Genomic DNA, 141,553 nt, shown 5'->3' on the forward strand with positions numbered 1-141,553 from the left:
AAACTGTGTCCTCAACACTCCAGATGGTTTGTGAAGGAGATGATGAGAATGTGAATGAAGAAGAGGATGATTTTTTGTTGGGGATTCTGAATGCCAGGTGTTAAGCTATCTATTAGATTGTTTGAATTCACATTCAAAGTCTTCCCACGGCATAAGTATCACCCAATTTTATTTTAGAAAACAGAAATGAGCACAGGTGTGCATGTAACTTGGGCTAGGTATTCAGATTGGATAACTGCAGCCATGTTTGAAACACTGTGTGGATTTGAGGCATATGGCATTTGTGCAAGCCACTGCTGACAGGTTGTCCCCTCCATAAAACAATCATGTGTTTCAGTTTCCCGTCACTCCAGGATGGGACCAGTTTTCTTTTGCCCTTCCTTTGGGATTTCTTGTAGATTCCAGGACAAAGCAGTCAGGGCATCAGTTGCATCATTTCTACATGAATGGCTGAGACAAGACAAATGTCCAGGGGGAATATCCCCCTGTATCCCCAACTCCAGGTCACACCTGCAGCTCTTACATCCACCTGTATATTATAATTAACCCTCTCCATCAAATAGGAGCAAAGTAGGTCTGGATTTCATTACTACTCAGGGACTTTTAAGGGTTAAGAATGTACCAGAGATGTCGCTCTAACTAAGACCTCTTTATTCTGCTGAAAACTTTCTGATTGTTGCAAAACACTGAAAAAGATGAGTGCATCAGACCCAGAGTCTCACAATTTCACTTTGGCTGCTGTTGGTGGACACAGGTGCTAGTGTCTATGATACTCAGTAATGTCCTCCAAGTTGATTTCTAGTTGATACAACATCATTGAACTCAGATTAAACAGAAATTGTTTCTTCCTGTGTGATTGATATGTGATGAATGTACAACATATGGGCAAAAGAAAATTAGTTATTATAAATATGGAAATGTCAATCTGTATTATTCAAATGAATTATCCTGTGACCTGTTACTATTTTCATATTTCTGTAATGGTACAGCCTCTTATTCCCTTTCATATGTATATGCTATATGTTGGTTGAAAAATGAACTCTCCGTCATTTCTGATTTCCCAGAGCCTCTACCATATTAGGCACAGAGAGATAAAAATTAAAACTATGTTTGAATAGACCTTTGCTACATTCACAGGTCCTGGCCGTGCTCAAGAGGGTTTCAACACAGTGGTGCTCTCCTGTCTGTGCCTTCAATCTACTAAAAAATGTCCTAAGAGCAGAAGATTATATTGAGCACCTCATGTTTGTGTCTGTGTCATGTACACAGAAGCCCCAAGTTTTCTCTCAACAGAATCTGCAACATTCAATTACTCAACATCAATAGCAGAGACGTTCATGAACCTAGGAAACATGAAGCAGGAACAGAGGGAATTGAGAGACCCTTAGAGCTTGGTCTGAGACACACTTCAGAGTTTCCCATCATTCCAATGCTGTAGAGTCCTTTGACAATCGTTCTGGGTAGTAGATCCAGTGATTTCTAAGAACTGAATGTTTAATTACAAAAAAACCCCTTAATAACCAAATAAATGTCACTCAAGTGTATATTTATTATTGTTCAATCTATTTTTTCTTATTTATATTATAACCTAGTAAAAATGGAACTTAAAAAGCAGAGAAGTGGGCTGGGGATGTGGTTCAAGCAGTAACATGCTTTCCTGGCATGCACAGGGTGCTGGGTTCGATCCTCAGCACCACATAAATTAAAGATGTTGTGTCCACCAAAAACTGAAAAATAAATATTAAAACTCTCTCTCTCTCTCAAACAACAACAACAAAAAAAAAAAACAGAGAAGTGGTTCCATTCCAAGTTTTCTAAGAAATCTCCATTCTGCTTTCCAGAGTGGTGGCACCAATATGCAGTCCCATCAGCAATGTATGAGTGAGCCTTTTCCCTCCACATCCTCTATTTGTAGATTGTTTGAATTCATGTACAAAGTCTTTCCATGGCATAAGTATCACACAATTTTATTTTAGAGAATAGTAATAAACACAGGTGTTCATGTAAATTGGGCTAGGTATTCAGATTGAATAATAACTGAAGCCATATTTGAAATGCTGTGTGGACTTGAGGCACATGGCTCTTCATAATTGCCATTCTGACTGGAGTGAGATGAAATCTTAGAGTATTTTTGATTTGTATTTCTCTAAATGCTAGAAATGTTGAACACTTTTTTCATATATTAGTTGATAAATTGTATATCTTCTGTGAAGTATCTGTTCAGTTCCTTAGTTCATTTATTGATTTTTTTTTGGTGTTAAGTTTTTGGTGTGGAACCACCATTTGAGCCAGCTGCCCCACTCCTTGGTCTATATCCAGAGGACCTGAAATCAGCATACTACAGAGACACAGCCACATCAATGTTTATAGCAGCTCTATTCATAAAGTGTCTGTTCAGTTCCTTAATCCATTTATTGATTTTTTGGGGGGTGGTAGTAAGTTTTTGATGTGGAACCTCCATTTGACCCAGCTATCCCACTCCTTTGTCTATACCCAAAGGACCTGAAATCAGCATAATACAGAAACACAGCCACATCAATGTTTATAGCAGCTGAATTCACAATTCCATCTGGTTGGAAACAACCCAGATGCCCTTCAACAGATGAATGGATAAAGAAAATGTGGTATATACACAATGAAATATTATTCAGTCTAAGGAGGAGCTAGAGAATCTCACGTGAAGTGAAATAAGCCAATCTCAAAAAAACCAAAGGCCAAATGCTTTCTCTGATCTGCAGAAGCTAATTCATAGTGGGTGGTGGGTAGAGAAAAATGGAGTACCTTTGAACTGGGCATCGGGGAGTAAGGGAGAAGGGTGGGAAGGATGGAGGAATGAGATGGACATTATTACCGTATATACATGTATGATTGCATGAGTTGTGTGATTCTGCATCATGTACAGCTAGAGAAATGATAAGTTGTGCTGCATTTGTGTACAATGAATTAACTGAAATGCATTCTGCTTTCATGTATAACCAGTTAGGACAAATTTTTTAAAAAAGAAAAAAAAATAGAAGTGGTTAAGAAACATAAAATAAAAGAAGTAATTAATTATGCAAGGTTATTCCAAATTACAGCTAGGGTCCAAATCTTAAGTGGAACTTAATTTTCTCTTCTTCATCTTTCTGCATTAATGTTGGGAAGTCCTTAGAGATGGGCATTGCATAGACCAATTAGTCTAATTATGAGCTCTGTGCATAGAGCCTCCAAGGTTGTGTATTAATCCACAGTCAGCCTGTGCCTGCAGCCCATTCATTGATAGTTCTTGTCCAGTGAGCCACGTGGCTGTGTCTCCTGCTGGGGTTCTGCATCAGGAAGCTCCCAGCTGACAGCATATTCCTGGGAATGCTGGGCACAGAGTCTGAGCCTTTGTTGGGCACCAGGTATGGGTGGGTCTTGGCATTTGCACTCCTTATTATTACCCAGCAGTGAAGCAGCATAACCCTGAAAGTGCACTGAGAGGCTTGGAATTGCAAGTACTGCTTCTGTATCAGAAGAACTAACATCAAAGTTGGAATTCCCAGATGGGGGGATTTCATGAGGTCAATATTCATGTATGGTATTTGTGATTTTTTAAAATTACTTTTGATGGGATGTCATATATCTTATTTAAAATGTGCTCTCCACCCATGCTGTTTTTTTATTTCCTATTGGAAATAAAAACAATAGGAATAAAAACAATAAAAACAATTGGTCCTTCAACTATGTTTCCTAAGCGCTAGGAAAGACCTGTGGTGGTCTTGATAAGGATGATGAGGGGATGACAGAAGCCAGAAATGTCACTCAGGGTTTCCAGGCTCAGGGGCTGAGGAACAGATTTTGTGTTATCTGTCTCACTGTTTGTGTGTCGTACTCTGATAATGCATGCCTCATTTATTATTATTTTACTGTAAAAAAGAACTTTATAATTATGCAACTTGTTCTTGTTTGCTAGGAGACAGCAGCCTGGTTGCATTGGGCTCTCTGACCATGGACACAGGGCATCATGGGAGAATCCTGGCAGGCTGTTCCATCAGCAAGCCCACTACCCATTCCTCGTCCCTGTCCTGAAGAAAGAGAGCCTGGCCCATGGGGCTCTTCCTGTGGGATTCCTGGGGATTCACAGGAGAGAGCAGTGGGGGCACTTGCTGCATACACTATGGAGGAACAGCCACAAGTCACAGGAGAGGTCACAGTAGAGGAGGCTCATGATCATTCAGCATAAATCATGCTCCTGGCCTCCCTCCATAGCCTCCTTGAGCTCACCACATGCTCTTCCACGCGTGAAAACAGTCCTCTTAATCTCAGAGGAAACCTAATGTTAGGTCTTCATTTCATTCCCACTCAAAAAACTGGAAAGTGTTAAAAAATGTACCTGAGATTTACCAGTGGTTAAGATCTGTGGACGTAGGCTGAAAACTGTTAGGTGAGAAATTAAAAAAAAATATTGATCCATTTTAGAGTCTGTCATTCCCAATCTCTATGTCTGTACGGTAGTCCCTAGTTTCATGGGGGTCTAGAGTCAGCGTTGCCATCTGACCTGATTTCCCACTGATGCAACTGCAATGAGTAAAGATAAATAGATACTTGGTGCTATTCTCTGTATAATATGAGATATGTGAATAAAATCTGGGCAAAAAAATTCTAGGCATTATTGTTACTGTTAGCATGACTAGGTTGATCTTCATGCCACTCAACTAATGCATTTAGTGGTCTGAAGTGACTTTTTTCCTATTTCTGGATGGGACCCTTTACGTTTGCCCTTACAGATACATGTGCTGTGCATTTTAGAACAGTTTTCTTTTCCCTATTTCTTACTCTCCAGGTCCATGTTCTGCTTGGCATGGGAGGCATCTAGAGCAGGTCTGTTGGACATTAAACCCACGCTTCCTTTCTGTCCAAAATTGTCCAAATGAATATGGATGATCAGACTTGTGGCCTCCTGTCTGAACATTCATTCCTTTTAGCAGTGCCCATGGAAGTTGAAATAGTGTGTTTCTCTCTCCATGTTTTGGACATAGTGAACATTTAGTTTTATTTAATGTCATCCACAGTAGAAAAAGTTTCAGAAATCATGATGGAAATCTTTATGGATTTGAAGAGTGGCAATGAGGCAGAAGCTGAAGGGCACTTAACACTGCAGCCTTCCACGAGGCACATGTCAGAGTTTCAACTCATTCCAGCCTCAGTGCCCTAGACCATGGCTTTCCTCCATAATGCTGATAGTTATCTAATCATGGACTGTGTTTATTGAAATCATAGTGATCAAATATTTATTGAGTTCCACATTTCCTTTGATGCTGCACATGGTGTGGAGATGGTGTTATAATCTATGTTTCCCTTAAGCAGTGAGTAGGGAGAGGAGGAGAGATTTGCACACTGTGCACACACTTGCAGGTGGGATGTGGGTCTGAAATGCTGCCTTCCTGACTCCAGCCCAGGGCACCAGCCCTTCCGCTGCAGCCAGAGGGAAATGTATTCCCTGCACAAGATGAAATTTCCTCAGAAGTCTTCAAGGACAGCATATTCCTACTCGGGCTGATGCTTCATTTTCCTGATACATATTAGGATTGAGAAGATGTAGGTGATATTGTCTGCTGTTATAGGGACACAAATGTAGGTCAATAATAGCAAATTTCAACATGCATTTGTTTCCTACTGGAAATCAGTCTCCTATCCCCAACCAAGACATTATGGAACATTCTTTTTTTTAATATGGAAAATTTCATGAATTTGCATTTCATCCTTGAGCAGGGGCCATGCTAATCTTATCTGTTATCATTCCAATTTAATATATGTGTTGCCAAAGCGAGCATATTTTATTTGAATGACAAATCAATTGGCAGAAGGGTTTTGAAATCATTGCCATATTAATAAACTATCCAACTAAATGACAGTGTCCTTTCTTCAGGTAGCACTTTGCATCAGATAAAAACTGAAGAAGAGGAATGCACTTCACAGAGGAATTATGACCTCAATAGGCATATTTTTGCAGAATACTTAGATGAGTAATTTTAGGTACTTTTAAAGCAATTTGTAAAGGAAATTGTATGTTAGATAACACTAAAATGAAAATACCAGAGAAATAACACCTCCCCATCATGACAGTAGAAGTGTCTGGGAGACAGGTTTGCAGGAGAATGGAATCAGGCAGAGATACGAAGACTCAAATTTCTTATATACTGATTCAGTTCTCTTGCCAATGTTAGTCCTGGCACAAGTATTAGCAGATTAACTTATTTTAATATAGGTAATGGGTATTATGGACAAGAAGAGTAGATAATACTCATGGAGCATGTTCTATGTCAGGATGTTGTTAGACAATGGATATCATATCTGGTATAAGAAAGGACCCTGGAGAACTTCACATGTGGACATGCAGATACAATTGGTGTTGGTCTGACATCACTGTGTATAGATATTCTAAGATATTCACAGGGACACTTAATAGTGGGAGAGAATTACAAGTTATGCAGCTTGAGAGATTTGTTAAAATAATTTCCTGATGAGAACCATACAAGGTTGGGAATTATTACCCCATTTTACAGATGAGGAAGTTTTGAAGAAGTTGATTTATTATTTATTATTATATTCTGTTTTGTGCTGTATCCAGTTCAATCACAGTGAAAAATGAAAATGAACCCAAGTGTCCTTCATGTAGCCTAAATAAGAGAATTGAAATCAAGGTGTCAGGAATGACTGACCATAAAATCCATGAAGAAATAAGAAGATTGAAAATAAAACTTGAGTTTAAAGGCAGTTTTGGCAGGCTAGAGGAAGTACAGGATCAAGAAAAAGAAAAAGAGTTAAGTGCCATTTTATAGAACAGATAGTTTGCTGATATTGTATTGGTTGACACAATAAACCTGCATGAAATAAAACTACTCAAAGGAGATTTTACAGTCAAGGATTTAAAAATCATTGACAGGTACACTCCACACCAGTGTCACATTTGTGGTTAGTTCTATTATTGATTACATGCACTGAGTCAATCATGTTTATCATAATCAGAAGTTTATCAAAGGCAAGGATTCTTATTACATGTTATATAATTTTTAAAGAGAAATATGCACAAAGGAGGAAAATGAGAAGATCAAAGAATGATGAGACCCCTTGCAGAAAATGAAGCATACTGCTTTCTGGTTATGATGCATCCCCCTTGATTTAGTTGTCAGGACAAGCAGTTGTTACATAGTCACAAATATCTTGTCAAAGGAATTTGTTCCAAGGCCTAATTTAGAGGTATATCAACTGCTTCCTAATTTCTCTTACAGGAAAGTCATTACTTAATTCTTTTTTTTTCCTTAAGTAGTAAGATATATTTCATTGTGATCATGAACTTTTCTCCTCTGCTCCTGGATTTCTAACTTTGCTTATGAAAATGTCACAAATGTGAGTACGGAAAGAGGGTGAATTATGGAGAAAGAATGAAAGAGTATGTAGAGACTGGGAATCTCACTACTGACAACTGTTGAAGGTGTATGGACCTAACATATGAGCAGCTTCCTTGTACATACTCAAATTAAAATGCTTACAGAATAAGGGGTGTCTGTTTACATATTTTTTTTTGTAACACTTGCTTTGTTTTTTCAAAAGGTGTTCAAGCAGTATACTAGCACAAAACGTAACCCGTGTCTCTGAATTCCAACTCCTGAGCCTCTCAGAGAACCCAGACCTGCAGCAGATCCTCTTTGGACTTTTCCTGTCCATGTACCTGGTCACAGTGCTTGGGAACCTGCTCATCATCCTGGCTGTCAGCTCTGACTCCCACCTCCACACCCCCATGTACTTCTTCCTCTTCAACTTGTCCTTGGCTGACATTTGTGTCATCTCCACCACGGTCCCAAATATGATTGTAAACATTCAAACTCACAATGAACTTGTCTCCTATGAAGGATGCTTGACACAGATGTCTCTTTTTCTCATTTTTATTTGTATGGATTATATGCTTCTGACTGTGATGGCCTATGACAGGTTTGTGGCCATCTGTCACCCCCTGCATTATACAGTCATTATGAACCCTCGCCTCTGTGGCTTCTCAATTTTGGTGTCATTTTTGTTGAGTCTCTTGGACTCTCAGCTGCACAATTTGATGATCTTACAAATTACCAACTTCAAGAATGTTGAAATTTCCAGTTTCTTCTGTGACCCTTCTGTACTTCTGAATCTTTCCTGCACTGACACCTACTCTAACAACATTGGCAAGTATTTTCTTGCTGCTGTATATGGCTTTCTTCCCATCTCAGGAATCCTCTTCTCTTACTATAAAATTATGTGCTCTCTTCTGAGAATCCCCTCTTTAGGTGGGAAGTACAAAGCCTTCTCCACATGTGGCTCTCACCTGGCAGGTGTTTGTTTATTTTTAGGAACAGGTTCTGCAGTGTACCTTGGTTCAGCTGCATCACATTCTCCCAGAAAGGATGTGGTGGCTTCAGTGATGTACACTGTGGTCACCCCCATGTTGAACCCCTTCATCTACAGCCTGAGGAACAGGGATATTAAAAGGGCCTTGAGGAGGCTGATCTTTGTCTCTGTGGGGTCTGGTTACAATGTGTGTGGGAAAATGCAGTGAAGCTAAACACCTGGTCCTGTCAATATGCCCCTTTTGTGTTAATTTCCCATTGAGTTCCATAGTAGAATGGTGCAGACTATGTTGGGTGGCAAATTTGGGAAGTGTTTCTATTGGGAATAAGAATTAATATTGGTAATATGAAGAATGTTGGATCTGGATGATGGTTATTGTATCACAACAAAGTCTATATTTAATGCCATTAAACTATGCTATTGATGATGACAATAATGACAAGTATTTACAATGTAAAAATGCATAATGAAAATGTTCTTGGGAAGCTCCTATGTTTAAAAAAATAATTAAAGATGGGGCTGGGGATGTGGCTTAAGCGGTAGTGTTCTGGCCTGGCATGCATGCGGCCTGCGTTCGATCCTCAGCACCACATACAAACAAAGATGTTGTGTCCACAGAAAACTAAAAAATAAATATTAAAATTCTCTATATTTTGCGAAAAAAATAATAATTAAAGAATTCAAGAGTGAAAGTGGAATTTTTTCACAAAGAATTACTGAAAAACATTAGTTGATGTTCATTTTTTACCCTTATTCTTCTAACATTGCTGTTAGGAAGTCCTTAGTTTGTGATATGCTCACCTATTGGCCAGTCAGGAGTTCTATGCAATGAGCCTCCAAGGTCATACCATAGTCTATGGACATCCTGTGCCTCCAGCATTTCAGCTTGATGGCTCCAGTCAGTGTGCCTCACACTGTGTTTCTTCTCACAATGGTTGTGTCTTAGGAAGCCCCTACCTGAGCATGCACAGATGTCAGCCCTAAAGATGAGGTGGGAGGCCCCTGGGTACCAGCCATGTGGAATCCACTCTCCTTAGTCAAGACCACCTGAGCCAGTGTAAATAGGTAACTGCTGAGGGAGGTGAGGATGGAGGAAGGACCAACATGCAGTGTGGCTGCCCAGAGGGGAGAGCACTGCACATTGTCAGTCATGGGGACTGAGCGTCGAGGCACGCGTGTGACATCCATGGTGATGGTGAGCATGGTGGCAATGTCACTACAGTTTTTCTTTCCTCCCACACTGGTCCTTCTTACCACACACTGTCATCCACATGGAGGAATGTGCTCTTCACACTGTCCTCAGCACTGAGGTATGTCTATGTAGGTGAGAAGGAGGAGGTGGACCTGGATGAGGATAGCATCCAAACATAGGATCCTTCAATGAGAGATCCCTGAGTGCCTGAATTGTGAGCTATTTGTAGATTGTTTAAATTTGTCTGAAAATCTTCACCAAGGTATAAGTGCCATGATATTATATTTCACAGAATAGAGAGGATCAGAGTTTTTAGTAACTTGTGCTAGCTGTTTAGATCAACTAACTGAGGCTATGTTTGAAATGCACTGTGGGTTTGAGGCACATGGCATCTTGGCAGGACAATGTTGGCAGGGTGTCCCCTCCACAATCAACCTGTGTCTTACATTCTTGTCAGTCCAGGAGAGGACCCTGTTTTTCTGTGCACTTCCCTGTGGGAACTCTGGTGGATCCCCAGTGGGAGCAGCCAGTGCATCAGTTGCACCAGCTATGGAAGAATGGCTGATATAAGACAAGGATCTAAGGTCAAGTGGGCACAGATAATGCAAAACATACCTCCCTGTGTCCCCCTCTCTAGGACACCCTTGCAGCTGCCACATCCTCCTGCATGCTGATAATCAGCTCACTCAATTTAAAGAAGAGACCAAGATCAGGTCAGGATTTCATTACTCCTCATGGACTGGAAGGATTAAGACTGTGTTCAATACGTGCCTGCAGCTAAAACCTCTGGATTCTGATGAAAAAGCTCTGATTTTTGGAAAACAGCGAAGAGATTAGTGCATCAGATCCAGAGACATAAAATTTAATTTTGGCTTCTGTTGTCTCAGCTGGTTCTTTCTTGAATACCTGACAGGCTGTTAGTGTCTATGATACTCAGCAATGTCATCCAAGGTGGTTTATAGCTGGTATAATGCCATTGAATCCACATTAAACTGAAAATGTGTATCACCTATGTGACTGCTATTTGATGAAGGTGCAAAATATGGACAAATGTTAGATAGTTATGATTCATATGGAAAGACTAAACTTCCTACTATTCAAGTGAAATGTTTTTTGAAATGAAATTATATTTTGATATTTCTATAATATTATATTTTTATACTCCCCTTATATAAGTACATGCTGTATATCTGGGGTGGAATGACCAACTGTCTTTCTTTTCTGATACCCAAGAACCACACCATTTTAGGCACATATGTGTTAAATATTGAATACGTCCTTGCTCTACAAACAGATTGGCTTTGCTCAGTGGTGTTTTAACACACAGGTTCTCTCCTTTCTGTACCTTCATTCTACTCAGGTATGTCCTCCAGAGTCAGAGACAAGATTGAGCAGCTCCTGTTTGTGTTACCCTTACACACAGGGCCCATACCTCACTTTATGAACATCTACAACTTTCAACAATGGCAGAGGTGTCCATGAGCCTAGGAAAACCAAAGTAAGAACAAAGGGAAGTGACAGGAGACACTTAGAACTTGGTTTGAGATACTCTTGAGAGTTTCACATCATTCTAAGACTATAATGACCTTTGACAGTTTTGTTTATCATTAGACCACTCTGTAATTAAAAACTGAATGTTTAATAAAAAAAAACAACATAAAAACCATAATGACCAAGAAATGTCACTTAAGGGTAGACTTATTCAGATTCCCAGAGCAAATTTTTGTTATTTATATTTTATCCTAATAAGAATGGATGTTAAACACGTATCTTTAAAAATGTAGAAGTGGGGAACAGGCCTAACGACCCGCCGGCGTGGTATCACTTCACCCCAACTGCAGTAGGGGCCGAGCAGAGCTGCCGCCCGAGCATGCAAGGTAGGCAGACCTGTGACCGACCGGCAGGACAGGCCCAGTGGCCTGCCGGCATGTTAGACATGTCACACCAATTGGAGTAGGGGCAGAGCAGAGCTGCCACCCGCGCTCGGAACAGTCCTAGTGACCCGCCGGCGTGGTATCACTTCACACCAACTGCAGTAGGGGCCGAGCAGAGCCGCCACCCGAGCCCGCAAGGTAGGCAGACCTGCGACCGATTGGCTGGACAGGCCCAGTGGCCTGCCGGCATGGTAGACACGTCACACCAATTGGAGTAGGGGCAGAGCAGAGCCGCCACCCGCATCCAGAACAGACCCAAGGACCCGCGGGTGAGGTATTCACGTCACCCCAATTGGAGAAGGGGCAGAGCAGAGCCGCCACCCGCTCCCGCAAGGTAGGCAGACACACGTCACACCAATTGGAGGAGGGGCAGAGGAGAACCGCCGCCCACACCCGGAACAGGCCCAGCGACCCGCCAGAGTGGTAGACACGTCACACCAATTGGAGTAGGGGCAGAGCAGAGCCGACGCCCACGCCTGCAAGGTAGGCAAACCTGCGACCAACCGGCAGAACAGACCCAGGGGTCCGCGGGCATGGTAGACACGTCACACCAACTGGAGGAGGAACACAGCCGCTGCCCGCCCTGCAAGGGAGACTTTTCAACTATATAAGAGTAATATAAACATATAGAGGGAAAATTTCAAAAACACAACACTTTCACCAAGCAGAAAGAAACGCGAGCAGTATGAAACGACAAGGAAAGAAAAGACCACAAGCAACGCAGGTCAACTCAACTCTAGAAGAGGTAATAGCAGCAGTAGATGGAATGTCAGATAAAGAATTCAGGATATACACGCTTCAGATGATCTGGAGTCTCAAGGAAGACATTAGACAGCAAAATCAGTCAATGAAAGATCACTTCGACAATGAATTACATAAACAAATCCAAGAAGCAAAAGATCAAATATACAGGGAGATAGAGGTAATAAAAACAAACAAACAGAAACCCTAGAAATGCAGGAAGCAATAAACCAACTTAAAAACTCAATTGAGAATACTACCAGCAGAGTAGAACACTTAGAAGATAGAACATCAGACAATGAAGACAAAGTATTTCAACTTGAAAAGAACATAGACAGCTCAGCAACACTGTTAAGAAACCATGAGCAGAACATTCAAGAAATATGGGACAACATAAAGAGATCAAACTTAAGAGTCATTGGGATACAGGAAGGTATAGAGGTCCAAACCAAAGGAATCAGCAATCTATTCAATGAAATAATATGAGAAAACTTCCCAGACTTGAAGAATGAGACAGAATCCCAAATCCTAGAAGCCTACAGGACGCCGAATGTGCAAAATCATAAGAGATCCACACCTAGACACATTATAATGAAGATGGCCAGCATACAGAATAAGGAGAGAATTTTAAAAGCTACAAGAGAAAGGAAGCAGATTATATTTAGGGGTAAACCAATCAGGATAACAGCCGTACTTTCAACACAGACTCTGAAAGCTAGAAGTTCCTGGAATAACATATTTCAAACTCCGAAAGAAAATAGGTTCCAACCAAGAATCGTGTATCCAGCGAAATTAAGCTTCAGGATGGAAGATGAAATTAAAACCTTCCACGATAAACAAAAGTTAAAAGAATTGGCAGGTAGAAAACCATCTCTTCAAAACATCCTTGGCAAAACATATCAGGAAGAGGAAATGGAAAATAACAATGGAAACCAACAGTGGGAGGTAGGACAGTAAAGGGGGAAAATAATCAAAGAGGAAAACAAACCAAGTTTAGTAACATAAATAAACAAATATGGCTGGAAGAACAAACCATATCTCAATAATAACCCTAAATATTAATGGCTTAAACTCACCAATTAATAGACACAGGCTAGTAGAATGGATCACAAAACAAGACCCAACAATATGCTGCCAACAGGAGACCCATTTGATAGGAAAAGTTATGCATAGACTGAAGGTGAAAGGTTGGGAAAAATCATATCACTCATATGGACTTCGGAAACAAGCAGGAGTGTCCATACTCATATCAAATAAAATAGATTTCAAGCAAAAGTTAATCAAAAGGGATAAAGAGGGACACTGCATACTGCTCAAGGAAACCATACACCAACAAGACATAACAATCATAAATATATATGCCCCAAACAACGGTGCAGCTATGTTCATCAAGCAAACTCTTCTCAAGTTCAAGAGCCTAATAGACCACCATACAATAATCATGGGAGACTTCAACACACCTCTCTCACCACTGGACAGATCTTCCAAACAAAAGTTGAATAAGGAAACTATAGAACTCAATAACACAATTAATAACCTAGACGTAATTGACATATATAGAATATACCACCCAACATCAAGCAGTTACACTTTTTTTCTCAGCAGAACATGGATCCTTCTCAAAAATAGATCATATATTATGTCACAGGGCAACTCTTAGACAATATAAAGGAGTAGAGATAATACCATGCATCTTATCTGATCATAATGGAATGAAACTGAAAATCAACGATAAAAGAAAGAAGGAAAAATCACGCATCACTTGGAGAATGAACAATAGGTTACTGAATGATCAATGGGTTATAGAAGACATCAAGGAGGAAATTAAAAAATTCTTAGAGATAAATGAAAACACAGACACAACATATCGGAATCTATGGGACACATTGAAAGCAGTTCTAAGAGGAAAATTCATTGCTTGGAGTTCATTCCTTAAAAAAAGAAAAAAACCAACAAATAAATGATCTCATACTTCATCTCAAAATCCTAGAAAAAGAAGAGCAAAACAACAGCAAAAGAAGTAGAAGGCAAGAAATAATTAAAATCAGAGCTGAAATTAATGAAATCGAAACAAAAGAAACAATTGAAAAAATTGACATAACTAAAAGTTGGTTCTTTGAAAAAATAAAGAAAATTGACAGACCCTTAGCCATGCTAACAAAGAGAAGAAAAGAGAGAACTCAAATTACTAGCATACGGGATGAAAAAGGCAACATCACAACAGACACTTCAGAAATACAGAAGATAATCAGAAATTATTTTGAATCCTTATACTCCAATAAAATAGAAGATAGTGAGGGCATTGATAAATTTCTTAAGTCATATGATCTGCCCAGATTGAGTCAGGAGGATATAGACAACCTAAAGAGACCAATATCAATTGAAGAAATAGAAGAAACAATCAAAAGACTACCAAGTAAGAAAAGCCCAGGACCGGATGGGTATACAGCAGAGTTTTACAAAACCTTTAAAGAGGAACTAATACCAATACTTTTCAAGCTATTTCAGGAAATAGAAAAAGAGGGAGAACTTCCAAATTCATTCTACGAGGCCAACATCACCGTGATTCCGAAACCAGACAAAGACACCTCAAAGAAAGAAAACTACAGACCAATATCTCTAATGAACCTAGATGCAAAAATCCTCAATAAAATTCTGGTGAATCGGATTCAAAAACATATCAAAAAAATTGTACATCATGATCAAGTAGGATTCATCCCTGGGATGCAAGGATGGTTCAATATACGGAAATCAATAAATGTTATTCACCACATCAATTGACTTAAAATTAAGAACCATATGATCATCTCCATAGATGCGGAAAAAGCATTCAACAAAGTACAGCATCCCTTTATGTTCAAAACTCTAGAAAAACTAGGGATAACAGGAACATACCTCAACATTGTAAAAGCAATCTATGCTAAGCCTCAGGCTAGCATCATTCTGAATGGAGAAAAATTGAAGGCATTACCTCTAAAATCTGGAACAAGACAGGGATGCCCTCTCTCACCACTTCTGTTCAACATAGTTCTCGAAACACTGGCCACAGCAATTAGACAGACGAAAGAAATTAAAGGCATAAAAGTAGGAAATGAAGAACTTAAATTATCAGTATTTGCAGATGACATAATTCTATACCTAGCAGACCTAAAGGGTCTACAAAGAAACTATTAGAGCTAATAAATGAATTTAGCAAAGTGGCAGGATATATAATCAACACGCATAAATCAAAGGCCTTCCTGTATATCAGCGACAAATACTCTGAAATGGAAATGAGGAAAAACACTCCATTCACAATATCCTCAAAAAAAAAAAATACTTGGGAATCAACCTAACAAAGAGGTGAAAGACTTATACAATGAAAACTACAGAACCCTAAAGAGAGAAGTAGCAGAAGATCTTAGAAGATGCGAAAACATACCCTGTTCATGGATAGGCAGAACTAACATCATCAAAGTGGCGATATTACCAAAAGTTCTCTATAGGTTTAATGCAATGCCAATCAAAATCCCAACGGCATTTCTTGTAGAAATAGAGAAAGCAATCATGAAATTCATATGGAAAAACAAAAGACCCAGAATAGCAAAAACAATGCTAAGCAGGAAGTGTGAATCTGGTGGTATAGCAATACCAGACTTCAAACTATACTACAGAGCAATAGTACCAAAAACACCATGGTACTGGTACCAAAACAGGCGGGCGGACCAATGGTATAGAATAGAGGACACAGAAACCAATCCAAAAAACTACAACTATCTTATATTTGATAAAGGGGCTAAAAGCATGCAATGGAGGAATGATAACATCTTCAACAAATGGTGCTGGGAAAACTGGAAATCCATAGGCATCAAAATTAAACTGAATCCCTTTCTCTTGCCATGCACAAAAGTTAACTCAAAATGGATCAAGGCGCTTGATATCAAACCAGAGACAAGGCATCTGATAGAAGAAAAAGTTGGCTAAGACCTACACACTGTGGGGTCGGGCCCCAAATTCCTCAATAGGACACCCATAGCACAAGAGTTAATAACTAGAATCAACAAATGGGACTTACTCAAACTAAAAAGTTTTTTCTCAGCAAAAGTAACAATAAGAGAGGTAAATAGGGAGCCTACGTCCTGGGAACAAATTTTTACCCCTCACACTTCAGATAGAGCCCTAATATCCAGAGTATACAAAGAACTCAAAAAATTAGACAATAAGATAACAAATAACCCAATCAACAGATGGGCCAAGGACCTGAACAGACAATTCTCAGAGGAGGACATACTATCGATCAACAAGCACATGAAAAAATGCTCAGTATGGCTAGCAGTCAGAGAAATGCAAATCAAAACCACCTTAAGATACCATCTCACTCCAGTAAGATTGGCAGCCATTAGGAAGTCTCAAACAACAACAAGTGCTGGCGAGGATGTGGGGAAAAGGGTACACTTGCTCATTGTTGGTGGGACTGCAAATTGGTGCGGTTCTCCTCTGCCCCTCCTCCCAGTCCGCTAGGAAGATCTGCTGCACAGAGATTGAATCCCGACCACTGAGAGGAGGAACTTGGCCCGGTGGCCACAGCGCATCCAATTTGAAAAGCAGTATGGAGATTTCTTGGAAAGCTGGGAATGGAACCACCATTTGACCCAGCTATTCCCCTTCTCGGTCTATTCCCTAAAGACCTAAAAAGAGCATGCTACAGGGACACTGCTACATCGATGTTCATAGCAGCACAATTCACGATAGAAAGACTGTGGAAACAACCTAGATGCCCTTCAATAGATGAATGGATAAACAAAGTGTGGCATCTATACACAATGGAGTATTACTCTGCATTAAAAAATGACAAAATCATAGAATTTGGAGGGAAATGGATGGCATTAGAGCAGATTATGCTAAGTGAAGCCAGCCAATCCCTAAAAAAACAAATCCCAAATGTCTTCTTTGATATAAGGAAAGTAACTAAGAACAGAGTAGGGACGAAGAGCTTGAGAAGAAGATTAACATAAAACAGGGATGAGAGGTGGGAGGGAAAGTGAGAGGGAAGGGAAATTGCATGGAAATGGAAGGAGACCCTCATGGTTATACAAAATTACATACAAGAGGAAGTGAGGGGAAAGGGAAAAATAATACAAGGGGGAGAAATGAATTACAGTAGAGGGGGTAGAGAGAGAAGAGGGGAGGGGAGGGGGGATAGTAGAGGATAAGAAAGGCAGCAGAATACAACAGACACTAGTATGGCAATATGTAAATCAATGGAAGTGTAACTGATGTGATTCTGCAATCTGTATACGGGGTGAAAATGGGAGTTCATAACCCACTTGAATCAAAGTGTGAAGTATGATATATCAAGAACTATGTAATGTTTTGAACAACCAACAATAAAAAATGTAGAAGTGAAAGAAGTAAATTGGACATGCAGCTTAGCTCCTCATTAGTGTTAGGGTCCAAAACTCATGTGGACATACATTTTCTTTGTATTCCCATTAGTGATGGGAACTCCTTGGAGATGGGGATTTCATGGACCAATTAGTCTAATTATGAGCTCTAGTATTGATCTTCCAAGGTCATATCACAGATCATAATCAGCCTGTGCCTGCTGCCCTTCCCTTGATGGTTCTTGTCCAGTGAGCTGCATGGCCGTGCCTCCTCCTGGGGTGTCTGCATCAGGAAGCTCCTGAGCACACGATCTGTTCCTCTGGACCCAGTTGCTCCTTCCCTGGGCTCCACACTTGGTAGGGTCTCAGGATCAGCACTTCTTGGTCATGACCCTGCAGGGAGGTAGTGTGACCCAGTAAGTGCAGAGGGGGCCTTTTATGTGGGAAGGACTGGGGAAGTAGTGTTACCTCACCATGAGGACACTCACCACTGAGTATCCAGAATGGAGGACACTACATGCAGCTTCAACTTGGGGTTGTGGGGTTCAAGCTTTTGTTTCAGGTGGGGAGATGAGAAATCTTATTCAAACTGTTTTATCCACCCACACTGGTTCTATTTCACACAGAAATCTCACCCACAACAGCACAAAATGAGTCCTTTGGAAGTGTTTCCTAAGCTCTAGGAAAGGACTATGTAGTGATGATAAGGATGATGAAGGGGATGACAGAAGACTAGATCATGAACTGATGTGCCGGGTATCCCAGGCTCAGGTGCTGAGCGGTGTGTTCTTATTTCATGTGCACCATCTCATTTCATTATATGTGTCCACACTATTATTATTATATAGAAAAAGGAAAAAAATGTGTTTTCCTTCTGTAACTTTTACTCCATTGTTAGGTGGGAAAGGGTGCAGCCTGTTTGCACTGGGCTGTCTGACCATGGACACAGGAAATCACAGGAGAACCCTGGCAGCTTGTCCCATCAGGAAGCCAACTGCCATTTATCTTCCGTGTCACTGCAGAAAGAGAGTCTTGCCCCTGGTGGTCTTCCTCTTGGGATTCCTTGGTATCTCAGGGCAGAGAAGTGTAGGTGCCTACTGCATGCACCATGTAAGAACAGTCATAGGTCACAGGAGAGGTCGCAGTCAGCACAGATCAGGCTCTTGGGCCTCCTCCAGAACTTTTTGGAGCTCACCACATGCTCCTCCATGCTTGCAAAAAGTTCTTTCACACTCAAAGCAAACCTATTGTCAGGATTTTATTTCATTCCTATTCATGAAACTGGAAAGGTTTAACAAATGTACCTGAGTTTTGCCAGCAGTTAAGAACTCTGGACCTATGATGACAACTTCCTGTTGGGTGGGGAAGAATGAAAGCATGTAGTGATGGGTCTCAGAGTCTGCCAGTCCCACTGACTGTCTCTGTGAAATTGGGCAGGTCACTGTTGTCATCTGAGTTGATTTCTAGTTGACACCACTGCAGTGAGTAAGGATTAAATAGACACTGGAGATGCATGTGTGCTGTACTCTGGGAGACCATCTCCTTCCTTCTATTCTGACTCCTGTGAAACTGGTTTGCTTGGCACAGGGAGGCAGCTAGAGCAAGTCTGTTGAGCATTGAAACCCGCCCCTTCCCTATTTTCCTTACCTTAATTGTTCAAAATCAATTTGGATTAATGTGGTTATTGATTCCTGTCTGTGTATTCATTCTTTAACCCATGCCCTGTGGAAACAGTGACAACTTTAAAGTGTCTTTCTATGTCCCTATCACAGTTACAGGTCCTCCTTATTATTTTGTAATATCATTTACATAGTCGTCTTGTATGGGATCATGACACAGATCTTCATGAGTTTAAAAAGGAAATGAAGCAGGAACGTAAGGTAAGGCAGGAACGTAAGGCTTGAGCCTTCAACTGAGGCACCGATCAGAATTTCACACCCTTCAAGGTTCCATTATCACCTGAAAATAGCTTTCCTCCCTAACATTGATATTTACCTAATCATGGAATTGTTAAAATTAAAATCACAATGACCAAATTTGTTACCTTCCTGCCTGTCTTTGGTGCCCCGTGTTTGGAGATGGGTGTGATTTTCTCTATTTTCATTAAGCAGTGAGTGAGGGACATGGAGAGATTCACACACTGTGCACACATTGGAGGGTCAGTGTGTGGGACTGAGCTGTGGCCTTTCTGACCCAGCCCAGGGCACCATCTCCTCTACTGGAGCCAAGTGGAAATATTATCCTTTATACAAGACAAAATTTTTCAGGTGTTATTATGTAGAGAATATGCCTGGGTGCAGCAGTGTTTCAATGTTTTGATGATACATAGTAAGACTAAGGTAAACAAGATGACAGTTATTTTTAATAGTGACATAAATGCAGTAATTAATAGTATATTTCAACATGCATTTTTTCCATTGAAAATCAAACGCCTATACTGTGTCAATATCTCACACAGACCTTCTTATTTGAGTGACGTTGAGAGAGGCAGAAGCATTTTGAAATGGTTGCCATACTAGTAAACTGTCCAGTTAAGCAATGTTCATTCTTCAGGTGACACTTTGAATCCAATAGACTTTGAATTCTAAAAACGTACCTCACAGATGGAATTAAGATTTCATGTTAATTTATACTCATAGATTTGGGGGGGCAATGGGTATTGTGTTGCAGACTGCAGGTTCTTTAGATGGATTTTAATGAAAAACTAGATGGATGTGTAAATGAATACTGACATAGAAAACATTGACAGAAAATTACACCTTCCCAATTCATAATAATAAGTATGTTTGGGAGACAGGTTTGCAGGAGAATGGAATCAGGAAGAGTACTAACATTCAAGTTTCTTAGATAATTGTAAAATTTCTATCTAAGTTTCATCTTGAGACAAGTATTATCAAATTCTTATGCTTTAATATAGGTAGAGGGTATTATTGACAATAAGAATAGGTAATATTCAGGGAGCCTGTTCTATGTGCCAGGATGTTGTTAGACACTGGTTTCCAACTCTATTGTAAGAAAGGACCCCTGAACTTCACATGCAGATATGTTGATTAAATTGGTGTTGATCTGATGTCACATTACATGGATATACTAAAATATCCACAAGTGGATATGTAATAAATGAGACACAACCACTAGATATGCAATTGGAAAGGTAAAACATAATTTCTTATGAGAACCGAGATACATAATTATTTTCCTATATGTAAAATTTGAAAATTGCCCAGAAATGTTGACCTTATTTCCTGTACTGTCCTTTTTATGAATTGTTTTCTACAATCCCAGTGAGAACTGGCATATAGCAAACCAGAGTTGTCATCAGGTGGCTTAAGACAGAGAACTGCAATCCACATAGAAGGAATGACCAGATATCCATAAAGTGAAAATAAGATGGTTGGAAATAAGAGAGAGGTTTAGGGCCTCCCATGGTGCAAAAATCATGTAGTTTGAACTTGATGAGCCGAGATCACAAAATCCTGAAGCAGTTTTAACAGGTCAGAGGGAGAAAAAGTACAAAGTGTTGTTTTATATGCCAGATATTTTCAAGATATTGTATGAATAGGAAAAAAGCCTGTATAATATTAAACTATCCAAAAGTATTTCCTATCATTTTTAGTTTTAATATCTTTGACTTTTGCCACATTAGTAGTCAATGTTACTATTGATGATGTGCATTTAATTCAATCACATTTACTGACATTTGGATTGTGTCAAAGACAAGGATACTTGTTTCATATTACAGAATTTTTGAACAGCAAGCTTAAACTCACAGAGGAGGGAAGTGAGGAAAATCAAAGAATGATGAAACACTTTCAAGACAACTGGCTCATAACCTCCTTTCTGATTGTGGCCCCTCACCCTCAATTTATTTGTCAGAGAATGGAGCCTCAATGGTGTCTTAAATAGAATAAGTCAAAGAAGTTTGTTTTGGTACATAGACAAAAATGAGGTAAATTGCCCTGGTTCTTAATTAACTTTTATGAATATTGCTTTTTCTTAATAGAAAGGTCATTACTTATTCTCTGTTTTCCTTTAAACCATATGCTATATTTTATTATCTTCTTGAACTACTCTCTTCTGCTCCTGGGCTTCTAACTTTGCTCAGTTAGAGGGGTGAATGATGGATAGAGCTATAGTGAAAGAATGTGCAAGACTGGGTGTTGCACTACTGAGAACTATGTTGAGGGTATGTGGATCTCTAGTGTGAGCAGCTTTGTCGTGCATACTTGAACTCAAATGCACACAGAATCAGGGAGGCCTGCTGATGTATTCTTTTTCTCACTCTCATTGCTTTCTGAAAAGTTATGTGAGACATAAAGAAGTATAATATCTAACTTGCATCCCAGAATTCCACCCCATAGGTCTCTCAGTTGACCTATACCTACAACCTATCATTTTTGGACACTTCCTGTCCATGTACCTGGTCACAGTGCTTGGGAAGCTGCTCATCATCCTGGTTGTCAGCTCTGACTCCCACCTCCACACCCCCATGTACTTCTTCCTCTCCCACCTGTCCCTCACTGACTTTGGTTTCATCTCCATCATGGTCCCAAAGATGCTGGTGAACATTCAAACTCACAAGGAAGTTGTCTTGTATGTGGGCTGCCTGACGCAGATGTCTCTTTTTGCCATTTTTGGATGTATGAATTATATGCTTCTGACTCTGATGGCCTGTGACCAGTTTGTGGCCATCTGTCACTCTCTGAATTATACAGTTATAATAAACTTTCACCTCTGTGGCATAACAATTTTGATGTTTTTTTCTGAGTCTTTTGGACTCCCAGCTGCAAAATTTGATGATCTTGCAAATTACCAGCTTCATAGATGTGAAAATTTCTAGTTTCTTCTGTGATCCTTCTCAACTTTTGACTCTTTCCTGGTATGACACCATCTCTGATAACATATTCAAGTATTTTTTTTGTTACCACATATGGCTTTTCCCCCATGTCCAAGATCCTTTTCTTTTATTATAATATTATGTCCTCCATTCTGAGGATCCCATCCTTAGGAGTTAAGTACTAAGACTTCTCCATCTGTGTTTTCACCTGGCTGTGTTTGTTTATTTTATGGAACAGGCATTGACAAATACATTGGTTCAGCTGTATCACATTCTCCCAAAAAGGGTCCAGTGGCACCAGTGATGTACACTGTGGTCACTTCCATGCTAAACCCCTTCATCTACAGCCTTAGGAACAGGGACATTAATGGAGTACAGAGGATGTGCATAGCTGATATGGTCTTATCTAGAATTCTAGATAGGGCAGAAAGGTGGGAGGGAAAGGGAGGGGTCAGGGGATTAGCAAGGATGATGGAATTTGATGGACTTCATTATCCAAAGTACATGTATGAAGACACGAATTGGTGCTGACATAATTTATATACAACCAGAGATATGAAAAATTGTGCTATATATGTGTAATAAGAATTGTAATGCATTTGCTCTCATTTATTTTTAAGAAATCAATAAAAAATAAAATAATAATAATAATAATAAAGATATTGACTGCACCCCAAACAAAAAATAAATATTCAAAAAAATTTGAAAACTTGAAATTACTATTCTATGCTAAATAATTTCATATATAATAGGTTAATGATACAATTAATCAAGGCAATAAAACTACGTTACAAATGTGACTGTTACAAGATTTAAAAAAAAAGGAATCCATCTAGTCCTTGGCTTTTCTTGGTTGGTAGGCTCTTGATGGTATTTTCTATTTCATTCCTTGAACTTGATCTCTTTAAATCATGTATGACATCCTCATTCAGTTTGGGTAGGTCATATGTCTAGAAATGTTTAATGTCTTCCATATTTTCTGTTTTATTGGAATATAAATTTTCAAAATAATTTCTAATTATCTTATGTATTTCAGACATGTCGGTTTTGATATTTTCTTCTTCATCTTTTATTTTAATAATTTGAGTTTTCTCACTCTTTTTGTTAGAATGACCAGGGGTTTGTCTATTTTATTTATATTTTTCCAAGAAACATCATTTTTGTCAGTGTTTTCAATTGTTTTGATTTCATGGATTTCAGTTCTGACTTTAATTATTTCCAGTCTTCTACTGCTGTTGGTGTTGATTTCTTCTTCATCTTTTTTCCCTAGGGCTTTGAGATGTAGTTTCAGTCATTTATTTGTTGACTTTTTATGTTTTTAATGAAGGCACTCCCTACAATAAACTTTCCTCTCACTACTGCCTTCATGAAGTCCCAGAGATTGTGATGTATTGTGTCAGTGTTCTCATTTACTTGTAAGAATTTTATTTCATCCTTGATTTCTTCTACTATCCATTCATCATGCAATAGTGTATAATTTAGTCTCCATTTGTTACAGTAGCTTGTAGTTTTTATTTTATCATTGATTTCTAATTTCATTCCATTGTGGTCTGATAGAAATGTAGTATATTTGTGGTGAGCCGTTTCTGCGGACTGTGGTCGCCATTACAAGATGGCGCTGGCTCCGCTGTGGTCTGTAACAAACAACTCCTTATTTGGGAGAGTTGGCGCATGGTTTTTTAACACCCTATGAGAAAGCTCCACGTGGCAGCTTCGCATTGGGGCTTGAGATGCTTTATTAAGGCTGGGAGAGGCATCCGAGAAGGAAGAAGAAGAAATATCAAGGACCTGAATAAACGGCTGAAAGAAGATTCCTGTTGTTGCGTCTTCCTTGCGGGCAAGGGGGTCGCGACAAGTGGTGCCGAAACCCGGGAACCAGAACTTTCAGACGTCAGGGGTGGTGCACCGGATAGTCCCAGGTAAGTGGGACCCGCGACCAAAGCGGGGATAGTCCCAGTAAGTGGGATCCGCGACCAAAGCGGGGTCAGCTCCTCTACAAAGAAAGAGAGAGCCTCATATTTTATTGCAGCTGCAATGTGTACTTTCACTTTTGTTTTCTGTGTTTCTTTTGTCGTCTGTGTCTTTTGTTTTCTGTGTTTCTTTTGTTGTTGTGTCATGGGTGCCGCATCTTCAAGTCCGCTTCTCCTGGCCCTAGATGGCCTGTTACGTTCCAAGGGCCTGGAAGTGAAGCATCGTACTTTACAGAGATTTTTACAGAAGATAGATATTGCTGCACCGTGGTTTGCATTTTCGGGCAGCCTTACCATACCTAGTTGGGATAAATTAGGCAAAGATCTTGACTTTGCTTCTGAGCAGGGCATATTAGAGGGCGGGGTGATACCCCTTTGGAGAATAGTCCGTAGTTGCCTCACAGAGGACAGATGTCATGACGCACTTACTAAAGGACAGGAAGTTCTAGAACAATTACATGAGGAGAAATCAGAGACGGCAGGAAGTGAGGTATCTCGGGAGGATGGAAGTGTGCGGAGCGTGAAACAGGGGAAGAGGCGATTGTATCCAGATCTCAGTGCGCTGCGCACACCTCCATGTGAAAGTGGGTCAGAGGAAGAGGAGAATGAGGAGGAGGAGCTTGGGAGGCTGTCTCGCCAGCTAGGGAGTTTAGCTGTAGGAGAAGGGAGCAAAGATAAACAGGGGCTCAAGAAATGTGATCCTCCGGATCCACCGCCGTATGGTGGGGGTGTTTCGGGGAGAGCTTTCCATGCTCAAACATGGAAGGCTGTTCACGCTGAGATGAGTCTTGCTTATCCAGTTTTTCAGGACGATAATAGGGGAAGATTCCATGAGCCTTTAGATTTTAAAATTGTGAAGACCCTGGCGGAGTCTGTGCGCACTTATGGGGTGGATGCCGCCTTCACACTAACTCAGGTGGAGAGTCTGTCTAGATACTGTATGACTCCCTCTGATTGGGCTAGCCTTGTTCGGGCTTGTGTTTCCCCAGGTAAATATTTGGACTGGAGAACATTTGTGTTAGAGGGCGCAATAGAACAGGCCGCCCAAAACCATGCGGCGGGACATCCTCATTGGGATAAGGACATGCTTTTGGGGCAAGGTAGATTTGCTAATCAACAGACAGGATTCCCTCTTGAGGTATATGATCAAATTAATAACATTTGCATTCGGGCATGGAAGTCACTTCCAAACAGAGGAGAGGTATCTGGTAATTTGACCAAGATTATACAAGGCCCTACAGAACCCTTTTCAGACTTTGTAGCAAGGATGGTGGATGACGCTGGAAAGATTTTTGGGGATCCTGATAGAGCCATGCCCCTTGTTAAGCAATTGGTCTTTGATTCCTCCATCAAGATCATTCATTATATGGATGATGTATTATTGGCTGCTAAATCAGAGCAGACAGTTCATGAGGCCTATAAAGACCTAGTGAAGTTGTTAGCTCAATATGGACTGCATATCGCACCTGAAAAGATTCAAACAGGGGATTCTATTAAGTATTTGGGAGCAACAATTGGGTGTGACAAATTACGACCACAAAAAATCACCATACGAACTCAGGATCTCCAAACTCTAAATGATTATCAAAAACTGCTGGGAGATATTAATTGGATACGAGGATATTTACATATTTCTAATGTTATGTTACAGCCTTTGTATGCTACTCTTAGGGGTGATCCAGATCTTACTTCCCCTCGTAGCCTCACTAAAGAGGCTAGAGCGGCCCTTATGACAGTAGAAGAAGCTATACAACATGCTACTTTATGCAGGCTCCAGAGTGATAAACCTTTCCAATTATGTGTGCTTGCCACTATGCGGCAGCCTACTGTTGAGCGTGCTCAACACACCTTAAAGGAAACTTTACAAAAACAAAAGGGGGGAATAGGAGCTGAACATACTCCTAAAGAACGCCTGTCCTTAGCTCTCTTTACCATTAATTTTTTGAATTTGGATATTCACGGTCGCTCTGCGGCTGATAGACATGTGTCCCCTCAGCCCTTTGTGATTGGCTATGTTAAGTGGAAAGATGTTCTTACGGGCCAATGGAACGGCCCCGACCCCGTGCTGACATGGGCACGAGGATCTGTATGTGTTTTTTCCCAGGATCGCACGGAACCATTGTGGGTCCCTGAACGCCTGACAAGAAGAGTCTTGACGCCAGCTACTCAGCAACAAGAAATACCACAGCAACCCCGTGATGAGGATCTTCATTCTGCTGAGTGCTCTGGCTCTGGTGCTGGTGCCGATGACATGGACGACACCAATGCAGTGGTGGGCAGCGGCACGGGCTTGGCCAATGCCGATGCCGGTTCATGATTTAATGATTCCAGGAATGCCTCCCGTATCATTGGCGAATATTTGGCCGGAAATTGGTCCAGATAAAGCTATGATCATACAAGCTCTTGCAGCTTTAGAAAATGGCATCTCATCTCAAGTCTGGCTTGCGCAGATTAAACAGTAAATCTTTGACATGGTCGTTGCACCCCAAGTTTTATGAACATTGCACTGGGATCGACATGTCTTTCTTTGTTATTCTCTTAGTGTTGGAAAGCCCTTGCACTCTGCCGGCTTTACTGCCATTGCACGCAGATGGGTTTCCACACTAGTGCTTTTCTATCGCCTTAAGACCCGTGCCTTTCTTTTAGGGTGTTGCCAACTTGTTTGTCGTCGTATTTCTATACAGCCACAGTTCAGCCTCAGCCATCCCCCTTCGTCCACCATCATCACGATACAGGATGCGAGGCAAGGCACTGCACTTGAGTGATCCTTGAAGTGGACCTCAAGGAGAGCATGTCCTATTGCATGCGGGTTAGCGTCCACGCCCCGTCCCACGAAAAAAGGCGTCGGCTGATATGGCCTCAGATCTGGGGAAGGGCCCTCCTTGGGGCTGAGCCATACTATGCAGCCACTTCTGCACAGTGGGATAGGACCTCTACTCTCGCCTGTATTGTTTTTGGAAAACAAAAGGGGGAACTGTGGTGAGCCGTTTCTGCGGACTGTGGTCGCCATTACAAGATGGCGCTGGCTCCGCTGTGGTCTGTAACAAACAACTCCTTATTTGGGAGAGTTGGCGCATGGTTTTTTAACACCCTATGAGAAAGCTCCACGTGGCAGCTTCGCATTGGGGCTTGAGATGCTTTATTAAGGCTGGGAGAGGCGTCCGAGAAGAAGAAGAAGAAATATCAAGGACCTGAATAAACGGCTGAAAGAAGATTCCTGTTGTTGCGTCTTCCTTGTGGGCAAGGGGGTCGCGACAGTGATGGATAATATTATTATTCCATTAAGATGTATGAACACAGAGAGATGGACAGACTGACATTACTCTGCCTCTGGAGCCAGTCAATATACATGCCAAAGAATGTTCAAAAGATTGTTGCAATAATAAAGTGACAAACTGAATGATGTTCATTCCTGGAATTTAGTGCCATGTTATGGTTAAAGCATTTATTATAGAAGTGTGTCCTTCACAGACTAGATCCATCCACGTGCCAGTATTACTGCTGCAGATGACATAGTTGACACCTGCTGTTTGCTTTAATGCCAGATCTAGTTCATGGCTACTCATTGATTTTGATTAGAAATTGCTGACCCCACCATTCCTGCTGTTTTTGGTATTTAACATTGTAGATATCATAGTATATTATGAAAAATGGGGTTCCAGGGCGTCCTTGGTGCTATAAATGAGATGATTTATGATCAGACAAACAGTGAAGCACTGTAACAGGTCAGTATAAATGATCAAAAACAAAACAAAACAAAAAACAGTTCTTTCTTCCTTATTAGATATTTAAGGGGTGGGTGACTGTTTCCTCTTTATGTTTCACAGAGGAATGGTGGTTGTCTGGGCTGTGGTGTGGGACTAATGGAGAGTTTTAGACAAAGGTAAAAGTTTCAGTTTTGGAAAATCAAAAATTTCTGGACACGGTTGATGGTGATTTCTGCAGAACAAGTGAATGTCATTAATGTGAGTGAAGGTTTCATTTGGTATGGTCACAATGTTATATTTTTTATTTACATCTTCCCCCCATGAAAATGGACATTTGAAGAAGATATGTCTTTTTTAAAAAAGTGAAAGAAGCAAGTAGCACACACAAGCTTCCCCCTAATTAGAGTCAGGATCCAAAAAGTTTGTGGACATTATTTTGCTTTGCTTCCTCCATGAATGTTCAGAGGTCCTTAGAGATGGGGTAACGTGGACCTATTTGACTAATTAGGAGCTGTGTGCATTGAGCTTCCATGGTCCTTTAAGAGCAAGTCATCAACCTTTGACTCCAGCCTTTTCACTGATGCTTCCTGTCCAGTGGACTGCATAGGTCTGTCTCGGCCTGTGGTTGTCCCTATCAGAAGCTGCTGACACTGTATTCATATGAATGCTGTGGACATAGTCAGAGCCTTTACTGGGCACCCGTTATGGGTGGGTCTCGGGATGTGCATTTCTTGGTCATGACCAAGCAGAGAAGCAGTGTGACCCAGTAAGTGCAGACGGAGCCAGTGGATGTGGGAAGTGCTGTTGGAGGTAGTGTTCCTCATCAAGAGGACAAACATCACTTTGGGGATCCAGATGATCGGATACCAATATGCAAAGTTTCAGCTATGGGGACTGTGAAGTTTACATTTCTGTTTAAGGTGATTAAAAATTTGCTGTCCCTCCACTAGTTCTATTTCCCATAAAAATCTCACTCAAAACAGCACAAATGGGTCCTTCTGAAGTGTTTCCTAAGCTCTATGAAGGACCATGATGGTATGAACATGATGAGGGAAATGAGAGTAGCCTTAGCCTCATGAACTGGTATAGGGGGCTTCCTAGATGCAGGTGCTGAGCAATGTGTTCTACATTATTTGTTTCATTTCTTAAGCACTATTGGACTTGAGTTATGCATGTCCACTTTATTATTATTTCATAAAAATTGAAAAAGTGACTTGAAAATGTAACTTGTACTCCTTTGTTAGGTGGGAAAGAGTGCAGTCTTGTTTGTACTGGGCTGTCTGACCATGGACACAGGGCATCACAGGAGAATCCTAGCAGACCGTCCCATCAGCAAGCCCACCAGCCATTCCTCTTCCCTATCACTGCAGAAAGAGAGCCTTGCCCAAGCTGCTCTTCCTCGTGGGATTCCTGGGGATCACAGGGCAGATCAGTGGGAGTGCCTACTGCATGCACAATGGAAGAACAGTCACAGGCCATAGGAGAGGTCACAGTAGGGGAGGCTGATGATCATTCAGCACAGATCACGCTCTTGGGCCCCTCCAGAACCTCCTCGAGCTCACCACATGGTCCCTTATGGTTGAAAATAGCCCTCTCGGTCTCAAAGCAAACGTAAGATCAGGTTTGATTTCTTGTCTACTCATGATGCTGGAAATACTTTAAAAATGTGTCTGAGCCTTATTGAGACATCTGCTGGAAACATTCTGTTTTCTGGTAAATGATAAAAATATTAACTGGATCAGACTCAGAGTCTCACATTTCAAATTTGAATCTTGCCACCAGACGCATTATCTCTGAGAGGTACGGAGGGTTGTCTGTGTCTCTGAGACTCAGCATTTTCATCTGAGTTTATTTCTATTTGATAAAACTGTAGTGAGTCAGGATTAAATGGATAATAGTTTCTCTGTATGTGATTAATATGTGACATCTATAATGATAAGGCAACATAAAACTTAAATATTATTATTATTATTGTTATTACCAATGACAAACTTAATCCTCAGGCCACTCAGCTAATGCATGAAGTGATCTGAAGTTACCATTTTCCTACTTCTGTAGGGGATGTTTTATGTATGACCCTCTAGATGCATATGCTGTGTATTTGGGAAGGCTACATCCCTCTTTCATTTTGTATTTCACATAGAATGGTTTCCTTGGCACAGGGGAGGAATCAAAAACATGTCGGTTGCATATAGAAGTGACCCACCATTCTTTCCTAAAACTGGCCCAAATCAGTTTGATTCAACACACTTGGAGTTTCTGTCTGCAGTTTCATCCCTTTTAGGAATGTCCCATGGAAATAGAGGCAAGTTGACATAGTGTCTTGTTTGTGCCCATTTCATGGTGATAGAGCCCTTTATTTTATTTATGAATATCACCTGAAATAGTCAATTTTTAAAAGATCATGGCAGAGACTTTCATGGGCTTGAGTAAAGGAACGGAGGCAGGAACTTGAAGGGGTTACTTCAGGCTTCTGCCTTCAACTGGGACACACTTCTGCATTTCACATCATCAATTGCCCTTGACAATTGCTTTCCTCCAGCATTTGTATTTCCCTGATCATGGAATATTTTAGTAAAATCACAAGGATCAAAGTTTATTAAGGTCCATAGTTCCCGTAGGTGCCACACAAGTTGTAGAGATGCGCCTATTGCTCCACAAAGTAATGTGAGCAGGGATAAGTAGAGAGACTCCCACACACCTGCACACACTGTCAGGTTAGTAATGCAGGATCGAAATGCTGCTTTCTGGCTCCAACCCAGGCTACTGTCTTTTTTCCTGGAACAAAATAGAAATATTATTCCCTACACAAGACCAAACTTCTTTGTGAGTTATCATGGTGCCTAGTTAGGGTGCCACTGTATTTTAGTGACCAAAGTCATGATTAAGTGAATGTAGGTGTTAATGACTTCTTTTTATAGGGCCATGCATGTTGGTCATTCATAGCAAGATTGGACATGCATTTTAGTTGGAAATCAATTATCCTCTGCTAACCTATTATACAGAGATTTTTGTTTGTGTGATGTGAAGAAAGGCACAGGAAGTTTGAAATGATTGTCATACTAATAACTTACTGGTTAATGCTTTGCATCAGATCCAGACTGAATGAAGTAGAAGAATATACTTCACAGGGACTCATTTCAGGGTCACTAGGAATTGTGTTGCAGTCTGCTTAGATGAGATTTAAGTACTCAGGTAAGTTTTTTTTAGGGACAAGTGTTTATGGGTAGATTAATAAATACTGATGAAGAAGCTCCAACAGAAAATTGCACTTCTCCAGTTCATAAGAGTAGGTGTGTCTGGGAAACAGGTTTGCAGGAGAATGGAATTATGCAGAGATACTAAGAACTCAAATTTCTTAGGTAATTGTTCATATCTCTATCTAATGTTAGTCCTGAGACAAGTATTATCCAATTCACTTAATTAAAATAGGAAGTGCCTATTATTGACTATATAAATAGCTAGTATTCATGGAGCCTGGATATTGTTAGACAGTGGGTTTCAATTCTGGTGTAGGAAAGAACCACCACACACTTCACATGTACACATGCTGACTACAGTGGTGTTGGTCTGACAACAGGTGGATGTAATAATGAGACAAAACTACTAGATACACAATTTGAACATTTTATCTTTATATAAACATTTTATTACATAACTTTTTAAGTATATGTAAAATGAACGGAATAGTAACTCATTACTCAGATGGAACATTTGCTAGTTATATTTAATCTCTTTTGTGCTTCTCACCTGTCCCAAATCAACCCCACTTATCCCATTTTTGGTGAGTTCAGAAGTACATATATTGAATGTTATAAATCTTAACTAGAGTTTTCACCCACCCACCCACCCATAAAACCTTACTGCTTTTAAGCATAGAACATTGCAATATCACAAGAAAATTATCTGTGACCTTTCCCACGCAACTTTTTCCTCCCCCAGATGAAGTTACTTTTGAGAATTTTTAACCCTAGGTTCATTTTGCCTGAAATCATACAATATACATGGTGTTAGATCAGCTATCTCCACACACAAAATTTGTGAGATTCAAGCAGGGTGTGTACTGTCCTTTGTTTTGCTGAGAAATATTGCGTTATATGGATTCAGGACAATGTGTTTTAAAAAACATTTTGGTTATTTCTTATTTTGGACCAATAAGACTTCAGGGCCTGTGGACATATGTAAACACCTATTCTAATTATTTTAATTTCTTACTAGTATTTACATACTAATGACAGTTTGCTAGTTTCTCTGAAAATTTCAATATGCATCTTAACATACTACAATCTACTTAGAGTTAATATTGTATGACTTTAATGACTACAAAGTAGAAAACATTATAAGACTTTGTTTTCTTCTATCTTTGTATGGCTGTTGTATATTTTGTATCCACAGATTATAAACCTTGCAATACAGTGTTGTAAATTTCTCACTGAAAAATCACAGGTTTTGAAAAAAATGTATTACAGTATATTCAAAAGGATTTACATTAAGCCAGGCAATCTAATATTCTCTTTTGTTTCACCCATGGTTTTGCATTCATTGGTGACCACTATCTGCACTAGTAACCACTATGGTATCCTGCAGGTGATTTTCTGTTTTGTACAATCCCCTATATTTAATTTGTATTAGTGAATTGTAGTTATACCCTATACTGGGTTCATTTTGACATAATGACACAAGCATGGAATATAATCTGCTCTGATTCAGTCCCTAGCACTTCACTTTCTCCTTTCTTCCTCCCTCTTCCTGTTTTGTTTCCTCTATTGGTCTTTCTTCTATTTATTTACACTTTTTAAAATTAGTATTTTATAGATATACACATAGGGGAAATTCACTGTGTAATATTCACATATGTTCATATGCTAATTTGGTCAATTTCATTCCACCTTTCCTCCCATTTCCCATCCCTCCTTCCTTCCCTGACCCTCAATCCCTTTCTATACTGTGTTGATCTCTGTTTCCATGAGATTCCAATCCTCTTTTTCCCTTATTTTGATCTAATTTCCACGTATGAGAGTTTCTCCAGTATTTTTACATGAAGAGTGCTGGACTTTGTCAAATGCTTTTTCTGCACCTTATTGAGATAATGACAGATTCTTGTCCTTAACTCCATTTATGTGATGTATTAAATTTATTGATTTGCATTTGTTGAAGAAACATTGGATCCCTGGAATGAAAACCACTCAATTATGCTATACTATCTTCTTAGCGTTTTTTTTTTAATCAATAGTTTTGTTAAGAATTTTTGCATCTATGTTCATCAGGTTTATTGATCTTAGGTTTTCTTTCTGTGATATGTCTGTCTGGTTTTGATATAAGGGTGATACTGGCTTTATAGAATAAATTTAAAAATATTCCTTCTTTTTCTATATCATGGAATAATTTGAGGAGGACTGGCATTATTTCTTCTTTAAACGTCTGGTAGAACTTGGATTAATATACCTCTGTTCTTGCTCTTTTCTTTGTTGGAAGTCTTTTAATTGTTGGTTAAATTATCAGCTTGATATTTGTTTATTTAAGTTTCATATATCCTCCTATTTCTGTTTTGGACATATGTGTCTAAAAATTTTGTCAATGTCTCATGATTTTCCATGTTACTGGAGTATAAATTTCCGAATTGTTTCTAATGGTCCTCTAGATTTCAAAAGTGTCTTTGATGATATTTTCTCTTTTTTTTCACTTTAATTTTGTTGCTTTGAATCTGTCTCTTTATTTCAGTTAGTTGGTTAAAAGTTTATCTTTCCAAAGAAACAACTCAGTTGCACTGATCCTTTATATTTTTAAATTCTCATTTTTATTAATTTCAATTCTGATTTTAATTATTTCCTATCTTTTACTGATTTTGGAATTATTTGTTCTTTCTCTAGGGCCTTGAGTCATAGTGTTGGATTATTTGTTTGATACTTTTCTATTTTTTTCATATAGGAACTCAGTGCTATCAACTTTCCTCTTAGAATTATCTTCATCCTGTCCTAGAGATTTTCATATATTGTATCTTTATTCTCATTTGTTTTTAAGAATTATTTTATTTCTCCTCTGGTTTCTTTTATGGTCCATTTAAAGTTAAAAAGTATGTTATTTAATCTCCTGGTGTTAAAATGGATTTTTCATTTTATATTATCATTGATTTCTAACTCAATTCCATTATGATATGATAAAATTCAAGAAAGTGTATCCTCTTTTTATAGTTACTAAGATTTGCTTTGTTACCTATAATCCAATGTTTTAGAAATGTTTCATGTGCCACTAAGAAGAATAGGAATTCAGGTTTTGATGGATTAAATATTCTGTAGCTGTCTCTGAAGTCCATTTGATTAGTAATAATATTCAGCTCTGATCAGTCTTTACTTATGTCTGGATGACCTATCTGACAGTGAGAGAGGGGTGTTGAAATCACCCATTATTGCACTGTGGCCTGTTTAATTCTTCTTTTTGAGAAGGTGTGTTTTATGCATATGTGTACCCAGCATGAGGATTTATGTCCATTATATGTTGTTGTTAGATGAGTCCCTTTATCACTGTGAAGAGACCTTTTTCTTCTCTTCCAGTTAATTTCCTTGAAGTCTACTTTGATAGAAGAGTGACTCCTGCTTGCCCTCAGTTTTCATTTGTATGATAGATATTTTTTCATCCTTTCACCTTGGTTCTTTGGATCTCTTTTCCTGTAAAGCAAGTTTATAAGTCAAGTTTCTTATGGTCTTATATTTGATGCAATCTACCAATCTCAGTCTTTTGATTAGACAGTGTAGAGCATTTATATCAACATTATATGAGAGATGATTTTTATTTCCTGCCATTTTGGCTTATATCGAATTCTTAATTCAGACTTGATTCTCCTTAAGTTGACTATTCTTTCAGTGTGATTCATCCATATACTTGTCTTCACTTTACTTTTCATTTTTTTGGCATAAAATATATTTCATTGAGTATGGTTTGTAGTGCTGGCTTAGTGGTTATAAATTCTTTTAGCTTCTCCTTATCATGGAAGTTTTACCTTTCAGCTTCAACTCCAGATGATCATTTTGCTGGATATAGTAATATTGGTTGGTGTCCATTTTCTTTCAGATGTTATAAATACTTTTTCAAGGCCTCTTGGCATTTAGGGTCTTGGATGAGAAATCATTTGATTTCTGAATTGGCTTATCTCTAAAGGTGATGGGCCATTTTTTTCTTGAGGCCTTTAAAATTCTATCCTTCTTGTATATATATTAGGCATTTTCATCATAATGTGTTTTTTATGATCTTCTTTGGTCTTTACTGTGTGGGGTTCCATTTGCACCTTGTATTTGTATTTCTGTCTCATTCCTAAGGCTGGAAAAGTTTCTAATATTATTTCATTGATAAGACTGTATATTTCTTTATTTTGTATTTTGGAGCCTTCATCCACACCAGTAATTATTAGATTTTTTTGTGATAATGTCATCCCAGATTTCTTGAATATTCTGGTCATAATATGTTAACACATTTTCTTTATTGTTGAGTTTATTTTCAAGATTTTACAATGTATTCAAGGCCTGAGGATGTCTTTAAAGTGGTCTACTCTATTGGTGATGCTTTCCATTGAACTCTTTGTTTGATTTATTGAGTCATTTTCACAATTTCTGTTTCATTCTGTTTCAGAATCTCTATCTCTTTATTGGAATGATCATTCAGTTTTTATATTGTCTAAGTTAATTCCTACATCTTCTTTTATCTTATTGAATATTTTAAAAGTGAACTTTCTAAATTTTTATTCTCTAACATTTCCTCCACTGTGTTGTCAGAGGGAACAGGTCTTGACATGTTTTGGGTTGTTTGGGTGTTTTCTTTGGTGGCTTTTTCATACTGCTTGTATGTCTACCCATCTGCTGATCTGCTTCAACTTTTATGGAAGGGATTATTTAGTAAACTTCCTTTTTCTGAAGATCCCTGGATTGGGAAAATATCCAGGTATCGATACTTTCACTCAATGTGAGTTCCTGCTATTTCCTCTTTGATAGAAGACATTAAACCCCATTTACTACAATTACTTCAGAACCAACCTCATACTAATCAGCTTTAGGAAAAACAAGAACTGGATAATATTCTCCATTCTTCCTCTTATCCAGGTATAAAATTGCACTTATGTTCATTTTCTGGCTTCCAGGCTGCCCAGTGTTCTCCCTCTAGATCTTCTAGTACCTGCACAACAGAGCAAGTGGGCCTTCTGAGCAGAGGAGAGGGAGCATAGAGAGGGATCCTCAAAATCTCAATCTCAAAAAAGGTTTTTTGGGGGCATATTGGTTATTGAACCCAAGGGTGCTTAACTACTAAGCCACATCCCCAGCCCTTTTATATATTTTATTAGAGACAGGGTCTCACTGAATTGCTTAGGGCCTAAGTTGCTGAGGCTGAGTTTGAACTTGTGATCCTCCTGATTGAGCCTCCTTAATCACTAAGAATACAGGCAGGTACCACCACACCCGACTCTCAATCTCAAATTTAAAAAAGTCTTACAGCATCTCCACCAAGTCAGTAATTTTTATTACTGTTTAACAGATGAGGAAGTTTCCAGAAGTAATTATGTTACTGGTTGTTCTTCTCTGTTTTCTATTGTCCAATTCAATAGTGAAACCTGACATACACTAACCATCTCTTTCCTTCACAAAGCTGAAGTAAGAATTTCCATACAACTGGAGAATAGAATGAAGATTTTAAAAAAAGAATGAAGAATTGTTTTGTATAGTAGGTATTTCACTGATATTCTATGGGTTGATATAAAATATCAAAATTTATAGAAATATCAAATTTATACCAAAGAGAAATAAAATATTTTTAAATTTAAATATAAGTATCAAAATGTAATCTATTCAAAGTTTTTCTTAGGGCTTAAGATTTTAGAACTATTGACAGGTACAATGTATATAAATGCTGCATTTGTGGTGATACCATTGATTGTGTGCACTTAACAATATTTACCAAAATTTAAAGTTCATCAAAGAGAAGAATATTTATTAATTTATATAAATTTTCAAGAACAAACTTAAGGGTAGGGGAATAAAAATTCAAATGAATAATGAGATTTCTTGAAGATGATTGCCCATCATATTTTCTAATTATGATTTCTCAGTCATGATTTAGTTGTCAGAGAAATTAAAGTACCTGATACACAGTACTTTAAATATCTTAAATCAAATGAATTTATCCCAAGGTGATAGAACCAAGCAAGGCATATCAAACTGCTTCTGAATTTCCTTTTATTAATAAATAGTTTCATTAATAGTGTTTTTCTTAATAATGAAGGCCATTACTTATTCTTCATTTTTTCATAAAAGAGTATGGAATATTTTGTTGTGATCATGAACTTGTTTTTCCACTGCTCCTAGACTTCTAACATTGTTCAGACCAATGTCTCTCAAGTGGATATGGAAGAAGGGTAAATAATGAAGAATGTGAATGAAGAGTGTACAAAGACTGTGTGTTACACGCCTGAGAATCATTATTGATGCAGAGTATTCAAGTGTGAATAATTTTGTGAATACTTCCATGCAAATATGTACAGATGGAGGGGTGCTTGGTACACGTTTCTTAATTCTCACATTCTTTGATTTTTTTAAAAGGTCTTCAAGCAATATAGTAGCACAAAATCTAACACGTGTCTCAGAATTCCAACTCATGAGCCTTTCAGAGGACCCAGACCTGCAGCCCACCCTGTTTGGACTGTTCCTGTCCATGTACCTGGTCACAGTGCTTGGGAACCTGCTTATCATCCTGGCCGTCAGCTCTGACTCCCACCTCCACACCCCCATGTATTTCTTCCTCTCCAACCTGTCTTTTGTGGACATTGGTTTCATCTCGACCACAGTCCCAAAGATGCTCCTGAACATCCAAACTCACAATAGAGTCATTTCCTACGTTGGCTGCCTAACACAAATGTCTCTTTTTGGCATTTTTGTATGTATGGATGACATGCTTCTGACTGTGATGGCTTATGACCGGTTTGTGGCCATCTGTCACCCCCTGCATTATACAGTCATTATGAACCCTCGTCTCTGTGGCTTCTTAATTTTGGTATCATTTTTGCTGAGTCTTTTGGACTCTCAGCTGCACAATTTGATGATCTTACAAATTACCAGCTTCAAGGATGTGAAAATTTCCAGTTTCTTCTGTGACCCTTCTCAACTTCTGAATCTTTCCTGTTCTGACAACTTCTCTGATAACATTGTCAAGTATTTTCTTGCTGCCATATATGGCCTTTTCCCTATTTCAGGGATCTTTTTCTCTTACTATAAGATAATTGCCTCCATTCTGAGGATCCCATCCTCAGGTGGGAAGTACAAAGTTTTCTCCACCTGTGGCTCTCACCTGGCAGTTATTTGCTTATTTTATGGAACAGTTGTTGGAGTGTACTTGAGTTCAGCTGTATCACATTCTCCCAGAAAGGGTGCAGTGGCCTCAGTGATGTACACTGTGGTCACCCCCATGCTGAACCCCTTCATCTACAGCCTGAGGAACAGGGACATTAAAAATGCACTTAGGAGACTCCACAGCCGAATTTTCCACTCTTAGCAACTGTGTTGTTCAGTTGCAATATCTTGGAAAATTCAGCAAAGCTAAACGGTTTGCCCTGCTAATGTGCCTCTTCATAACATAAATAGTTTTAGTTTCTCACCATGTTTTATAGTATAATGGTTTCAGCCTATGTTAGGTATCAAGATTTCACTGCATTAAGATGACAAATTTTGGAGATGGATAGTAGTTAGTTTCACAAGAAAACAAATAACAATAAATGCCACTACACTATGCTCTTGACAATGGTGAAATTTGTAACTTCTTTTTATTTACATACCACATATTGAAAGTGTACTCACGAAGCTAATGAGTTTTAAAAATGAAATTAAATGTTGCTGGGTACTGTAGTGCATGCCTGTAATCCCAGAGGCTCAGGAGGCTGAGGCAGGAGGGTGGAGAGTTCAAAGACAGTCTCAGCAATTTAGCAAGGCCTTAAGCAACTCAGTAAGATCCTGTCTCTAAATAAAATACCAAATGAGCTGGGATGTTGCTCAGTGGGTAAGGGCCCCTGTGTTCAATCCCTAGTTAAAAAAAATAATATTAGTGTTTTATAGTTTTCATTGCAAAGGTCCTTGAATTCTTTTGAATTTACTGATTTGCAATTTATTGTTTTGAGGCTATTGTGAATGGGATAGTTTTTCTAATCTCTTTCTCAGAAGATTAGTCATTGAAATATAGAAATGTGATTGATTTATAAGAGTTGTTCTTGTATCATGTTACCTTGCTGAATTCATTTATGAGCTCTAGAAACTTTCTTTTGGAGTTTTTGGGTGTTCTAATTATAGGAACATATCATCAGTGAATAGATAATTTGAGCTCTTCTTTTCCTGTTTATATCCCTGCGGGAACAAGTGCATGGAATACTGCATACATGGCATACATTAAGGGCATCAGAGTGGTAGGCCACTTCCTTTGTGCTAGATGGATGAGCGACAGGCTGCTTACCCCACAGGCACAGTCCTGGGCATGAGGCTGTGTGTCGCAGTCCCTGTACTTGCTCCACGGCCCACTCCTTGATTGGTTGCTGCAAGCACAGTTAGCAGAAATTGCATTGGTGGGTGCCTGTAATCTGCTTAGCTACTGCCTGAGTATATATACATGGTAACTGCACAATAAAATCAGACTTGCTCCCTGCTTGGTCTCCAAAGGTCTTGATTAGCAACTATGCATCCATACTCTCCTCTCCCCTGTTCCATGGACCTCCTTGCTGGATGAGAGAGAGCCCATGCATATCCCTTTAATTTTTTTGTCATGTCTGATTGCTCTGGCAAGAGTTTCAAGGACTGTGTTAAACAGGAGTTGTGAAAGTGGGAATCCTTGTCTTGTTCTGTTTTTAGAGGAAACACTTTCAGCTTTTCTGTGTTTGGTACGATGTTGGTCATATTTTGTCATTTATGGTCTTCATGTTGAGGTAAGTTCCTTCTATCCCAAGTTATTCTAGTGTTTTAAACATGAAGGGGTCCTGAACTTTGTCAAATGCTTTTTCTGCATATATTGAGATAATCTTGTGAAAACTATAGAACACTCAAGAAATTCAGGGAGACCTGAGAAGATGAAAAGACCTACCATGTTCTTGGATAGGCAGAATTAATATAGGCAAAATGGCTGTACCACCAAAAGCACTATACAGATTCAAAATTCTATTGATATTCTTCACAGAACTAAAAAAGAACAGTTATGAAGTACATTTGGAAAAATAAGAGACCCTGAATAGTCAAAGCAATTATTAGTAAGAAAAGCAAAGCAAGAGGCATCACAATACCAGAACTCATTATGCTATAGAGCTAAAGTCACAAAAACAGTATGGTACTGGCATCACAACAGGCATGATGACCAATGGAAAAGAACAGAAGACACAGAGCCAAACCAACCAAAAACAAAACAACAACAACACAAAACAATTGTCAGACACTAGACAGATGGCTGCCAGAAATATACATTGGAGAAAAGATAGCCTCTTCAATAAATAGTCTGGGAAACCTGGAAATACATATGTAGAAGAATTAAATTTAACCCATATTTATCACTCTGCATGAAAGCCAACTCAACATGGATCAAAGACCTAGGAATTAGACCAGAAACCCTGAAACTGCTAGAAAAAAAACGTAGACCCAACACTCCAATGTGTTACCATAGGAACCAACTTCCATAGCTAGACTTGTAAACACAAGAAATAAAATAAAAAAAAATCAGTAAGTTGATGGCATCAAATTAAAAACTTCTTCACAGGAAAGGAAATAAGAGAAGGAAGAGACAACAGTACAGGAGAAAATCTTTACCACCTGCTCCTATAGAACATTAATATATACAATGAATTCAAAGTATATTCAAAGTATATACAAAGAATTCAACAAACTTAACACCCCAAAAACCAAATAACCCAATCAATAAATGGGGGGAACAAAACATAGTTGAATGTTCTGTCTGATATGTGGATGCTAACACACAACAGGGGTGGGGGAAGAATACAAATTCAGTGGTTTAGACCAGGGGGGATGAAGGGAAGGGAGGAGTACAGTAATAGGACAGACAGCAGAATGAATTGGACATCTTTCCTATGTTCATATGTGAATACATGACCAGTGGAACCTGGCATCATGTAAAATCACAAGAATGGGATCCTAATTAGAATAAGTTATACTCTATGTAGATATAATATGTCCAAATGCACTCTACTGTCATGTATGTCTAAAAAGAATAAAAATAAAATAAAAATCTCTCCTAACCAAAGGGAAAAAAAATAAAGAACAAATGGATACTTCTCAAAAAATATATACAAATGGTCAGCAAATTGATGAAAAAATGGCCAACATCTCTAGCAATTAGAGAAATGCAAATTAAAACTACATTGGGATTTCATCTCACTCCCATCAGAATGGCAATAATCAAGAATACAAATAATAATAAATATCATCAAGGATGTGGGGAAAAGGGTACACTCATATGCTGCTGTTTGGAGTAAAAATTAGTGCAACTACTCTAGAAAGCAGTATAGAAATTCCCCCACAAAACCAGGAATGGGAGTGGAACCACCATTTGACCCAGCTATTCCCCTTCTCGGATTATACCCAAAAGACCTAAAAAGAGCATACAACAGGGACACAGCTACATCAATGTTCATAGCAGCACAATTCACAATAGCTAGACTGTGGAACCAACCCAGATGCCCTTCAATAGATGAATGGATAAAAAAGTGGCATTTATACACAATGGAATATTACTCAGCACTAAAAAAACAACAAATCATGGCATTAGCAGGGAAATGGATGACATTAGAGCAGATTATGCTAAGTGAAGCTAGCCAATCCCTAAAAAACAAATGCAGAATGTCTTCTTTGATATAAGGGGGGTGACTCAAAACAGAGCAGGGAGGAAGAGCATGAGAAGAAGATTACCATTAAATAGGGACATGGGAATGGGAGAGAGAAGGGGAATTGCACAGAAGATGGTAGGAGACCCTCATTGTTATGCAAAATTACATATAAGATGGTGTGAGGGGGAAGAAAAGAGAGAGAGAGAGAGAGAGAAATGTGTCACAGTAGATTGGGTAGAAAGAAGGGAGGGGAGGGGAAGGGGGATAGGAAGAGCAGCACAATGCAATAGACACTAGCATGGCCCTATGTATAAATGTGGCTGTATAACCAATGTGATCCTGCAATCTGTACACGTGGAAAAATAAGATTAAGATTACGTACCCCATTTGAATCAAATGTATGATATGTCAAGATCATTGTAATGTTTTGAGCAAATAATAAAAAATTAAAAAAAAAGAAATAAAATAGCCAATTATTAGTAAGAATATTTCCTGAGCTTCTGACTGTGACGGTATATGATTGGACTAAGGTCCTCTGCATCTCCTGGCATTGTTCAGTCCTCCTGATCCCTCAGTGCTTGGTTGTAATTTGAATGTCATCTTTGGTTAGTGTTGGATGCCAACTGCAATAGTTGATTGCCTTCCTAATACTCATTATAAGAATATTGAAAATTCTGATTTCTCCTAAGAACATTTTCTCCTTAATCTTGCCTTTTCTCATACAGTTTCAATACAAAGAGGTGTTTTATTTACTTTTGGATTGCATCTTGGTTCAAGTGTGTTGCATTTACCTAGAAGGTGCAGTGGCCTCTGTGGTTGTGCAGTGGGCTCTTGTACTATGAATACTTCAGTTGAGCCAGAGAAACAGAGTCCTTACACCACCATCAAGGAGGCTGCCAGCAGAACAGGTTGTTCTCAGGGCCCAAGGCACCTGAGGGCAATGCAGGCTGGAAAATAGAACAGAATTAAATCTAGTTGTGGAAATGCCTCCTCCCTGAGCATGATTTATTTGGATGACTCTCTCCTCAACATGCTTCACAATAGAGTGGTGGTTGCTGGGTTGGGGTGGGAGAAATGGTGAATTTTTTTTCACCTGGGTGCAAAGTTTAAATTTCAGAAGATAGAAAATATCTGGATTTGGATGATGGTGATTATGGCACAACAATGTGATTGCAATTTTGTCACTAAAGAGTGTACTTAATGTGGTTCAAGTGATATTTGTTTGCATTGATATTTTATCCCAATAAAATGAACATTAATCACAGATGTCTCTTTAAGGAACACAGAAATGAAAAAAAAAATAAATAGAATATGTAAACTTTTTACTAATTAGAGTTAGGGCCAGAAACTTATGTGGACATTCAATTTCATTTGTCTTCCCCATTAATGACGGGGAATCCTTAGAGATGGGGATTTCATGGACCAATTAGTCTAATTGCAAGCTCTGTGTATTGATCTTCTAAGGTCCTATATTAGTGCACAATTAGCCTGTGCCTGCTGCCCTTTAGTGGATGGTTCTTGTCCAGTGAGCTGCATGGCTGTGTCTCCTCCTGGGATTTTCTGCATCAGGAAGCTCCTGATGACACGATCTCTTCCTGTGGACACAGTTTCTCCTTCCCTGGGCTCCACACTTGGTAGGGCCTTAGGATCAGCACTTCTTGGTCATGACCCTGCAGGGAGGCAGTGTGACCCAGTAAGTACAGAGTGGGCCATGGAAGTGGGAAGGACTGGGGAAGTAGTGTTACCTCAGCACAGGGACAAACACCACAGAGTAGCCACATGGGAGGACACCACATGCATGTTCAACTTGGGATTGTGGGGTTCAAGCTTTTGTTTCAGGGGGGAGACGAGAAATCTTATGCAAACTGTGCTCTCCACCCACACTGGTTCTGATTCACACACAAATATTACCCACAACAGCACAAAATGAATCCTTCAGAAGTGTTTCTTAACTTCTAAGAAAGGACTGTGATGGTGGTGATAAGATGATAAGGAGGATGACAGAAAGTGCAGGGCTTCCCAGGCTCAGGTGCTAACCAACTACCTTTTTTTTCCTTTTCATAAACAACATCCTACTTTAGTTATATGTGTCCACATTATTATTATTTTATAGAAAATGAAGCAGTGTGTTATACTTTTGTAACTTGTACTCCTTTGTTAGGTGGGAAAGAGTGCAGCCATGTTTGCACTGGGCTGTCTGGCCATGGAAATAGGGCATCACAGGAGAACCCTGGCAGGCTGTACCATCAGCAGGCAAACCAGCCATTCCTAGTCCCCGTCCTGCAGAAAGAGAGCCTTGCCCATGGTGCTCTTCCTCTTGGGATTCCTGGGGATCACAGGGCAGAGCAGGGGGGTTCCTGGTGCATGCACAATGGAAGGACATCCACATGTCACAGGAGAGGTCACAGTGGGGGAAGCTGATGGTCATTCAGATTAGATCACAATCTTGGGGCCCCTCCAGAACCTCTGTGGAGCTCCCTCCATGTTCCTCCATGCTTGAAAACAGCCCTCTCAATCCCAAAGCAAAACTAAGGTCAGGTTTGATTTTATTTCCCCCCAATACTGGAAATATTTTAAAAATGTACCTCATATTTACTACAGAGAAAATGTCTGGGCCCATACTGAACACTGTCAGGTGGGAAAGAATAAAATAATTAAATCAATCCTTTCCAGAGTCTGTCAGCCCAGTCACTGTGTCTGTTAAGCAGTCCCTGGTTTCACGGGTGTCTAGACTCAGCCCTGTCATCTGAATTCATTTCCCATTGATGCGATTACAGTGAGTAAGGATAAGTAGATACTTGGTTATTTTATGTGAATAATATGGGATATGGGAATAAAATGAGGGCATAATAAATCTGGATATTATTGGTACTGTTAGTCCTGATAGGTTAATCTTCATTCCACTCAACTAATATATCCAGTGACCTGAAGGGACTGTTTTCCTGTTTCTGGATGGGACACTTTATGTTTGCCCTTACAGATGCATGTGCTGTGCATCTGGGAGGAACGGCTTCCTTTCTTCCATTTCTTACACCCTGGAGCCTGAGTTCTACTTGGCCAGGGCGACGTCTTGAGCAAGTCTGTTGAGAATTGAAGCACCCCACCCTTTTCCCTATATTGACCAAAACGAATTTGGATGAACAGACTGTGGCCTCCTGACTGTCCTTTCATTCCTTCCAGCAGTGTCCATGGGAATAGACAAGTTCAAACAGTGTCCTTTATGTCCATGTTTTGGTCATAGGGACACTTTACTTTTATTTAGTTTCATCCACAGTAGGCAAGTGTTCAGAAATCATGGCAGAGATTTTCATGGATTTGAAGAAAAGCAACAAGGCAGAAGCTGAAGGGGCACCTAACACTGCAGCCTTCCACTGAGACCTACAGCAGGGTTTCACTTCATTCTGGCCTCCAGTGCCCTTGACCATGGCTTTCCTCCATAATGTTAATACTTAACATAATTATGAATTTTTTTTACTAAAATAACAATTTCCAAATATTCATTGGGTTCCCAATGTTGCACATGTTGTGGAGATGGTGTTATAATCTGTGTTTCCCTTAAGCAGTGAGCAAGGAGAGGAGGAGAGATTCACACACTGTGCACAAACTGGCAGTGATGCAGGTCTGAAATGTTGCCTGCCTGACTCCAGCCCAGGCCTTGGCTCTTCTGTTAGAGCCACAGTAAATAGTATTCCCTGCACAAGACCAAACTTCTTCAGGAGTCATCAAGGAAGAATATTCCTAGTCAGGGTGCAATTGCATTTCCATGATACATATTAGGATTGAGAAGATGTAGGTGATAGTGACTGTTCTTGTAGGTACCTAAATGTAGGTCATTTAGAGTAAATTTGGACACAGCTTTTGCACTGGAAATCAACCAACCATGTCCTGACAACATATTATCCAGACAGGGATTTAAGTGACAGGGAGACTGCTTTGAAATGATTGTCATACTAGTATACTACTGAATTAAACCATGATGTCCTTTCTATCACTTTGCACCAGAAAAGACTTTGCAGAAGAGAAATGTACTTCATTGAAAAATTAAAAGCTCAGCTTAATGTAAACTTGTAGATTTCATGGCCAATGGGTATTGTTTTGCAAATTACTTAGATGATTTTTTTTACCTATGTTTTAGGTAAATGTGTGAAATAAAAGTGTTTGATAGATGATTCTGACATGAAAACACAAGCAGATAATTATACCTCTGCATTTCATAACAATAAGTATGTTTCGGGAACAGGTTTGCAGGAAAATGGAATCAGGTAGAGATATTAAGACTCAAATTTCTTAGGTAATGTTTCAGATGTCTATCCAATGTTAGTCCTGGCACAATTATTATCAGATTTTTATGTTTCAATATAGGTGATGGGAATTATGGACAATAAGAGTAGGTAATATTCATGAAGAGTGTTCTATATGGCAGGATATTGTTAGACATAGGATTTCAGATCTGGTGTAAGAAAGGACCACTGAGAACTTCACATGTGGATATGCTGATATAATTGGTATTAGTCTGACATCACTGTGTATGGATATTCTAAAATATAAACAGGTAGATTTAATAATGGGAGAGAACTACGAGTTATGCCACTTGAAAGTTTTTTTTTTAAATTTCCTCATGACAATCATACAAGGTAGGTAATTATTACCTACAATTTACAAATGAGGATGTTTCCAAGAAGTTGTTACATTTTTACTTGTTATACTCTGTTTTTTACTGTATCCAATTATTTCATGTTGGGGTTTGAGTCTGCAGAGTTTAGCTCCCTCAGGCCTGACTTTTTGCAAGAGCTGTGGCTGTGATTTAGGTTAGCTGAGGCAAACCTCAGTTAGGAGGAGGAAAAGTTCTCTTCCCCTTATCGCAAGTCATAAGTTCTGCAAGGTCTGGCCAAGAGGAAGAAGCTTCCTGCATACTGGACCTGGGAACAGTACATTCGGGGATTAGATAATGTCTACAAAGAACTTTGGGAGGGTACTTATCAAATGAACAGGAACGATCTGAATTTAGCTCTGTGTACCCGCTGAGGCATGACATTTGGGCAATGTGGGTAAAGTGTTAATTGCTTGCTTTGTTAGAAGAAGAATATAAAAGGAACTTACAAATAAACCTCAGCATGCAGTTGCAATTGCTGCCTTGGCTGTGCATCCCCTGTGTCCCGGTTATTTCATGACCCTTACCCAGGGACCCGAACGCTCTAGACGTTCACAATTTCACATAGAGAAATGATAAATAATGAACCCAAGTGTACTTCACATAGCCTAAACAGGAGAATTGAAATCAATGTGTCAGGAATGGCTGACCAGAGAACCCATGAAGAAGGACTGAGAATGGAAATAAGACTTGAGTTTGGGGGCTTTCCTTGGTGCTAGATCATAAACAATGTACTTGATGGTTTGAGATAAAAAAAAAAAAACTATGAAGCACGTTTGGCAGGCCAGATAGAGTACAGAATCAAGAAAAAGAAAAAAAAAAGTAGGGCAATTTATATAACAGATATTTGGCTTAAATTATATGGGTTGATCATGGACTTCTTCTCTGCTCCTGGACTTTTAACACTTCTCAGCTCAATGCTTCTTAGGTGAGTATTGGAAGAGGGGTGAATGATGGAGAAGGTGATAATGAAAGAAAATGTAGAGACTGTATGCTTCACTACTGACAGCTATTGTTGAAGGTGTATGGACCTAAAGTGTGAGCTCCTTCCTTGTGCATATTTTAATTCAAATATTTCCAGAATGAGGAGAGCCTGTTTTTTGTATTTCTTTTTTAACACCTTTTTTGCTTTTTTTAAAAAGGTGTCCAACATACCTACAAGAACAAAATCTAACCCATGTCTCTGAATTCCATCTCATGAAACTCTCAGAGGACCCAGATCTGCAGCCCCTTCTCTCCGGACTGTTCCTGTCCATGTACCTGGTCACAGTGCTTGGGAACCTGCTCATCATTCTGGCTGTCAGCTCTGACCCCCACCTCCACACCCCCATGTACTTCTTCCTCTCCAACCTGTCCTTGGCTGACATCGGCTTCATCTCCACCACAGTCCCAAACATGATTGTAAATATTCAAACTCACAATGATGTCATCTCCTACATGGGCTGTCTGACACAGATGTCCTTTTATGCCATTTTTATTTGTATGGGTTATATGCTTCTGACTGTGATGGCCTATGACAGGTTTGTGGCCATCTGTCACCCCTTGCATTATACAGTCATTATGAACCCTCACCTCTGTGGCTTCTCAATTTTGGTATCATTTTTGCTGAGTCTCTTGGACTCTCAGCTGCACAATTTGATGATCTTACAAATTACTAGCTTCAAGGATTTGGAAATTTCTAGTTTCTTCTGTGACCCTTCTCAACTTCTGAATCTTTCCTGTTCTGACGCCTACTCTATTACTACTGGCAAGTATGTTCTTTTTGCCCTATATAGCTTTTTCCCCATCTCAGGGATCCTTTTCTCTTACTATAAAATAATTTCCTCCATTCTGAGGATCCCATCCTCAGGGGGGAAGTACAAAGCCTTCTCCACCTGTGGCTCTCACCTGGCAGTTTTTTGCCTATTTTTAGGAACAGGTACTGCAGTGTACTTTGGGTCGGCTGTATCACATTCTCACAGAGTGAATGTGGTGTCCTCAGTAATGTACACTGTGGTCACCCCCATGCTGAACCCCTTTATCTACAGCCTGAGGAACAAGGGTATCAAAGGTGCTCTTTGGAAGCTTCACAGCAGGGCAATCTAATCCCAGCTTCTGTGGTACTGGTTGCAATGTGTGTTGGAAAATGCAGCAAAGTTACATACCTGGTCCTGTTCAGATGTGCCTTATGCTAATTTCTCACCAAATTTTACAGTAGAATGGTTGGAACTCCTGTTGGCAAAGAATGTTTGGAACTTTTTTACATTGGAAAGAAAGTTTCACTTTTGTAAGATAAGGAATGGTGGAGATAGATGATAGTGATACTTTGGCAACTATACCTATATTTAATGCCACTGAGCTTTGCATTTGACAATGGTAATAATGGCAAGTTTTTTTCTTTTTTTGTAATTTAAATTGACCATAATGAATGTGGCTTTAAGAAGGTAGTATTTTCTAAGAATAAATAGAGGAAATCGATGAAATAAATAATCTTCTTTTTTAAAATTTGTTTTAATTACTGACAAACTTTTTAAAATTATTTTTTGTTGTAATTAATTATACATGATAGTAGAATGCATTTATGCACTTTGATAGATCATACATAGATGGGATATAATTTCTCATTTTTCTGAGCGTACATGTTGCAGAATCACATTGGTCATGCAGGCACATACATACATATAGTAATAATGTCTGTTTCATCCTACTATCTTTCCTATCCCCACATCCTCTCTCTTTCCCTCCCATCACTTCCCTCTAGCTAATCTAAGGTAACACTATTCTTCTCTCCCACCCCCTCACCTTATTGTGAATTAGCATCCACATATTAGAGAAAACATTCAGCCTTTGGTTTTGTGAGATTGGCTTATTTCACGTAGCATGATATTCTCCAACTCCATCCATTTACTGGCAAATGCCATAATTTCACTCTTCTTTAAGGCTTCTTTTTTACTAAAAATTACTGAAAAGCATTATTTGGTGTTCATTTTCCAAACTTTTTATTCCACCATCATTGGTAGGACAATCTTAGAGTTTGTGAGAGGCTCACCTATTTTGCCAGTCTGTTCTATGCTTTGAGCCTCCAAGGTCAAACCTGTGCCTCCAGCCTTTCTGCTTGATGGCTCCAGTTCAGTGGGCCCCATCCTGTGTTTCTTCTCACAATGGTTGTGTCTTAGGAAGTCCCTACCTGAGTGTACACAGATGTCAGCCCTGAAGATGAGGTGGGAGGCCCCTGGGTACCAGCCATGTGGAATCCACTCTCCTTAGTCATGACCACCTGAGCCAGTGTAAACAGGTAACTGCTGAGGGAGGTGAGGATGGAGGAAGGACCAACATGCAGTGTGGCTGCCAGAGGGGAGAGCGCTGCACAGTGTCAGCCATGGGGACTGAGAGTCGAGGCATGTGTGTGTTATCCATGGTGGTGAGCATGACTGAAACATCTTACAATTTATGATTTTAAAATCACTGCTGGGTACATTGCACACTAATGTGACATTTATGGTCAGTTCTACAATCAATATTGTGCTGACTCATTCATATTTAACAATATTTGAAGTTAACCAAAGACAAGGATACTTATTTTATACTCCATATATTTTTTTAATTCTTTATACCTTTATTTTATTTATTTATTTTTATGTGGTACTGAGGATTGAACCCAGGGCCTTACACATGCTAAGTGAGCACTCTACTGCTGAGCCACAACCCCAGCCCCCAAACATTTGAAAGTGATTTTTTTGTGTGTGTGGTGCTGGAGATTGAACCCACGGCCTAGTATATGTGAGGCAAGCACTCTACCAACTGGGCTATATCCCCAGTCCTTATACTCCATATTTTTTAAAGAAAAAAAAAACACAAATCCACACAGGAAGCAAATGAGAAGATGAAAGAATGATGAAACCCCTTGCAGAAAAGGGGCACATGCTGCTTTCTGGTTATGATCCACCACCCTTGATTTAGTTGTGAGGACTGGAAAGCAGTCCTCACACAGAGTTACATATCGTATCAAAAGACTTTGTCCAAAAGCCTTAAAATAAAATAAGGTTTCCCTGAAAGGAAGGTCATTACATATTCCTTACTTTTTCCAAAAGAGTAAGCTATATTTAATAGTGATCATAAACTTCCTTCTCTCTTCTCTGCTCCTGGATTTCTAACACTGCTCAGTTCAATGTCTTTAAAGTCAGTATGGAAAGAGGGGTGAATGATGGAGAAAGTAGATTCAAAGAGTATGTAGAGACTGGGCTTTTTACTATTGAGAATTATTGTTGAGAGTGGATGGACCTAAAGCGTGAGCACCTTGCTTGTGCATACTTGAATTCAAACGTTTCCAGGATGAGGGGTGCCTGTTTTATGTGTTTCTTTTTAAACACCCTCTTTCCTTGTCAAAATTGTCCAAGCAGTATACAAGTACAAAATCTAACACGTGTCTCTGATTTCAACTTATGAGCCTCCCAGAGGACCCAGTCCTGCAGCCCCTCCTCTTTGGACTGTTCCTGTGCATGTGCCTGGTCACAGTGCTTAGGACCCTGTTCCTCATCCTGGCTGCCATGTCTGACTCCCACCTCCGCACCCCCATGTACTTCTTCTTAGCTGAAGCCATGTGTGAAATGCACTGTGGATTTGAGGCACATGGCCAGTGCTGCAGGTTGACCCCTTCATAAGTACCCCTGTGTTTCATGTCTGTGTTCTTCCAGGATGAGACCCTTCTTCTTCTATGTTTGAGATTTCTGGTAGATCCCAGGACAGAGTAGTCAGTGGCATCAGTTTCACCAATATGGCTGAAACAAGAAAAAGATCTCCTATCCAGTGAGCACAAGTAATCCAGCACAGACCTCCCTGTGTCCCCCTCTGCAGGATACTTCTGCAGCTGCCAATCCCCCTCCATTCTGGTAATTAGCCCTCTCCATCTGAAGAGGAGACAAAGCAGGTCTGGGTTTCATTACTACTCAGGAATCTGGGAAGGTTGAAGATGTATCAGAGATGTGCCTGTAGACAAGACCCCTGGATTCAGCTTAAAATATTCTGATGGTTGGAAAACAGCGAAAAATATTAATGCATCAGAGCCAGAGATTCACAATTTAATTTTTACTGTTGTTGGCTATATTCATTTTCCCCTGAAACTCAGGGCAGGCTTCTTGTGTCTCTGAAACAGCAATGTCATCCAAGGTGATAATTAATTTAATACAATGTCAGTGAATCCAGATTAAGCAGAAAATGTTTGTTCCCTGTGCAACTGATATGTGATAAAGGTGTAAAATGTGGGAAAATGTTAGATAGTTATTAATAATGGAAAGGCTAATCTTCATACTATTCAACTGAGATATCTTTTTTTCAGTGAATTTTTATCTGTTCTTTTTAGAAATTCATGACAGCAGAGTTGTATTTTGACATTATATATAAATGGAGTATAAGTTATTCTAATTAGGATCCTGTTCTTGTGGTTGTGCATGATGTTGAGTTTCACTGGTGGTATATTCACATATAAACATAGAAAAGTTATGTTCCATTCATTGTGCTGTTTTTCCTATTTACTGAATTATCTTTTTGAGCTGAAATTACAGTTTTAAAATTTCCATATGTTACATTTTAATAGTTCTCTTATGTAGGTATATGCTGCATATTTGGGGTTAAATGACCATCTACCTTTCATTTGTGATTACTCAGAAACTCTACCATGGTAGGCACAGAGGTAATAAAAAGGGTAAAGGGATGATAAATATTGAATAGACCATTGGTCTGTGTGCAGATCCTGCTCTTTTCTTGCTCAGTGTGGTTCCAACACTCTGGTACTCTCCTGTCAGTACCTTCCTCCTACTTAGGAACGTCCCACAGAGCCAGAGACAAGATAGAACATTTCTTGTTTGTGTCTGTGTCAAGGATACCTGAGCCCCATACTTCTCTCTCTCTTTTTTTAATTTGTTGTTCAAAACATTGCAAAGCTCATGACATATCATCTTTCATACATTGATTCAAGTGGGTTATGAACTCCAATTTTTACCCCAAATACAAATTGCAGAATCACATTGGTTACACATCCACATTTTTACATAATGCCATATTTTCTTAACAGCATCTACAACCTTCAATTACCAAGAACAATGACAGTGATATCCATGATCCTAGGAGAAGAAAGCAGGAATGAAGAGAAGTGACCCTTGGAGGTTGGTCTGAGGCATGTTTCAGAGTTCCACATCATTCCAGTGCTGCAATGGTGCTTTGACAATCATTCTGAGCAGTACTCCCACTGTTTCTTTAATTAATGAATTCTTAATTAATAAAAAAGCTTAATGACCAAATAAAGGTCACTGAAGTATATAAATGTTATAGATCACATATTAATTTTTGTTCTTTATATTTTACCCTAATAAAAATGGACCTAAAAGCTTATGAAGCTCTAAAAAATCATAGAACTGAAAGAAGTAAATTGAGAACATAAGGTTCCTCCTAATTATAGCTAGTGTCCAAATCTTAAGTGGACCTTCATTTTCTTCTCTTCATCTTCCTGAATTAACGTTGGGAAGTCCTTAGAGATGGGTACTGCATGGAACAATTAGTCTAATTGTGAGCTCTGTGCATTGAGCTTCCAAGGTCATATATTAGACTACAATCAGTCTGTGCCTGCAGCCCTTCAGTGGATGGTTCTTGCTAGAGAGTTGCATGCCTGTGTCTCCTGCTGTGGTTCCCTATCAGAAAGCTCCCAGCATATTCATGGGAATGCTGGGCAAAGGGTCTGAGCCTTCAACGGGCACCAGGTATGGGTGTGTCTTGGCATGTGCACTTCTTTGTCATGAGCCAGCAGAAAAGCAGCATAACCTTGTAAGTGCCATTGGAGCCTTGGGATCCTGAAAAAAAAGATCCAAAGTATTGTTTTTATATCACAAGTACAAATCCCCAGTTTGAGTATCCAGATGGGAAGATCTTAAGATGATAAGTTTCATGTATGATGTTTGTGAATTTTTGTTTTTATTTTTGCTGGGATATCATATACCTTATTTATAATGTGCTTTCCACTCACACTGGTATAAGGAATAATAATAACGGAGACACAGAGACAAGATGTAGAGGCAGGAAAAGAAGTGGCCCCTTGTCCAAGTGGCCACATTTATTTATATCGATAGGTTACATTAGGTCATTAGTGCCATAACTACATATTGTTTAGAGTATCAGTAATGTTGCTTATTCTGCAGTTACATTTCAATATGCAATGTCAGGAGCTCTGTGCAGCTCTCAAGAAAGTCCCTTGTCTAAAGTTACTCTTAAGAGGGCAGATAGGAGAACCACTGCTTGATGAAAAGTTATTGTTATCTAGCAAGCAAGTTCCTTTATTTCCAGGAGCTAACGTGACTAAGATCAAGGTCGAAACTGATAAAACTCTGAACACAGAGCTTCCTCGTGAGCAACATTGCTACAGCAGCCAGGCATCCCAAGTCTTTCACACGGAAGTTTCCCAGCAGCCAGGCATTCTGTACCTTTGCACAGAAACTTCCTAGCCACCAAGCATGCCACAATCACGCAGTTTACACACTGGTTCTATTTACTACAAAAATCGACGTTCCACAGCGCAATGGGTCCTTCAAAAGTGTTTCCAAAGCTCTATGAAAGGACTGTGGTGGTGGGGAAAAGGATGGTGAGGAGGAGGACAGAAGCCAGAACACCATGAACTGAGGTGTAGGGCTTCCCAGGCTCAGGGGTGAGCAACGTGTTCTATGTCATTTCATGTGCACCATCTCACTTCAGTTATATGTGTCCACATATTATTTTGTAGAAAAAATGTAACTTGTACTCCTTTGTTAGGTGGGAAAGAGTGCAGCCTGTTTTCACTGGGCTGCCTGAGCATGGACACAGGGCATCACAGCAGAACCCTGGCAGGCTGTCCCATCAGCAGGCCAAACAGCCATTCCTCTTGCCTGTCCTTCAGAAAGAAAGCCTTGCCCATGGGCTCTTCCTTGTGAGATTCCTGGGGATCCCAGGGCAGAGCAGTGTGGGCGCCTATTGCATGCACCATGTATGAACAACCACAGGTCACAGGAGAGGTCAGTAGGGGAGGCTCATGATCATTCAGCATAGATCACGCTCTTGGGCCCCTCCAGAACCTTCCTGGGGCTCCCCACATGCTCCTCCATGCTTGAAAACAGCCTGCTGAATCTCAAAGTAAAGCTTAGGTAAGATTTAATTTCATTCTTACTTATAAAAATGGAAACATTTTTTAAATGTGCCTGAGATTTACCAGTGGTTAAGATCTGGGGATTTATGCTGAAAACTGTCAGGTGGGAAAGAATAAAAATATTTTGTGGATCCGTTTTGCAGTCTGTCAGTCCCAATCACTATGTCTGTGAAGCAGTCACTAGTTTCACTGGTGTCTAGATTCAGCCATTCACCTGAGTTGATTTCCAGTTGATGCAACTGCACTGAGTGATGACAGAATATGGGATATGTGAATAAAATCTGGTCAAATAAAACCTGAATATTATCATTATTGTTAGTCATACCTAGGTAAAGCTTAATGGTGCTCAACTAGTTTGTTAAGTGGTCAGTAGTGACAATTTTCCAATTTCTAGATGGCATGTTTTATTTTTGACCTTACAGATGTGCTGTGTATATTCAGAAGAATGTGTCACTTTTTCTATTTCTGACCCCCTGAGGCCTGTGCCCTGCTTCACACAGGGGGTCACCTAGAGCAAGTCTATTGAACCTACCCACCTTTCCTTTCCTAAATTGGTCAGAATCAATTTGGATGAACAGACTATGGCCTCCTGGCTGAACTTTCCTTCCTTCCAGCAGTGCCCACGGGAACAGAGACATGCTAAAACAGTGTCCTTCTGTGTCAATTGGAACGCTTAATTTTTATTTAATATCATGCCCAGTAGATAGAGTTTTAGAAATCATAGCAGAGATTTGCATGGTTTTGAAGAAAGGCAAGGAGGCAGAAGCTGAAGGGCACTTAACACCTCAGCCTTCCACGAGGCCCAGGTCAGAGTTTCACCTCATTCCAGCCTCCACTGCCCTTGACCATGGCTTTCCTCCACAGTGCAAATAGTTACCTAATCATGGAATTTGTTTATTGAAATCATAGTGACCAAATATTTGTTGAGTTTCAGATTTCCCTTTGATGCTGCACATGTTGTGGAGATGGTGTTATTTTCTGTGTTTCCCTTAAGCAGGGAGAGGAGGAGAGATTTGCACACTGCGCACACACTGGCAGGTGGGATGTGGGTCTGAAATGCAGCCTTCCCGACTCCAGCCCAGGGCACCAGCTCTTCTGCTGCTGCCAGAGGGAAACAGTATTCCCTGCACAAGTTGAAATTTCCTCAGGAGTCTTCAAGGACAGCACATTACTACTTGGGCATGGAGCTGCTTTTTCCTGATACATATAAGGAATTTAGAAGATGAAGGCGATTTTGACTGTTCTTGTAGGGACAGAAATCCAGGTCATTTATAGTAAATTTGGACATGCCTTTTTCATTGGAAATCAAACAACTATCCCCTGCCAACATGTTATCCAGACATTCTTATTTGTGTGACTTGGAGGGAGGCAGAAGGGCTTTGAAATGATTGCCATATTAATTTTCTAATTTAAGGAGGTCCTTTCTCCAATACTTTGCATCTGATAAAGCCTTTAAAGTAGAGAAATGTGCTTCACAGGGAGACTTCACACCACAAGTCAGTGTGAGCAGTACATTTATTGACAATTACTATTGTGTTGCCCACTAGTTAGATGAGCTCTAATTACTTTTAAGGCAATATTTAATAAGAAAGCTGTCTGGGTAGATAATGTTGACAAAGGAATAACAACAGAAAGTTACCCCGCTTCCTGACAGTAGGTGTGTTTGGGAGACAGGTTTTCAGGAAAATGGAATCATGCAGAAATACAAATTTCTTAGATAATTGTTCAAATATTTTTCTAATGTTATTCCTGAGTCAGGTGTCATCAAAATTGTATGTTTTAATATAGGTCATAGGTATTATTAACTATAATAATAGCTAATAGTTCAGAGAATGTTCTAAGTGCCAGGATATTGTTAGACTATGGTTTTCTTTTTTGTTGTAAGAAAGGACTTCACATGTAAATATGCTGATTAAATTGGTGTGGGTCTAATGTCTTAAAGTACATCCTAAAGTACCCACAGGTGTACATAATAATGAGACACAAGCATTAGTATGCAATTGGAAAGATTTAAAACATAATTTCATATATTGACCATTCTAAGCTCATGATTATTTCCCCATATTTAGAATTTGGAAATTACCCAGAAGTGTTTGCTTTATTTCCTATAATTTTTTTGTGCTATTTTCCAATTCAGTCACAGTGGGAACTGGCAAATAACAAACTTAAGTTACCGTATATGGCTTTGGGAAGAGAACTGCAGTGCATGTCTCAGGAATGGTCAGACATCCATGATGTGGCCATAGGGTGGTTAGAAAAGAGATCTGAGTCTGGGGCTTTCAATGGTGCTAAAATCTTCAACTGCAAACTTGATGGGTTGAGATTACAAACCATGAAGCAGTTTTAACAGGTCAGATGGGGAAAAAAAAGAACAAAAGAATTATTTGTACAGCAGATAATTTCCTGATATTGTATGGGTTGATACAAATATGGTTTTATAAAATTAAACTATTCAAAATGTTTCTCTTCATTTATGATTTCAATATCATCTACTTTTATCACATTGGTTGTGTTACTGTTGATTACGTGCATTTAACTCAATCGTGTCGATTGAAATCTGAAGTTCTCTAAAGACAGGAATATTTGTTTTATAATATAAATGTTTTGAACAGCAAGCTTAAAACCCAGAGGAAGGAAATGAGGAAATCAACGAATGATGAAACCCTTTGAAGATACCTGACACACCTACTGTCAGGAGTTTAGGTGGTGTCTTAAGTGGAATAAGTCAAAGAAATTTGTCTCAACTTGTTAGCAAAAAATAAGTTAAAATGGACTGGTGCTTAATTAACTTTGAAGATTATTTTTTGCTTAATAGGAAGGTTAGTACTATTTCCTGAAATTTCCTTCAAACAGTAGGCTATATTTTATTGTGATCCTGAACTTCTTCTGTCCTCTGCTCCTGGGCTTCTAATATTTCTCAGTTCAATGTCTGAAAATAGGGTGTGGAAAGAGGGGTGAATGACGGAGAGTAAAGAGAATGCAAGACAGGGTGTACACTTTTGAGAATTACATTGAAGGCATGTGGATCTCCAGTGTGAGAACAACCCTTGTGAATACTTGAATTCAAATGTACACAGAGTGAGGAGTGATTGCTGATATGTTTCTTTTCCCTTACTCTTTTTATCAAAAGATGTCTCAGTTATATAGATGCACAAAATCTAACAGATGTCTCTGAATTCCAACTCCTGAGCCTCTCAGAGGACCCAGATCTGCAGCCCTTCCTCTTTGGACTGTTCCTGTCCATGTACCTGGTCACAGTGCTTGGCAATCTGCTCATCATCCTGGCCGTCAGCTCTGACTCCCACCTCCACACCCCCATGTACTTCTTCCTCTCCAACCTGTCCTTGGCTGACATCTGCTTCATCTCCACCACAGTCCCTAAGATGATTGTGAACATCCAAACTCACAGCAGAGCCATCTCCTATGTGGGCTGCCTGACTCAGATGTCTCTTTTTACCATCTTTGCATGTATGGATTATATGCTCCTGACTGTGATGGCCTATGACCGTTTTGTGGCCATTTGTCATCCCCTGCATTATCTGGTCATAATGAACCCTCGCCTCTGTGGCTTCTTAACTTTTTTGTCATTTCTGTTCAGCCTTTTGGAATGCCAACTGCACATTTTAATGATGTTACAAATCACCAACTTCAAGGACATGGAAATTGCTAGTTTTTTCTGTGACCCTTCTGAGCTTCTCAATCTCTCCTGTTCCAACACCTTCTATAATAACTTGGTCAAGTATTTTCTTGGAGCAGTGTATGGCCTTTTCCCCATCTCAGGGATCCTTTTCTCCTACTATAAAATTGTTTCCACCATTCTGGGGATTCCATCCTCAGGGGGGAGGTACAAAGCCTTCTCCACCTGTGGGTCTCACCTGGCAGTTGTTGGCTTATTTTTAGGAACAGGTTTTGGAGTGTACCTTGGGTCAGCTGCATCATATTCTCCCAGGAAGGGTGCAGTGGCCTCTGTGATGTACACTGTGGTCACCCCCATGCTCAACCCCTTCATCTATGGCCTGAGAAACAGCGAAATTAAAAGTGTCCTGAGGAGGTGGCAGAAACAGCAGAAATGTCTCATATAGCACATGAAGAATCCAGTTGCATTGTTTGTTAGAAAATTCAGCAAAGCCAAACATTCAGTCCTTTAATCTGCACTTATAGTAATACTCAGAGCTTTAGTTTTTAGTTTTTCACATTCTTTTTATTTTTATTTTTTATTTTTTAGTGGATGGGAACCCAGTTTTTATTTGGCTACTCATCAAGGTGGACTAGGCATCAGGCCCCTCCTAGTTTGCAGGTCCCAGGGCTGAGGTGTCTTAGGGGCAGTGCCACCAGGTGTCTTAGTGAGGGAGATCTTTCCTCCCTGGTCTTCCCCCTGCTGCGCAACCTGGACTTTGCTTACTTCTTACACATGTCCTCCTTCTGGCGCCTCAGGCTTCTTGCTGCTAGGTTCCAGCCTATCACCTGTTCTTCTCATCTGCTGCCCACACTTACAGCCTTCTGCACATTGTTCACTGGTTGTATACTCCCTGGTGCCTGGGCCAGCTACATCCATTAAAACCTACCTGCCCAAAGCACAGGCACGTCATCCTCAGGCCGGTGGAGGAGCCCAAGGGCCCCTGGTCCTGAGTTCGCAAGCCAAATGCTTCTCCTTGGCAGAGGCCAGGGCCTCAGAGGCATCTTCCCTCCCCCTCGCCTAAACTGCCTCTGCAATCCCAACCTAGCCCTTAGAGTTGAGCCAAGTCTCCCCACAGCACCATCCACAGCAGAGCTCATGGTTTGGTAGTGGTCCTCCTGGAAACAGTCGTTGCCAAGCAACCACAGCCAAACTCCTGAGCCTGTGCCCTTCCAGGACTCTGATTGGCTGTGGAGTGAACTCTCTTCAGCATACATGTGTGAGGCCAATAGAATCAGAGCCTTTCCTTCCTTTTTAAAATTTTTTCTAATTAGTTTCTCACATTCTTTGTTCAATGCCTGTAGCTAATCTTTGAAGGAATGTTTGGGAATTTTTCACATTTGGAAACAATTACCACTTTGGAAAAATGAAAAATTTTGGAGCTGGATCACGGTGACAGGGTCATAAAAATACACATGTGATTAATGCTGCGCATCTATATACTTGAGAAAGGTGAAAGTGTAACTTTTTGTAGCTTAAATTTACCATAATAATACTAACATGAAAAAAGTCTTTAAAAAGAAATTGATATTAGACAAGAACCTCGTTAGTAGTTGATACAAACTGTGAACATTTATTGATGTCTATTTTCTCCTCCTCTTCTTCCTGATATGCTTCAAAACTACTTGGTAAATTGGACGCCCTAGGCATTGAGCCACCAAGTTCACACAGTAGTCAACAATCAGTCTGTGCCTCTTCTAGCCCTTCAACTTGAGGACTCCAGTCCAGTGGGCTCCATACCTGCTCTTCCTGCTGTGGACGTCTGCATCAGGAAGCTCTTAGCTGAGCTTGTGTTGGTACCTGAAGGCTGAAGTGGGGGCCACTGGACATCAGGAACTTGGGACTTTGGAGCTACCACAGAGCCCCAGTGTGAATCAGTAACTGCTGTGAGAGGCAAAGTGTGGAGGAAGGGCATTCCACAGCATTATTTCTTCATCCTCAGGAGGAGCATGCAGTTTGTCTTACCAGATGGGAGAACAAGGGCCAGATGACGAGTGATGATTCTGTGAGTTCATAGGCTTGGTTATGGTGTGAACAACAGAAAGCACATGGAAAGCCTTGTCTTATTCCCACACGGACTGTTCCTGTCACACACTGTCATCCACAAGAGGAGAGAATGTGTCCCTTTAAATGTGTGCTAAGCAATTCAAAAGATTTATGAAGGAGATGATGAGGATGAGGATGATCTTTTTGGGGGGATTACTGAGTGCCACTGCTAAACTATGTGTTATTTGTAGGTTGATTGTTCATGTGCAAAGTCTTCCCACAGCATAAGCGTCACATGATTTTATTTTAGACAGCAGGAAAGAGTACAGGTGTGTATATGAATTGTGATGGTGTTCAGATAGAACAACTGAAGCCACATTTGAAATGTAGTGTGGGTTTGAGGCACATGGCATCTTGTCAGGCCAGTGCTGGCAGGTTGTCCCCTTCAAAAACAGCAGTGGGTTGTACTTTCCTTCCTCTGCAAGATGGGCTTCCTTTTCATGTGTACTTCCCTTTGGGATTTCTGGTAGATCCCAATTCAGAGCAGTTAGTTTGTCACTTGATCCACTTCTGAAAGAATGGCTGAGATGAGACAATAATTTAAGGTCAAGTAGGCACAAATAATCCAGCACAGACCTCCCTGTTTCTGCTACTACAAGATATCCTTGAAGCTGCCACATCCTCCTGCATTTGGTCGCCAGCCCTCTCCATCTGAAGAGGAGACAAAGCAGGTCTGGACTGCATTACTAGTCAGGAATTTGAAAAATGTGCCTGCAGCTAAATCCCTTGGATTCAGCTTAAAATATTCTGGGGATGTGGCTCAATAGTGCACTGCCTGGCATGGTTCGATCCTCAGCATCACATACAAAGATGTTGTGTCAGCTGAAAACTAAAAAATAAATATTAAAAAAAAAACAGCAAAAAAGTTTAGTTCATCAGAACCTAGAGAGTCAAAATTTAATTTTGGCTGCTGTTGGCTGAACTCATTTTTTTCCCCCTCCAACACCTGGCTGTTTGCTAGGGTCTCTGAAACAGCAATGTGATCCATGGTGGTTTCCAGTGCATCCAATGTCATTGAATCCAGATTAAATAGAAAACTTTGCTCTCTGTGTGGTTGATATGTGATGAAGGTGTAAAATATGGGCAAAAATTAGATAGTTATTATTAAAATGGAAAGGCGAATGTTCATACTATTCAACTGAAATATCTTTGGATCTAAGGTTAGTGTTTTCAATTTCTATAGTGTTACATTTTCATACTCCTCTTATGTAGGTGTATGCTGAATATTTGGGGTGAAATGACCATCTCACCTTCATTTCTGATTTCTCCGAGCCTATAGACCACGTTAGACACAGGAGATGAAATAGGGCAAAATGTGTTAAGCCCTTGCTCTTTGCTCAGGTCCTGGCCTTGCTCAGTGGGGTTTCAGCACACTGGTGCTGTCCTCTGTCCCTTCCTCCACAGCAGGAATGTCCCACAGAGCCAGACACATGATTGAGTAGATCTTGTCTGTGTCTATGCCATGAACACAGGAGCCCCAGACTTCTCCTTAACAGCATTTACAACCTCCAATTACTCAAGAACAATGGCAGGTATGTACATGAGACTAGGAAAAGCAGGGTATGAATAAGAGGAAGTGACAGCAGACCCTTAGAGCTTGGTCTGAAGCATGTTTTAGAGTTTCACATTATTCCAATGCTGCAGAGTCCTTTGAGCAGTTAATTTAACATTATTAATTTAATGACTGAATGCTTAAGTAATTTAACACTATTAATTTAATGACTGAATGCTTAATTAACACTATTAATTTAATGACTGAATGCTTAATTAAAATTAAATGCTTTAATTAAAAACACTTAATGACCAAATACCTGTCACTGAAATGTATGCTTCTTATGGTTCATATAGTGATTTTTGTTATTTGTATTTTTTACCTAATAAGAATTAGACATTAAAAGGAGATGTATCTTTAAATACTAATAAAGAGAAAAAAGTAAACTGAGAACATAAGGTGCCTCCCAATTATAGCTAGGGTCCAAATCTTAAGTGGACCTTTGTTTTCTTTTCTTCATCTTCCTTCATTAATAGTAGGAAGTCCTTAGTGATGGGCATTGCATGGACCAATTAGTCTAATTGTGAGCTCTGTGTATTGAGCTTCCAAAGTCCTATGTTAGTCCACAATCAGCCTGGGCCTGTAGCATTTCACCAGATTGTTCTTGTCCAGTGCGCTGTGTGGCTGTGTCCCCTGTTGTGGTTCTGCATCAGGAGGCACCCAGCTGACAGCATATTCATGGGAATGCTGAGCACAGAGCCTGAGCCTTTGTTGGGCACCAGGTATGGGTGGGTCTTGGGATGGGCACTTCTGTTTCATGACACAGCCGAGAATCAAGTAACCCAATAATTGCAGCACGGGCTCTGGGTTGTGCTAAGGATCACTGGGAGTAACATTTTCTCACCTTGACGACAAACATCACTGTTTGAGTAGCCAGATGGAAGGACATACAGAATTCTATATGAATTCATGAAGTTTTGGTTTTTATTTAAGATGAAGGTATCGGATATCTTTTTAAAAATTTATTCTTACCCCAACTGGTTCCATTTTCCATAGAAACAACCACAAATGCACAAAATACAACAATCCTTAAAATCATTTCCTAATCACTATGAAAGTGCTGTGACTGTGGTGATGGGATGATGAGGTGATGACAGAAGCCAGAGATCATGAACTGAGGTGCAGGCTGTCCAGGCTGAGGGCTGAGCAGCCTGTTCTTGTCCTGTCTTCCATTCCATGTACAGCATCCTGCTCTGCTTATGCACACCCAATTTAGTGTATTTTACAGTAAACAACAACAACAAAAAAACCATTGTATTTATGCAATTCACTTATGTTAGATGGGATAAGAGAGCAGCCTGTTTGCGTTGGGCTGTCTGACCATGGACACAGGGCATCCCAGGAGGGTCCTGGCAGGCTGTCACATGGGCAAGCCAATCAGCCATTTCACTTCCTGTCATTGCAGAAAGAGAGCTTTGCCCACAGTGCTCTTTCTTGTGGGATTCCTGGGGATAAGGGCAGAAAAATAGGGGCACCTGTTACATGCACCATGGAAGAATAGTCACAAGTCACAGGAAACGTCACAGTAGGGGAGGCTCAGAATCATTCAGCACAGGTCATACTTTAGGCCCCCTCCAGGACCTCCTTGGAGCTCACCACATGCTCCTCCATGCTTGAAAACAGCCCTCTCACTCTCAAAGCAAACCTAAGGTCAGGTGTTGTTTTCATTCCTACTCATGAAACTGGAAATATTTGTAAGATGTACTTGTATTAAGCCCTCTCGACCTGTGCTGAAAACTATCCAGTGGGAACAAATAAGCTACTTATTTCATATTATATTATTTTTGGAGAAAACACAAATCCACAACAGAAGCAAATGAGAACATCAAGAATGATGAGAAATCTTGCAGAAAATTGGAACATAATGCATTCTGTTATGCTGCATTAACTTTAATTTAGTGGCCATTAAAAGCAGTCCTTACAGTCTTCAATATCTTCTCAAAGGTTTTTATCCAAAAGCCTTAGAACAAAATGAGGTATATCAAACTGCTTCTTAATTTTCCTTATAGAACAGCCATTCCTTATTGTCTGATTTTTTTCTTAAACAGTAAGCTAAATTTCATTGTGATCACGAACTTCTTCTCTCCTTTGCTCCTGGATTTCTAATATTGCTCAGTTCAGTATCTCCAAGGTGAGTATAGACAGAGGGTGAATGATGGAGGAAGTATTGATAAAGGAGACTGGGTGAAGACTGGGTATTTCACTGCCAAACATAATTATTGAAGATTCATGGACCTAAAGTGTGAGCAACTTGCTGATTCATATTTGAATTATATTCTTTATAGAATGTGTGGTACCTGTTTTATGTTTTTCTGTTTCAAAACTTCTTTGTTTGTTTCAAAAGGTGCCCAAGAAATATACAAGCAAAAAAATCTAACATGTCTCTCTAAATTCTATCTCATGGGACTCTCAGAGGATCCAGACCTGCAGCCCCTCCTCTTTGGACTGTTCCTGTCCATGTACCTGGTCACAGTGCTTGGGAACCTGCTCATCATCCTGGTTGTCAGCTCTGACCCCCATCTCCACACCCCCATGTACTTCTTCCTCTCCAACCTGTCCCTCACTGAAATTGGTTTCATCTCCACCACGGTCCCAAACATGATTGTGAACATCCAAACTCACAGAAGAGTCATCTCCTATGGGGGTGGCTGACACAGATGTCTCTTTTTCTCCTTCTTGGTAATATGGATTATATGCTTCTGACTGTGATGGCCTATGACTGGTTTGTGGCCATCTGCCACCCACTGGATTTTCAGGTCATTATGAGCCCTCACCTCTGTGGCTTCTTAGTTTTGGGGTCATTTTGCTGTGTCTCTTGGACTGTCAGCTGCACAATTTGATGATCTTACAAATTACCAGCTTCAAGGATGTGGAAATTTCTAGTTTCTTCTGTGACTCTTCTCAACTCCTGAATCTATCTTGTTCTGACACCTTCTCTAATAACATTGCCAAGTATTATCTTGTAGCCATCTATGGCCTCTTTCCTCTCTCAGGGATCTTTTTCTCTTACTATAAAATTATTTCCTCCATTCTGAGGATCCTTTCTTCAGGTTGGAAGTGCAAAGCCTTCTCCACCTGTGAGTCTCACCTGGCAGTTGTTGGCTTATTTTTAGGAATAGCCTCTGCAGTGTACCTTGGATCAGCTGCATCACATATTCCCCAAAATGATGTGATGGCCTCAGTGATGTTCACTGTGGTCACCCCCATGCTGGACCCTTTCATCTACAGCCTGAGGAGCAGGGACATTAAAAGTGCCCTGAGGAGGCTGCAGAGTAGGGCACTCTGACCTCAGGACTGTGGTCTCTTGTGTCAATGCATGCCACAAATGCAGTAAGTGTCGATGCCCAGACCTGTGATTATGCCCTGTATGCTATTTTCTCATCAATTTTTATAGTACAATGGTTGGATCCCATGTTGGGAAGGGATATTTAGTTTTTTTTCACACCAGGAACAAGGTTTTACTTGGGTAAGATAAGAATGATGGAGATAAATAATAGTGATTGTTTTACAACTATGTCTATTTTTTAATGCCACTAAGCTATACATTTAACAATGATAATAGTGACAAGTTTTTATACTTTAAATTTACCATAATGAAAGCAACCTAAGAAGCTCCTGTTAAAAAAGGAAACAATTGAAAGAAATCAATAGTACAGATGAACTTCTTTTTTACTAAGAATTGCTGAAAAACATTAGTTGATATTCATCTGTCTTTCATGGCACTGTAGAGCCATGAAAGTGAAGAGCAAAGGCTTCTCCACCTGTGGCTCTAAGGAATTTTATGCTTTTAACCTCCAAGTAAGGAATTTTATGCTTTTGACCTCCAAGGTCATACCACAGTCAATGGGCAGCCTGTGCCTGCAGCATTTCAGCTTGATGGCTCCAGTCAGGTGGGCTGCATCCTGTGTTTCTTCTCACCCTGGTTGTGTCTTAGGAAGCCCCTACCTGAGCGTGCACAGATGTCAACCCTAAAGATGAGGTGGGAGGTGACTGGGTACCAGCCATGTGGAATCCACTCTCCTTAGTCATGACCACCTGAGCCCATGTAAATAGGTAATTGCTGAGGGAGGTGAGGATGGAGGAAGGACCAACATGCAGTGTGGCTGCCCAGAGGGGAGAGCACTGCACAGTGTCAGTCATGGGGACTGAGAGTCGAGGCATGTGTGTGACATCCACGGTGGTGGTGAGCATGGCGGCAGTCTCACTACAGTTTTTCTTTCCTCCCTCACTGATCCTTCTTACCACGCACTGTCGTCCACATGTAGGGAATGTGCTCCTTCACACTGACCTTAGCACCTTTATGAAGGTGATGAGGAGAGGGTGGATGAGTACCGCATACAAACATATGATCCTTCCATGAGAGATCCCTGAGTGCCAGGCGCTGAACTGTGTCCTATTTGTAGATTCTTAAATTCTTCTGCAAGATCCTCACCAAGTTATAAGTGCCAGGTTATTGTATTTGATAGAGTAGAGAGGATCAGATATTTTTGTAACTTGGGCTAGAAGTTTAAGTCAAATAACTGAAACTATGTGTGAAATGCACTGTGGATTTGTGACACGTGGCATCTTGGCAGGACAGAGCTAGCAGATTGTCCCTTTCACAAGCAACCCTGTTTCATTTTTCTGTCCCTTCAGAATGGGACTCTATTTTTCTATACCCTTCACTTAGGATTTCCAGTAGATCCCAGGACTAACACTTGCACTAATTCTGGAAAAGTGGCTTAAATGAGACAATGTTCTAAGGTTAAGAGGGCACAAATCAATCAGCCCAGAGTTCCCTGTGTCCCCCTCTGAAGGACACGCTTGCAGCTGCCACATCCTCCTGAATTATGGGAATCAGCCCTCTTCTTGGGAAGAAGCAAAGCACGTCATGATTTCATGACTACTCAGGGACTTGGAAGAGATTAAGACTGTATTTGGTAGGTGCCTGCAGCTAAGACCTCTGGATTCAGCTTAAAATATTGTGATGGATGGAAAACAGTGAAAAGATTAGCATCTCACACTGAGATTCATGATTTGATTTCATTTTCTGTTGTCTCAGCTGGTTCTTTGTTAAACTTGGGGCAGGTTGTTAGTGTCTCTGTTACTCAGCAATGTCATCCAAGGTGATTTCTTGTTGATACAATGTCATTGAATCCAGATTAATGAGCAAACTTGAGCTCCCTATGTGATTAATATCGGAGAAGGTATAAAATATGGGCAAATATGACCTAGATAGTTATTAATAATATGGAAATACTAATCCTCATACTATTAAAATATCTTGTGACCTAAATTTACTGGTTTCACATTTCCAAAATACCCCTCTGTAGTTATATGATGTATATTTGTTTGTTTTTTATTTTTTCTTTATTTTTTTTCTTTATTTTTTTATTGGTTGTTCACAACATTACAAAGCTCTTGACATGTCACATTTCTTACATTAGATTGAAGTGGGTTATGAACTCCCAATTTTACCCCAAATGCGGATTGCAGAATCACCTTGGTTACACATCCACAATTTTACATAATGACATATTAGTAACTGTTGTATTCTGCCACCTTTCCTATCCCCTACTATCCCCCCTCCCTTTCCCTCACATCTTCTCTCTCTACCCCATCTACTGTAATTCATTTCTCTCCTTGTTTATTTTTCCATTAACCTCACAACCTCTTATATGTAATTTTGTATAGCAATGAGGGTCTCCCTTCATTTCCATGCAATTTCCCTTTTCTCTCTCTTTCCCTCCCATCTCATGTCTCTGTTTAAAGTTAATCTTTTCTTCCTGCTCTTCCTCCCTACTCTGTTTATAGTTGCTCTCATTATATCAAAGAAGACATTTGGTATTTGTTTTTTAGGGATTGGCTAGCTTCACTAAGCATAATCTGCTCTAGTGCCATCCATTTCCCTGCAAATTCCATGATTTTGTCATTTTTTAGTGTTGCGTAATATTCCATGGTGTATAAATGCCACATTTTTTTATCCATTCATCTATTGAAGGGCATCTGGGTTGGTTCCACAGTCTAGCTATTGTGAATTGTGCTGCTATGAACATCGATGTGGCAGTATCCCTGTAGCATGCTCTTTTAAGGTCTTCAGGGAATAGTCTGAGAAGGGCAATAGCAGGGTCAAATGGTGGTTCCATTCCCAGCTTTCCCAGGAATCTCCAAACTGCTTTCCAAATTAGCCGCACCAATTTGCAGTCCCACCAGCAATGTACAAGTGTACCCTTTTCTCCACATCCCCGCCAGCACTTGTTGTTGTTTGACTTCATAGTGGCTGCCAATCTTACTGGAGTGAGATGGTATCTTAGGGTGGTTTTGATTTGCATTTCTCTGACTGCTAGAGATGGTGAGCATTTTTTCATGTACTTGTTGATTGATTGTATATCCTCCTCTGAGAAGTGTCTGTTCAGGTCCTTGGCCCATTTGTTGATTGGGTTATTTGTTATCTTATTGTCTAATTTTTTGAGTTCTTTGTATACTTTAGATATTAGGGCTCTATATGAAGTGTGAGGAGTAAAAATTTGTTCCCAGGATGTAGGCTCCCTATTTACCTCTCTTATTGTTTCTCTTGCTGAGAAAAAACTTTTTAGTTTAAGTAAGTCCCATTTGTTGATCCTTGTTATTAACTCTTGTGCTATGGGTGTCCTATTAAGGAATTTGGAGCCTGACCCCACTATATGTAGATCGGAGCCAACTTTTTCTTCTATCAGACGCCGAGTCTCTGATTTGATATCAAGCTCCTCGATCCATTTTGAGTTAACTTTTGTGCATGGCGAGAGAAAGGGATTCAGTTTCATTTTGTTGCGTATGGATTTCCAGTTTTCCCAACACCATTTGTTGAAGATGCTATCCTTCCTCCATTGCATGCTTTTAGCCCCATTATCAAATATAAGATAGTTGTAACTTCGTGGATTAGTCTCTGTGTCCTCTATTCTATAACATTGGTCCACCCGCCTGTTTTGGTACCAGTACCATGGTGTTTTTGTCACTATTGCTCTGTAATAAAGTTTGAAATCTGGTATTGCTATATGGCCTGATTCACACTTCCTGCTTAGAATTGCTTTTGCTATTCTGGGTCTTTTATTTTTCCATATGAATTTCATGATTGCTTTATCAATTTCTACAAGAAATGCCGTTGGGATTTTGATTGGCATAGCATTAAACCTATAGAGAACTTTTGGTAATGTTGCCATTTTGAAAATGTTAGTTCTGCCTATCCATGAACAGGGTATATTTTTCCATCTTCTAAGATCTTCTTCTACTTCTCTCTTTAGGGTTCTGTAGTTTTCATTGTATAAATCTTTCACCTCTTTTGTTAGGTTGATTCTCAAGTATTTTATTTTATTTTTTGAGGATATTGTGAATGGAGTGTTTTTCCTCATTTCCATTTCAGAAGTTTTGTTGTTGATATACAGAAATGCCTTTGATTTATGCGTGTTGATTTTATATCCTGCCACTTTGCTGAATTAATTTATTAGTTCTAGTAGTTTCTTTGTAGACCCTTTTGGGTCTTCTAGGTATAGAATCATGTTGTCCGCAAATAGTGATAATTTAAGTTCTTCTTTTCCTATTTTTATGCCTTTAATTTCTTTTATCTGTCTAATTGCTCTGGCTAGTATTTCAAAGACTAAATTAAATAGAAGTGGTGAGAGAGGGCATCCCTGTCTTGTTCCAGATTTTAGAGGGAATGCCTTCAACTTTTCTCCATTCAGAATGATTCTAGCCTGAGGCTTAGCATAGATAGCTTTTACAATGTCAAGGTAAGTTCCTGATATCCCTAGTTTTTCTAATGTTTTGAACATAAAGGGATGCTGTACTTTGTCAAATGCTTTCTCTGCGTCTATCGAGATGATCATATGGTTCTTATCTTTAAGTCTATTGATGTGGTGAATAACATTTATTGATTTCCATATATTGAACCATCCTTGCATCCCAGGGATGAATCCTACTTGATCATGGTGCACAATTTTTTTGATGTGTTTTTGTATTCGATTCGCCAGAATTTTATTGAGGATTTTTGCATCTAGGCTCATTAGAGATATTGGTCTGTAGTTTTCTTTCTTTGAGGTGTCTTTGTCTGGTTTTGGAATCAGGGTGATGTTGGCCTCATAGAATGAATTTGGAAGAGCTCCCTCTTTTTCTATTTCCTGAAATAACTTGAAAAGTATTGGTATTAATTCTTCTTTAAAGGTTTTGTAAAACTCCGCTGTATACCCATCCGGTCCTGGGCTTTTCTTGGTTGGTAGTCTTTGGATGGCTTCTTCAATTTCATCCATTGATATTGGTCTGTTCAAATTGTGTGTATCCTCCTGACTCAGTCTGGGCAAATCATATGACTTAAGAAATTTATCGATGTCTTCACTATCTTCTATTTTATTGGAATATAGGTTTTCAAAATAATTTCTAATTGTCTTCTGTATTTCTGTAGCATCTGTTGTGATATTGCCTTTTTCATCCCGTATGTTAGTAATTTGAGTTCTCTCTCTTCTTCTCTTCGTTAGCATGGCTAAAGGTCTGTCGATCTTATTTATTTTTTTGAAGAACCAACTTTTAGTTTTGTTAATTTTTTCAATAGTTTCTTTTGTTTCAACTTCATTGATTTCAGCTCTGATTTTAATTATTTCTTGCCTTCTGCTACATTTGCTGTTGTTTTGCTCTTCCTTTTCTAGGACTTTGAGATGAAGTGTGAGCTCATTTATTTGTTGGTTTTTTCTTTTATTGAGGAATGACCACCAGGCAATGAATTTCCCTCTTAAAACTGCTTTCAGATAGGAAGATGGCGGCCAAGGGAGTGCAGCACACCAGTACGCTGCGCCACTGTGCGGGAGAAACACGAGGTGAAATGGCTGAAGGCTACCTTGGTGGGAATCCCCAGTGAAATTGAAGTGCTCCAGAATCTAGAGGTCAGAATTCCAGCGCGCGGGATTCGGCTGCAGAGGCTTGGTAGCGGGCGATTTCTCCGCACGGAGGAAAGCAGTACTTGGTCGGCGGACCGCCCCGTGGATGGAGTCTGGGACGCGCCCGAGTTAATTAGCCGCGAGTTACCAGAGAGGGATTACAGCGAAGTGGATTCTGCAGGCTCCTGCCAGTGGCACACTAGCCGCGCTGAGTGCTGAATTCCAGCTTTGAAATACAGGAGAGAATCGGTCCAGTTCGTTTCCCGACACCGGTCTGAACACGGAGGAGAACTGCAGCCGCCATCATGGAGAGCTGATGCAATCATCCCTGTTTTCTACTGATCTCAGCTCATTCAACTACAGAACAGGTGATTCCAGGCTGGTATTTGCCTGCGTCGCGCAGACAGATCGCTCAGGCTTGGGACTGGAAACTCTGAGGAGAATACTCTTCAGGCCTCACTCCTGGCAAGGCGGGCGCCGGGCTTTGAGCGGCCAGATTCTAGTTCCCCGGGTTGCTTTGGCCCAGGGCGGGAGATCCTTCTTGGCCCGGGGCTACGGAACCCGCGGCGACTGTGTATTTGACCCTGCCCCTGTCTGAGCGTACACTGAGCTGGGAGAGGTTGGAGCTGCCAGGCCCGGGCGGGGGCCGCCTGGGCCTGAGGCTGGGGTACCTCTGTGGAGCCTGCTCCGAGCAGAGTGTGGCAGGGATCGGAGAGGCTGGGTTCTGGCCCTCGTGGCTGCTTGAGACCAGGGCCGCGGAGCCTGCGGGGACCTCGAGCTGAGGCCAGCCACAAGTGAAACTTGCGACGAGGGGCAGCGGGACTCTGTCTCCTGGAACAGTTTTGACCCGGAGCTGGGGAGCCCGCGGGAAGTGCTTCTTAGACTCTGCTCCCAGGGGAGCGTGCAGCGAGCAGGGAGAGTTTGGTGCGGCCAGGCTTGGGCACCTAGCAGGGAGAGTCTGGTGTGGCCAGGCTTGGGCTCCCGGGGCGGCTTTGGCCTGGGATTGGGGAACCCGCGGCGGTAGCCCTGAGGAGCCTGCTCCTAGCAGAAAGTGGCGGGGATCGGAGAGACCGGCTCCTGGCTCCCGAAGCGGCTCTGGCTCAGGGTTGGGGATCCTACAGGGACTGCTTCTTGGTCCGGGTCCTGCTGGGTGCTGCGGGGGCCTGGAGGGCAGAGTGGAGCTGCCTCCTGTGCCCAGAGCAGGCTAAGGGTCCCGCCGGTGTGGTATCGCGACACCCCAACTGCAGCTGGGGCCGAGGAGAGTAGCCGCCCACGCCTGGAACAGGACCAGCGACCCGACGGCAGGGTAGCCAAGTCAACCCACTTGGAGTAGAGGCCGTGAAGAGCTGCCGTCTGACCCTGCAAGGTAGGCAGTCCTGCGTCCCACTGGCAGGACACGCTCGGCAGCCGGCCAGTGTAGTGGACGAGTAGCATCGAGGCAGTCACGTCACACTGGTTGGAGTGGGGGTTGAACAGAGCCGCCGCCAGCATCCGGAAGGAGCCCAGAGACCCGTTGGAGAGGCAGTTAGGTACCCCCACTGGGAGTGGGGGTTGAGCAGAACTGCAGCCCAGGCTCGCAGGGTGGGCAGATCTGAGACCCACCGGCGGAACAGGCTTGGAGGCCGACCAGCGTGGTAGACACGTCACATCAATTGGAGTAGGGGTGGAGAAGAGCTGCTGCCCACGTCCGGATCAGGACCAACGATCCGAGGACGTGGTAGGAACGTCACCGCAATTGGAGTGGGGGCAGAGTAGAACAGCCACCCGCGCCCGCAGGGCGGGCAGACCTACGACCAACCAGCGTAGTATATAGATCACCCTGATTAGAGGAGGATCACAGCCACTACCCGCCCTACAAGAGAGATATCCCAAATATACAAGAGCAACAAAAATAAACAGGGGGAAAAATTTCAAAAACACAACAGTTTCACGAAGCAGAAAGAAACACAAGCAACATGAAAAGACAAGGAAAGAAAGGACCACAAGCAATGCAGGTCAACTCAACCCTAGAAGAGGTAATAGCTGCAACAGATGGAATGTCAGATAAAGAGTTCAGGATATACATGCTTCAGATGATCTGGACTCTCAAGGAAGACATGAGACAGCAAAATCAGACAATGAAAGATCACATTGACAAGGAACTACAGAAACAAATCCAGGAAGTAAAAGATCAATTTCACAGGGAGCTAGAAGTAATAAAGAACAAACAAATAGAAATCCTAGAAATGCAGGAAGCAATAAACCAACTTAAAACCTCAATTGACAATACTACCAGCAGAATAGATCACTTAGAAGATAGAACATCAGACAATGAAGACAAAGTATTTCAACTTGAGAAGAACATAGACAGTTCAGCAAGACTGCTAAGAAACCATGAGCAGAATATCCAAGAGATATGGGATAACATTAAAAGGCCAAACTTAAGAGTCATTGGGATACAGGAGGGCACAGAGCTCCAAACCAGAGGAATGAACAATCTATTCAATGAAATAATACGAGAAAACTTCCCAGACTTGAGGAATGAAACAGAATCCCATATCCTAGAAGCCTACAGGACGCCAAAAGTGCAAAATCATAAGAGATCCACACCTAGACACATTATAATGAAGATGCCCAACATACAGAATAAGGAGAGAATTTTAAAAGCTACAAGAGAAAGAAAGCAGATTACATTTAGGGGCAAACCAATCAGGATAACAGCTGATCTCTCAACACAGACTCTGAAAGCTAGAAGATTCTGGAATAACATATTTCAAACACTGAAAGAAAATGGGCTCCAACCAAGAATCGTGTATCCGGCGAAATTAAGCTTCAGGATGGAAGATGAAATTAAAACCTTTCACGATAAACAAAAGTTAAAAGAATTCGCAGCTAGAAAACCATCTCTCCAAAAAATCCTTGGCAAAACATTACAGGAAGAGGAAACTGAAAATAACATTGAAAACCATCAGTGGGAGGTAGGACAGTAAAGGGGGGAAAGTAACCAAAGAGGAAAACTAATCAGGTTTAGTAACATAAATAAACAAATATGACTGGAGGAACAAACTTAATCTCAATAATAACCCTAAATGTTAATGGCTTAAACTCACCAATTAAGAGACACAGGCTAGTCGAATGGATCACAAAACAAGATCCAACAATATGTTGCCTACAGGAGACGCATTTGATAGGAAAAGATATACATAGACTGAAGGTGAAAGGCTGGGAAAAATCATTCCACTCATATGGACTGCGGAAACAAGCAGGAGTGTCCATACTCATATCAAACAAAATAGATTTCAAGCCAAAATTAATCAAAAAGGATAAAGAGGGACACTGCATACTGCTCAAGGGAACCATACACCAACAAGACATAACAATCATAAATATATATGCCCAAACAATGGTGCACCTACGTTCATCAAGCAAACTCTTCTCAAGTACAAGAGTCTAATAGACCACCATACAATAATCATGGGAGACTTCAACACACCTCTCTCACCACTGGACAGATCTTCCAAACAAAAGTTAAATAAGGAAACTATAGAACTCAACAACACAATTAACAACCTAGACTTAATTGATATATATAGAATATACCACCCAACATCAAGTAGTTACACATTTTTCTCAGCAGCACATGGATCCTTCCCAAAAATAGATCATATATTATGTCACAGGACAACTCTTAGACAATATAAAGGAGTAGAAATAATACCATGCATCCTATCTGATCATAATGGAATGAAACTGAAAATCAACGATAAAAGAAGGAAGGAAAAATCATGCATCACGTGGAGAATGAACAATAGGTTACTGAATGATCAATGGGTCATAGAAGACATCAAGGAGGAAATTAAAAAATTCTTAGAGATAAATGAAAACACTGACACAACATATTGGAATCTATGGGACACATTGAAAGCAGTTTTAAGAGGAAAATTCATTGCTTGGAGCACATTCCTTAAAAAAAGAAAAAAACAACAAATAAACGATCTCATATATCATCTCAAAATCCTAGAAAAAGAAGAGCAAAATAACAGCAAAAGAAGTAGAAGGCAAGAAATAATTAAAATCAGAGCTGAAATTAATGAAATTGAAACAAAAGAAACAATTGAAAAAATTGACAAAACCAAAAGTTGGTTCTTTGAAAAAATAAATAAAATTGACAGACCCTTAGCCATGCTAACGAAGAGGAGAGAGAACCCAAATTACTAGCATACGGGATGAAAAAGGCAATATCACAACAGACACTTCAGAAATACAGAAGATAATCAGAAATTACTTTGAATCCTTATACTCCAATAAAATAGAAGATAGTGAAGGCATCGATAAATTTCTTAAGTCATATGATCTGCCCAGATTGAGTCAGGAAGATATAGACAACCTAAACAGACCAATAACAAAAGAGGAAATAGAAGAAACCATCAAAAGACTACCAACTAAGAAAAGCCCAGGACCGGATGGGTATACAGCAGAATTTTACAAAACCTTTAAAGAGGAACTAACACCAATACTTTTCAAGTTATTTCAGGAAATAGAAAAAGAGGGAGAACTTCCAAATACATTCTACGAGGCCAACATCACCCTGATTCCTAAACCAGACAAAGACACTTCAAAGAAAGAAAACTACAGACCAATATCTCTAATGAACCTAGATGCAAAAATCCTCAATAAAATTCTGGCGAATCGGATTCAAAAACATATCAAAAAGATTATACACCATGATCAAGTAGGATTCATCCCTGGGATGCAAGGCTGGTTCAATATACGGAAATCAATAAATGTTATTCACCACATCAATAGACTTAAAAATAAGAACCGTATGTATGTTCATCTCGATAGATGCAGAAAAGGCATTCGACAAAGTACAGCATCCCTTTATGTTCAAAACTCTAGAAAATTTAGGGATAACAGGATCATACCTCAACATTGTTAAAGCAATCTATGATAAGCCACAGGCCAGCATCATTCTGAATGGAGAAAAATTGAAGGCATTCCCTCTAAGATCTGTTACAAGACAGGGATGCCCTCTCTCACCACTTCTGTTCAACATAGTCCTCGAAACACTGGCCAGAGCAATTAGACAGACGAAAGAAATTAAAGGCATAAAAATAGGAAAAGAAGAACTTAAATTATCACTATTTGCAGACGATATGATTCTATACCTAACAGACCCAAAAGGGTCTACAAAGAAACTATTAGAGTTAATAAATGAATTCAGCAAAGTGGCGGGATATAAAATCAACACGCATAAATCAAATGCATTCCTGTATATCAGCGACAAATCCTCTGAAACAGAAATGAGGACAACTACATTCACAATATCCCCCCCAAAAATAAAATACCTGGGAATCAATCTAACAAAAGAGGTGAAAGACCTATACAATGAAAACTACAGAACCCTAAAAAGAGACATAGAAGAAGACCTCAGAAGATGGAAAAATATACCCTGCTCATGGATAGGCAGAACTAACATCATCAAAATGGCGATATTACCAAAAGTTCTCTATAAGTTCAATGCTATCCCAATCAAAATCCCAACAGCATTTCTTGTAGAAATAGATAAAACAATCAGGAAATTCACATGGAATAATAAAAGACCCAGAATAGCAAAAACAATGCTAAGCAGGAAGTGTGAACCAGGCGGTATAGCGATACCAGACTTCAAACTATACTACAGAGCAATAGTAACAAAAACAGCATGGTACTGGTACCAAAACAGGCGAGTGGACCAATGGTACAGAATAGAAGACACAGTAACCAATCCGCAAAACTACAACTATCTTATATTTGATAAAGGGGCTAAAAGCATGCAATGGAGGAAGGATAGCATCTTCAACAAATGGTGCTGGGAAAACTGGAAATCCATTTGCATCAAAATGAAACTGAATCCCTTTCTCTCGCCATGCACAAAAGTTAACTCAAAATGGATCAAGGAGCTCGATATTAAATCAGAGACACGGCGTCTGATAGAAGAAAAAGTCGGCTATGATCTACATACTGTGGGGTCAGGCCCCAAATTCCTCAATAGGACACCCATAGCGCAAGAGTTAACAACCAGAATCAACAAATGGGACTTACTCAAACTAAGAAGTTTTCTCTCAACAAAAGAAACAATAAGAGAGATAAACAGGGAGCCTACATCCTGGGAACAAATCTTTACCCCACACACTTCAGATAGAGCCCTAATATCCAGAGTATACAAAGAACTCAAAAAATTAGATAATAAGATAACAAATAACCCAATCAACAAATGGGCCAAGGACCTGAACAGACACTTCTCAGAGGAGGACATACAATCAATCAACAAGTACATGAAAAAATGCTCACCATCTCTAGCAGTCAGAGAAATGCAAATCAAAACCACCCTAAGATACCATCTCACTCCAGTAAGATTGGCAGCCATTAAGAAGTCCAACAACAACAAGTGCTGGCGAGGATGCGGGGAAATGGGTACACTTGTTCATTGTTGGTGGGACTGCAAAATGGTGCAGCCAATTTGGAAAGCAGTATGGAGATTTCTTGGAAAGCTGGGAATGGAACCACCATTTGACCCAGCTATTCCCCTCCTCGGTCTATTCCCTAAAGACCTAACAAGAGCATGCTACAGGGACACTGCTATATCGATGTTCATAGCAGCACAATTCACGATAGCAAGATTGTGGAACCAACCTAGAAGCCCTTCAATAGATGAATGGATTAAAAAAATGTGGCATTTATACACAATGGAGTATTACTCTGCAATAAGAAATGACAAAATCATAGAATTTGGAGGGAAATGGATGGCATTAGAGCAGATTATGCTAAGTGAAGCTAGCCAATCCTTAAAAAACAAATGTCAAATGTCTTCTTTGATATAAGGGGAGTAACCAAGGACAGGGTAGAGACGAAGAGCTGGAGAAGAAGAATAACATTAAACAGGGATGATAGGCGGGAGGGAAAGTGAGAGTTAAGGGAAATTGCATGGAACTGGAAGGTGAGCCTCAGGGTTATACACAATTACATATAAGAGGAAAGGAGGAGTAGGAGAAAAATTATATAAGTGGAAGAAACGATTTATAGTAGAGGGGATGGAGAGAGAGTAGGGGAGGGGAGGGGAGGGGAGGGGTGAGGGGACAGTGGAGAATGGGATAGACAGCAGAATACATCAGTCACTAGAAAGGCAATTTGTAAATCAATGGAAATGTAACTGATGTGACACAGCAATCTGTATACGGGGTAAAAATGGGAGTTCATAACCCACTTGAATCAATGTGTGAAATATGGTATAATAAGAACTATGTAATGTTTTGAACAACCAACAATAAAATAATTTAAAAAAAACATTATATGTAATTGTGTATAACCCTGAGGCTCACCTTCCAGTTCCATGCAATTTCCCTTAATTCTCACTTTCCCTCCCGCCTATCATCCCTGTTTAATGTTATTCTTCTTCTCCAGCTCTTCGTCTCTACCCTGTCCTTGGTTACTCCCCTTATATCAAAGAAGACATTTGACATTTGTTTTTTAAGGATTGGCTAGCTTCACTTAGCATAATCTGCTCTAATGCCATCCATTTCCCTCCAAATTCTATGATTTTGTCATTTCTTATTGCAGAGTAATACTCCATTGTGTATAAATGCCACATTTTTTTAATCCATTCATCTATTGAAGGGCTTCTAGGTTGGTTCCACAATCTTGCTATCGTGAATTGTGCTGCTATGAACATCGATATAGCAGTGTCCCTGTAGCATGCTCTTGTTAGGTCTTTAGGGAATAGACCGAGGAGGGGAATAGCTGGGTCAAATGGTGGTTCCATTCCCAGCTTTCCAAGAAATCTCCATACTGCTTTCCAAATTGGCTGCACCATTTTGCAGTCCCACCAACAATGAACAAGTGTACCCATTTCCCCGCATCCTCGCCAGCACTTGTTGTTGTTGGACTTCTTAATGGCTGCCAATCTTACTGGAGTGAGATGGTATCTTAGGGTGGTTTTGATTTGCATTTCTCTGACTGCTAGAGATGGTGAGCATTTTTTCATGTACTTGTTGATTGATTGTATGTCCTCCTCTGAGAAGTGTCTGTTCAGGTCCTTGGCCCATTTGTTGATTGGGTTATTTGTTATCTTATTATCTAATTTTTTGAGTTCTTTGTATACTCTGGATATTAGGGCTCTATCTGAAGTGTGTGGGGTAAAGATTTGTTCCCAGGATGTAGGCTCCCTGTTTATCTCTCTTATTGTTTCTTTTGTTGAGAGAAAACTTCTTAGTTTGAGTAAGTCCCATTTGTTGATTCTGGTTGTTAACTCTTGTGCTATGGGTGTCCTATTGAGGAATTTGGGGCCTGACCCCACAGTATGTAGATCATAGCCGACTTTTTCTTCTATCAGACACCGTGTCTCTGATTTAATATCGAGCTCCTTGATCCATTTTGAGTTAACTTTTGTGCATGGCGAGAGAAAGGGATTCAGTTTCATTTTGATGCAAATGGATTTCCAGTTTTCCCAGCACCATTTGTTGAAGATGCTATCCTTCCTCCATTGCATGCTTTTAGCCCCTTTATCAAATATAAGATAGTTGTAGTTTTGCGGATTGGTTACTGTGTCTTCTATTCTGTACCATTGGTCCACTCGCCTGTTTTGGTACCAGTACCATGCTGTTTTTGTTACTATTGCTCTGTAGTATAGTTTGAAGTCTGGTATCGCTATACCGCCTGGTTCACACTTCCTGCTTAGCATTGTTTTTGCTATTCTGGGTCTTTTATTATTCCATATGAATTTCCTGATTGTTTTATCTATTTCTACAAGAAATGCTGTTGGGATTTTGATTGGGATAGCATTGAACTTATAGAGAACTTTTGGTAATATCGCCATTTTGATGATGTTAGTTCTGCCTATCCATGAGCAGGGTATATTTTTCCATCTTCTGAGGTCTTCTTCTATGTCTCTTTTTAGGGTTCTGTAGTTTTCATTGTATAGGTCTTTCACCTCTTTTGTTAGATTGATTCCCAGGTATTTTATTTTTGGGGGGGATATTGTGAATGTAGTTGTCCTCATTTCTGTTTCAGAGGATTTGTCGCTGATATACAGGAATGCATTTGATTTATGCGTGTTGATTTTATATCCCGCCACTTTGCTGAATTCATTTATTAACTCTAATAGTTTCTTTGTAGACCCTTTTGGGTCTGTTAGGTATAGAATCATATCGTCTGCAAATAGTGATAATTTAAGTTCTTCTTTTCCTATTTTTATGCCTTTAATTTCTTTCGTCTGTCTAATTGCTCTGGCCAGTGTTTCGAGGACTATGTTGAACAGAAGTGGTGAGAGAGGGCATCCCTGTCTTGTAACAGATCTTAGAGGGAATGCCTTCAATTTTTCTCCATTCAGAATGATGCTGGCCTGTGGCTTATCATAGATTGCTTTAACAATGTTGAGGTATGATCCTGTTATCCCTAAATTTTCTAGAGTTTTGAACATAAAGGGATGCTGTACTTTGTCGAATGCCTTTTCTGCATCTATCGAGATGAACATACATACGGTTCTTATTTTTAAGTCTATTGAAGTGGTGAATAACATTTATTGATTTCCGTATATTGAACCAGCCTTGCATCCCAGGGATGAATCCTACTTGATCATGGTGTATAATCTTTTTGATATGTTTTTGAATCCGATTCGCCAGAATTTTATTGAGGATTTTTGCATCTAGGTTCATTAGAGATATTGGTCTGTAGTTTTCTTTCTTTGAAGTGTCTTTGTCTGGTTTAGGAATCAGGGTGATGTTGGCCTCGTAGAATGTATTTGGAAGTTCTCCCTCTTTTTCTATTTCCTGAAATAACTTGAAAAGTATTGGTGTTAGTTCCTCTTTAAAGGTTTTGTAAAATTCTGCTGTATACCCATCCGGTCCTGGGCTTTTCTTATTTGGTAGTCTTTTGATGGTTTCTTCTATTTCCTCTTTTGTTATTGGTCTGTTTAGGTTGTCTATATCTTCCTGACTCAATCTGGGCAGATCATATGACTTAAGAAATTTATCGATGCCTTCACTATCTTCTATTTTATTGGAGTATAAGGATTCAAAGTAATTTCTGATTATCTTCTGTATTTCTGAAGTGTCTGTTGTGATATTGCCTTTTTCATCCCGTATGCTAGTAATTTGGGTTCTCTCTCTTCTTCTCTTCGTTAGCATGGCTAAGGGTCTGTCAATTTTATTTATTTTTTCAAAGAACCAACTTTTGGTTTTGTCAATTTTTTCAATTGTTTCTTTTGTTTCAATTTCATTAATTTCAGCTCTGATTTTAATTATTTCTTGCCTTCTACTTCTTTTGCTGTTATTTTGCTCTTCTTTTTCTAGGATTTTGAGATGATATATGAGATCGTTTATTTGTTGTTTTTTTCTTTTTTTAAGGAATGTGCTCCAAGCAATGAATTTTCCTCTTAAAACTGCTTTCAATGTGTCCCATAGATTCCAATATGTTGTGTCAGTGTTTTCATTTATCTCTAAGAATTTTTTAATTTCCTCCTTGATGTCTTCTATGACCCATTGATCATTCAGTAACCTATTGTTCATTCTCCACGTGATGCATGATTTTTCCTTCCTTCTTTTATCGTTGATTTTCAGTTTCATTCCATTATGATCAGATAGGATGCATGGTATTATTTCTACTCCTTTATATTGTCTAAGAGTTGTCCTGTGACATAATATATGATCTATTTTTGGGAAGGATCCATGTGCTGCTGAGAAAAATGTGTAACTACTTGATGTTGGGTGGTATATTCTATATATATCAATTAAGTCTAGGTTGTTAATTGTGTTGTTGAGTTCTATAGTTTCCTTATTTAACTTTTGTTTGGAAGATCTGTCCAGTGGTGAGAGAGGTGTGTTGAAGTCTCCCATGATTATTGTATGGTGGTCTATTAGACTCTTGTACTTGAGAAGAGTTTGCTTGATGAACGTAGGTGCACCATTGTTTGGGCATATATATTTATGATTGTTATGTCTTGTTGGTGTATGGTTCCCTTGAGCAGTATGCAGTGTCCCTCTTTATCCTTTTTGATTAATTTTGGCTTGAAATCTATTTTGTTTGATATGAGTATGGACACTCCTGCTTGTTTCCGCAGTCCATATGAGTGGAATGATTTTTCCCAGCCTTTCACCTTCAGTCTATGTATATCTTTTCCTATCAAATGCGTCTCCTGTAGGCAACATATTGTTGGATCTTGTTTTGTGATCCATTCGACTAGCCTGTGTCTCTTAATTGGTGAGTTTAAGCCATTAACATTTAGGGTTATTATTGAGATTAAGTTTGTTCCTCCAGTCATATTTGTTTATTTATGTTACTAAACCTGATTAGTTTTCCTCTTTGGTTACTTTCCCCCCTTTACTGTCCTACCTCCCACTGATGGTTTTCAATGTTATTTTCAGTTTCCTCTTCCTGTAATGTTTTGCCAAGGATTTTTTGGAGAGATGGTTTTCTAGCTGCGAATTCTTTTAACTTTTGTTTATCGTGAAAGGTTTTAATTTCATCTTCCATCCTGAAGCTTAATTTCGCCGGATACACGATTCTTGGTTGGAGCCCATTTTCTTTCAGTGTTTGAAATATGTTATTCCAGGATCTTCTAGCTTTCAGAGTCTGTGTTGAGAGATCAGCTGTTATCCTGATTGGTTTGCCCCTAAATGTAATCTGCTTTCTTTCTCTTGTAGCTTTTAAAATTCTCTCCTTATTCTGTATGTTGGGCATCTTCATTATAATGTGTCTAGGTGTGGATCTCTTATGATTTTGCACTTTTGGCGTCCTGTAGGCTTCTAGGATATGGGATTCTGTTTCATTCCTCAAGTCTGGGAAGTTTTCTCGTATTATTTCATTGAATAGATTGTTCATTCCTCTGGTTTGGAGCTCTGTGCCCTCCTGTATCCCAATGACTCTTAAGTTTGGCCTTTTAATGTTATCCCATATCTCTTGGATATTCTGCTCATGGTTTCTTAGCAGTCTTGCTGAACTGTCTATGTTCTTCTCAAGTTGAAATACTTTGTCTTCATTGTCTGATGTTCTATCTTCTAAGTGATCTATTCTGCTGGTAGTATTGTCAATTGAGGTTTTAAGTTGGTTTATTGCTTCCTGCATTTCTAGGATTTCTATTTGTTTGTTCTTTATTACTTCTAGCTCCCTGTGAAATTGATCTTTTACTTCCTGGATTTGTTTCTGTAGTTCCTTGTCAATGTGATCTTTCATTGTCTGATTTTGCTGTCTCATGTCTTCCTTGAGAGTCCAGATCATCTGAAGCATGTATATCCTGAACTCTTTATCTGACATTCCATCTGTTGCAGCTATTACCTCTTCTAGGGTTGAGTTGACCTGCATTGCTTGTGGTCCTTTCTTTCCTTGTCTTTTCATGTTGCTTGTGTTTCTTTCTGCTTCGTGAAACTGTTGTGTTTTTGAAATTTTTCCCCCTGTTTATTTTTGTTGCTCTTGTATATTTGGGATATCTCTCTTGTAGGGCGGGTAGTGGCTGTGATCCTCCTCTAATCAGGGTGATCTATATACTACGCTGGTTGGTCGTAGGTCTGCCCGCCCTGCGGGCGCGGGTGGCTGTTCTACTCTGCCCCCACTCCAATTGCGGTGACGTTCCTACCACGTCCTCGGATCGTTGGTCCTGATCCGGACGTGGGCAGCAGCTCTTCTCCACCCCTACTCCAATTGATGTGACGTGTCTACCACGCTGGTCGGCCTCCAAGCCTGTTCCGCCGGTGGGTCTCAGATCTGCCCACCCTGCGAGCCTGGGCTGCAGTTCTGCTCAACCCCCACTCCCAGTGGGGGTACCTAACTGCCTCTCCAACGGGTCTCTGGGCTCCTTCCGGATGCTGGCGGCGGCTCTGTTCAACCCCCACTCCAACCAGTGTGACGTGACTGCCTCGATGCTACTCGTCCACTACACTGGCCGGCTGCCGAGCGTGTCCTGCCAGTGGGACGCAGGACTGCCTACCTTGCAGGGTCAGACGGCAGCTCTTCACGGCCTCTACTCCAAGTGGGTTGACTTGGCTACCCTGCCGTCGGGTCGCTGGTCCTGTTCCAGGCGTGGGCGGCTACTCTCCTCGGCCCCAGCTGCAGTTGGGGTGTCGCGATACCACACCGGCGGGACCCTTAGCCTGCTCTGGGCACAGGAGGCAGCTCCACTCTGCCCTCCAGGCCCCCGCAGTACCCAGCAGGACCCGGACCAAGAAGCAGTCCCTGTAGGATCCCCAACCCTGAGCCAGAGCCGCTTCGGGAGCTAGGAGCCGGTCTCTCCGATCCCCGCCACTTTCTGCTAGGAAGAGGCTCCTCAGGGCAACCGCCGCGGGTTCCCCAAACCCAGGCCAGAGCCGCCCCGGGATCCCAAGCCTGGCCGCACCAGACTCTCCCTGCTAGGTGCCCAAGCCTGGCCGCACCAAACTCTCCCTGCTCGGTGTACGCTCCCCTTGGAGCAGAGTCTAAGACGCACTTCCCGCGGGCTCTCCAGCTCCGGGTCAAAACTGTTCCAGGAGACAGAGACCCGCTGCCCCTCGTCGCAAGTTTCACTTGTGGCTGGCCTCAGCTCGCGGTCCCCGCAGGCTCCGCGGCCCTGGTCTCAAGCAGCCACGAGGGCCAGAACCCAGCCTCTCCGATCCCTGCCACACTCTGCTCGGAGCAGAGTCCACAGAGGTACCCCAACCTCAGGCCCAGGCGGCCCCCGCCCGGGCCTGGCAGCTCCAACCTCTCCCAGCTCAGTGTACGCTCAGACAGGGGCAGGGTCAAAGACACAGTCACCGCGGGTTCCGTAGCCCCGGGCCAAGAAGGATCTCCCGCCCTGGGCCAATGCAACCCGGGGAACTTAAATCTGGCCGCTCAAAGCCCGGCGCCCGCCTTGCCAGGGGTGAGGCCTGAAGAGTATTCTCCTCAGAGTTTCCAATCCCGAGCCTGAGCGATCTGTCTGCGCGACGCAGGCAAATACCAGCCTGGAATCACCTGTTCTGTAGTTGAATGAGCTGAGATCGTAGAAAACAGGGATGATTGCGTCAGCTCTCCATGATGGCGGCTGCAGTTCTCCTGCGTGTTTCGACCGGTGTCGGGAAACGAACTGGACCGATTCTCTCCTGTATTTCAAAGCTGGAATTCAGCACTCAGCGCGGCTAGTGTGCCACTGGCAGGAGCCTGCAGAATCCGCTTCGCTGTAATCCCTCTCTGGTAACTCGCGGCTAATTAACTCGGGCGCGTCCCGGACTCCATCCACGGGGCGGTCCGCCGACCAAGTACTGCTTCGCTCCCTTCGGAGAAATCGCCCGCTACCAAGCCCCTGCAGCCGAATCCCGCGTGCTGGAATTTTGACCTCTAGATTCTGGAGCACTTCAATTTCACTGGGGATTCCCACCGAGGTAGCCTTCATCCATTTCACCTCGTGTTTCTCCCACACAGTGGCGCAGCGTACTGGTGTGCTGTACTCCCTTGGCCGCCATCTTCTAGGGTCCTATGTAATGTTTTGAACAACCAACAATAAAATAATTAAAAAAAAAACTGCTTTCATTGTATCCCATAGATTCTGATATGTTGTGTCTGTATTTTCATTTACCTCTAAGAATTTTTTGATTTCCTCCTTTATGTGTTCTGTAACCCATTGATCATTCAGTAATATATTGTTCATTTTCCATGTGATGTAGGATTTTTCCTTCCTTCTTTTATCATTGATTTCCAGTTTCATTCCATTATGATCAGATAAAATGCATGGTATTATCTCCACCCCTTTATATTTACTGAGGGTTGCCCTATGGCATAATATATGGTCTATTTTTGAGAAGGATCCATGTGCTGCTGAGAAAAAAGTATATCCATTTGATGATGGTTGATATATTCTATATATGTCAGTTAAGTCTAGGTTATTGATTGTGGTATTGAGTTCTATAGTTTCTTTATTCAACTTTTGTTTGGAGGATCTGTCCAATGTGAGAGAGGTGTGTTGAAGTCACCCATAATTATTGTGTTGTGGTCTATTTGATTCTTGAACTTGAGGAGAATTTGTTTTATGAATGTCACAGCACCATTATTTGGTGCATAAATATTGATAATTATTATGTCTTGTTGGTGAATGGTTCCTTTTAACAGTATATAATGTCCTTCCTTATCCCTTTTGATTAACTTAGTCTTGAAGTCGATTTTATTCGATATGAGGATGTCTACCCCTGCTTGCTTATGAGGACCGTGTGCGTGGTATATTTTTTCCCATCCTTTCACCTTCAGCCTGTGTATATCTTTTCCAATCAGATGTGTCTCCTGGAGGCAGCATATTGTTGGATTTTTTTTTTAATCCATGATACCAGCCTATGTCGCTTTATTGGAGAGTTTAAGCTATTAACATTCAGAGTTCCTATTGATATATGGTTTGTACTTCCAGCCATGTTTGATTATTTAACAGTTTTTTTTTAAAAAAAAATAGTTTGTTTCTCCATGATTATCTTTCCCCTTGCCCTCTGTCTTTACCGAGGCACTTCCCACTGATGGTTTTGGTTATTGTTTTTCATTTCTTCCTCGTGTAATGTTTTGCTCAAAATGCTTTGTAATGCTGGTTTTCTGGCTGCAAATTCTTTTAACTTTTGTTTATCATGAAAGATTTTTATTTCATTGTCATACCTGAAGCTTAATTTTGCTGGATACAGAATTCTTGGTTGGCATCCATTGTCTTTCAGTGTTTGAAATACATTGTTCCATGACCTTCTTGCTTTCAGCGTCTGTGATGAAAAATCCGTTGTTAACCTTATTGGTTTACCCCTAAATGTAATCTGTCTCCTTTCTCTTGTAGCTTTTAATATTTTCTCTTTGTTCTGTATATTGGATATCTTCATAACAATGTGTCTTGGCGTTGGTTTACTGTGATTTTGTGTGCTTGGTGTCCTGTATGCATCTTCAATTTGTATATCTGTTTCCTTTTTTATTTCTGGAAAGTTTTCTGTAATTATTTCATTCAGCAGGTTACTCATTCCCTTGGTTTGAATCTCTGTACCATCTTCTATCCCAATGACTTGTAAGTTTGGTTTTTTTATGTTATCCCATAACTCTTGGATGTTTTTCTCGAGATTTTTTACCAGCCTTTCTGAGTTGGCTAGACTCTTTTCAAGATGATATATTTTGTCTTCATTATCTGATGTTCTGGCTTCTACTTGCTCCACTCTCTTAGTGATACTCTCAATTGAGTTTTTAATTTGGTTTATCGTTTCCTTCATTTCTAGAATTATTGTTTGATTATTTTTTATAATCTCTATCTCCTGATAAAGATGCTTAACTTCTTCTTTTATCTGTTTATGTAATTCATTCTCAATGTGTTCTTTCGCTGCTTGAATTTGCTGTCTCGTATCCTCTTTAAGGTTCCATTCCATCTGTCTAAGGTGTTCCTTGAGTTCTTTATATGACCATTTTTCTGATGACTCTAGGTCCTCCTGAATATTTAGGCTGTCCTGCATTGTTTGTACTCCTTTTCTTCCTTGCTTTTTCAAGTTGCTCATGTTACTTCTTGTTCTGTTTGACTGCTGAGTTACTATTTACTCCTATAAATTTATTTGATGCTTGGGAGGAAAGATATTAGAAGGGAAGGGAAGAAGTCACTAAAGAGAATGAGAGTAAGCAGGTAGAATTTAAGGAAGGGGGAATAAGAAAATTGAAAAGAAATGAAAAGACAAAAGAAGAAACAAAAATAGGAAATAAAAAAAGAAAAAAATTAAAATTAAAATTAGAAGAAAAAAATTTTAAAAAAATTGTAAAAAAAATTTAAAAAACAACAAGAAAGAAAAATGAAAATGAAAGAAAAAACCCAAATCAAAAAAAAAGAGGAAAAAAAAACTAATAAATGCAGTCTTAGAGTTTGATTAACTTCTCTTCCAGTAGGTGGCGCTGTGCCCACCAGGCCAAGTTTCTCCTGTCAATACGTGGGAACCAATCACTGTGCAACAGCTCCTCCTCCCAGACTCCAATCCTGAGTGCCTAGGGCCTCCTCTTGTGTCTAGTCACTTCCCACTTTTCCTCTAGCCAGGCCCCTCTCACGGGTGCCGCTCACCACAATACTGGCTACACGCCAGGTCTGCTGCTCCCGGGAGCCCTGTTTTCATGAACGACTGGGCACACTCTTCCAGTTTGCCATTCCCTCAGACCCTAAGTTTGTAGAGCCTGGGGTTGAGAATCCTCAGCGAATTTTACTTGCCCTCCGGTAGCCACGCCCCCAGTAGTTGGTGCAAGAGACCTCAGTTGTCAGCACTGGTGGGAGCGGTAGCCGGTAGTTTCACGCTGCCGCGGGTCCTGTGCCACGGGTCCTGCGCCACATCTGATTCCCTCGGTCTCGCTATGGCCCTCACGGGAGAGCTGGGAGGGGCCCTTACGGGAGAGCTGGGAGGGGCCCTTAAGGTTTCCCCGATGTGTGGAGAGGGAAGGCTAGGGAATTACACACCTGTAGCCACAGGTTTCAATGAAGTTATCTCCTCCACCGAAGTCTGGTGACGTCAGTTCGCTGCCATGGTAGTATCTCTTGCAAATGGCGACAGTTCGTTTCCCTTTGCCGGGTGACCAATGCAACGGGTGGGTCCTTACTGTCTCTCCAAGCACCATTTCAAACCTGTGGCCACTACCTATGAAGGCTCGGTTGGCATTTACCTCCGTAGGAACAGAAGGGCCGACCAGTTGTTTCAGCCGGATGGATTAGTGCTGAGTCACAGCTGTTTGTCTGCGGGAAGCAGGCGAACGGGAGCTTGAATTCAGCTGATCCGGGCTCAGTGTGTGTTCTGAGAGGCCCAAACTGTTCGCCCAAGATCCACGTCAGTTCAGCATTGCCTAGTGATCCTGAGCAAACAGACTTTGGATTGTTTACGACTCCCTATGCCCGCACAGCTGAAGAGGTCAGAGACTTGATCTCTCCGCGCCCGCCGCCATGTTCTATGATGTATATTTGTGATAAAATGACTAACTCTTTAACTTCTGGTATCAAAGAGTCCATGCCATGTTTGGCACAAGGAGTTAAAAGAATAAACAATAAAAAAGTTTTAATAATTGGATAGACCCTGCTCTGTGCACAGGTCCTGGCCATACTCAGTGGGGTTTCAACACACTGGTGCTCTCTCTGTACCTTCATCCCACTCAGGAATGTCCCTCAGAGGCAGTGACAAGATTGAGTACCTCTTGTTTGTGTCTGTGTCATGGACACATGAGCCCCACACTTCCCCTTCACAGCATATACATCATTCAGTTGCTCATGAACAATGGTAGAGATGTTCACAAGCCTATGACAAACAAAATAGGTACAAAGGGGAATAACAGGAGACCTTAGAGCTTGGTCTTAGACACACTTTAGAGTTTCACCTAATTCCAATGCTGCAGTGTCCATTGACAATTGTATTCTTCAATAGATTCACTATTTTCCTGATGACTGAATGTTAAAGATAAGAAAAGAAAAGAAAAGAAAAAGGGCCTGGGGCTTTGGCTCAGCAGTAGAACACTTGCCTAGTATGAGTGAGGCACTGGTTTCAATTCTTAGCACTGCATTTAAATAAATAAAATAAAGGTCTATCAACAATCCCCCCAAAACTTTAAAAACAAGCATACAAGAAACCCCATAGCGACAAAGTAAATGCCACTGAAGGGTATACTTAGTTTGGTTCTCATGGCAATTTTGGCTATTTGTATTCTACCCTAATAAGAATGGACCTTGTACTATCACGTGTAACTAATTAAAACAAATAAAAAAAATTAGAATTAAAAAAGATGGACCTTCAAAATAGATGTACCTTTAAAATTATAGAAATGAAAGTAGTAAATTGAACACACAGCTGAGCTCATCATTAGTTTTGAGGTTTAAAATTCATGTGGAAGTGGATTTTCTTTGTCTTCCCCATGATGGGAAGTCCTTGGAGATTGAGATATCCTGGACCAATTAGTCTAATTATAATCTCTGTATTGATCTTCCAAGATCATATAATAGTCCTCACTCAGCCTGGGCTTGTAGTCCTTCAGGTGATGGCAGTGTTCAGTGACCTGTGTAGATGTCTATCCTCCTGAGGTGTCTGCATCAGGAAGCTCCTGAGCACATGATCTGTTCCTGTGGACACAGTTGCTCCTTCCTTGGGCTCCACACTTGGTAGCATCTCAGGATCAGAACTTCTTGGTCATGATCCTGCAGTTTAGCAGCATGACCCAGTAAGTGCAGAGGGGGCCTTGGATGTGGGAAGGACTGGGGAAGTAGTGTTACCTCAGCACAGGGGCAAACACCACAGAGTAGCCAGGTGGGAGGACACCAGCATGCATGTTCAATTTAGGGTTGTGGGGTTCATGCTTTTGTTTCTGGTGGGGAGATGAGGAATCTTATTCAAAATGTGCTCTCCACCCACACTGGTTCTAACACAGAAATCTCAACCACAACTGCACAAAATGGGTCCTCAAAAGTGTTTCCTAAGCTCTATGAAGGGCTAGGGTGGTGGTGATGAAGATGAGGAGGAGGAGGACAGAAGACAGAGCACCATGAACTGAGGTGCAGGGCTTCCCAGGCTCAGGGCTGAGCAATGTGCTCTGTGTCAATTGTTTCATTTCATGTGCACCATCTCACTTTAGTTATATGTGTCCACATTATTATTATTATTGTATAGAAAATGAAGAAATGTGTTTTACTTATGTAACTTATACTGCTTTGTTAGTATGAAAGAGCACAGCCTTGTTTGCGTTGGGCTGTCTGACCATGGACACAGGGCATCACATGAGGATCCTGGAAGGCTGTCCCATTAGCAAGCCAAACAGCCCTTCCTCTTCCCTGTCACTCCAGAAAGAGAGCTTTGTCCTCTGTGCTCTTCCTTGTGGGATTCCTGGGGATCAAAGGGCAGAGCAATGGGGGGCACCTGTTGTATGAACTATGGAAGAACAGCCACAGGTCACTGGAGAGGTCACAGTAGGGAGGCTGATGATCATTCAGCACAGATCACACTCTTGGGCCCCCTCCAGAACCTCCATGAGCTCACCACATGCCCCTCCATGCTGTAAAACAGGCCGCTGAATCTCAAAGCAGACCTAAGTTCAGGTCTTGTTTTCATCCCTGCTCATGCAGCTGGAAACATTTTTGTAATAGACCCGTGGTTAAGAACTGTAGACCTATGCTGAAAACTGTCTGCTGGGAATGAATAAAAATATGTGATGTGCAGTGTCAGTGTAAAAAGAGGTCACTAGTGTTACTAGTGTCTCCCAATTCAGCCTTGTCCTCTTGAGATGATTTCTAGTTGATGCAACTGCAGTGAGTCAGAATTAAGTAGATACTGTTGCTCTTATGTGAAAAATATGGCATGTACAAATAAATTTTGGGAAGAATAAAACCTGGATATTATTATTGCTGTTAGTAATGACTAGGTAAATCTGCATGCCACTGAACTCATGCATCCTGTGACCTGGAGTGACAGTTTTCCTATTTCTGAATGGGACATTTATTTCTGACCCTCCTATTAGAATTTTCCCTGGGAGTAGAGACAAATTAAACTAGTGTCTTCCTATGTCCATGCTTTGGACATAGAGACCCCCTTTTTTTCTTATTTTTTAAAGATTTTAAAATTTGTTTTAATTAGTTACACATGACTGTAGAATGCATTTCTGCACTTTGATATATCATACATAGATGGGACATAATTTCTGAGTTTTCTGAGTGTACATGTCGCAGAATCACATTGGTCATGTAGTCACGATATACCCTCAGTAATAATGTCTGCTTCATTCCACTGTCTTTCCTATCCCCACATCCCTTCCCTCTGCCTACTCTAAGGTAACACTATTCTTCCCTAGTGCCACCTGCCTTAGTGAATTAGCATCCACACATTGTTTTTATTTAATACTATCCACAGTAGACAAATTTTGAGACATCATGGTGGAGATTCTCATGGGTTTGAAGAAAGTCAATAAGGCAGAGCTGAAGGGGCACTTAATGCTGCAGCCTTCCACTGAGGCACAGAGTTTCACCTCCTTCCAGCCTCCAGTGCCCTTGACCATGGATTTCTTCTGTAAGAATGGAATCTTATATTAAATCACAATTTTTATTGTGTGACTCAATATTTATTGGGCTTCAAATTTCTCTTTGATGCTGCACATGTTGTGGAGATGGTGTTATAATCTGTGTTTCCCTTAAGCCGTGAGCAGGGAGAAGAGGAGAGATTCGCACACTGTCCTCACACTGGCAGGTGGGGTGTGGGTCTGAAATGCTGCCTTCCTGACTCCAGCCCAGGCACCAGCTCTTCTGCTGCAGCCAGAGGGAAACAGTATTCCCTATACAAGACGAACTTTCTTCAGGAGTCTTCAAGGACAGCATATTACTAGTTAGTGTTTAGCCTCATATTCATCATATATATTAAGATTGAGAAGATGTAGGTGATATTGACTGTCATTTATGTCATAGTGACATAAATGTTGGTCATTAATAGTATATTTGTACATTGGAAATCATTCAACTATTCCTGGCCAACGTATTACACAGGCACTCTTACTTGTGTGACCTGGTGAGAGGCAAAAGCATTTTGAAATGTTTGACATATTAATAAACTTCCCCATTAAATGGTGTCCTTTCTTCAGGTAACACTTCTCATCATATTTATTCAAATTTTAAGTTTACAATGACAAGGATGTTTATTTTATATTCTATCATTTTTAAAGAAAAAAATACAAATCCACACAGAAGGCAATGAGAAGTGGAAAGAATGATGAGACCCCTTGCAGTAAAAGGGCACATGCTGCTCTCTGGTCAGGATCCCTCACCCTTGCTCTAGTATTCAGGAAAATCAATCCTTGCACAATTGTAAAAATCTTGTCTAAGAACTTTGTCCAAAGGCCTAAAAATAAAATAAGGTATCAAACTGCTTCTTAATTTCCCTTAAAGGAAGGGCATTCCTCATTAACTATTTTTTCCTTAAACAATAAGACATATTTCATTGTGATCATGAATTTCTTTCCTCGGCTCCTAGATTTCAAACATTGCTCAGTTCAATATCTCTAAGGTGAGTATGGAAAGAGGGTTGAATGAGGGATAAAGGGGAATGAAAGAGTGTGCAGAGGCTGGGTGTTTCATTACTGAGCATTATTATTGAAGGTGCATAGACCTAAGTGTGAGCACCTTCCTTGTGCCTGCCTGAATCCCAAGTATACATTGTGATGGGTGCTTATTTTGTTATTTTCCTTTTCTCACCCTCATTGCTGTTTCAAAAGGTGTTCAAGCAAAATAGACACACAAAATCTAACAGGTGTCTCTGAATTCCAACTCCTGATCCTGTCTGAGGATCCAGACCTGCAGCCCCTTCTCTTTGGACTGTTCCTGTCTATGTACCTGGTCACAGTGCTTGGGAACCTGATCATCATCCTGGCCGTCAGCTCTGACCCCCACCTCCACACCCCCATGTACTTTTTCCTCTCCAACCTGTCATTGGCTGACATCTGCTTCATCTCCACCACAGTCCCAAAGATGCTGGTGAACATCCAGACTCACAGCAGAGTCATCTCCTATGTGGGCTGCCTGACACAGATGTCTCTTTTTGCCATTTTTGTCTGTATGGATGACATGCTTCTGACTGTGATGGCCTATGACTGGTTTGTGCTGTCACCTTCTGCAGTATTCAGTTATTATGAGCCCTCACCTCTGTGGCTTCTTAGTTTTGGTGTCTTTCTTGCTGAGTCTTTTGGACTCCCAGCTGCACAGTTTGATGATTTTAAAAATTACCAGCTTCAAGGATGTGGAAATTTCTAGTTTCTTCTGTGACCCTTCTCAACTTCTGAATCTTTCCTGTTTGAACACCTTCTCTGATAACATTGTGAAATATTTACTTGCTGTCATATATAGCCTTTTTCCCATCTCAGGGATCTTTTTCTCTTACTACAAAATTATTTCCTCCATTCTGAGGATCCCATCCTCAGGTGGGAAGTACAAAGCCTTCTCCACCTGTGGCTCTCACCTGGCAATTGTTTGCTTATTTTTTGGAACAGCCTCAGAGGTGTACCTTGGATCAGCTGTGTCACATTCTCCCAGAAATGGTTCAGTGGCCTCAATGATGTACACTGTGGTCACCCCCATGCTGAATCCTTTCATCTACAGCCTGAGGAACAGGGACATTAAAAGGGCCCTGAGGAGGCTGCAACAGGATGGTCTAATCTCACCCCTTGTGGTGTCTAGTTGCAATATGTTTTGGAAAATGCAGAAAAGCTAAATACACGGTTTTGTCAATATGCCCCTGGGTCTAATTTTTCACCAAGTTTTATAGTAGAATGGTTGGAACTCATTTTGGGAAAGGATGTTTGGAAGTTTTCACATTGGGAACAAATTTTTAGTTTGGTGAGATAAAAAATATTGGAGGTAGTTGATAGTGATTGTTTCACAACTCTGTCAATATTTAATGCCCCTGAGATATGCAATTGGCAATGGTAATTAATGATTGCAAGTATTTGTAACTTAAAATTTCCATAATGAAAGTGGACTTTATAAACCACTATGTTTAAAACACAATTAAAGAAATCAATAGTACAAATGGACTTCTTTTTCTATTTAAAAAATGCTTAAATGACATAAGCTGATGTTCATTTTTTACCCTTCTTCCTACCAAATCATTATAAGGACATCTTAGAGTCTGTGATAGGCTCGCCTGCCTCTTGGCCAGTCAGAAGTTGTATGCATTGAGCCTCCAAAAGTCAATGAGCAGCCTGTGCCTCAAGCATTTAGATTGATGGCTCCAGTCAGGTGGGCCCCATCCTGTGTTTCTTCTCACAATGGTTGTGTCTTAGGAAGTCCCTACCTGAGCATGCACAGATGTCAGCCCTAAAGATGAGGTGGGAGGCCCCTGGGTACCAGCCATGTGGAATCCATTCTCCTTCGTCACGACCACCTGAGCCCGTGTAAATAGGTAACTGCTGAGGGAGGAGAGGATGAAGGAAGGACCAACATGCAGTGTGGCTGCCATAGGGGAGAGCACTGCACAGTGTCAGCCATGGGGACTGAGAGTCGAGGCATGTGTGTGACATCCACGGTTGTGGTGAGCATGGCGGCCATCTCACTACAGTTTTCCTTTCCTCCCACACTGATCCTTCTTACCACACACTGTCATCCACATGGAGGGAATGTGCTTCTTCATGCTGTCCTCAGCACTGAGAGATGTCTATGAGGGTGAGGAGGAGGAGGTGGATCTGGATGTGGATAGCACATGATCCTTCTGTGACCCTTCTCGTGATCCTTCCATGAGAGATCCCTGAGTGCCAGGCACTGAACTGTGTACTATTTGTAGATTATTTAATTCATCTGCAAAATCTTCACCAAGGTATAAGTGCCATGATATTTTATTTGACAGAATAGAGAGGATCAGAGTTTTTAGCAACTGTGTTAGGAGTTTGGTCAAATAACAAGGCATGCGTGAAATGCACTGTGGGTTTGACTCAAATGGCATCTGAGCAGGAAAGTGCTGGCAGGTTGTCCCCTCCACAATCAGCCCTGTGTTTCACTTTCCTATGACTGCAGGATGGGACCCCTTTCCTCTGCACTTCCCTTTCAGATTTCTGGTAGATCCCAGGACAAAGCAGTGAGTAGCATCCGTTGCACCAGTTCAGGAAGAATGGCTGAGATGGGACAAAGATCTATGGTCAGGTGGGCCAAGTAATCCACCACAGACCTCCCATTTCCCCAACTCCAGCAGACCCATGAAGCTGCCTCATGCTCTTGCATTCTGGTAATAGTCCTCTTATCTGAATAGGAGATAAGCAGGTCTTTACTCTTTAGGAATCTTGAAAGAGCTACAGAGAGGTGCCTGTAGCTAAGACCTCTGGATTCAGCTTAAAATATTCTGATGGTTGGAAAACAGTGAAAAAGATTAGTGCATCACATCCAGGAAGTCACAGTGTGATTTTTACTGCTGTTGGCTGAACTCCTCTTTCTGCAACAAAGGCAGGTTGTTACTGTCCTTGAAACCACCCGAGCTGGTTTCTAACTGATACAGTAAGATGTGTCAAATGCATTCTACATCAGGTGTAACTAATCAGAACAATATTAAACTACAAAATAAACCATCAGGGTGATGAAGATGTGATGCAGGTATAAATTATAGACCAAAGTCAGATGGTTATAATTAATATGGAAAGGCTAAACTTGCAACTATTCAACTGAAATATTTTTGAACTCAAGTTACTGTTTTTATATTTCTATAATTTTGCATCTTTATATATCCTTATTTAAATATATGATGTATATTTAAATGCAACGACCATCTCCCTTTCATTTCTGCTTCTCCAGAGCTTGTACCATGTTAGGCACAGAGGAGATAAAAAATAAAAATGTGTTGAATACTAGCTGTGTGCACAGGTCCTGGCCTTCCTTGCTCAGTGGGGTTTCAACCCTCTGGTGCTCTCCTGTCTGTACCTTCCTCCTGCTGAGGAATGTCCCACAGAGCCAGAGACTAGACTGAGCATCTCTTCTTTGGGTCTGTGTCATGGACACCAGAACCCCATACTTCCCTTAGCAGCATCTACAACCTTCAATTACTCACAAACAATGGCAGGAATGTCCATGAACCTAGGAGAAGAAATTAGAAACAGAGGTAAGTGACAGGAGACTCTTAGAACTTTGCCTGAGACACATTGTACTTTTCACATTATTCCAATACAACAATAGAATCCTTTGACAATTATTCTGAGCAGTGCACCCACTATTTTTTAAAGAGTGAATGCTTAATTAAAAAAATTAAAGACCAAATAAATGTCATTAAAATGTATACTTCAGATGGTTCAAGTAGTAATGTCTTGTGATTTATACTTTAACCTAATAAGAATGGATCTTAAAAGCTGGTGTAGCTATTAAAAACTGAGAAGCGAAAGAAGTAATTGAGTACACAAGGTTCTTCCCAATTATGGCTAGGGTCCAAATCTTAAGTGATCTTCATTTACTTTTCTTCATTTTCCTGCATTAATGTTGGGAAGTCCTTAGAGATGGCATAACATGGACCAATTAGTCTAATTGTGAGCTCTATGCATTGAGCTTCCAAGGTCCTATATTAGTCCACAGTCAGCCTGTGCCTGCAGCCCTTCAGTGGATGGTTCCTGACCAGTGAGTTGCATGGCTGTGTCCCCTACTGTGGTTCTACATTGGGAAGCACCTAGCTGACAGCACATTCCTGGGAATGCTGGGCACAGAGTCTGAGCCTTTGTTGGGCACCAGGTATGGGTGGGTCTTGGCATGTGCACTTTTTTAAAAAATATTTTTAGTTGTAGATGGACACAATATCTTTATGTATTTATTTTTATGTGGTGCTGAGAATCAAACCCAGTGCCTCACACATGCGAGGCAGGCACTATACCACTGAGCTACAACCCCAGCCCAGCATGTGAACTTCTTTGTCATGAGCCAGCAGAGAAGTAGCACAGCCCAGTAAGTGCAGAGGGAGCCTTGGGATAAGGAAGGAACTATTGTTTCTGTATCACAAGGACAAACATCACTTTGAGAATCCAGATAGGCAAATTCCAGTGTGTCAATTTTCATGTCTGTTGCTTGTGAAGCTTATGATTGTATTTTAGGTAGGATATGATTTGCATCCCCCTCCCACTGGTTCTATTTCCCATAGAAATCTCACCCACAACAGCAGAATCTGGGTTCTTCAAAAGGGTTCCCAGAGGTCTACAAAAGAACTATGGTGGTGGCGATAGGATGATCAGAAGAATGAGAGAAGCTAGAGCATCTTGATCGGAGGTGCAGGGCTTCCCAGGCTCAGATGCTGAGCAACATGGTCTAAGCAATCTATTTCATTTCATGTATATCACCCTGCTCCAGTTATGCATGCCCAATTTATTATTGCTTTACAGTAATCAATGAAGAACATTATATTTATGCAACTTCCTCTTGTTTGTCAAGTAGGAAAGAGTGAAGCCTTGTGTGCACTGGGCTGTCTAGCCATGGACACAGGGCATCACAGGAGAATCCAGGCAGGCTGTCCCATCAACAAGCCAAAGAGCCCTTCCTCTTCCCTGTCACTGGAGAAAGAGAGCCTTGTCCTCGGTGCTCTTCCTTCTGGGATTTCTGGGGATCACAGGGGAGAACAGTGGAGGCGCCTGCTGCATGCACTATGGAGGCACAGCCACAGGTCACAGGAGAGGTCACAGTAGGGGAGGCTGATGATCATTCAGCACAGATTGTGCTTGGGCCCCTCCAGAACCTCCGTGAGCTCACCACATGCCCCTCCATACTGGAAAAGGGTCCTCTTAAAGGAAAACCTAATATTGAGTCTTGATATTATTCTCACAAACCTGGAAAGTCTTTAAATGTATACCCAAGATGTAACTGTAGTTAAGACCTCACGACATAGGTAGAAACCTTTGTTGGGTGGGAAAGAAAAAAAAAAACATCTTGTTGATGGGTCTCAGATTCTGTCAGTCCTCTGTGAAGTAGGTCAGGTCACTAGTGTCTGGATTCAGAATTGTCATCTGAATTGATTTCCCATTGATGCAACCGTGTTAAGGAATAAATAGGTACTAGGTGCTCTTTGGGTCAGAAGGGTCTACATTATTTCCTGTACTGTTCTTTTTGCTGTTATCCAATTCAATCACAGTGAGAACTGAAAAGTAATGACCCCATGATTGGCTTAAGTGAGAGAATTGGAATCCATGTTTCAGAAATGACCAGGCTGTCCATGAAGTGGAAAGGAGGTGGTTGGAAATGAGACCTGAGATTTGGGGCTGTCCTTGTGAGATAGTCCTAAACTATGAAACTTTTGGGTTGAGATAACAAAACCATGAAGCGGTTTTCGTAAGCCAGATGGTATACAGAGTTAAGAAAAAGAAAATCAGCGAGGAGCCTTTTGATACAGCAAATATGTCAATGATATTATATGGCTTGATACAAATAAAACTGCATAAGATTAAAGTATTCAAAGTGTTTCTTATCACTTAATTTTTCAATATCATCTAATTGAGCCACAGTCGTAGTCAGTGTTACTATTGATTATATGCATTTAACTCAACCATATTTATTGATATTTGAACTTTTCCAAAGACAAGGCTACTTATTTTATATTATTTAATCTTTGAACAGTAAACTTAAATCCACAGAAGAGGGACATGAGGAAACCAAAGAATGATGGAACTCTTTGATGGTCTTATAGCCATTCTTTCTGACTGTAACTCATCACCCTCAGTTTATTTATCATAGATTGGAGTTCAGATGGTGTCTTAGAAGGAATAAGTCAACAATATTATCTCAGTACTTAGAATTTTTTAAGAAGGGTAAATTGGAATAGGAAAGCAATTATTTATTCTCTGTTTTCCCTCATACAGTAGACTATATTTTACTGTGATCATGAACATCTTCTTTCTAGACCTGAGTTTCTATCATTACTCAGTTCAATGTCTACAAATAGGTAGAAAAGAGGGGTGAAAAAAATTTGTCACAACTTCTTAGAAGAAAACAAGGTAAATCGAACTGGTTTTTCAGTAACTTTTATGAAGATTATTTACTCTTCATAGGAAAATTATTACTTCCCCACTTTTTTTCTTAAACAGTAGACTATATTTTATTGTTATCATGAACTTCTTGCCTTTGCTCCTGGGTTTTTAACTTTGTTCAGTTCAATGTCTCCAAACAGGGTGTGGAAAGAGGAGTGAATGACGGAGAGAGCTACAGTGAAAGTGTGCAAGACTGTGTGTTTTACTACTGAGAACTACGCTGAGGGCGTGTGGATCTCTAGTGTGAGCAGCTTCCTAGTGAATACCTTAATTCAAATGGACAGAGTGAGGGGGGACTGATGATGTTTTGTTGTTGTTGTTGTTTACACTCTTTGCCTTTCCTAAAGGTGTCCAGAAACACAAAATGTAACAGGCATATCGGAATTCCATCTCCTGGGCCTCTCAGAGGACCCAGACCTGCAGCCCCTCCTCTTTGGGCTGTTCCTGTTCATGTACCTAGCTAGTCACAGTGCTTGGGAACCTGCTCATCATCCTGGCTCTCAGCTCTGACACACATCTCCACACCCCATGCACTTCTTCCTCTCTACCCTGTCCTTGGCTGACACCTGTCTCATCTAACCGGGGTCCCAAGGTGATTGTGGACATCCTAGCTCATAAGAGAGCCACCCCCTATGTGGGTTGCTTGACACAGATGTCTCTTTTTACCATTTTGGGTGTATGGATTATGTGCTTCTGACTCTGATGGTTTATGTTCTGTTTGTGGCCATCTGTCACCCCTGAACCCTCATCTCTGTGGCTTGTTAGTTTTGGTATCATTTTGTTTGGCTTTTTGGAATCCCAGTGGCACAATATGGCTTTATTGCACTTTGCCTACTCCAAGAGTGTAGAAATTGCTAATTTCTTCTGTGACCCTCTCAGCTTTTTATTCTTGCTTGTTCTTACATCTTATCTAATAATATTGCCAAATATTTTGTTGCTGCTGTATAAGGCCTTTTCCCCACCACAGACATCCTTTGCTCCTATTATAAAATAAGATGAGCTCCTCTATTCTGAGGAGCTCATAATCAGGTGAGAAGCACAAAGAATTCTCCATTTATGGGTCTCACTGGGAAATTGTTTGCTTATATTTAGGAAGAGGCAGTGGAGTGTACCTTGGATCAGCTGTCTCAGCTGTCTCAGTGGCTGCAGTGATGTACACTGTGGTCACCCCCTGCTGAATCCCATCATCTACAACCTGAGGAACAGGCACATTAAAGGTGCCCTGAGGAGGCTACACAGCAGGACCATATAATCTCAGCACCTTCAGAGTCCAGTTTCAATGTATGATTCAAAATGCAGCAAAGCCAAACATCCAGTTCTGTTAATATGACTTTCAGTATTAATGATCTATTTAATTCCTCACATATTTTTAGTGCAATACCTGTAGCCAGTGTTGGGAAGGAATGTTTGGCAATCTTTATATTGTTAATAAACTGTCACTTTAAAATAATGAAAGATTTTAGAGTTAAAGATGTGGTACATTTCTTAAAAATAGTTATGTGATACATGCTGCTGATCAATATATTTGGGAATGGAAAAATGATAAATTTTGTAAGTTAAATTTACCACAATAATAGTAATATAAAGCTAAAGGTTTTTTATAAAATAAATTAAAAATTTATAGTAGAGAAGAGCCCCTTCATTAGTAGAGATGAACTGATTAAACACTTGGTGATGTTCATTTTCTACTCTTGTTCTTCATCCTTAATATTAGGAAGCTCTTAGAGTTGCTGACATGTTCAACTACTTGGTAAATAGGAGCCCTATGCACTGAGATGCTAAGATCGTACCTTAGTCAGAAACCAGCCTGTGCCTCCAGCCCTTCAGCTTGAGGACCCCAGTCCTGTGTATCTCCCTGCTGTGGATGTCTGTATCAGGAAGCTCCTAGCTGAGTCTGAGTGGATATCCTGAGGTTCATGTGGGGGCCACTGGGCCCCAGGGATTTGGGGGCTTTGGAACTGCTCTCCTTAGTCCTAAATCAGCAGAGCCCCAGTGTGAATCAGTAGCTGCTGTGGGAGGAGAAGGGTGGAGGAAGGACATTGCCTAGCATTATTTCTTCACCATCACAAGGAGCATGCACTTTGTCTACCCAGATGGGAGAACAAGGTGCAGATTGTCAGTGATGGTACTGTGAGTTCATATGCCTGGCTGTGGTGAGCACAACAGAAGGCTCATGGAAAGTCCTGTTTTACTTCCACACTGACTCTTCTAGCTGTACACAGTCATCCACAAGGGAATAAAATGTGTGCTTAAAACTATGTCCTCAGCATTCCAAAAACACGTATGAAAGTGATGAGGATGAGGATCAGGATAAGATTAGCATCTAAACATTATGATTGTTTTTTGAGAGATCCCTGAGTGCCACATTATGAGTTCTGCCTTATTTGTAGATAGTTTGAATTCCTGTGCAAAATATTCCCCAGGTAAAAGTGCCAGTTATTTCATTTTAGAGAATATAAAGGACCACAGGTGTTTATGTAACTTTTAATGTTGACTAACTGAAAACACATTTGAAATGCACTGTGGATTTGAGGCACGTGGCACCTGGACAGGCCAGTGCTGGCAGGTTGTCCCTTCCACAAGCACTCCTGTGTTGCACTTTCCTGTCATACCAAGATGGGACCCTTTTCCTGGGCACTTCCCTTGGGATTTCTGGTAGATTCCAGGACACAGAAGTTGGTGGCATCAGGTGCACCAATTCAGGAAGAACATCTCAGATGAGACAAAGATCTTGGGTCAAGTGGGCTCAAACCTTCCAGCAGAGACCTCTGGGTTTCTCTACTCCAGGACACCCTTGCAGCTGCCGTGTCTTCCTGCATTCTGGTAACTAGCCGTTTCCATCTGATGAGGAGCAAAGCAGGCCTGGGTTTCATTACTACTCAGGGGCTTGGAAATAGTTTATAAATGGCTATAATATGCTTCAGTTTAAAAATGTTCTGATGGATGGGAAACAGTGAAAAAGACCAGTGCATCAGACCCAGAGATTCACAATTAAATTTTGGCTGCTGTTAGCTGGACTCATTCCTTATTGAACAAAGGGCAGTTAGAGAAAGGCAGTTAGTCAGCTTCTCTGGTTTTCAGTAATGTCATTCAAGATGATTTCCAGTTGATATAATGACATTGAATCCAGATTAAACAGAAAACCTGTGCTCCCGATGTGACTGAGATGTGATAAAGGTGTAAAATACAGTCACAAATGGTAGAGAGTTATTATTACTATGGAAAGGCTCATCTTCATACTCTTCAACTGAAATATCTTGTGAATGACCTTACTGTGTTCATATTTCTGTAACATTACCTTTCCATACTCCCGCGATGTAAGTATATCCTATATATTTGGGTGGAATAACCATCCCTCTTTCATTTTTGATTCCATAGAACCTATACCATCTTTGACACAGTAGATGAAAAAAAATGTGTTAAACACTGAGTAGACCCTTGCTCTGTGCCCAGGTCCTGGCCTTGCTCAGCGGGCTTTCAACTCACTGGAACTCTCCTGTCTGTACCTTCCTCCTACTCAGGTACATCCCACAGAGCCAGAGACAAGATGGAGCAGCTCTGGTTTGTGTCTATGTCATGGACACAGGAGCCCCATACTTTCCCTTAACAGCATCTACAACCTTCAATTACTCAAGAACAATGGCAGAGATGTCCGTGAGCCTAGGAAAAGCAAAGTCGGAGAGAAGGGAAGTGACAGGAGACACTCAGAGCGTCTTAGAGTTTCACATCATTCCAATATTGCAAAGTAATCCTTTGAAAATCGTATTGATCAGTAGGCCCACTATTATCTTGATGACTAAATGCTTTATTTTAGAAAGTGATTAAGTTAATGTCACAGAAGTATATACTTATTAAAGTTCCCACAGCAAATTTTTGCTCCTTATACTTTAATAATAATACATCTTACAAGCAGATGTATTTTTAAGTCTGAGAAGGGAAAGAAGTACATTGAATAAATACACAGGAGAGCTCCTCATTAGTGTTGGGGACCAAAACTATTTTCTTTGCCTTACCCATTGATGATAATGGAAATTCCTTGGAGATGGGCATTTCATGGACCAATTAGTCTAATCTAATTATGAGTTCTGTGTATTGATCTTCCAAGGTCATATATAGTCCTCACTTAGAATGTGCTTGTAGTCCTTCAGTTTATGGTTCTTGTCCAATGAGCTGCATGGCCGTGCCTCCTCCTGAGGTGTCTGCATGAGGAAACTCCTGAGCACATGATCTGTTCCTGTGGACACAGTTGCTCCTTCCCTGGGCTCCACACATGGTAGGGTCTCAGGGTCAGCACTTCTTGGTCATGACCCTGCAGGGAAGCAGCATGACCCAGTAAGTACAGAGTGGGCCATGGAAGTGGGAAGGACTGTTGGGGTAGTGTTACCTCAGCATGGTACACTCACTTCAGAGTAGCCACATGGGAGGACACCAGCGTGCAGCTTCAAACTTGGGGTTGTGGGGTTCAAGCTTTTGTCTCAGGTGGGAAGATCAGAAATTCAAAATGTGCTCTCCACCCACACTGGTTCTAATTCACACAGAAATCTCACCCACAACAGCACAAAATGAATTCTTCAGAAGTGTTTCCTAAGCTCTGAAAAAGGACTAGGGAGGTGATAAGGATGATGAGGAGGGTGACAGAAGCCAAAGGACCACAAACTGAGGTGCAGGGCTTCCCAGGCTCAGGTGCTGAGGAACTTTTTCTATATCATTTCATATGCACCATCTCACTTTAGTGTTATATATATATATATATATATATATATATATATATATATATATATATATATATATATACACTTCATTATTATTACATAGAAAAGGAAGAATTGTGTTTTAGGTATGTAAATTTTACTCCTTTGCTAGATAGGAAAAGATGCAGCCTTATTTGCACTGGGCTGTCTGGCCATGGACACAGGCCATCGCAGGAGAACCCTGGCAGGCTGTTCCATCAGCAAGCCCAGCAGCCATTTCTCTTCCCTGTCAGTGCAGAAAGGGAGCCTTGCTCTCGGTGCTTTTCCTGTGGGATTCCTGGGGATCACAGGGCAGAGCAGTGTGTGTGTGTGTGTCTGCTGCATGCACAATGGAAGAACAGCCACAGGTCACAGGAGAGATCAGTAAGAGAGGCTCATGGCCATTCAGCATAGATCATACTCCTGGCCTCCCTCCATAGCCTTCTTGAACTCACCACATTCTCTTCCACAGATGAAAACAGCCCTCCCAATCTCAGAGAAAACCTAATATTAGGTCTTGATTTCATTCCCACTCAAAAAACTGAAAAGAATTATAAAATGTACCTGAAATTTACCAGTGGTTAAGATCTGTGGACTTAGGCTGAAAACTGTTAAGTGGGAAAGTAAAAAAAAAAGAATATATATATTCTTTTTTTTTTACTTTTTTATATATATATTTGATTGATCCATTTTAGAGTCTCTCAGTCCCAATCTCTGTCTGTAAGGCAGTCCCTAGTTTCACGGGGGTCTAGAGTCAGCCTTGCTGTCTGAGCTGATTTCCCGCTGATGCAACTGCAATGAGTAAGGATAAATAGATACTTGGTGCTCTTCTGTGTATAATATGAGATATGTGAGTAAACTCTGGGCAAAAATTTCTAGACATTATTGTTACTGTTAGCAGACTAGGTTGATCCTCATGCCACTCAACAGATGCATTCAGTGGTCTGAAGTGACCGTTTTTCTGTTTCTGGATGAGACACTTTATTTTTGCCCTTACAGATACATGTGCTGTTCATTTTAGAACAGTTTTCTTTTTCCTATTTCTTACACTCCAGGTCCATGCTCTGCTTGGCACAGGAGGCATCTAGAGCAGGTCTGTTGGACATTAAACCTACCCATCCTTTCTGTCCTAAATTGGCCAAATGAATATGGATGGTCAGATTTGTTTATGCCACTATGAACATTTATTCCTTTTAGCAGTGCCCATGGAAGTTAAAATAGTGTCTTTCTCTGTCCATGTTTTGGACACAGGGACTATTTAGTTTTATTTAATATCATACACAATAGAAAAAGTTTCAGAAATCATGATGGAAATCTTCATGGATTTGAAGAGTGGCAATGAGGCAGAAGCTGAAGGCACTAAACACTGGAGCCTTCCATGAGGCACAGGTCAGAGATTCACCTCATTCCAGCCTCAGTGCTCTTGACTGTGGCTTTTCTCCATAATGCTGATAGTTACCTAATCATGGAATTTGTTTATTGAAATCATAGTGACCAAATATTTATTGAGTTTCAAATTTCCCTTTGATGCTGCACATGTTGTGGAGATGGTGTTATTTTCTGTGTTTCCCTTAAGCAGTGAGCAGGGAGAGGAGGAGAGATTTGCACACTGTGCACACACTGGCAGGTGGGATGTGGGTCTGAAATGCTGCCTTCCTGACTCCAGCCCAGGGCATCAGACCTTCTGCTGCAGTCAGAGGGAAAACAATATTCCCTGCACAAGTTGAAATTTCTTCAGGAGTCTTCAAGAACAGCATATAACTACTTGGGCTGATGCTTCATTTTGCTGATACATATCAGGATTGAGAAGATGTAGGTGATATTGTCTGCTCTTATAGAGACACAAAAATAAGTCATTAATAGCAAATTTCAACATGCATTCTTTTCCCATTGTAAATCAGAATCCTATCCCCAACCAAGACATTATGGAACATTCTCTTCTTTTTTAATATGGAACACTTCATGAATTTGCATGTCATCCTTGAGCAGGGGCCATGCTAATCTTCTCTGTTATATTCCAATTTAATATATGTGTTGCCAAAGCAAGCATATTATTATTTGAGTGATGAATCAATTGGCAGGAGGATTTTGAAATCATTGCCATATTAATAAACTCTCCAACTAAATGACAGTGTCCTTTCTTCAGGTAGCACTTTGCATCAGATAAAACCTGAATAAGAGAAATGTATTTCACAGAGGAATTATCACCTCAGATTAATGTAACCTGGTGTATTTTCATGGGCAATAGGCATTTTTTTGCAGAATACTTAGATGAGTATTTTTAGGTACTTTTAAAGCAATTTTGTAAAGGAAATTTTATGGTATATAACCCTGAAATGAAAATACCAACAGAAAATTACACCTCCCCATTTCATGACAGTAGATGTGTATGGGAGATAGGTTTGCAGGAGAATGGAATCAGGCAGAGATACCAAGACTCAAATTTCTTATATAATGATTCAGATCTCTTGCCAATGTTAGTCCTGGCACAAGTATTAGCAGATTAACTTATTTTAATATAGGTAATGGGTATTATGGACAAGAAGAGTAGATAATACTCATGGAGCATGTTCTATGTCAGGATGTCATTAGACAATGGATATCATATCTGGTATAAGAAAGGACCCTGGAGAACTTCACATGTGGACATGCATATACAATTGGTGTTGGTCTGACATCACTGTGTATAGATATTCTAAGATATTCACAGGGACACTTAATAGTGGGAGAGAATTACAAGTTATGCAGCTTGAGAGATCTGTTAAAGTAATTTCCTGATGAGAGCCATACAAGGTTGGAAATTATTACCCCATTTTACAGATGAGGAAGTTTTGAAGAAGTTGATTTATTATTTATTATTATATTCTGTTTTGTGCTGTATCCAGTTCAATCACAGTGAAAAATGAAAATGAACCCAAGTGTCCTTCATGTAGCCTAAATAAGAGAATTGAAATCAAGGTGTCAGGAATGACTGACCAGAAAATCCATGAAGAAATAAGAAGATTGGAAATAAAACTTGAGTTTAAGGACTTTATTTTTTCTTAGATTATAAACAATAAACTTGATGGATTGAGATCATAAAACCATGAAGCAGTTTTGGCAGGCTAGAGGAAGTACAGGATCAAGAAAAAGAAAAAAAGTTAAGTGCCATTTTATATAACAGATGCTTTGCTGATATTGTATTGGTTGACACAATAAACCTGCATAAAATAAAACTACTCAAATGAGATTTTAGACACAAGGATTTAAAAATTTTTGACAGGTACACTGCACACCAGTGCCACATATGTGGTTAGTGTTATTATTGATTACATGCACTGACTCAATCATGTTTATCAAATCTGAAGTTTATCAATGGCAAGGTTTCTTATTTCATGTTATATCATTTTTAAAGAGACATATGCACAATGGAGGCAAATGAGAAGATCAACGAATGATGATACCCCTTGCAGAAAATGGATCATACTGCTTTCTGGTTATGATGCATCCCCCTTGGTTTAATTGTCAGGAAAAACACTCATTACATAGTCACAAAATTCTTGTCAAAGGAATTTGTTCCAAGGCCTTAAAACCGAATGAGGTATATCAACTGCTTCCTAGTTTATCTTACACTAAAGTCATTATTATTACCTGTTTTTTTCTTAAACATTATGCTACACTTCATTGTGATCATGAACTTCTTCTCTCCTCTGCTCCTGGATTCTAACTTTGCTTATGGAAATGCTGCAAATGTGAGTATGTAAAAAGGGGTGAATAATGGAGAAAGAATGAAAGAGTATGTAAAGACTGGGTGTCTGACTACTGACAACTGTTGTTGAAGGAGTATGGACCTATTTGTGAGCAGCTTCCTTGTACACACTTAAATTCAAATGCTTACAGAATAAGGGGTGCCTGTATACGTATTTTTTAACACCTACTTTCTTTTTTCAAAAGGTGTTCAAGGAGTATACTAGCACAAAATGTAACCCATGTCTCTGAATTCCAACTCCTGAGCCTCTCAGAGGACCCAGACCTGCAGCAGATCCTCTTTGGACTGTTCCTGTCCATGTACCTGGTCACAATGCTTGGGAACCTGCTCATCATCCTGGCCATCATCTCTGACCCCCTCCTCCACACCCCCATGTACTTCTTCCTCTCCAACCTGTCCTTGGCTGACATCGGCTTCATCTCCACCACCGTCCCAAACATGATTGTAAACATTCAAAGTCACAATGAATTTATCTCCTATGAAGGATGCTTGACACAGATGTCTCTTTTTCTCATTTTTATTTGTATGGATTATATGCTTCTGACTGTGATGGCCTATGACAGGTTTGTGGCCATCTGTCACCCCCTGCATTATATAGTCATTATGAACCCTCGACTCTGTGGCTTCTCAATTTTGGTGTCATTTTTGTTGAGTCTCTTGGACTCTCAGCTGCACAATTTGCTGATCTTACAAATTACCAACTTCAAGAATGTTGAAATTTCCAGTTTCTTCTGTGACCCTTCTGTACTTCTGAATCTTTCCTGCACTGACACCTACTCTAATAACATTGGCAAGTATTTTCTTGCTGCTGTATATGGCCTTATTCCCATCTCAGGAATCCTTTTCTCTTACTATAAAATTATGTCCTCTCTTCTGAGAATCCCCTCTTTAGGTGGGAAGTACAAAGCCTTCTCCACCTGTGGCTCTCACCTAGCAGGTGTTTGTTTATTTTTAGGAACAGGTTCTGCAGTGTACCTTGGTTCAGCTGCATCACATTCTCCCAGAAAGGATGTGGTGGCTTCAGTGATGTACACTGTGGTCACCCCCATGTTGAACCCCTTCATCTACAGCCTGAGGAACAGGGATATTAAAAGGGCCTTGAGGAGGCTGATCTTTGTCTCTGTGGGGTCTGGTTACAATGTGTGTGGGAAAATGCAGTGAAGCTAAATACCTGGTCCTGTCAATATGCCCCTTTTGTGTTAATTTCCCATCAAGTTCCATAGTAGAATGGTGCAGACTATATTGGGTGGCAAATTTGGGAAGTGTTTCTATTGGGAATAAGAATTAATATTGGTAATATGAAGAATGTTGGATCTGGATGATGGTAATTGTATCACAACAAAGTCTATATTTAATGCCATTAAACTATGCTATTGATGATGACAATAATGACAAGTATTTATAATGTAAAAATACATAATGAAAATGTTCTTGGGAAGTTAATTAAAGATGGGGTTGGGGATGTGGCTTAAGCGGTAGTGCACTCGCCTGGCATGCATGCGTCTCGGGTTCCATCCTCAGCACCACATACAAACAAAGATGTTGTGTTCGCAGAGAACTAAAAAAGTAAATATTAAAATTCTCTCTCTTTTGTGAAAAAATAATAATTAAAGAATTCAGAGCCACTAATCCAGCCAAGGTGAAGGGAGTACAGCAGGACTTCAGCGCGAGCAGTAAGGCTGCAGCCCGAGCCGCCCGGCTCCATCAACCCCTTCTCCTTCTCCCTCCCCTTCTCCTCTCCGCCTTTCCACCTTGCTTCTTTCTCCCCAGCCGTCTCTCCTCCCAAGCTCAGTCTCTAAATTTAGATCTCAACTTCTTTCCCCCACCCCGCCCGCTCTCCTGCGTGTCCGGTACCCGGACCGCGTGGCCTGAGGCGCCGCCTCCCCTCCCCCAACCCGCACCCCCTCCCCGGGGGTCCCGAAGGCCGCCGCCGCTGCCGCCGCCGCTGCCGCCGCCTCCCACAGAGCACCACAGAGCAGACGCTTCACCGCGCGATTGAGCTGCCGAATTATATGAAACAGCTGATAAGATGAGCGACAATTTAAAATCCAAGTGATCCGAGAACACGCACTGAGCTCTGGCCCGCTGAATTCAAACTCCCGGTCACCTGCTTCCCGCAGACAAACAGCTATGACTCGGCATTAATTCATCCCGCTGAAACAACGGGTCAGCCCTTCTCATCCTACGAAGGTAAATGCCTACCGAGCCTTCATAAGTAGTGGCCACAGGTTTGAAACGGGGCTTGGGAGAGAAGGACCCACCCGTAGAATTAGTCTCCCGGCAAAGGGAAACCGTGTCATCAGACTGCTGCGGAGATAACTTTGTTGAAACAGGTGTGTGATCCCATAGCCTTGCCTCTCCACACATCGGGAAAACTCTAAGAGCCCCTCCCAGCTCTCCCCTAAGGGCACCTCCCAGCTCTCTTATGAGTGCTTCAGCCAGCCCGAGGGAATCAGAGGTGGTGCGGGTCTCGCAAGCGGAAATACCGCTCCCACCTGGGCTGATTGCTGAGGCCTCTTGCACCACCTACGGGAAGTGGATACCAGAGGGCAAGTAAAAGCCGCTGAGGATTCTCAGCCCCAAACTCTACAAGCTTAGGGTCTGAGGGAATGGCAAACTGGAAGAGTGTGCCCAGTCGTTCATGAAAACAGGGCTCCCGGGAGCAGCAGACTTGGCGTGTAGCCAGTATTGTGGTGAGAGGGGCCTGGCTAGAGAAAAAGTGGGAAGTGACTAGACACAAGAGGAGGCCCTAGACACTCAGGATTGGAGACTCGCCCAGTCTGGGAGGAGCTGCTGCACAGTGATTGGTTCCCGCGTATTGACAGGAGAAACTTGACCTGGTGGGCACAGCGCCATCTACTGGAAGAGAAGTTAATCAAACTCTAAGACTGCAGTTATTAGGTTTTTTTTTTCTTTTTCTTTTCTCCTTTTTTTTTTTTTGATTTAGGTTTTTCTTTCATTTTCATTTTTTTCTTTCTTGTTGTTTTATTAATTTTTTTTACAAAATAGTTTTAAATTTTTTTTTTCTACTAATTTTAACTTAAATTTTTTTAATTATTATTATTATTTTTTTTAAATCTTTTTCTTTTTTAGTTCCTATTCTTTTTCTTCTTTAGTCTTCTCATTTTTCTTATCCCCCCTTTTTTCTTGAATTCTACCTGCCTACTCTCATTCTCTTTAGAGACTTCTTCCCTTCCCTTCAAATACCTTTCCTCCCAAGCATCAAACTAATTTATAGGAGTAAACAGTAACTCAGCAGTCAAACAGAACAAGAAACAACATGAGCAGCTTCAAAAAACAAGGAAGAAAAGGAGTACAAACAACGCAGGACAGCCTAAATATTCAGGAGGACCTAGAGTCATCAGAAAAATGGTCATATAAAGAACTCAAGGAACACCTAAGACAGATGGAATGGAACCTTAAAGAGGATACAAGACAGCAAATTCAAGCAGCGAAAGAACACATTGAGAATGCATTTCACAAACAGATAAAAGAAGAAGTTAAGCATCTTTATCAGGAGATAGAGTCTATAAAAAATAATCAAACAATAATTCTAGAAATGAAGGAAACGATAAACCAAATTAAAAACTCAATTGAGAGTATCACTAACAGAGTGGAGCAAGTAGAAACCAGAACATCAGATAATGAAGACAAAATACACCATCTTGAAAAGAGTCTAGCCAACTCAGAAAGGCTGGTAAAAAATCACGAGAAAAACATCCAAGAATTATGGGATAACATTAAGAAACCGAACTTGCGAGTCATCGGGATAGAAGAAGGTACAGAGATTCAAACCAAGGGAATGACAAACTTACTGAAGGAAATAATTACAGAAAACTTTCCAGAAATAAAAAAGGAAACAGATATACAAATTGAAGATGCATACAGGACACCGAGCACACAAAATCACAGTAGACCAACGCCAAGACACATTGTTATGAAGATATCCAATATACAGAACAAAGAGAAAATATTAAAAGCTACAAGAGAAAGGAGACAGATTACATTTAGGGGTAAACCAATACGGTTAACCACGGATTTTTCATCACAGACACTGAAAGCAAGAAGGTCATGGAACAATGTATTTCAAACACTGAAAGACAATGGATGCCAACCAAGAATTCTGTATCCAGCAAAATTAAGCTTCAGGTATGACAACGAAATAAAAATCTTTCATGATAAACAAAAGTTAAAAGAATTTGCAGCCAGAAAACCAGCATTGCAAAGCATTTTGAGCAAAACACTACACGAGGAAGAAATGAAAAACAATAACCAAAACCATCAGTGGGAAGTGCCGCAGTAAAGACAGAGGGCAAGGGGAAAGACAATCATGGAGAGACAAACTAAATTTTTTTTTTTTTAAAAAAAGGATAAACAATCAAACATGGATGGAAGTTCAAACCACATATCAATAGTAACTCTGAATGTTAATGGCTTAAACTCTCCAATAAAGCGACATAGGCTGGTATCATGGATTAAAAAAATAAATCCAACAATATGCTGCCTCCAGGAGACACATCTGATGGGAAAAGACATACACAGGCTGAAGGTGAAAGGATGGGAAAAAATATACCACGCACATGGTCCTCGTAAGCAAGCAGGGGTGGCCATCCTCATATCAAATAAAATCGACTTCAAGACTAAGTTAATCAAAAGGGATAAAGAAGGTCATTATATACTGTTAAAAGGAACCATTCACCAACAAGACATAACAATTATCAATATTTACGCACCAAATAATGGTGCTGCGACATTCACAAAACAAATTCTCCTCAAATTCAAGAATCAAATAGACCACAACACAATAATTATGGGAGACTTCAACACACCTCTCTCACCATTGGACAGATCCTCCAAACAAAAGTTAAATAAAGAAACTATAGAACTCAATACCACAATCAATAACCTAGACTTAACTGACTTATATAGAATATATCAACCATCATCAAATGGATATACTTTCTTCACAGCAGCACATGGATCCTTCTCAAAAATAGACCATATATTATGCCATAGGGCAAACCTCAGTAAATATAAAGGGGTGGGGATAATACCATGCATTTTATCTGATCATAATGGAATGAAACTGGAAATCAAGGATAAAAGAAGGAAGGAAAAATCCTACATCACATGGAAAATGAACAATATGTTACTGAATGATCAACGGGTTACAGAAGACATAAAGGAGGAAATCAAAAAATTCTTAGAGATAAACGAAAATACAGACACAACATATCGGAATCTATGGGACACAATGAAAGCAGTTTTAAGAGGAAAGTTCATCGCCTGGTGGTCACTCCTCAAAAAAAGAAGAAACCAACAAATAAATGAGCTCACACTCCAACTCAAAGCCCTAGAAAAGGAAGAGCAAAACAACAGCAAATGTAGCAGAAGGCAAGAAATAATTAAAATCAGAGCGGAAATTAATGAAATTGAAACAAAAGAAACTATTGAAAAAATTAACAAAACTAAAAGTTGGTTCTTCGAAAAAATAAATAAGATCGACAGACCTTTAGCCATGCTAACGAAGAGAAGAAGAGAGAGAACTCAAATTACTAACATACGGGATGAAAAAGGCAATATTACAACAGATGCTAATGAAATACAGAAGACAATTAGAAATTATTTTGAAAACCTATATTCCAATAAAATAGAGGATAGTGAAGACATCGATAAATTTCTTAAGTCATATGATTTGCCCAGACTGAGTCAGGAGGATATAGACAATCTGAACAGACCAATATCAATAGATGAAATTGAAGAAGCCATCAAAAGACTACCAACCAAGAAAAGCCCAGGACCGGATGGGTATACAGCAGAGTTTTACAAAACCTTTAAAGAGGAACTAATACCAATACTTTTCAAGTTATTTCAGGAAATAGAAAAAGAGGGAGCTCTTCCAAATTCATTCTATGAGGCCAACATCACCCTGATCCCGAAACCAGACAAAGACACCTCAAAGAAAGAAAACTACAGACCAATATCTCTAATGAACCTAGATGCAAAAATCCTCAATAAAATTCTGGCGAATCGAATACAAAAACACATCAAAAAAATAGTGCACCATGATCAAGTAGGATTCATCCCTGGGATGCAAGGATGGTTCAACATACGGAAATCAATAAATGTTATTCACCACATCAATAGACTTAAAGATAAGAATCATATGATCATCTCGATAGATGCAGAGAAAGCATTCGACAAAGTACAGCATGCCTTTATGTTCAAAACATTAGAAAAACTAGGGATAACAGGAACTTACCTTGACATTGTAAAAGCTATCTAAGCTAAGCCTCAGGCTAGCATCATTCTGAATGGACAAAAGTTGAAGGCATTCCCTCTAAAATCCGGAACAAGACAGGGATGCCCTCTATCTCCACTTCTATTCAATATAGTTCTCGAAACACTGGCCAGAGCAATTAGACAGACGAAAGAAATTAAAGGCATAAAAATTGGAAAAGAAGAACTTAAATTATCACTATTTGCAGATGACATGATTCTATACCTAGAAGACCCAAAAGGGTCTACAAAGAAACTACTAGAACTAATAAATGAATTCAGCAAAGTGGCAGGATATAAAATCAACACGCATAAATCAAAGGCATTTCTGTATATCAGCAACAAAACTTCTGAAATGGAAATGAGGAAAAACACTCCATTCACAATATCCTCAAAAAAAATAAGATACTTGGGAATCAACCTAACAAAAGAGGTGAAAGATTTATACAATGAAAACTACAGAACCCTAAAGAGAGAAGTAGAAGAAGATCTTAGAAGATGGAAAAATATACCCTGTTCATGGATAGGCAGAACAAACATCATCAAAATGGCGATATTACCAAAAGTTCTTTATAGATTTAATGCAATGCCAATCAAAATCCCAACGGCATTTCTTGTAGAAATAGATAAAGCAATCATGAAATTCATATGGAAAAATAAAAGACCCAGAATAGCAAAAGCAATTCTAAGCAGAAAGAGTGAATCAGGCGGTATAGCGATACCAGATTTCAAACTATATTACAGAGCAATAGTGACAAAAACAGCATGGTACTGGTACCAAAACAGGCGGGTGGACCAATGGTATAAAATAGAGGACACAGAGACTAACCCACAAAGTTACAACTATCTTATATTTGATAAAGGGGCTATAAGCATGCAATGGAGGAAGGACAGCATCTTCAACAAATGGTGTTGGGAAAACTGGAAATCCATATGCAACAAAATGAAACTGAATCCCTTTCTCTCGCCATGCACAAAAGTTAACTCAAAATGGATCAAGGAACTTGATATCAAATCAGAAACTCTGCGTCTGATAGAAGATAAAGTTGGCTCAGATCTACAGATTGTGGGGTCGGGCTCCAAATTCCTTAATAGGACACCCATAGCACAAGAGTTAACAACTAGAATCAACAAATGGGACTTAATTAAACTTAAAAGTTTTTTTTCAGCAAAAGAAACAATAAGAGAGGTAAATAGGGAGCCTACATCCTGGGAACGAATTTTTACTCCTCACACTTCAGATAGAGCCCTAATATCCAGAGTATACAAAGAACTCAAAAAACTAGACAATAAGATAACAAATAACCCAATCAACAAATGGGCCAAGGACCTGAACAGACACTTCTCAGAGGAGGATATACAATCAATCAACAAGTACATGAAAAAATGCTCTCCATCTCTAGCAGTCAGAGAAATGCAAATCAAAACCACCCTAAGATACCATCTCACTCCAGTAAGATTGGCAGCCACTATGAATTCAAACAACAACAAGTGCTGGCGAGGATGTGGAGAAAAGGGTACACTTGTACATTGCTGGTGGGACTGCAAATTGGTGCGGCCAATTTGGAAAGCAGTTTGGAGATTCATGGGAAAGCTGGGAATGGAACCACCATTTGACCCAGCTATTCCCCTTCTCGGACTATTCCCTGAAGACCTTAAAAGAGCATGCTACAGGGACACTGCCACATCGATGTTCATAGAAGCACAATTCACAATAGCTAGACTGTGGAACCAACCCAGATGCCCTTCAATAGACGAATGGATAAAAAAAAATGTGGCATCTATACACAATGGAGTACTATGCAGCAATAAAAAATGACAAAATCATAGAATTTTCAGGGAAATGGATGGCATTAGAGCAGATTATGCTTAGTGAAGCTAGCCAAAACCTAAAAAACAGATACCAAATGCCTTCTTTGATATAATGAGAGCAAGTATGAACAGAGCAGGGAGGAAGAGTAGGAAGAAAAGAGTAACATTAAACAGAGACTTGAGATGGGAGGGAAAGGGAGAGAAAAGGGAAATTGCATGGAAATGAAGGGAGACACTCATTGCTAAACAAAATTACATATAAGAGGTTGTGAGGGGAATGGGAAAATAAACAAAGAGAGAAATGAATTACAGTAGATGGGGTAGAGAGAGAAGATGGGAGGGGAGGGGAGGGGGGATAGTAGGGGATAGGAAAGGTAGCAGAATACAACAGTCACTAATATGGCAGTATGTAAAAATGTGATGTGTAACCGATGTGATTCTGCAATCTGCATTTGGGGTAAAATTGGGAGTTCATAACCCATGTCAATCTAATGTATGAATTATAATATGTCAAGAGCTTTGTAATGTTGTGAACAACCAATAAAAAAAAATGTAAAAAAAAAAAAAAAAGGAAATGAAAAATGAAAAAAAAAAAAGAATTCAATAGTGAAAATAGATTTTTTCGCAAAGAATTACTGAAAAACATCAGTTGATGTTCTTTTTTTACCCTTATTCTTCCACCCTTGCTGTTAGGAAGTCCTTACTTTGTGATATGCTCACCTATTGGCCAGCCAGGAGTACTATGCTTTAAGCCTCCAAGGTCACATTATAGTCAATGGGCAGCCTGTGCCTCCAGCATTTCAGCTTGATGGCTCCAGTCAGTGTGCCCCACACTGTGTTTCTTCTCACCTGGTTGTGTCTTAGGAAGTCCCTACCTGAGCGTGCACAGATGTCAGCCCTAAAGATGAGGTGGGAGGCCCCTGGGTACCAGCATGTGGAATCCACTCTCCTTCGTCACGACCACCTGAGCCAGTGTAAATAGGTAACTGCTGAGGGAGGTGAGGATGGAGGAAGGACCAACATGCAGTGTGGCTGCCCAGAGGGGAGAGTGCTGCACAGTGTCAGTCATGGGGACTGAGTGTCGAGGCATGTATGTGACATCCACAGTGGTAGTGAGAATGGTGGCAATGTCACTACAGTATTCCTTTCCTCCCAACTGATCCTTCTTAGCACACACTGTCATCCACATGGAGGAATGTGCTCTTCACACTGTCCTCAGCACTGAGGGATGTCTATGTAGGTGAGGAGGAGGAGGAGGACCTGGATGAGGATAGCATCCAAACATACGATCCTTCAATGAGAGATCCCTGAGCGCCTGAAGTGTGAGCTATTTGTAGATTGTTTAAATTTGTCTGAAAATCTTTACCAAGGTATAAGTGCCAGGATATTATATTTCACAGAATCGAGAGGATCAGAGTTTTTAGTAACTTGTGCTAGATGTTTAGATCAACTAACTGAGGCTATGTTTGAAATGTACTGTGGGTTTGAGGCACGTGGCATCTTGGCAGGACAGTGCTGGCAGGTTGTTTCCTCCACAATCAACCTGTGTCTTACATTCTTGTTAGTCCAGGAGAGGACCCTGTTTTTCTGTGCACTTCCCTGTGGGAATTCTGGTGGATCCCAGGTCAGAGCAGCCAGTGGCATCAGTTGCACCAGATATGGAAGAATGGCTGATATAAGACAAAGACCTAAGGTCAAGTGGGCACAGATAATGCAACACAGGCCTCCCTGTGTCCCCCTCTTTGGGACACCCTTGCAGCTGCCACATCCTCCTGCATGCTGATAATCAGCTCACTCAATTTAAAGAGAAGACCAAAAGCAGATCAGGATTTCATTACTCCTCATGGACTGGAAGGATTAAGACTGTGTTCAATATGTGCCTGCAGCTAGGACCTCTGGATTCTGCTGAAAAAGCTCTGATTTTTGGAAAACAGTGAAAAGATTAGTGCATCAGATCCAGAGACTTAAAATTTAATTTTGGCTTCTGTTGTCTCACCTGGTTCTTTCTTAAATACCTGGCAGGTTGTTAGTGTCTATGATACTCAGCCATGTCATCCAAGGTGGTTTATAGCTTATATAATGCCATTGAATCCACATTAAACTGAAAATGTGTATCACCTATGTGACTGATATTTGATGAAGGTGCAAAATATGGACAAATGTTAGATCGTTATTATTCATATGGAAAGGCTAAATTTCCTACTCTTCAAGTGAAATGTTTTTTGAAATGAAATTATATTTTGATATTTCTATAATGTTATATTTTTATACTCCCCTTATATAAGTACATGCTGTATATCTGGGGTGGAATGACCAAGTGTCTTTCTTTTCTGATACCCAAGAACCTACACCATTTTAGGCAAATATGTGTTAAATATTGAATACGTCATTGCTCTACAAACAGGTTGGCTTTGCTCAATGGTCTTTCAACACACAGGTTCTCTCCTGTCTGTACCTTCATTCTACTCAGGTATGTCCTCCAGAGTCAGAGACAAGATTGAGCAGCTCCTGTTTGTGTTACCCTTACACAGGGCCCATACCTCCCTTTATGAACATCTACAACCTTCAACAATGGCAGAGGTGTCCATGAGCCTTGGAAAACCAAAGTATGAACAAAGGGAAGTGACAGGAGACACTTAGAACTTGGTCTGAGATACTCTTGACAGTTTCACATTATTCTAATACTACAATGTGCTTCAACAGTTTTGTTGATCATTAGACCCACTCTGCAACTGAAGACTGAATGTTTAATAAAAAAAAAAAAACATAAAACCCATAATGACCAAGTAAATGCCACTTAAGGGTAGACTTATTCAGATTCCCAGAGCAAATTTTTGTTATTTATATTTTATCCTAATAAGAATGGATGTTAAACACGTATCTTTAAAAATGTAGAAGTGAAAGAAGTAAATTGAACATGCAGCTTAGCTCCTCATTAGTGTTAGGGTCCAAAACTCATGTGGACATACATATTCTTTGTATTCCCCATTAGTGATGGAACTCCTTGGAGATGGGGATTTCATGGACCAATTAGTCTAATTATGAGCTCTAGTATTGATCTTCCAAGGTCATATCACAGATCATAATCAGCCTGTGCCTGCTGCCCTTCCATTGATGGTTCTTGTCCAGTGAGCTGCATGGCTGTACCTCCTCCTGGGGTGTCTGCATCAGGAAGCTCCTGAGCACATGATCTGTTCCTCTGGACCCAGTTGCTCCTTCCCTGGGCTCCACACTTGGTAGGGTCTCAGGATCAGCACTTGTAGGTCATGACCCTGCAGGGAGGTAGTGTGACCCAGTAAGTGCAGAGGGGCCTTGGATGTGAGAAGGACTGGGGAAGTAGTGTTCCCTCACCATGAGGACACTCACCACTGAGTATCCAGAAGGCAGGACACCAGCATGCAGCTTCAACTTGGGGTTGTGCGGTTCAAGATTTTGTTTCAGGTGGGGAGATGAGAAATCTTATTCAAACTGTTTTCTCCACCCACACTGGTTCTAATTCACACAGAAATATCACCCACAACAGCACAAAATGAGTTCTTCAGAAGTGTTTCCTAAGCTCTAGGAAAGGACTATGTAGTGATGATAAGGATGATGAAGGGGATGACAGGAGACTAGATCATGAACTGATGTGCCAGGTTTCTCAGGCTCAGGTGCTGAGCGGTGTGTTCTTATTTCATGTGCACCATCTCATTTTGTTATATGTGTCCACACTATTATTAGTATATAGAAAAAGGAAAAAAAGTGTGTTTTACTTCTGTAACTTGTACTCCATTGTTAGGTGGGAAAGGGTGCAGCCTGTTTGCACTGGGCTGTCTGATCATGGACACAGGACATCACAGGAGAACCCTGGCAGTCTATCCCATCAGCAGGCCAACCTGCCATTTATCTTCTCTGTCACTGCAGATAGAGTATTGCTCTTCCACTTGGGATTCCTGAAGACCACAGGGCAGAGCAGTGGGGGCACCTACTGCATGCATCATGTAAGAACAGCCACAGGTCACAGGAGAGGTCACTGTAGGGGAGTGATCAATTCAGCATAGATCAGGCTCTCTGGCCTCCTCCAGAACCTTCTTGGAGGACATCACATGCTCCTCCATGCTTTTAAAAGTTCTTTCACACTCAAAGAAAACTTATGGTCAAGTATTTATTTCATTCATGAAACTGGGAAGGTTTAACAAATGTACCTGAGGTTTGCCAGCTGTTAAGACATCTGGAACTATGCTGAAAACTTCCTCTTGGGTGGGGAAGAATGAAATCATGTGGTGGATGGGTCTCAGAGTCTACCAGTCCCACTTACTGTCTCTGTAAAGTTGGGCAGGTCACTAGTGTCTGGATTCACCATTGTCATCTGAGTTGATTTCTAGTTGACACCTCTGCAGTGAGTAAGGATTAAATATTAAATAAGGATTAAATAGACACTGGAGATGCATGTGTGCTGTACTGGGGGAAAACATCTCCTTCCTTCTATTCTGACTCCTGTGCCCCTGCTTTGCTTGGCACAGGGAGGCAGCAAGAGCAAGTCTGTGGAGCATTGAAACCCGCCCCTATCCCATTTTCCTTAACTTAATTGGCCAAAATCAATTTGGATTAATGGAGTTATTGATTCCTGTCTGTGTGTTCATTCTTTAAGCCATGCCCTGTGGAAACAATGAAAACTTTAAAGTGTCTTTCTATGTCCCTATCACAGTTACAGGTCCTCCTTATTATTTTGTAATATCATTTGCAATAAATAGTCAACTTGTATGGGATCATGACATAGATCTTCATGTGTTTAAAAGGAAATGAAGCAGAAACATAAGGGGCACCTACAGCTTGAGCCTTCAACTGAAGCACAGATCAGAATTCCACATCCTTCAAGGTTCCAGTATCACCTGAAAACAGCTTTCCTCCCTAACTTTGGTATTTCCCTAATCATGGAATTCTTAAAATTAAAATCACAATGACCAAATTTATTACCTCCTTGCCTTGTCTTTGTTGCCCCATGGTTTGGAGATGGATGTGATTTTTTCTATTTTTCATTAATCAGTGAGTGAGGGAGGTGGAGAGATTCACACACTGAGCACACATTGGCAGGTCAGTGTGTTGGGACTGAGCTGTGGCCTTTCTGACCCAGCCCAGGGCACCATCTCCTCTACTGGAGCCAAGTGGAAATATTATCCTTTATGCAAGACAAATTTTTCAGGTGTTATGATATAGAGAATAGCCATTCTTCAGGTGATACTTTGAATTCAATAGAGCCTTTGAAGTCTATGAATATACTTCACAGATGGAATTAAGACTTCATGTTAATTTATACTAGTAGATTTGGGGGGCAATGGGTATTGTGTTGCAGACTACACTTTCTATAGGTGGATTTTAATGAAAAACTTGATGGATGTGTAAATGAATACTGACATAGAAAACACAGGCAGAAAATTACAGTTTCCCAATTCATAATAATAAGTATGTTTGGGAGACAGGTTTGTAGGAGAATGGAATCAGGAAGAAATACTAAGGCTCAAGTTTCTTAGATAATTGTACAATTTCTATTCAAGGTTAGTCCTGAGACAAGTATTATCAAATTCCTATGCTTTAATATAGGTAGTGGGTATTGACAATAAGAATAGGTAATATTCAGGGAGCCTGTTCTATGTGCCAGGATGTTGTTCGACATCGGTTTCCAACTCTAGTGTAAGAAAGGGCCCATGAACTTTACATGCAGATATGTTGATTAAATTGGTATTGATCTGATGTCACATTATATGGATATACTAAAATATCCGCAAGTGGATATGGTAATAAAAGAGACACAACCACTAGATATGCAATTGGAAAGGGAAAATATAATTTCTTATGAGAACCAAGATAGATATTTATTTTCTTTTATTTTTTTTATTTTTTTATTGGTTGTTCAAAACATTACATAGTTCTTGATATATCATATTTCACACTTTGATTCAAATGGGTTATGAACTCCTATTTTTACCCCGTATACAGATTGCAGAATCACATCAGTTACACTTCCACTGATTTACATATTGACATACTCATGTCTGTTGTATTCTGCTGCCTTTCCTTTTCTCTACTATCCTCCCTCCCCTCCCCTCCCCTCCCCTCCCCTCGTCTCTCTCTACCCCCTCTACTGTAATTCATTTCTCCCCCTTGTATTATTTTCCCCTTTCCCCTCACTTCCTCTTGTATGTAATTTTGTATAACCCTGAGGGTCTCCTTCCATTTCCAAGCAATTTCCCTTCTCTCTCCCTTTCCCTCCCACCTCTCATCCCTGTTTAATGTTAGTCATCTTCTCATGCTCTTCTTCCCTACTCTGTTTTTAGTTACTCTCCTTATATCAAAGAAGATGTTTGGCATTTGTTTTTTAGGGATTGGCTAGCTTCACTTAGCATAATCTGCTCTAATGCCATCCATTTCCCTCCAAATTTTATAATTTTGTCATTTTTAAATGCAGAGTAATACTCCATTGTGTATAAATGCCACATTTTTTTTTTATCCATTCGTCTAGTGAAGGGCATCTAGGTTGCTTCCACAGTTTTGCTATTGTGAATTGTGCTGCTATGAACATCGATGTAGCAGTGTCCCTGTAGCATGCTCTTTTTAGGTCTTTAGGGAGTAGACCGAGAAGGGGAATAGCTGGGTCAAATGGTGGTTCCATTCCCAGCTTTCCAAGAAATCTCCATACTGCTTTCCAAATTGGATGCACCAATTTGCAGTCCCACCAACAATGTAGAAGTGTACCCTTTTCCCCACATCCTCGCCAGCACTTGTTGTTGTTTGACTTCATAATGGCTGCCAATCTTACTGGAGTGAGATGGTATCTTAGGGTGGTATTGATTAGCATTTCTCTGACTGCTAGAGATGGTGAGCATTTTTTCATGTACTTGTTGATTGATTGTATGTCCTCCTCTGAGAAGTGTCTGTTCAGGTCCTTGGCCCATTTGTTGATTGGGTTGTTTGTTTTCTTATTGTTTAATTTTTTGAGTTCTTTATGTACTCTGGATATTAGGGCTCTATCTGAAGTGTGAGGAGTAAAGATTTGTTCCCATGATGTAGGCTCCCTATTTACCTCTCTTATTGTTTCTTTTGCTGAGAAAAAGCTTTTTAGTTTGAGCAAGTCCCATTTGTTGATTCTTGTTATTAACCCTTGTGCTATGGGCGTCCTATTGAGGAATTTCGAGCCCGGCCCCACAGTATGTAGGTCGTCGCCAACTTTTTCTTCTATCAGACGCAGAATCTCTGATTTGATATCAAGCTCCTTGATCCATTTTGAGTTAACTTTTGTGCATGGTGAGAGAAAGGGATTCAGTTTCATTTTGTTGCATATGGATTTCCAGTTTTCCCAGCACCATTTGTTGAAGATGCTATCCTTCCTCCATTGCATGCTTTTAGCCCCTTTATCAAATATAAGAAAGTTGTAGTTTTGTGGGTTGGTTTCTGTGTCCTCTATTCTGTACCATTGGTCCACCCACCTGTTTTGGTACCAATACCATGCTGTTTTTGTTACTATTGCTCTGTAGTATAGTTTGAAGTCTGGTATCGCTATACTACCTGATTCACACTTCCTGCTTAGCATTGTTTTTGCTATTCTGGGTCTTTTATTTTTCCATATGAATTTCATGATTGCTTTCTCTATTTCTACAAGAAATGCCATTGGGATTTTGATTGGCATTGCATTAAACCTATAGAGAACTTTTGGTAATATCGCCATTTTGATGATGTTAGTTCTGCCTATCCATGAACAGGGTATATTTTTCCAACTTCTAAGATCTTCTTCTATTTCTCTCTTTCGGGTTCTGTAGTTTTCATTGTATAAGTCTTTTACCTCCTTTGTTAGGTTGATTCCCAAGTATTTTATTTTTTTTTTTGAGGATATTGTGAATGGAGTGGTTGTCCTAATTTCCATTTCAGAGGATTTGTCGCTTATATACAGGAAGGCCTTTGATTTATGCGTGTTGATTTTATATCCTGCCACTTTGCTGAATTCATTTATTAGCTCTAATAGTTTCTTTGTAGACCCTTTTGGGTCTGCTAGGTATAGAATCATGTCATCTGCAAATAGTGATAATTTAAGCTCTTCTTTTCCTATTTTTATGCCTTTAATTTCTTTCGTCTGTCTAATTGCTCTGGCCAGTGTTTCGAGAACTATGTTGAACAGAAGTGGTGAGAGAGGGCATCCCTGTCTTGTTCCAGATTTTAGAGGGAATGCCTTCAATTTTTCTCCATTCAGAATGATGCTAGCCTGAGGGTTAGCATAGATTGCTTTTACAATGTTGAGGTATGTTCCTGTTATCCCTAGTTTTTCTAGAGTTTTGAACATAAAGGGATGCTGTACTTTGTGGAATGCTTTTTCTGCATCTATCGAGATGATCATATGGTTCTTAAATTTAAGTCAATTGATGTGGTGAATAACATTTATTGATTTCCATATATTGAACCAGCCTTGCATCCCAGGGATGAATCCTACTTGATCATGGTGTACAATTTTTTTGATATGATTTTGTATCCGATTCACCAGAATTTTATTGAGGATTTTTGCGTCTAGGTTCATTAGAGATATAGGTCTGTAGTTTTCTTTCTTTGAAGTGTCTTTGTCTGGTTTCGGAATCAGGGTGATGTTGGCCTCGTAGAATGAATTTGGAAGTTCTCCCTCATTTTCTATTTCCTGAAATAGCTTGAAAAGTATTGGTATTAGTTCCTCTTTAAAGGTTTTGTAAAACTCTGCTGTATACCCATCCGGTCCTGGGCTTTTCTTAGTTGGTAATATTTTGATGGTTTCTTCTATTTCCTCAATTGATATTGGTCTGTTTAGGTTCTCTATATCCTCCTGTCTCAATCTGGGCAGATCATATGACTTAAGAAATTTATCGATGCCTTCACTATCTTCTATGTTATTGGAGTATAAGGATTCAAAATAATTTCTGATTATCTTCTGTATTTCTGAAGTGTCTGTTGTGATATTGCCTTTTTCATCCTGTATGCTAGTAATTTGAGTTCTCTCTCTTCTTCTCTTCATTAGCATGGCTAAGGGTCTGTCAATCTTATTTATTTTTTGAAAGAACCATCTTTTAGTTTTATCAATTTTTCAATTGTTTCTTTTGTTTCGATTTCATTAATTTCAGCTCTGATTTTAATTATTTCTTGCCTTCTACTTCTTTTGCTGTTGTTTTGCTCTTCTTTTTCTAGGATTTTGAGATGAAGTATGAGATCATTTATTTGTTGTTTTTTTCTTTTTTTAAGTAATGAACTCCATGCAATGAATTTTCCACTTAGAACTGCTTTCAGTGTGTCCCATAGATTCTGATATGTTGTGTCTGTGTTTTCATTTATCTCTAAGAATTTTTAAATTTCCTCCTTAATGTCTTCTATAACCCATTGATCATTCAGTAACCTATTGTTCTTTCTCCAAGTGATGCATGATTTTTCCTTCCTTCTTTTATCGTTGATTTTCAGTTTCATTCCATTATGGTCAGATAAGATGCATGGTATTATCTCTATTTTTTTATATTGTCTAAGAGTTGCCCTGTGATATAATATATGATCTATTTTTGAGAAGGATCCATGTGCTGCTGAGAAAAAAGTGTAACTGCTTGATGTTGGGTGGTATATTCTATATATGTCAATTAAGTCTAGGTTATTAATTGTGTTATTGATTTCTATAGTTTCCTTATTCAACTTTTGTTTGGAAGATCTGTCCAGTGGTGAGAGAGGTGCGTTGAAGTCTCCCATGATTATTGTATGGTGGTCTATTAGACTCTTGAACTTGAGAAGAGTTTGCTTGATGAACATAGCTGCACCATTGTTTGGGGCATATATATTTATGATTGTTATGTCTTGTTGGTGTATGGTTCCCTTGAGCAGTATGTAGTGTCCCTCTTTATCCCTTTTGATTAACTTTGGCTTGAAATCTATTTTATTATATATGAGTATGGACACTCCTGCTTGTTTCTGCAGTCCATATGAGTGATATGATTTTTCCCAACCTTTCACCTTCAGTCTATGTATGTCTTTTTCTATCAAATGCGTCTCCTGTAGGCAGCATATTGTTGGGTCATGTTTTGTGATCCATTCTACTAGCCTGTGTCTCTTAATTGGTGAGTTTAAGCCATTAACATTTAGGGTTATTATTGAGATATGGGTTATCCCTCCAGCCATATTTGTTTATTTATGTTACTGAATATGGTTTGTTTTCCTCTTTGATTATTTCCCCCCCTTTACTGTCCTACCTCCCACTGTTGGTTTTCATTGTTATTTTCCATTTCCTCTTCCTGTAATGTTTTGCCGAGTATTTTTTGGAGAGATGGTTTTCTAGCTGCAAATTCTTTTAACTTTTGTTTATCATGGAAGGTTGTAATTTCATCTTCCATCTTGAAGCTTAATTTTGCTGGATACACAATTCTTGGTTGGAACCCATTTCTTTCAGTGTTTGAAATATGTTATTCCAGAATCTTCTAGCTTTCAGAGTCTGTGTTGAGAGATCAGCTGTTATCCTGATTGGTTTACCCCTAAATGTAATCTGCTTCCTTTCTTTTGTAGCTTTTAAAATTCTCTCCTTATTCTGTATGTTGGGCATCTTCATTATAATGTGTCTAGGTGTGGATCTCTTATGATTTTGCACATTCGGCGTCCTGCAGGCTTCTAGGATTTGGGATTCTGTCTCGTTCTTCAAGTCTGGGAAGTTTTCTCGTATTATTTCATTGAATAGATTGTTTATTCCTTTGGTTTGGAGCTCTGTGCCTTCCTGTATCCCAATGACTCTTAAGTTTGGTCTTTTAATGTTATCCCATATTTCTTGGATGTTCTGCTCATGGTTTCTTGACAGTCTTGCTGAGCTGTCTATGTTGTTTTCAAGCTGAAATACTTTGTCTTCATTGTCTGATGTTCTATCTTCTAAGTGTTCTACTCTGCTGGTAGTATTCTCAGTTGAGTTTTTAAGTTGGTTTATTGCTTCCTGCCTTTCTAGGATTTCTTTTTGTTTGTTTTTTATAACCTCTATCTCCCTGTATAGTTGATCTTTTGCTTCCTGGATTTGTTTATGTAATTCATTGTTGAAGAGATCTTTCATTGTCTGATTTTGCTGTCTAATGTCTTCCTTGAGACTCCAGATCATCTGAAGCATGTATATCCTGAATTCTTTATCTGACATTCCATCTGCTGCAGATATTACCTCTTCTAAAGTTGAGTTGACCTGCATTGCTTGTGGTCCTTTCTTTCCTTGTCTCTTCATACTGTTCGCGTTTCTTTCTGCTTACTGAGACTGTTGTGTTATTGAATTTTCCCCCTATATATTTGTATTACTCTTGTATAGATGCAAAGTCTCCCGCGCAGGTGCGGGCAGGGGATCTGCTCCTCCTCCAATTGGGTCAATGTGCCAACCGCATTGGCAGGCCGCTGGGCCTGTTCTGTTGGTTGGTAGCAGGTGCGCCTACCTTGCAGGCGCGGGCGGCGGCTCTGCCCCTCTGCGGGCCGCTAGGCCTGTCCTGTTGGTGGTTGCAGTTCCGCCTCCTTTGCATTCGCGGGCAGCGGCTCTGCCCCTCTGAAGGCCACTGGGCTTGTTCTGCCAGTGGGTCGCAGGTCCACCTACCTTTCAGGCGCGGGCGGCGGCTCTGCCCCTCTGCGGGTCGCTGGGCCTGTTCTGTCAGTGGTCACAGTTCCGCCTACCTTGCAGGTGCGGGGGGGGGCAGCTCTGCCCCTCCGCACACCGCTGGGCCTTTTCTGCTGGTGGGTCACAGGTCCGCCTACATTGCAGGTGCGGGAGGCGGCTCTGCCCTTCTGCAGGCCACTGGGACTGTTCTGTTGGTGGGTCGCAGGTCCGCCTACCTTGCAGGCAAGTGGGGTGGCTCTGCCCCTCTGCATGTTCCTGGGCCTATTCTGCCGGTGGGTCACAGGTCCGCCTACCTTGCAGGCGTGGTTGGCAGCTCTGCCCCTCCGTGGGCCACTGGGCCTGTTCTCTTCATGGTCACAGTTCTGCTTACCTTGCTGGTGTGGGGGGAGGGGGCAGCTCTGCCCCTCAGCAGGCCGCTGGGCCTGATCTGCTGGCGGGCGGCTCTGTCCCTCCGCGGGTTGCTGGGCCTACTCTGCTGGTGGGTCGCAGGTCCGCCTACTTTGCAGGCGTTGTTGGCAGCTCTGCCCCTCCGCAGGCCACTGAGCCTGTTCTGTTGGTGGTCTCAGTTCCACCTACCTTGCTGGCGCGGGGGGAGGGGGTAGCTCTGCCCCTCAGCAGGCCGCTGGGCCTGGTCTGTTGGTGGGTCGCAGGTCTGCCTACCTTGCAGGTGCGTGGGGTGGCTCTGCCACTCCGCAGGTTGCTGGGCCTGACCTGCCGGTGGGTCGCAGGTCCGCCTACCTTGCAGGTGTGGGTGGAGGGCACTGCTCTGACCCTCAGCATGCCGCTGGGCCTGACCTGCTGGTGGGTCGCAGGTACGACTACCTTGCAGGTGCGTGGGGCTACTCTGCCCCTTCGCGGGTTGCTGGGCTTATTCTGCTGGTGGGTCGCAGGTCCGCCTACTTTACAGGCGTGGTTGGCAGCTCTGCCCCTCCGCAGGCCACTGAGTCTGTTCTGTTGGTGGTCTCAGTTCCGCCTACCTTGCTGGCGCGGGGAGAGGGGGCAGCTCTGCCCCTCCGCAGGCCGCTGGGCCTGGTCTGCTGGTGGGTTGCAGGTCTGCCTACCTTGCAGGCACGTGGGGTGGCTCTGCCACTCCCAGGTTGCTGGGCCTGACCTGCTGGTGGGTTGCAGGTCTGCCTACCTTGCAGGCGTGGGGGGAGGGAGCACACCTATTTGCACTTAGACAGTTACGCGAAATGGAGGACGTAATGCTTGGGATGAAAGTTGGGGGGAAGGGGAAGGTAGGTGCTCTTGAAAAGAAAGAAGGAGAGGGAGATAGATAGCATAGAGGAGAATGGAAAGAACAGTAAAACTTGGAAGGGGAGAGAGAGAGGGAAAAGAGAGAGAAAAAATAAAATGAAATAGGAAATAAAATTAGGTCTTAGAGATCCATTTTCTTCTCTTCCCGTAGGCAAAGCTGTGCCCTCTGGGCTGAGTTTTGCCCTCAATGTGTCAACAGCAATCCCTGTAAGGCGGTTCCTGGGAGTCTCTCAATCCTGTTGGTCCAGAGCTGTTTCACTTCTACGGCCCCTCCTCCCCTTCCTCCTGCCAGCCAGCAAGGTCCTGCTCACCGGAGGCAGTTCCCCAAGGATTTGGTTACAGTTTCAGCCCCACCGAGTGCTCTATTTCCATAACTACTGAGCACTCTCTCTGTCATTCATCTAAGCCCCAGTGCCGTGGAGCTGTGGTCTGGGAGTCAATTGTTTAATTTTTCCGGACCCCTTTGGTGGGCACACCTTTGGAATCTGGCAGCTAAGACCATTGGTTACCTGCTGGTGGTAATAGGAGTTGGGGGTTGAGGATCCCCTGTACTTCCCTCAGCCCCTACAGTCACAACCACACTGCTGGCGGTAGGAGGAGTTGGGGGTCTGGAGTGTCCTCTGTTTCCCTCCACCCCTACTGTCACACCCTCTCAGTTCGCGGTTGGGGGATTTGGGGGTGGGGAGTCTTCTCTGCTTCCCTCTGCCCCTGCAGTCATGCCCACATCACTGGCAGTAGGGGGAGTTGGGGGTCGAGAGTCCTTTGGCCCTTACGGTCACGCCCACGGAGAGATTTTGAAGTTTCCCGGTTGTTTGTATCTGATGTGGGTGGGAGTCACACACCTGCTAAAGTAGATTCCGCTGGGAAGGAATCTCTTTGGCCAAACTTTGGTGACTTCCCCTCTCTGCTATGGCGGGCCCCTGGCTCCTTGCCGGAGTGTCCGAAGGGAGGGGTGGAACTGGCTTGTCTCTGGTCTGACACAATCTCTGGTTTTAGTTCGCAGTTCGCTATTTCGTAAAGGGTTGGTTAGATTCCCTTCACGCTGTCTGGGGGGGGGGAGCCGTTCGCAGGGTGGGCGGGGCTGTTAGTAGAGCCGGGAGGGCACTGGTTGTCTGCTGGGCCAGGCGGGGACACTTCTCGCTGCACCGGGCCGCGGGGGGCTGCCTGTAGAGCTGGGCAGCTGCGGCCGCGTGGCTAAGATCCGGGAGGGCGGGGTGGCCGTTCGCTGAGCGAGAGCGGGACCTCCCAGGAGGGCCAGGATGGCGGGTGCCGTCTGCCGGTTCGTGCGGGCCGTGCCACTCCGGGCCGCCAGCTGGTTGCAGAAGCGGCTGGTGGCCACGGGATTGGACCTCTGCACCCACCGGGGGGCCGCCTGTAGAGCCGGGCAGCTGCGGCCGCGTGGCTAAGAGCCTGGCAGGCGGGGTGGCCGTTCGCAGAGCGAGAGCAGGGCCTCCCCGGGACGGCGGGATGGCGGGTGCCTTCTGCAGGTTCGGGTGGGCTGCGCCGCTCTGGGCCGCCGGCCGCTTTCAGAAGCGGCTGGTGGCTGCGGGACTGGACCTCTGCGCCCGCGTGGCCGCCCAAGATCCACTTGTCTGGGACAAACTGACACTTCTAATAAACCTACCAATTCCCGGCAGGTCCCCTCTTAACGGAATTTTGCTAGAAGTTCCTCAGTAGATAGACTGCAGCTGTTCCAATGGGTCTTTCTGATCCCGTTAATGTGGAGACACTGGAATCGCTGCTTCCTCGCCGGCGGCCATGTTGGATCACCGATATTTATTTTCTTATATTTAAAATTTTAAAATTCCCCAGAAGTGTTTACCTTATTTCCTCTACTGTCCTTTTATGAATTGTTTTCTACAATCACGGTGAGAACTGACATAATGAACCAGCACTTTCATCATGTGGCTTAAGTCAGAGAACTGCAATCCACATATAAGGAATGACCAAGATATCCATAAAGTGGAAATAAGATGTTTGGAAATAAGAGAGAGCTTTAGGGCTTCCCATGGTGCTCAAATGTTAAACTTTGAACTTGATGGGCTGAGATCAAAAACCCTGAAGCAGTTTTAACAGGTCAGAGGGAGAAAAAGCACAAAGTGTTGTTTTATATACCAGATATTTTCTGATATTTTATGAATGGAAAAAAAGCCTGTATAAAAACAAGCTATTCAAAAGTATTTACTATCATTTGTAATTGTAATATTGTCTACTTTTGCCACATTAATAGTCAGTGTTACTATTGATCATGTGCATTTAATTCAATCATATTTATTGACATTTGAATTGTGCCAAAGACAAGAATACTTGTTTCATATTACATAATTTTTGAACAGCATGCTTAAACTCACAGATGAGGGAAGTGAGAAAAATCAATGAATGATGAAACACTTTCAAGATAACTGGCTCCTAACCTTCTTTCTGTCTGTGGCTCATCACCCTCAATTCAGTTGTCAGAGAATGGAGACCCAATGGTGTCTTAAATAGAATAAGTCAAAGAAGTTTTTTTTGGTACTTAGACCAAAATGAGGTAAATTGTCCTGGTTCTTAATTAACTTTTATTAAGATTGCTTTTTCTTAATAGAAAGGTCATTACTTATTCTCTGTTTTCCTTTAAAACATAGGCTATATTTTATTATCTTCTTGAACTTCTCTCTTCTGCTCCTGGGCTTCTAACTTTGCTCAGTTCAATGTCTTCAAATACGGAATGGAAAGAGGGGTGAATGATGGAGAGAGCTATAGTGAAAGAATGTGCAAGACTGGGTGTTGCACTACTGAGGACTATGTTGAGGGTATGTGGATGTCTAGTGTGAGCAGCTTTGTCGTGCATACTTGAACTCAAATGCACACAATCAGGGAGGCCTGCTGATGTAGTCTTTTTCTCATTCTCATTGCTTTCTGAAAAAATTATCTGAGACATAAAGAAGTACAAAACCTAACATGCATCCCAGAATTCCACCCCATAGGTCTCTCAGTTGACCTAGACCTTCAACCCATTTCTTTGGACTGTTCCTGTCCATGTACCTGGTTACAGTGCTTGGAAACCTGCTCATCATCCTGGCCATCAGCTCTGACCCCCACCTCCACACCCCCCATGTACTTCTTTCTCTCCAACCTGTCCCTTACTAATTTTGGTTTCATCTCCACCAAGATCCCAAATTTGCTGGTGAATATTCACACTCACAGGGATGTTGTCTCCTATGTGGGCTGCTTGATGCAGATGTCTCTTTTCCCTTTTTTGGATGTATTAATTATATTCTTCTAACTCTTATGGCCTATGACCAGTTTGTGGCCATCTCTCACTCTCTGCATTACCCAGTTATAATAAACTCTCACCTCTGTGGCTTCTCAATTTTGATGTCTTTTTGCTGATTCTCTTGGACTCTCAGCTGCACAATTTGATGATCTTACAAATTACCAGCTTCAAGTATGTGGAAATTTCTAACTTCTTCTGTGACCCTTCTCAACTTTTTCATCTTTCCTGTTCTGACACCTTCTCTGATAACATACTCAAGTATTTTTTGTTGCCAAATATGGCCCTTCCCCCATCTCCAGGAACCTTTTCTTTTACTAATATTATGTCCTCTGTTCTGAGGATCCCATCCTTAGGAGGGAAGTACAAAGACTTCTGTGGCTCTCACCTGGCCGAGTTTGTTTATTTTATGGAACAGGCATTGACGAATACATTCGTTCAGCTGTGTCACATTCTCACAAAAAGGGTGCAGTGGCCTCAGTGATGTACACTGTGGTCACCTTCATGATGAACCCCTTCATCTTCAGCCTGAGGAACAGGGACATTAATGGAGCACTGAGGAGTCTGCACAGCAGATATGGTCCTATCTAGAATTCTAGATAGGGCAGGTGGTGGGAGGGAAAGGGAGGTGTCAGGGGATTAGCAAAGATGGTGTAATGTGATGGCCATCATTATCCAAAGTACATGTGTGAAGACATGAATTGGTGTCAACATACTTTGTATACAACCAGAGATATGAAAAACTTTGCTATATATATGTAATAAGAATTGTAATGCATTCAACTGTCACTTATTTTTTTTAAATCAATAAAAAATAAAATAAAATTAATAATAATAAAATAGATATTGTGTCCACCCAAAACAAAAAAATAAATATTCAAAAAAATTGAAAACATGAAATCACTGTTCTGTGTTAAATAATTTCATCTATAGTAGGTTAACAATGCAATTAACCAAGGCAATAAATCTATGTTACAAATATGACTGTTACAACATAAAAAAAAGAATCCATCTGGTCCTTGGCTTTACTTGGTTGATAGGTTCTTAATGACATTTTCTATTTCATTACTTGAACTTGATCTCTTTAAATCATGTATGACTTCCTCTTTCAGTTTGGGTAGATCATTTTTCTAGAAATGTTTTAATGTCTTTGATATTTTCTAATTTCTTGGAATATAAACTTTCAAAATAGTTTCTAATTATCTTCTGTATTTCAGACATGACCTATTTGATGTTTTCTTCTTCATCTTGCATTTTAGTAATTCGAGTTTTCTCTCTCTTTCTGTTTGTTAGAATGACCAGGGGTTTGTCTATTTTCTTTATTTTTTTCAAAGAACCAACTTTTTTGTCAGTTTTTTCAATTGTTTTGATTTCATTGATTTCAGCTCTGATTTTAATTATTTCCAGTCTTCTACTGCTGTTGGTGTTGATTTCTTCTTCATCTTTTTTCCCAAGGGCTTTGAGATGTAGTTTTAGTCATTTGTTGACTTTTTATTCTTTTAATGAGTGCACTCAATTAAATAAACTTTCCTCTCACTACTGCCTTCTCTGTCCCAGAGATTGTGATAATATTGTGTCAGTGTTCTCATTTACTTGTAAGAATTTTATTTAATCCTTGATTTCTTCTACTATCCTTTTGTCATTCAATACTTTATTATTTAGTCTCCATTTGTTACAGTAGCTTATATTTTTTTATTTTATCATTGATTTCTAATTTCATTCCATTGTGGTCTGATAGAATGTAGTGTATTCTCTCTCTCTCTCTCTGTGTGTGTGTGTGTGTATGTGTGTGTGTGTGTGTATGTGTATTTACTAAGAGTTGCTTTGTGGCAACTCTTGGTCTATTTTAGAGAAAGAGTCATGCTTCTGAGAAGAAAGCATATATATTTATTGATGGATTATATCTATCAAGTCTGAATTATTGATTATATTATTTAGTTCTATAGTTTCCTTACTTAGTTTTTGTTTGGAAGATCTGTCCAGTAATGGGAGATTTTTGTTAAATTCACCCAGTATTGCTGTGCTCTAGTCTATTTGACTCTTGCAATTGAGAAGAGTTTGTTTGATGTACATAGATGTTCCATTGTTTGTGGCACAACTATTTATAATTGTATGTCCTGCTTATATATACTTCCCTTAAGAAGTATGAAATATCCTTCTTTGTTTCTTCTGATATCTTTGGTTTGAACTCTACTTTATCTGAGATGAAAATAGACACCCCTGCTTGAATATGCAATCCATATGGGTGATAAGTTTCCCCCCCCATCCTTTCACCTTCAGCCTGCAAATGTCTTTGCCCATGAGCATATTGTTGGGTCTTGCTTTTTAATCCAAACTGCCAATCTATGACTTTTGATTGATGAGTTTAGGCCATTGACATTCAAGGTTATTATTGTGATATGTTTTCTATTCCCTGTCATTTTGATTTATTTCTGTTTTTTAATTTGACTTAGTTTCTCCTTTGGTTGAATGTCCCTTTAGTGTAGATCCTCCCTTTGCTGGTTTTCACTGACTGAACAGGTCTTGTATGTGCCTGGTTACTGAAACAGGAGCCCTATACTTCTCATTAACAGCATCTACAAACTTCAGTTACTCAATAACAATGGCAGACATGTCCATGAGCCTAGGAAAAGTAAAGTAGGAACAGAGGAGAGTGAGAGGAGACCCTAGAGCTTATTCTGAGACACAGTTTATAGTTTCTCATCATTCCAGTGCTGCAGAGTTCTTTGACAATTGTCCTGAGCAGGAGAACCACTATTTTTTAAATGACTGAATGCTTCATTTAAAAAAAATTAATGACCAACTATATGTAACTTAAGCATATGCTCATTAGGTTCCAATAGCAATGTTTTGTTGTTTGTATTTATATTGCATATTTATACTGAGAATAGACATTAAAAGATTATTGTCTTTAAAACACAGAAGTGAGAGCAGTAAATTGAGTACACAAATTCCCTCCCAATTATAGCTAGAGTCCAAATCTTAAGTGGACCTTCATTTTCTTTTCTTCATCTTCCTGAATTAATGTTGAGAAGTCCTTAGAAATTGCATTGCATGGACCAATTAGTTCAATAATGAGCTCTGTGCATTGAGCTACCAAGATCCTATATTAGTCCACAGTCAGCCTGTGCCTGGAGCCCTTTAGTGGATGGTTCTTGTCCAGTGATCTGCGTGGCTGTGTCCCCTGCTGTGGTTCTGCATCAGGAAGCTCCCAGCTGACAGCATGTTCATAGGAATGCTGCAAACAGAGTCTGAGCCTTTGCTGGGCACCAGGTATGGGTGGGTCTTGGCATGTGCACTTCTTTTTCATGAGCCAGCAGAGAAGCAGTATAACCCAGTAGGTGCAGATGGAGTCTTGGGACCCTGGAAGAAAGATGGAAAGTATTGCTCCTCTATCAGAAGGACCAACATCACACTTTGAGTATTCAGATGGGAGTCTTCAGTATGTCAATTTCCATGAATCTTGTTTGAAAAGTTTATGTTTTTATGTTTGCTAGGGTATTAGATATCTTATTTAAAATGTGCTCTCCATTCACACTGCTTCTATTTTTCATAGAGTACAAAATGTGTCCTCAAAAGTGTTCACTAGCCTGGTGCAGCGGTGTGTGTATGTAATCCTGGTGGGTTGGGAGGCTGAAGTGGAGGTTCACAAGTTCAAGGCCAGCCTCATCAACTTAGCAAGGCCCTAATCAACTTAAGGAGGTCCTGTCTCAAAAAATGAAAAGAGCTAAGGATATGGTCCTGTGGCTAGGCACCTCTGAGTTCAATTGCTGGTACTAAAAAATAAAAGGAAAACAGAAAGAATGAATAGAAAAAAATATTTCCTAAGCACCACTCTGGTGGTAATAAAAATGAGGAGGATGATGCCAGAAACCAGAGCACCAGGGACTGATGCTCAGAGCTTCCCAGGCTCAGGGAGTGAGCAACGTGATCTCTATCATGGGTTTCATTTCTTGTGCATTGTCGCACTCTGAAAATGCATGCCCCTTTTATCATTATTTTACAGTAAAAAAGGAACATTATATTTATGGCACTTTCTCTTGTTTGTCAGGTAGGAAAGACTGCAGCCTTTTTACACTGGGCTTCCTGACCGTGGAAAAAGGGCATCACAGGAGAATCCTGGCAGGCTGTCCCATCAATAAGCCAAGAGCCATTCCTCTTCCCTGTCACTGCAGAAAGAGAGTGTTGCCCATGGTGCAGTTTCTTGCTGGATTCTTGGTGATCAAGGGCAGAGCAGGCAGGTGCCTGCTGTATGCACTGTGGAAGAACAGCCACAGGTCACAGGAGAGGTCACAGTAGGGGAGGCTGATGATCATTCAGCACAGGTCACGCTATTGGTCCCCCTCCAGGACCTCCTTGGACCTTATCATATGACCTTTCATGCTTGAAAACAGCCCTCTAATCTTAAAACAAACTTAATATTATGTCTTTATTTTAGTTTATTCTGACATCAATGGAAAGAACTTAAATGTATACCTTATTTTTAAAACCTTAGGACATAGATAGAGAACTTTATATTTCATGGAAGAAAACAAAAACACACAGCAAATGGGTCTTAGAGTCTTTCAGTCCCACTTATTGTGTCTGTGAAGGAGCAAGTCAATATCAGCATTGATATCTAAGTTGGTTTTTGTTTGATACAACTGCATTGACTAAGGATGAAATAGATACATCGTGCTCTTACAGGAATAATGTGGGTTTTTTTGAAAAAATTCTGAGCAAAATAAGATCTAGATATTAATGTTACTGTTAGTAGTGATTAGGTCAATCCTTATGCAACTCAAATAATTAATCCCCTACTCAAAGTTACAATTTTTATATTTCTGGATTGGATATTTTATTTTTGATGCTCCACACAGCTCTGCTGTGTATTTGGGAAGGTGTCCCTCTTTCTATTTGTGACTCGCTGGGGCTCATGCTTGTCTTGGCACAGGGAGCATCTAAAACAGATGTGTTCCACATTGAATTCATCTGATCTTTCTTCCCCCAAATGGCCCAAATTAATTTGGATTCATGGACTTCTTGCTTCCAGTCTGTACTTTCATTCTTTGAAGCAAAGCCCCATGAAAATCATGGCAAGTTAATCACTATCGTTTTGTGTCCTTGTCATAGACATAGGAACCTTTTATTTTTATTTAATTCTCTCTAACTTAGTCGAGTTTCAGCACTCATGACATAGATTTTCTAAAGTAAAAAATAGCAATATATGGTAGGACCTGAGGGATCCCCAGAAACCCGAGCCTTCTACTGAGGCACATATCAGAGTTTCCCACTGTGGCATCTCTGTGGTCTGTTTACAATTTCTTTCCTCAAAATTGTTGGAATTTCCCTAATCATACATCTTTTAATTTAAAGTCACATTGACCAATCAGTTATCGAGTTCCGAATTTGCTTTGGTGCTGCACATGTTTTGGAGCTCGGTGTTGCTCTCCCTCCTTAAGCAGTTGGAGCCAGGAGAAGTGTAGTGATTCTCACACTGTGCACACACTGGCGAGGCTGTGATATCAATAAAGTGTTGCTTTTATGACTCAAATGAAAACACTTTCTTTTCTACCTGAGCAACATAGAAATATCCTATAAACCAGATAAGACTTATTTAGGTGTCATTATGCAGAAAATACATCAAGTTCAGCAGTGTTTGGTGACACATATTAAGATGAAGACATAGGTGACAAACACAGTCTCTAGGACAAGATTCCTCCGTGTTTCTCTTTACTAGCAAAACAATGATCCTTATTGTTTTCTCAAAACCCTGTTTTTAATATTGAATTGGTATTGGGTAAAAGTTGAAGCTTTTGGTAACAAATTGGTAACCCACCTGGGATCCCACAGCTGCCCCCACCCTACCCTTCTTGGGCAGCTCTGGCACTCCAGGCAACACCTTCCACCCTAAGGATGCAAGGTGGCTTGTGAGCTTATTAAGAAATGACTGCTGGGGAACTAGGACCTTGTGGCTTTGTCTTGTGAGGAAGCAGAGGAGATGTACCTGTGAGTAAATTGAAGGACTTAGGGACTGTTCCAGCAGCTGCTAGGGAAACTTTTCCTATGGGGAACTCCAATGTCTGTTTCTGAACCCTAAAGATTGCTATATTTTGGTCTATTGGAGGAAAAAGGAAACTTAATACAGTAAACATGCAACACATTTGGCCATCTGGTAAGTAGCCAGTATGCATACCAACACCCTTTTGAGTCTACACATCTGGTTCTCCTTCATGGGCGTATGATAATATTGGGATAAACACAACTAGTATGTGTAACTAGAATGCTCTTTAAAAATCAAAGGGAGATCAGTATGGCAGAGGAAAGGACTGTGGGAGGGAGGATAGGAGGGTAAGGAGAAATACTAGGGAATGACACTGGCCAAATTGTACCATTATATTTTGTGCATGTATGAATATGTAACAATAAATCTCACCATTATGTACAACCATAATACACTCATAATAATATGGAAAAAAACCCAAATCCAACTATTAAGTATAACTATAATGATTATGATTTTTTTAAATTGGTAAGTAAATGTAGATCTTATAGAGTAAATTTTGACATGCATTGTTCTTTGGAGATCACACCCATATCCCTGCTGATATATTATATAGAAATTCTTATTTGTGTTATATGGAGAGATGAAAAACAATTTTGAAATGATTGTCATACCTTAGTGCTTAAACGATGTACTTTCTTCAGGTAATGCTTTGTGTAGGATAAAGACTTTGAAGTAGAAGAATGATCTTCACAAATGGAATTAACACCTCAGTATAATTAAACGGTGCATTTCTGGGGCAATAGGTATTGTGTTGTGCACTACTTAGATGAGATTTCGGTGGAATTTAGGTAATTTTTAATGGAAACCTTTATGAGAACATAAATTAATATTGACATAGAAACATCAACAGAAAATCACACTTCTCCATTTCATGAAGTAGGTGTGTTTGGGAGACAGTTTTGCAGGAGAGTGCAATCAGGCAGAGATTGTAATGTCACAGGGGAAGAGATGCTTCTGGAGATGAGTCCAAGGGGTTTCCAGGGGAAAATGAGAGCTCAGCTCCAGACCCGTGTGGTTCTTGGCATATGTGATGGAGAAGAACTTCAGCAGGGGCTGGACAGAGGCATGGACAGAGGTTTATTTAGGAAGGCAGCTACACATGCAAGGGAGAATATAGGCTGTCTTGAGGCTAAGAGGAAGCCCTGTTTTGGGCTGGGTGTCCAATGTTTATAGAAGGGCTGTATCAGGTCCTGGACAGGAGGTGGAGCCAGGGTTGTGCTTGACAATTCTGTACCACTTTTCCCTGCACTTGTTTATTTTCCCAATATTACAGGGGCATGAACCCAGGGCATGGGCCAAGGGCATGTTGTTCAAGATTTATAACTGTGCTTCCTACATCTCAAAGACTTGTGGATGTTTCCTTTAAGATTCAGTATTTCCCCTCTCTTTATCTTAAATCTCTAGCTCACTAAGAACTCAAATATCTCAGGTAATTATTAAAAAATTTCTCTATACAGTGTTAGTCCTGAGGCAAGTATTGTCAAATACATATATTGTAACATAGGTAGTGGGTGTTATGGAAATATGAGAAGGTAATATTTATGGAACTTTTTCTAAGTGCGAGGATGTTGTCAGACAGTGGTTTCCAACTCTGGAGTAAGAATAAAACCACCTAGGATTTCACATGCAGATATCCTGATTTAACTGGTGTTGGTCTGATTTCACAGTATGTGGATAATCTAAAATATCCAAAGATGAATATAACATTAACTGAGATAAAACCACTAGTTAGGTAATTTTAACTAACCACTAGTTAGTTTAAATATAGGTATTTGACAATACTTGACCCAGGACTAGCACTGTATAGACAGATTTAAATAATTACCTGAGAAATTTGAGTTCTTAGTGAGCTAGGGATTTAAGATAAAGAGAGGGGAAATACTGAATCTTAAATCTTTCAGGGAGAGATAGTAATGTTATGGGGGAAAAGATGTTTCTGGAGATGGGTCCAAGGGGTTCCCAGGGCAGAGGGAGAGCTCAGCTCCAGACCAGTAGGGTTCTTGGCATATTGATGGAGAAGAATCTTCAGCTGGACAGAGGCATGGACAGAGGTTTATTTTTAAAGGCAGGTACACATGCAAGGGAGAATGTGGGTTGTCTTGAGGCTGAGGGAAGCCCTTTTTGGGGCTGGGTGTCAAATGTTTATAGAAGGTCTGTATCAGGTCCTGGTCAGGAATGGAGCCAGGGTGGAGGTGCACGATTTTGTACCACTTTTCCCTGCACTTATTTATTTCTGCCATATCACAGGGGCATGAGCCAAGGGTATGGGCCAAGGGCATGTTGTTCAAGTTTTATAACTAACCAGAGAGTCCACAAAGTGGAAATAATGTGGTTAGAAATAAAAGCTGAGCTTTGGGCCTTTTTTTGGTGATGAAATCTTAAACTGCAAACTTGATGGACTGAGATCACAAAACAATAGACCAGTTTTAACAGGTCAGCTGGAGGACAGAATAAAGGAAAGAAAAACAGTGAAAAGCTCTTCTATATGCCAGCTATTCTGCTGATGTTGTGTGGGTTCTTACAAATAAACCAGTGTAAAATCAAATTATTCAAAGTGTTTTATCATTTATGTTTTTAATATCATCTCTTTCAGCCACATTTGTGATCAGGGTTACTATTGATTTTGTGCATTTAGCGCAATAATATTCATTGAAATTTAAAATGCCATCCATTTCCCTGAAAATTCTATGATTTTGTCATTTTTTATTGCTGCATAGTACTTCATTGTGTATAGATTCCACATTTTTTTTATCCATTCATCTATTGAAGGGCATCTGGGTTGGTTCCACAGTCTAGCTATTGTGAATTGTGCTGCTATGAACATCGATGTGGCAGTGTCCCTGTAGCATGCTCTTTTAAGGTCTTCAGGGAATAGTCCGAGAAGGGCAATAGCAGGGTCAAATGGTGGTTCCATTCCCAGCTTTCTAAGAAATCTCCATACTGCTTTCCAAATTGGCCACACCAATTTGCAGTCCCACCAGCAATGTACAAGTGTACCCTTTTCTCCACATCCTCACCAGCACTTGTTGTTGTTTGACTTCATAGTCGCTGCCAATATTACTGGAGTGAGATGGTATCTTAGGGTGGTTTTGATTTGCATTTCTCTGACTGCTAGAGATGGAGAGCATTTTTTCATGTACTTGTTGATTGATTGTATATCCTCCTCTGAGAAGTGTCAGTTCAGGTCCTTGGCCCATTTGTTGATTGGGTTATTTGTTATCTTATTGTCTAATTTTTTGAGTTCTTTGTATACTCTGGATATTAGGGCTCTATCTGAAGTGTGAGGCGTAAAAATTTGTTCCCATGATGTAGGCTCCCTATTTACCTCTCTTATTGTTTCTTTTGCTGAGAAAAAACTTCAATCTAATGTATGAAATATAATATGTCAAGAGCTTTGTAATGTTGTGAACAACCAATAAAAAAAACGAAAAAAAAGAAATTTAAAATGTGCCAAAGACAAGGAAATTTGCATTATATTACATGGCTTTAAGGAGCAAGCTTTAATCTGCAGAAGAGGGCAATGAGAAAAT

General features: G+C 40.6%; 4 protein-coding genes and 1 pseudogene across 5 annotated transcripts; all 5 read left to right on the plus strand.

Moving 5' to 3' along the window:
* Nucleotides 1-7,603: 7,603 nt before the first annotated feature.
* Nucleotides 7,604-8,551, plus strand: LOC308645791 (olfactory receptor 7E24-like; the record flags this gene model as incomplete). The annotated part of the gene is made up of 1 exon (XM_081288199.1): nt 7,604-8,551. The coding sequence occupies exon 1, from the start codon at nt 7,688-7,690 to the stop codon at nt 8,549-8,551; it is 864 nt and encodes a 287-aa protein (XP_081144325.1). The 5' UTR covers nt 7,604-7,687.
* Nucleotides 8,552-37,723: 29,172 nt separating this feature from the next.
* Nucleotides 37,724-38,617, plus strand: LOC308645472 (olfactory receptor 7E24-like; the record flags this gene model as incomplete). The annotated part of the gene is made up of 1 exon (XM_081287658.1): nt 37,724-38,617. The coding sequence occupies one exon, from the start codon at nt 37,724-37,726 to the stop codon at nt 38,615-38,617; it is 894 nt and encodes a 297-aa protein (XP_081143784.1).
* A 9,140-nt stretch (nt 38,618-47,757) lies between these two features.
* LOC308645775 (olfactory receptor 7E24-like) lies at nt 47,758-48,669 on the plus strand (the record flags this gene model as incomplete). Its single annotated transcript, XM_081288189.1, has 1 exon — nt 47,758-48,669. Exon 1 carries the CDS (start codon nt 47,782-47,784, stop codon nt 48,667-48,669), a length of 888 nt encoding a protein of 295 aa, XP_081144315.1. The 5' UTR covers nt 47,758-47,781.
* A 9,300-nt stretch (nt 48,670-57,969) lies between these two features.
* Nucleotides 57,970-94,039, plus strand: LOC308645792 (olfactory receptor 7E24-like; annotated as a pseudogene). The gene is made up of 2 exons: nt 57,970-58,778; nt 93,048-94,039. The product of its transcript is annotated as an olfactory receptor 7E24-like (transcript).
* Nucleotides 94,040-94,768: 729 nt separating this feature from the next.
* On the plus strand, nt 94,769-108,941 carry LOC308645793 (olfactory receptor 7E178-like; the record flags this gene model as incomplete). Its single annotated transcript, XM_081288200.1, has 3 exons — nt 94,769-94,858; nt 95,372-95,463; nt 107,966-108,941. The coding sequence occupies 3 exons, from the start codon at nt 94,769-94,771 to the stop codon at nt 108,939-108,941; spliced, it is 1,158 nt and encodes a 385-aa protein (XP_081144326.1).
* Between the last annotated feature and the right edge of the window lie 32,612 nt (nt 108,942-141,553).

The sequence above is a fragment of the Spermophilus citellus genome (genome assembly GCF_964194105.1).
Source record: "Spermophilus citellus genome assembly, chromosome: 3".
Taxonomy (NCBI): domain Eukaryota; kingdom Metazoa; phylum Chordata; class Mammalia; order Rodentia; family Sciuridae; genus Spermophilus; species Spermophilus citellus.